At 40.1% G+C, this 129,045-nt stretch overlaps 7 protein-coding genes, 1 long non-coding RNA gene and 1 other non-coding gene across 12 annotated transcripts; 5 read left to right on the plus strand and 4 right to left on the minus strand.

Annotated features, from left to right (window-relative positions):
• Window positions 1-6,420: 6,420 nt before the first annotated feature.
• actr5 (actin related protein 5) lies at window positions 6,421-13,533 on the plus strand. The gene is made up of 9 exons (XM_042409065.1): window positions 6,421-6,822; window positions 8,261-8,499; window positions 8,708-8,877; window positions 8,970-9,187; window positions 9,924-10,088; window positions 10,658-10,762; window positions 10,973-11,112; window positions 11,593-11,725; window positions 12,518-13,533. The coding sequence occupies exons 1-9, from the start codon at window positions 6,439-6,441 to the stop codon at window positions 12,851-12,853; spliced, it is 1,890 nt and encodes a 629-aa protein (XP_042264999.1). The 5' UTR covers window positions 6,421-6,438; the 3' UTR covers window positions 12,854-13,533.
• Window positions 13,534-18,872: 5,339 nt separating this feature from the next.
• On the plus strand, window positions 18,873-24,939 carry ndufa4l2a (NDUFA4 mitochondrial complex associated like 2a). The gene is made up of 4 exons (XM_042409504.1): window positions 18,873-19,047; window positions 22,621-22,706; window positions 23,688-23,748; window positions 23,849-24,939. Exons 1-4 carry the CDS (start codon window positions 19,003-19,005, stop codon window positions 23,903-23,905), a joined length of 249 nt encoding a protein of 82 aa, XP_042265438.1. The 5' UTR covers window positions 18,873-19,002; the 3' UTR covers window positions 23,906-24,939.
• A 6,985-nt stretch (window positions 24,940-31,924) lies between these two features.
• On the minus strand, window positions 31,925-39,326 carry LOC121895994 (serine hydroxymethyltransferase, mitochondrial-like). Its single transcript, XM_042409587.1, has 11 exons — window positions 39,126-39,326; window positions 36,982-37,061; window positions 36,280-36,480; window positions 34,875-34,956; window positions 34,546-34,668; window positions 34,171-34,310; window positions 33,819-33,981; window positions 33,516-33,615; window positions 32,852-33,007; window positions 32,375-32,482; window positions 31,925-32,192 (listed from the first exon to the last, which is right to left on the minus strand). The coding sequence occupies exons 1-11, from the start codon at window positions 39,324-39,326 to the stop codon at window positions 32,065-32,067; spliced, it is 1,482 nt and encodes a 493-aa protein (XP_042265521.1). The 3' UTR covers window positions 31,925-32,064.
• Window positions 39,327-41,750: 2,424 nt separating this feature from the next.
• Window positions 41,751-45,844, minus strand: LOC121895329 (neurexophilin-4-like). Its single transcript, XM_042408371.1, has 2 exons — window positions 45,839-45,844; window positions 41,751-42,781 (listed from the first exon to the last, which is right to left on the minus strand). Exons 1-2 carry the CDS (start codon window positions 45,842-45,844, stop codon window positions 41,939-41,941), a joined length of 849 nt encoding a protein of 282 aa, XP_042264305.1. The 3' UTR covers window positions 41,751-41,938.
• Window positions 45,845-50,209: 4,365 nt separating this feature from the next.
• On the minus strand, window positions 50,210-55,139 carry LOC121896371. The gene is made up of 4 exons (XR_006095987.1): window positions 54,989-55,139; window positions 53,222-53,366; window positions 52,957-53,118; window positions 50,210-52,713 (listed from the first exon to the last, which is right to left on the minus strand). It is a non-coding gene; the product is annotated as an uncharacterized LOC121896371 (long non-coding RNA).
• Window positions 55,140-55,459: 320 nt separating this feature from the next.
• LOC121896534 lies at window positions 55,460-55,573 on the plus strand. Its single transcript, XR_006096030.1, has one exon. It is a non-coding gene; the product is annotated as a U5 spliceosomal RNA (small nuclear RNA).
• A 5,520-nt stretch (window positions 55,574-61,093) lies between these two features.
• LOC121896089 (SH3 and cysteine-rich domain-containing protein 3-like) lies at window positions 61,094-67,113 on the minus strand. Its single transcript, XM_042409738.1, has 13 exons — window positions 66,785-67,113; window positions 65,727-65,767; window positions 65,104-65,182; window positions 64,203-64,356; window positions 63,986-64,083; window positions 63,738-63,798; window positions 63,469-63,566; window positions 63,216-63,285; window positions 62,895-62,944; window positions 62,669-62,751; window positions 62,475-62,526; window positions 62,191-62,328; window positions 61,094-61,861 (listed from the first exon to the last, which is right to left on the minus strand). The coding sequence occupies exons 2-13, from the start codon at window positions 65,732-65,734 to the stop codon at window positions 61,754-61,756; spliced, it is 999 nt and encodes a 332-aa protein (XP_042265672.1). The 5' UTR covers window positions 65,735-65,767; window positions 66,785-67,113; the 3' UTR covers window positions 61,094-61,753.
• A 3,170-nt stretch (window positions 67,114-70,283) lies between these two features.
• mbd6 (methyl-CpG binding domain protein 6) lies at window positions 70,284-86,525 on the plus strand. Its single transcript, XM_042408215.1, has 13 exons — window positions 70,284-70,910; window positions 71,453-71,679; window positions 72,606-72,745; window positions 74,061-74,163; window positions 75,727-75,898; window positions 77,580-80,015; window positions 81,438-82,453; window positions 82,783-82,891; window positions 83,078-83,223; window positions 83,376-84,137; window positions 84,370-84,422; window positions 84,565-84,631; window positions 84,789-86,525. The coding sequence occupies exons 3-13, from the start codon at window positions 72,630-72,632 to the stop codon at window positions 84,858-84,860; spliced, it is 5,052 nt and encodes a 1,683-aa protein (XP_042264149.1). The 5' UTR covers window positions 70,284-70,910; window positions 71,453-71,679; window positions 72,606-72,629; the 3' UTR covers window positions 84,861-86,525.
• Window positions 86,526-87,250: 725 nt separating this feature from the next.
• kif5aa (kinesin family member 5A, a) lies at window positions 87,251-109,890 on the plus strand. 4 transcript variants are annotated; one of them, XM_042408217.1, is made up of 29 exons: window positions 87,252-88,169; window positions 91,786-91,873; window positions 91,964-92,037; window positions 92,577-92,681; window positions 92,899-92,947; window positions 93,035-93,090; window positions 93,189-93,276; window positions 97,101-97,225; window positions 97,450-97,554; window positions 98,408-98,556; window positions 99,843-99,991; window positions 100,161-100,360; window positions 100,455-100,523; window positions 100,611-100,817; window positions 101,606-101,752; window positions 101,900-102,088; window positions 102,256-102,373; window positions 102,509-102,570; window positions 102,711-102,820; window positions 103,050-103,151; window positions 103,338-103,398; window positions 103,494-103,565; window positions 104,283-104,375; window positions 104,899-105,115; window positions 105,263-105,434; window positions 105,736-105,815; window positions 106,087-106,126; window positions 106,495-106,580; window positions 107,271-109,890. In XM_042408217.1, exons 1-28 carry the CDS (start codon window positions 88,041-88,043, stop codon window positions 106,571-106,573), a joined length of 3,135 nt encoding a protein of 1,044 aa, XP_042264151.1. In that variant the 5' UTR covers window positions 87,252-88,040; the 3' UTR covers window positions 106,574-106,580; window positions 107,271-109,890. The 4 variants fall into 4 exon arrangements, with proteins under 4 accessions (XP_042264153.1, XP_042264151.1, XP_042264150.1 ...); XM_042408216.1 differs by having other exon boundaries at window positions 87,253-88,169; window positions 104,283-104,387; XM_042408218.1 differs by having other exon boundaries at window positions 87,254-88,169; window positions 100,182-100,360; window positions 104,283-104,387.
• Window positions 109,891-129,045: the final 19,155 nt, after the last annotated feature.

The following is a 129,045-nucleotide window of genomic DNA, read 5'->3' on the forward strand; positions in this document are numbered from 1 at the left end:
ACCCTGCTATGAGAAAGAGGAGGGGATGACATCTCTCTTCGTTTAATAATGTTAAAAGTTAGGCTTTGTTGTGGGTTTCCTGAGTCATTTAAAAAAAAAATGCATGCGAGCAACAGAGAGAAAGGATGGAAAGTTTTCTCTGAGAGAGAAAAAGCCTGTGAATGACAGAAATACATTATTTTCTGATTGTTTCACAGCGGTTACGTTCTAAAGCACAAATAAACAACCATCAAACACTCAACAGGTGATTTACTGTGGAGACAGACGATCTTTTGGTGCAATTTGGACATGTGACACGTTTAATATTAATAAACTGTGAATAAACAAGTGAACAGCGAGCTGCTGACCTCTGTGTCTGAGTGCAGCGGGGGCTGTTTGATACAAACACTGTCACATCACAGCAGGGCGGGGCTTCTGGGTTCTGAATTGCTGAGAGGGACAAAGGTACGAGCCCCCTCAGTTAAACTGCCCTGATGACATCATCAGGATTTAACAGACCTGTCAATCAATGTGGGAGTCATAGCAACCTCAAATTCTGTGGTCTGACAGTGATGGCTGGTATGTGATGTCACTATGACATCACATTCTATTTTTTCAAGACAAAATGTCATTTAGAATGTGATGTCACTCTTGATGTCACAAAACATCAAAGGACTTGATGAACTGAACTGAACTGAACATCCAACATCCAGCATTCTAACATTGTTAGAACACCTTCACTGCGTTGTGTTGATACTCATAAACCAGCTCGCCATATACAGAGCACATTAAATACAGTGGTATACAGAAGAAGACAAGAACGAAGACATGTTTGAAATGAAAGAAATGTTTCAGCGTAAACAGACCATTCCTAAGGAGTTTGAAGGCAACAAGGCCCCCCTCCTTGACAACAACACACAGGGACAAAGAAGTCTCCTCTTCAAGTTCTGCAAGGTTCGTGGAGAGACTGAAGCCATGGACCAGCAGAACAGGGTCTTGGCTCACCAAATAGATGAGCTCAACCTCAGGCTTGCAAATAGCCGAGATGTAGAAGAGAAATATAAAGAGCTGAAAGCTAAGAGAAAAGCAGCAACTGAATTAAACAAAAAGCTTCAGAAAAAGGCTCAAGAGCTGCACATAAAACTTCAGAGTCAAATAGCCCTGGAGGAAAAATGCAAGTCTGAAGAAGACGAGAGACAAAAGATGGTCCAAAAGAATCGAATTCTCGAGCAAGAAATTGTTGGAATTCACAGGAGATTTCAGGACCGAGAAACATTGGAGGAGGAATACAAGGCAATAAAAATGGAGTGCAAAAGCCTGAGCCAGCAGAACGACATCCTGCAACAGAGGGTTCAGGACCTCCTTCAGAAAATCTACACGTACGATCAGTTGCAAGAGAAATATAAAACAAAACAAGAACAACACAAAGTCCTAAGCAAACGCCATGCCAACCTGCAGCAAGAAGTTCAGCAGTTGACTGACAAACTGAAAGACGAAGGCCAAATGAGGGCTCAGTATCATATGCTGAAAAACCAACATCATGCTAATATGGCTGACTGTCGTTACCTCGAGGGCAAAATCCAGGACATGACAGCAGATTACGAAAGCGTAAAACCTTGGCTGGACAAGTTTTACACTATGAGAACGACTTGCCACAAGAGGGAGGGCCTCCTGCGCGAGTACCACACTCTTCTCAACAGGCTCAGTTCCATGGTGTCAGGACACATCTCAGCCAGCAATTATGAAGCCATTATGAGCTCAGGAAGTCCTTAATTCAAGACCAACAAAAAGGATACAAAGCTGTCAAAGTGGATAAAGAGGCAACATGTCAACAAAGCTGCAAGAGACAAACAGAAACAAACAGACTAACAAATGAAGAACTGTACCACAAAACAAAAAAATTAGTATATAAAGAACATCGATGGTGTTTAAGAACACATTGAGGGGGTGAACCAGGGGTCCCAGTACTCGGCCAGAGATGAGTCTTGACTGACCAGAGGGGTACTGGGGCCAACAAGTGTGCTGGAAGTGCGGCTGCACTGAACTAAACATCTGGGCTGATGAGAGGTGCATCGGGGCTGCATTGCAACTTTACTATAAGAAAGTCAAGCTTCTTTCTTTCTTATAGTGAAGCTGCCAACAAATAAGATCCCTGCCTTGTCCCTCCTGCATTTTTATGGGTTCATTCTGTGGGACTCTGGGGGTTTTCTCCCATATATATTTCATTTACAATGTTCTCTGCTAAAGCTTTTGATTCATCACCCGAACTAAAAAAAAATAAAAAAAATCTGCAAACAAAACAAACTGCAATGTCTTCCACTTCACATATGTCGTTGATAGAAACAATAAAGAGTTTAGGCCCCAAAACCAACCCTTGTGTGACTCCACATTCAATTTTCATACACAGATGTATTACCAGCAAACTGTATATATTGTCGTCTGTTATCTCAATAGCTGCTTAACCAGCTTGGACAATGTGGATTTACGAGACACTAACTAACTCACATTACATTACAAACAAAAAACGTTGTCGTCTGTACCAACCTCTACAAATAAAATCAGCCACACAAAAGGTTCCCTTCCTGAAACACAGCTCAAGTTTTATTTATCATATAATCATTCATCCAGAAAAATTAATCAGAGATTAGTGTTGCCCTTAAATCATAATATAAAACCATAATAAAAAATCAAATGGACTTAGTTCTCAGTCTCACCTAAATCACATAGCAAACAAAGTCTTTTCTCTTCAGGCAGTAAACCTGCCTGTTTCTATAGCAAATGGTAATGTATCTGAACACCACTATGCACACAGAGATCTTTGACTTTTGGATGAATTCTGCTTCACATAAGGCACTGTAGTTATTTTTCATCAGACAGTATGAATATGTTCTATATGTTCTATAATTTAATAAAAAATATATAAATACTGCACTGAAGTTGCAGGAGTTCTCAACGGTTATTTGTTGTTTGACTGATTCCCAGACATGGTATTTCTGGCTTTCAGGACTATCTATGTTTTGGAAGAAAAACTCTGCTAGAATTGGAATTGCATGAAAACAAATAGATTAATATGCACCCAATTTGCAATAGCACAAAGTCTATCCAACAATAGATCAAGAGGAAAGGAAGTGAGTGATTTTAAATTCTTAGGTGTCATTTTGGACTCCCAACTCAAATGTTTTGAGGGAGACCTGTTTGGAAGCCCTACCAACAGACATAACAACACATACTGATCTGAAAACGTTTAATGAAAAGGTGAAACACTGGCTGAAAGAAAACCAAACCTGTAATCACTGATCAATGATCATGCACTTGTTCACACACATAGAGGAACAGATACATATAAATAAACAAACATACATACTCACAAAGACTATGCATGAACACACACACACCTATAAACATTATGCACATATACACATCATTACGATGAATTAGGGAACATACAAACGTGCACACATACACAACACATGTAAATTGATTATTATGTGAAGTAAATAATGTTATTATTGAGAATGTCACTATTCATTATGAGCTCTATTTAATGTATTTCTAATAAAGATATGTTATGACTATTATTATGTAGAAAAGCCTAACCAGGGACAGGGGTCACAAATTAGCTTTGTCTAGAAATCCTGTGCAACATCTGTTTCATGTTATTTTAACCTGTTACAATGTTTTTTACATCGTCCCTGATAAATAAACTAATAAATAAATAAAATAAATATCTAACTTATAACAAAACAGAGCCAGCAAAGCAGTTTGTGTTTATGGGCGCAGCATTTATTCACTTTGAGATTGACACAAAGCACTTGAGCTTGCAGAAATGCTAGCATCAGCTGGCACTAGCCTATCTACTGAAGCAAGGAATCTCTGTCTGTGTGTCTGTATGTCCTTCGTGTATCTCTTGAAATGTTCATCGGATTGACTCCTCACTTGGCAGGTGCATTGCTGGGGAAAAAAGGGAGTGCAGTGTCGACTTTGGTGCAATGTGGACATGCTTCATGATAAATATTAATAAATTTAATGCTTTAATAAATTTAATTCAAGGCATGTTTTGAATGGGCACTGCACTAGTCAGTATACAATCCCAGCAGATCTCTCAAATCACAAAATGGTGATCTCCACATGCCTAGAGCATTTTCAAAGGCTTGTGAGATAGCATTTAGCTTTTATGCACCTAAAGAATGGAACAGTTTGCCTGCTGATCTTAGACTTGCTGTGACTCTGTGTTCTTTTAACAGCAATTTAAAGACCTTCCTACTCAGTCAAGCATTTTCTTAAAGGAACTCTGTATGTTTGTTGTCATGGAAATTTAAAGATGAATTCACAGAGAGCAAGTTGTCTTTCAGTTTCAGTTTTATTGCAATAACCAGTTCACATTTACAAATGCGGATTACCCAGTTTGCTAGGCTGAAGAGATACTGTATGAAGTTCAGTGTCAGTATTTGTACATACAGCCACATGCGTCACATTCATCCCATATTAATCACTCTAACAGTTGTCTTTTAATTAATACACAGTTGCCCTTTGTCCATTCATAACTCTATCTCCACCAGCGTCTTTATCTGCTGAGTTTTGAGGTTGAAGGCTGAATTACAGCTTCATCTTTGTTTGCATTGCTGGTGATTATGCTGACACAAGAGTAAGAAGACACCAAGTCTCTCATTCTGCACTCAGCCATAACAAATATAAGACAGTGCACATAATCTGTCTGTATGTATGTACATGAATGTGTGGATATTTGTGTATATAAGCAACATTTTCTGCTGTATTATTGTATTATGTGAAGCACTTTGACCTGCCTTTGTGTGAGGTGATGCTATACAAATAAAATTTGAATCAAATTGAATTGAAACATGTTTTTATAATCGAAATCACAGAGCGAAACAGTGACATGCTCATTGTATGAATAATCTGAACTGAAGCCGACTGGGACGTACAGTACAGTAGTTCTCATGCAGGTGTCCCACATTACCAGCTGAGGCTTTACCCGGTCAGCTGAGAGTAACAGGATGGCAGACAGAAGGAAATCAGGGATCTCAGGGCCTGAGGGAAAACGTCTGCTCATATGGTTTAAATGTAGCTTCAAAATGGATTCATACATCTCTAGTAAACATAACAGTTGACCCAAAGGTCAAGGTGAGCGTGATGAGGGATTATAAAGAAATTACAGTGAGACTTTCAACATAATTTTGTATTGTTCGCATCAAAAATGGAAATGGCTGTTTGGATAAATTTTTTTATGGCTGCGTCATTCCATCAGATGGAAACTTTGGGTTCTCTGGAATTAAAAATCAACTTTGTTTGAATAAAATGTTGCTGCGCAGCTTACATTAGTACTGACTGGCCAAACACAACTTAATTTTATTGAATATCTTTTATACAGTTAAATTATGCTTATATACAATATGACTTAAATGATATAGCTGCCCCATTTGAGAGTTTACCTACCCAAAATCCACCATGAAAAAAAATGAAACTCATTACAGAAGGACTTGAGTTTACATTGAGAGGAGTACGACCTCTGGTGGTTAAAGGTGGGTATTTTATTACAAAATTAACACTGTAATGCAAATACTTAAAGATCCCCTCCAGACATGTTTTAAGATCAATATAAAATACTCTTTGAATTATAATTTGTTTCTGATGTGGTTTTTCCACAAAAATAGTTCATTTTATCTTGTTAAAGTCCTTAAAATGACATTTACTCTTTCTCCCTCATTAAAATGTCAGGATCTTTTCCTGTTGGACACAAGATGTCTCCTACCTCACTATAAAGTCCATTCTCAGTGTTTGTGCACAGGAGGCTTCAAGTTTCCACATCACACTTTTATAAGTTGAATATTGGATCAGGATCGGCTCCAAACTGGTTGAAATGTCACAGATCAGGCTCGGAGGCCGCCCCTTAAAATCAAATTTTCAGTGAGCCCAGACAAACTTTCTACTTTCAGCAGATGAATGTGAAAACGGCTTCTAGGGTCAAACTCTGCACATACATCATTCTGCACAGTGAAGCTCAAACCTCCAACTATAAGAAAATACACATATTTTTGAGTGGAGGGTAACTTTAAACAGTAAATTACTATTATAAACCTTTGTTACAGACAATATGTATCAGTAATGTTAAGATTAGAATTCTAATATTAGTAATTTAAGGAAATATTAGGAATATTAAATGGATTTTGCAACGCTGAAGTCAAAACATTTTATTTCAAAGTGTTGCAATACCAATAGTTATTCAGGGGTAAGTCTTGTAACAAAATAAAAATCTCGCTGAAGTTCCAATTGCAAAAATTGTCCCACATCACTTTAATTCGTCCTGATTTTGTACTAAGTACACAACTTTATGGACTCTACAATACAGATTCAGTGTCTGTCTGTTGAAATCGTTGGGAACTTTAAGTCGGCGACAACAAGTTTCTACTCGGTGGTATTTTGCAGTGACACACCTCCAAAATGGCTTCCAAAGAGGAGCCGGTGTGTCAAATCTTCTCATTTCAAGACTGTAAAACTTCTCCCGATCCGATTTTCGACCTTCCCGCCCGCTACCTGACCCCCTCACCAGTCCCGATAGTGATCGATAACGGCTCCTTCCAGACCCGGGCCGACTGGGCGGCTCCGGCGGAGGAGGTCGGAGCTCCGCGGCTGCTCTTCAGGTCGGTGGCGGCGCGCAGCAGAGGCGCCGCCCGCAGCGACACGCAGATCGGTAACGACATCCCCAACCTGGAGCCTCTACGGTGGCTGCTGAAGAGCCAGTTCGACCGAAACGTGGTGGTCAACTTCGAGATCCAGGAGCTGATCTTCGACTATGTGTTCACACATCTGGGCATCACCTCAGAGGTCAGCCTTGACTTTTGTATTGTATAAACTTCAATTACAAACCTTCATGGCATATTTCAGTAATACAAAACGTACATTTGTGTCGAAACAGGACAAATAAATGACATATAAAAAGAAAAACACGTTTAAGCGTGAATTTAATTTTTTAATTTTTTTAATTTAATTCAAGCAGCATAAACTAATCCAATAAAGAAAAAAGTTCCAGGTTGTTTCTGTCCGTCATGAGTTGAAGAGGTTTTGCAAACAGCCTGACTTCATTCTTCCATCTGTTGATATGTGGCTTCACCTTTAAATATTTACACTTCTGAATTAAGTGTTTATCCAATAAAATCAAGTTGTTTTCCAGAAAATTTCATACAGTTTTTTCTCCTTCATAAGTATTCCAGCTTTAATCGACATCACATTACTGGATGCAGCGACATCAGACTCTCTTTAGTGTCAACTCATCCATATACAACAGAGATGCACCAACACTGATACTGATATCGGATATTGGTCCGATACTGACCCAATACTATGTATTTATCTTTTACATTGTGTTTTATAAAGTTAGGAAAGCAATGTTTGATTCACACATAAAATAACGATCCCAGTCTCTTCCACACAGTGAGGCTTACAGCAGGGATCTTCTAATGGTCAGAATGAACAGGAAGAATGATTACAGAGAGGAAAACCTATTTAAATGTTCATTTGGGCTTCTGACTGTTGTTTTAAGACAGACTTGAAAAACTGTGAAGTCGTCCTTTAAGACCTGCTCATAATCAGTAACGTCAATGCACCTAATCGTGTAAATACAACAGTAAGGAAGGAGTCAAACCAGCTCAACAGATCTAAACTATCTATTAACAGCAGAGATGACAGTTTTCACAACTGTCCACTAGCTTGTACGCTGCAGTGCTGACGAAGCATCTCAGCTGTCTGTGAAAATTATTCTTCAAACAAAAACGCTCTCTACAGATCCAGATAGATCTGTTGAATCAAAATGTTAGTTTTAATGTCATCTGGACATTTTATTGGTTATTCACTCAAGGTCACACCTATGATGAAAGCAACCATATTACTCAGTGACAGTAACATCTCACCATGTCTCAAACTTAACCTTTTCTCAAAAATAAGAGACAAGGTGAGTCACAATTAAGAGATATGAAAGTCACAACTGGGAGAAAAGGCCTCTAATTATTTTTTCTTTAAGTAGATTTTTGATTTCATTTAAATTTTAAGGTGCCAGGCATGCTTATCATTTATCTGTATCATTTATTAAATCTGTTTCACTGGTGACTTTTTCTGTGACTGTAACTACAAAATGTTTCTCTTGTGTTGTGGCTTCAGTACAGTCATTTTACACAGGTGATGTTTTGCCATTTCTCTTTTATACGCTGTGTGATATTGGCTCATGATGACGACCAGTTGACCAATCAGCGTTACGTTCCTTCTGCAGGGCCGCATCGACCATCCCATCGTGCTGACAGAAGCGCCCTGCAACCCGCTTCACTGTCGGCAGATGATGTCAGAGTTGCTGTTCGAGTGCTACCAGGTCCCACACGTCTCCTACGGCGTGGACGGCTTGTACAGTTTCTACCACAATAACACTCAAAGGAACCTCCAGCCTCCGCACACTGGCATCGTTCTGTCGTCAGGATACCACTGCTCACACATCCTGCCGGTTATCAACGGCAGGTGAGGCTCCACAGATGCAGACGACTGCTTCTGTTTTGTATCAGCTCTCATTTTATGCAGTACTGGTCAAAAGTTTGGACACACCTTCCCATTTTCTATTAAGTGCTCCTTCTCTGTGTCTTTTTCCTGGTTGTTTTTTCACTCATTAATACAATCATACACACAGTTTGTTCTGTAGAATATAATTTTGATCTGGTTTTGACTCGAGGTTGGATGCAGTCAACTGTAAGCGTGTGAACGTGGCTGGGAGTCAGGCAGCATCCTACCTGCAGCGCCTCCTCCAGCTGAAATACCCAGGTCACCTCGCCGCCATCACACTCAGCCGCATGGAGGAGCTACTGCATGAACACAGCTACACTGCTGTGGATTATCATGAAGGTACAGTACGTAGGAGCCATGGAGACGCATGCATCCTTTCTTCCTTCCCTCTCTGTTTAATTCACATTCCCTCCGTGTTGTGTTTTCCACAGAGCTGGAAAAGTGGCGCAGCCCAGAGTTTTATGAGCGCGAGGTTCACCGTATGCAACTCCCCTTCTCGGGCAAGGTACCGGGCGGCTGCGTGAGCGTGGAGGAGAGGCAAGAGAGACGAGCTCAGCAGCTACGACGGCTTCAGGAGATCAATGCTCGCCGCCGAGAAGAGAAACTGCAACAGGATCAAGAGAGGCTGGACAGACTTATGGCTGTACAGGCAAGAAAACTATTGCATCATTTATACCTCATATTAAAGCCCTTTTGGTTTTCTAATAGTATTTCACATGTGTAAGACTTAAAGTTCCCCTCCAGTCAAAAATGAGTTTTTCTTTGAGCTTCACTGTGCAGAATGATGTATGTGCAGAGTTTGACAACAGAAGGCCGTTTTCACATTCGTCTGTTGAAACTAGAGCCTGACAGATATTTTGGTCAACCGATATTGGCCTATCACAGATATATTAGTATCGGCGTATATATTGTCCAATATTTTAGAAACAATATCCTTTTTTTAAAAAAATGTATCTTTTTTGTTAATTCAAGTTTAGTATATAGCTTTTTTTTGTTCTGTTTTTTATTTATAGTAATTTATAATTATTAAATTCTCAGTTATTGTTTCAGTGCACTGATGTCATTTTATACAATAAAGTTTATTGTTAAACTGTAAAATATCATTTCTCCATTACATATCTTTGTCACGTGTGTTTAATAATCACATTTGATTATTTTATATGTGTTTATGTATATGTTCTGTATATATAAGATTATTGGCCAATATATCGATATCGGAATTTTTTTACTCCCTAATATTGGTATCGGTATAATTACAAACTTAACTTTAACCCTAAAAAATAACAGTTTCAAGCAACTCAAATGTTTGTGTTCCCACCTCAACAATAACCATAGAAAACATCCAAAGTACTAAATAACAAACTGTAACGTCTGTGTGTGAGCAGGAGCTGCTGGAGGACGGCCTGTTGGATCAGTTTCATAAGAGCCTGGTGGAGCTCAACATGGACTCAGCTGAGGAGCTGCAGTCGTACATCAACAAGCTGCAGCTGGCTGTGGAGCAGGGCAGACAGAAACTGCTGCACAGCGACGGAGCAGAGGGGAAGACGGAGGTGGGAGAGTTAGGAACATTTTTTTTATTTGTTGAAATCTTGTAAGTTCTGTGTCCAGATTTTGAAGCATTTAGATAGTTAAAAAGAGTCAAAAGTTTTCTCTAGCAGCACACTAATTAATGCAAAAACAATTAATGCACATGTCTGTTCCACTGAAAACTTAACTTAATTAATTCTCAAGATGGAAAATTGTTTTGAATTTATTTGCATAAAACAAATCTGTTCTAGCACTTTATTAATACGTTCTAAAATATATATAACTTAAGTATATGATTGTGTTTTATAAGTAGAGTTTTTGTATACGTACTGTGTGATTTGGTTGTAAGCTGGGTTCAGTTGGCACCACTAACTTGGAAGCAAAGTGCTCAAACTAGACTGTCTTCCTCACAGAAGAAATGACAGCAGCTGATTAACTGAAGAGCCGTATTCAAATGAACCAATGATTAATTAGGTCTACATGTCATTACCGTGAGTGTGCTGCGGGGTTCTTGTGGATCTGTGCTTGTTTGCTGCAGTAGATGTGCTGCGGCTGACATGAAGCCTGAGGCTCTTCTGTCGCTCTCTGCCAGGTGTCTGAGCTGGAGCAGCCCATGGAGGAGGGAGACGGAGTGGCGCTGATGGATCCTGACTTCCCCGAGGACACGCTGCCAGAAAAACCCGCTAATGTGGCTCAGGTAGTGGGGCTGAGAGACTGGGACTTCCCAGACAGATATTTAGATCCTCATTATGGCTGTGCAGGCAATTATCTGCCAGTTGAATATGTAGCAGGATGTGCGTAAGAAAATGTTTTCTTCTGTGTGATATTTTTGTGCCAGAGCAGAAATTAAACTAGCTAACTTCGCTCATGAGCTGAAACATTTGTGTCAACTTGTCACACACTCTAGCCGGTGTTCAACATGGCGGAGTACCACCAGCTGTTTGTGGGGACGGAGCGTCTGCGGTGTCCAGAGATCCTCTTCCAGCCCTCGCTGTCCGGAGAGGACCAGATGGGACTTATGGAGACGCTGCACTACGTCCTGGCCAGGTAATGATACAATCAAGCAGAGTGCACGCAATAAAGACAAAGGTGTACATGCACACAATCATGTAATCACACATACTCTCTCTTCTTGCCTTTTTGCTGTCATTACAGAATTATAGCATCTTTTTTAGCATCGTTTAAAGGACCAGTGTGTAAGATTTAGTGGCAGTGAGGTTGCAGATTGCAACAAAATGAATACACCTCCCCTCCAAAACAGTAGGAGAACCTACAGTGGCCGTGAAACTTGCAACAAATGCAAAAAAGACCCTCTTTAGAGCCAGTGATTGGTTTGTCGGTCATTATGCACTAATTAAAACATACTTATGAATATTATATTCCAATTCTGCCAAGTCCGTTCTGCTAGATGCCACTGAATTCTACACACTGCACCTTTAAGATATTTTGTCTTCAATTAACTTGAGTTATTTCCTTTTTATGAAATGATATAAAGGGTTTCAACTCTTTCCTTTGCACCATGTACAGGTACACTCCAGAGCAGCAGGAGGCGCTGGTGAGCAATGTGTTTCTGACTGGAGGGAACATGCAGTACAGCGGGATGAAGGAGAGAGTGGAGCGAGAACTGCGGGCCATGAGGCCGTTCCAGTCACACTTTAAGGTGCAGCTCACATCCTTTGTAAACCCTCCAGACCAAAGTACCAAACCTTGTTGTTCTGAATCACATCCGTCTTCACATGTTTCAGAATTTGTGTGTAAAATGTATATAACATTTTATAAAATGTTCATGTTTGATTATATATGGTTGAGATTTGAATTCTTTATGAGGCCACAGAATGTTTTCCACCTGCAGTTTTTCTAATTCATCACAAACATTTTACTAAACCTGAAAATGGGAAGATCTGATTACATTTTGTTTACATAGGGTATAAATTATCCTTTAATCCTGTAATGCACTTTGAATTGCACTAACCTGCACTAAAGGTTCTATGCAAGTAAAGTTTGATTGATTAATTTACCTAAATGACTGTTATCCCACATTGACCGACCTATTCTGACACAGTCAGATTAGTTTGTAGGTTTTTACGATGGACAGTTATAAACGACACTGATTCAAGTGACGTCATTTGAGGCACCCTATCAGACTTCAAGCAGCTCCCCCACTAAAGACTTTACTTTTTTCACACATGCAGTAGTTGTCCCCAAGACTTGTAAACACAGGTCTCCTATAAATCTAAATACATTGACACTCAGATAAAAACATGGTTTTAAAGATATAAAAACAATAAAGTAAATTGAGATAAAAATCTGTTTAAAGGTGACAAATATTTAGGAAGAGAAATATTTATGTAACTGTCCAAATACTTCTCAGCTGGGTTGTAAAGATAATCCGGAGGTAACACACTTGTAAATACACATGCTGTCTTGAACCCTGACTTTGAATCCTTCCCAGGTGACCATGGCGTCGCGGCCGGCCCTGGACGCCTGGTACGGGGCCAGAGACTGGGCCTTGGAGCATCTGCCTGCAGGTGGGGGAGGCGGGGCAGCAGAGGGATGGATCAGCAGGCAGGACTACGAGGAGAAAGGAGGCGAATACCTGAGCGAGCACTGTACCTCTAACCTCTTCATTCCCATGAAGATTGCCAAACCGGTTCCTGCTCGCCCCGCCGAGCCTTCTGTTACCACGCAGACTTCAACAGGAGCTACCGCAGCCGTCACCACGGTTACATCTGCTCCGACTGTCTCCTGTTCTGCTGTTGCTGCTGATGTTGCTATGGTTACTTCCTAAACTGAGAGAATCAGTGAATTCAACATGTAAAGGAAAAATCCACCATCAGACGTGTTTCTCATCAGACTCTGACGTTCAGTTAATTCCAAGAATTATTTTCTTTTGTTCTTTTGTCTTTTTACTCACTTTTGTTCAACTGCTTCTATTTCAGTAAGCGACTTCTCATGTTTCCCAGAATGCCTTTCAGAAAGCCCTGGAGAGCAATGTGTCAAGTTATAGCAAAGGGACTGACACAAAAAGTCAGTGTTTACCATTTGATGTTTCAGGCGACTTGAACTGAAAATTTTTGATTGTAACTGGAAATGAAATATCGCAGTGTGACATTACATCGTCTACAATGAAGCAGTTCTCTGTGGAAATTAGAAAATACATCGTTAAACAACAATATAGGCCTGAAATATAAGGTTCATTAGCAGTTGGTGTTATGTTGTGGATTTTTCCTTTAATCGTGTTCTTGTTCTGTGAATTTTGCAACTTCCTGTTGCAAATACAGTTTTGATTGTTCATATTGAATGGTCATCAAATGAATTGTCTGCAAAGGTCCAATGAGTTTATTTCATGTTTTATTATGTAAATAGAATTTGTTGTTTGTATGTTTTTTATATTTTCACTGAAGGAAACAGCTGTTTGCATTTGATTGAATGACTGCTTGAGAAGAAAATTTGATTCAGTCTCCAATATTTATGTTTCCTTCACTTATCTTTTTTCTTCTTCTTTCACTATATTTCTCTTTCAAATCAGTTCAAGGTTTGTTTCACACACAGAACAACAAACATATTCTCACATATCTCTAGTGTTATAAAGCTGTACACATAGTTCTGTTGTTTTAGTTTATCTGTCCAGATTTCTGCCACCGACACGTTGCAGGTGAAGGACATGACTTTACAGAAACAATGTCCCTGTTACTCTCGATTAGGGCTGCGACTAACATTTATTTTCATTACAGATTTTTTTTTTTTTGATTAATTAAGTTAATTGAGTAAATGTTCAGTTAAAACCTGAAGATTTTCAATTTACAATTTTATAAAACCAAGAAAATCCTAACATTGGCGAAGATGGGATCAGTATTGTATTTTTGTATTTTTCTTCTTGATAAATGACTGAAACTATTAATCAGTTACCAAATTAGGTGATGGTAAGTTTTCTGTCAATCGATTAGTCATTTCAGCTCTACTCTGGATAATCCAAAGAAGAAGCAGTCAAACACTTGTTTCTTCAGTAGGAAGCAGCTCAGAAATCTCAGAGAAAGACAAATGAAACCAAAAATATCTGCATGGACGGAGATCACAAGATCTTAGTGAGAAATGTTTTGTGTTTGTTCAGGTGGCTTTAAATACAGAACATATATAAAAGTTGCAGTGGAGTGTTGCACCACTAGATGGCACAGATGAACACAAAATCTAACTGTTCTGTCAGTCGGTGCCAACTGAGCTACTACTTTTTGTTTTTTCTCAGTCAGAATATCTAATAATATTAGACTGGCCTCATTAATAGTCTGTTCCAGTAGATTTAAAGGGTTTTAAAGTTTCTCTGAGGAGCTTATGTGCAGCTTTAAGAAGAGACACATGTAGGTTTTGTTCTGTTCTTTCCTAATAATATTAAAAGCTGATTTTGTGGTTTACTGTAAATGCCAGTCAAACAAAATGTACTTTATCTTTACAAATCCACAAACCTGCGCCATAATAATAATAATAATAATAATAATGATAATAATAATTAATAATAATAATAATAATGTGGAGTCCAGTTCTTAATCTGGACTCTCATCTAACCTACAGGTTTTGCAACTGTCAGGTGTCTTGCAGGTGTGTTGGCTGCACTCTTCTGTTCCTTGTTGGTCCACATTATTAACCCAGACCTTTGCCGTCTAATAGTATTATGTGGTGTTAAACCGTGCCACAGATCAAGGTTCAGACCCTCAGCCAGCTTGTTCTGCTTCTCTTCAAGCACCAGTGGCAACAACACAACACACAGCAGCCTGGTTTCCACAGCGGGGCAGAGCGGTGCTAATCAGAGCCAAAACAGGCCTGTGACTGCAAGGTGGTTGGCTCAAATGCTACAAGAGGGATTAAAAGGGAAACACAAGGCATTCTTTTATGTGTAAAAAGAAAGTAAACGATTTATTTCTATGGTTACGCTACATTTCAACAAGGCTTTCCTAATAGTATTTAGGGGGGAAAAAAAGGAAAAAGTGCAGGTGCAGCTCAAAAAAGACAGTGGATAATGGATGTTTTCTACCTTTTCATTTCCATAAATTACTGCTGTGGTGATGCCCCTCCCCCTCCGCCCAAAAAAAAGGAAGACTGATATTTGCGGTGCTCTGTGGTTGGAAATGGCCTGGTTCTTCTAAACCCATCTGGTTATACAACACATGTGATGGGTCATCTCTACCATCATTTTTTCCCCGTTACGTGCTCTGCCACAGCACCTTTCCCTTTGCCAGATGTAAGTAATACACAAGTCAAATTCTCTGCTAGGACCCATAAATGTCATCATTAAGTGAGTTTCTAAATAAACTCTCCACCGATCAGCTCAAGGGATACTGTAGGTGCACCATGCAGATCCTGTGTATTTTTAAACAAGCCTCCCCTGTACTGGACACTGTTCGTGTTGTAGTGTTGGCAAGTGTCCAATTAGGAGGATTTCAGTGTGAGCTGCCGTCTTTCAGGTCAGCAGGAACACCAGGCAGGGCTGAGCTCATGTCACACGGTCCTGTGTCGGAGTCTGTGTCTGTGGCAGTGTGACACATGCACAATGACTTTTTAATGGTTTGGGCAACCTTATTTCACTTTATTTTTCCCGTAAGTGTGGAGCCTGTCACAAATTCTACAGTAATGACAAAAAGTCTGGAGGCAATGACTTCCAACTCTTTTTTCCCTCCTACAGGGAGGCGATGATGGTTACAGGGTTTAAAATAGCCTGTTTGCTGAGTGTCCTGAACACTGCAGGTCTTACACTGAAATACAACAGGACCTTTGTTGCAGACAAACCTCACTATTTCCCTTCGTGCTTTCCTGTCTCTCTTCATTCTGCACAGAGGAAAACTAACTGCAGACGATCGTAAACACTGATGGCTTGTATTGGATGGTGGGAACTCTGTAAGGGATCATGTCCTTGTTGTTAGTGACTCTCAGTTGGCACCTGCACAGTTGGGAGTGGGAATGAAGTTATAGCAGGTGAAGCTCATCATATATGAAAATGTGTGAAAAAACAGTGTTTGGGGTCATTTGTTACTCTCATTCTTAGCCAAGCCAGCAGTGTGGCTTTAGGATGGCAGCCCAGACTGAAATATCTCAATGACTACTGGATGGATTATCATGATGTTTGGTAAAAATATTCAAGGTTCCTGAATATCTCATCATCAACAAGATGCATTGGGACTTAATTTTAGATTTCAATCTGAAAACCATATTGTTCACTTTGGATAACTTATAAATTATAATCAGTTCATCATTTAATGCCTTTACAAGATAGCTCTGAGAGAGAGAGATATATAACAAAGGCCTCCATCCAGACGCGAACCAATAACATTGCAGTTCATGGTCGGCATCTTAACCCCTAAGCTATGGGGTCACCCTTTGTCTGATAAGTTCGTTTAACATGTCTATAATATAATAATTATTATATGAACTATAATCATCCAGTTTTATGATCATACATGTAAATGTTCGTCATTTTAAAACCCTGCATGCCCTTCAATTTGACTTTCTTGACTCCCAAGCTGCAGTTTAGATTAACTGCCAAAGCGCTCGCTCTCACGTCTCACATCTCACGTCTCACGTTGTCCTCAACAGAAACGTTGGCTGCCGTCCAGCTAGAAGAACTTACTGTCGCATCAACATTATGAGCTGAATGACCCTAACAGGCCTGACATTTCCTGCCTCCACTGAGATATTGTGAAGAATTTGTGAGAAGCTGCTGACTCTATATCTCTAATAGTCAGTCTTACGTCTTTGGTACTTTTTTTTTTTTTTTTGCAGGAGAGTCAAAGCAGCTGTGTCATAGGAATTCCTGTTAAAGGCATACTCCACTCAAAACCTATCTTTTGAGTATGCAGCACTCTCCCCTGGGAAATCTGGTTTTAAGAAGGTTGTAGTTTCCTGCTAAACCATCTCTGCAGAATAATCGATCTCTCTGCTGTCCTCACATACTGTATATCTACCACTGTTTCAAAGGTTTGAGGAAGGAAATGGCTTGATACAGAAGCATCTTGCCACATCTTTTTAAAATTATTTATTTTAAAAATAAGAAGCATTTGGTTTGACAGTGACAAAAGTGACTACATGTTGCAAGAGCAGTTTGAGAGCTTTCTGTGAATGTTTTGATATTGAATGTTTCATATTGTATCACTGTATCAAGCTGTGAATCGCTTGTGGAGTGCGCTCCTATAATTGTTGTTATTTGGCCATTCAATAGTCCACCTTGCTACACACACACACACACACACACACACGCCTCTCCGTGTAAGTGAGACTTGGTAATTAGATTTGGGACTTTACAAGACAGTTCCAGGAGCTTATTTGCAAGATCTTACTGCTACTACTGCACACACACACATGCACACACACACATGCACACACACACACACACACTGCTCTGACAGGTTGGAGGATCAGGTTAAACTGAAGGCTTATGCTGTCCATAATATTTATAATTCATAGCTGTCCACGAAATCCATTTCTAACCTGCAGTGGAATTTTAAAAAATGAAAAGGTGTCACCCCGGCGAGAGAGTCACCAGAGAGCTGAGTTAGTGCTGCTTTATTATCTGGGGACGGGTATCTGGTAGGTAATAGTGGCAGAAGAACTATGAAACACAACCGTTTATCTTTTGCAACAAAGGAGCATTGTTGCACTGACCTCTGTTGGTTGAAAGTTTAATCTTTGGTTTATATTGTTACTTTTGGGGTTTGAGAGAGAGAGATTGTGCGATTTTGCTTTGGTTTTCAGGTTTTCCTTGGCTGGGTTAAGAGTTGGTAATTGTACAATTCGATCATCATTAAATACCAATATTTTCCAGATTAAATCATGTTTGAAGCAATTCCAGGGAAAGTAGAAAATGTTCCTTACAAAATTAATTGACCACATTATTTTACCGTCAGCTGTATAAAAAGAGCTGAATTGCTGTTTTGTCCACAAGCAGAGATTTCTCAAACCTCTCTCAACGCACCATCTGCTGGTCGACCTTTTGATGAGTCCTTAAAGGGAAGAAACATAGTGATTGTTGTACATAATTATGTTTTGGAGTGTCCTTGGACTTTGGTTGCCAAGGACATCAGCCAGAAGTATCCATCATTGACCAGAAGAAAAATGGACAATTTCCCTGATTGTTTGTGAAGTGGAGGCGACATGGATGCATCATGAAACAACAACATACTGTCAGTGTTAATATTTTCCTCTCGATCTTTTGTATTCCTCTTTCTTATCAGTGTCATTTGCTGCAACATTCGGTTAACATCATTATTACTGTGATAAACAAAATACCTTAATGCGAGAATCATGCTCCAGTGTTTACAGTTATTCCCGTGTTGGTGTTTTTCTTCTCTTTTACTTGTTGTTGCAGCTTCCACTTGAACTGTGTTTCTTGAGAATTTGCATATACCGTCTTTTTGCATTATTTACTGATATGATATGAGTAGATGAAGAGGTCCATAGATATTCCCCAGTGGCCATTAGAAGGACACAGTGTTTATATGCCTTTCCGTTTCCTCCAGTCAGCTCCCAAAGGGCCAAAAAGTCTTCAAATTCAATGAAGGAAATGAGGGAGAAAAGCCCCTCAGTTGTGTGAAGGAGCTTATGCAACATCTCCAGATTGAACATCCAGATATAAGCATTAAATGTCTCTGTCCTGGGTATCTAATGTACATTTCAAAGGATGAAACCTTATCTTTAAAAAATAAACTAGTGTCCTGCACAGTTTAATCACCCAAACAAGGGAGCAGCAGAAGTGGCTGTAATCAGATGTAAATGACCTCTTTCTCCTCCTCCTCCTCCTCCTCCTCCTCCTCTCTCCACTTGCAGAGAGCAACAGGTTTAAATCCTGTCTGTGCACGGCTGTGCAAGGCTTTTGGTTGCTGATGACAAGGGCCTGAAATATTTGACTCACTTATTTGAATCATTTGTCCCCACATTTTATTTTAAACTGGAACGATGATATTTCGGACAGCGGTAGAGCATGCTAAGAAGCACCCTGGCGTAAGTAATCTTAATTTCTTTCCTGTTTTCCTGCTTTTTAGCACTTTAGTGTCCTGTTTTCATAAAAAAAAATGTTTAACCGTACAGCTAAAGTTTGAGTAAGAACTGAGTTTCACATAAACTCTCAACTTGTTTCACTTTCCTGAATTTTGCTTGTAAAATATTTATGTTAAATCACCGACCACCAAACTTAAAACATGAAAATTGCTCAAATGTGGTTGTGCTTTACTTGGTGGAATCAGCATTTGGACAGCTCCAGTGTCTGAACATAAGATTAAAAAGAAGAAAATTGTTAATTTTTAATTTCTGATATTTAATTTACAAGACCAGAGCACATTAGTCAGCATCAACACTACATAAATATCAATGTAAATACAGGCTAGGGACTCACACTGAGTGAGTGTATTGTATTCTGTTTCTTTTTATTAATCTATTTATTTGTTTATTTAACAGGGACAATACAGTTCATCATTGTAACATATAGGACAGTGTGGTATATAAGCTACAGGGTGTCTAGTTGAAGCTAATTTGCAGCCCTTGCTCCTGGTTAAGCTTTTAAATTCAGGTTAAAATTCATGTTGTTTTTATAGACTCCATTGTAATGTATGTCTGTCATCTATGATATCATAGATTGTATCAAATCCTCATAAAATGCATGTGTCAGTTTAATGTAGATCTTTCAGAAAACATTGCACTATGGATTCAGTCTAATATGACGTCTATTAAAAGGCTACATTATTGGCCCTCTATTATTCTACTTCTTAATCAATGATTTATAGTAGCAGACAAACCTGATGATTGCCTGCACTGTTTTTTATATTGTTGGTAAATGAATTGGTCACAGCAGGAGACATGATGGCATGTCTAATTTTGTCTCATCTAATCTTATCTTGACTCTAATTCAGTAAGTTAGTTTGCTCCGTGTAGTAGCTCACTTGAGATCAAGCCAAGCTGTGAGAGGCTTAAGACTTTAAAAACACAACCATGACCTTTACAAACCTCTCTAAATCTAAACTGACAATATCCAAGTGTTTAGAAAATGAATGGACTAATATACATTTAAAAAAAAAAAAAAAGTGAGTTGCCCCTGCAGGGGACAGGATTATTTCTGCGTTTTAACCAGCGCTGCTGTCAGAGACCGGAGTGACAGGGTTTTTCCTTCTCGTCATCAACCTCCCAGGAGATAGATAGAGAGAGAGAGAGAGAAGCTACAGGGAGGAAATACTTATGAGGCTCCACCAGAACTTCTTGATATGGTCTATCATCCTGACAGACAGACAGGCAGAGAGACAGACAGTGAGCAAGAAGGGGAAGCTGCAGGGAGCAAATCCCTGTGAGACTGTATAAGCCTGCTTGATCAAGTTACAGACAGATAGTGAGACAGAGACAGGCTGTTAGAGAGAGTTAGAAAGTTTATGAGGCAGATATTCAGCCAGACAAATGGACAGATAGAGAGTCAGACAGACAGATAGAGATGGACAGACACAAAATGGCGACAGAAAGACAGGAGGAGTCAGAATATCGTCCCACTGGTGTTGTCTGAGCTTCTGAGAATGGACTCAAATTATCTCACAGTGAAAGATGAAAGTAGTGTAAAATCATTTATGACTAACCAAGTGCTAACTACCTTCATTCATCATGAAGACAGAAAAAATGTCATGTGAGACAGACAGACAGATGCAGTGAGACACGTTATCAGAGAAAGTCTGAATGGCCGTCAGACAGATAAAGTTAAAGACGTGATGATCGTTCAGTCGTGTTACCGTAAATCTTCAGTCGACAGTAAGAAGCATTGAATTAAAGGATCATCGTCGATTACAAATCAATGGCTTGTTTTCTCTCACACACCGTAGTACTGAGTGTCAGCAGGTTCAATGGGATGACGGAGGATGACGGAGCAAAAGCAGGCCAGTAGTTAATCCTCAGAGCTGTTGTTGGTCAGCTGCTCAGATCAACACTCTTACAGTAACTCTAATCTGTGAGCAGGAAGTGTCACTTCATGTCTGACACTCTACAGTAGACTGAAAAACATGCCTGAGATATTAGTTATTTCTAATATACCTTGGTCCAACAATAGATCTTAATATGTCTCATGAAAGCCTTGTAGATTATAATTTAATATATGTGTACAGAAAAATGGATGCTCACTCATAGCTACAGGTTTATTCCCCAGCAGACTAGAGTTTGTTTTTATAACCAGCAAATCAGAGTTTTCTTAGTTTTTTAAAGTGTGCAGCTGGTGGACTATTACCAAACTTTCAATAAACTTATTCCAAGATACACTTTAGATATTCTCTAAATCAACATTGGGTATGACAGTCCCCAGTGTCTCCTTCTTTCCTCAAGCTGTGCTAAACGTCCAAGTTGATCAATTTCCTTGTCAGTTATTAATTAATACATTGTTTATATTGTGTAATACATCATTTTTGAAAGATGTCCAACTTTTTTGAGTTTATTGCTTTTTCGAAACATTTTTTTAAAAACTTTCTTGTGTTGTTAAACCAAAAGTAACGCTCCTTGTGAGGCAGCAAAGTGTATTTACTTACTCACTGCAAGCCAAAAACACTATCTGGCAGTTTACATGAGTATTTCCATTTTTTGACACCTGATCGTTTTGCTCTACTACATGTATCAATTGGTCTTTAGTAGTATTCCTTATTCAAAGGAATAATTTGACATTTTGGGAAATAAACTTATTCACTTGAGCACTATCATGTCCTTAAACTATGAAGCTACAACCAGCAGATGGTGAATAACCTTGCATTAAAACTGAGAACATTCAGAAATAGCTGGCCTGAAGGTCCTCCTACTGGCACGTCTCAGCTAGCCAGACCAAGAAATAGTTTCAGTGTTGAACTACAGCAGCAGTCAACACTTTAGACACACTCTCTCATTCAAGGGAATGGGAAGGTATTTCCAAACTTTGAATTGGCAGTGTATGTGTCAATTAGTTAAACATGGAGGTGCTGGTAGGTGTCTTTTTTAAAGCTTGGGTCAGAGCTGTTCTCCCTGCATCCAGTCAAAACTGAAATAATTGCCTGCTGGCTGTAGCTTAATGTGATATGAAGTAATTTAGACAACTTAAGACATTAAAACATGTCTTAAAACATAATGAATCAATAATTAAATACAAATGCCTAAGTAAATACTGACAACACTTCTTCTATACAACTTGTCAAATTTTGAGTGCTGAGCATATTAGAGGATTTGACTATTCTTCCACCTCTGGCTGTAAGTCACAGCTGTCTCTCCCTCTGATCATGTGGGCTCTAATCAGTCAGGCAAATGTCAATCACACAAAGTCAGAGATGACTGTTTTAGCTTCTTTAACTTTAAACTGAGCACCAAACACGCTTGTAATTTGCTTTGGATGAAAGTGTCTGCCAGATGATAAAATGTAAATGTAAATGCAAACAGCATCTGTATATACAAGGCACCGCTGATTGTAAGATCACACTTTGTTGGCTCAGAGATTTATTGTAAAAGGTTCAGGTCATGTTGTCATTTAAGTTCATTCAACTAACATTATATTAAGTAAAATCTTATCATTTTCTTATCTCTCTCTATGTCCAGCTTATCCCCCAGTTCTTCTTCATCTGTTTGGGAATGGGCGGGGCATTTATGTATCTGGTGCGGCTGGCCAAAGGACCCCATGTCACGTAAGGATCTTCATATTTCATTGTGACTTCTGATAACATGCAACAGAAATAATGTAAAATGTTGGTATGACTATTGACTTGGTTGTTATGAAACAATAGCAGCACATTAGATGATTTAAACATCTTTAGTTTCTAAATATTGAAGAGTGAACATCATTGTCTGAGTCAAATGCCTCACAATTCACTAGAAATAAATAAATCAGCTTGATCCGAGGAGTGTTTTCCCTGGATTAGACATCTTTTTAGTTCTGTTTTCACTTAACTGATGCCCCCCTACAGAACAGGAGGGAGTACACCACAATACATGTGGATTTTAGACTAATTAAACTCAAACTTTCTTCTTCTTGTAAGTTATAATTCCCCCCTGCAGTGCAGATTTCTTAACATTAACAAGGCATATGGATGGAAAATGAATACTTTTCCCTCTTTAATTAAGCAGTGGGATTTGTTTCTAATGATTGTTACTGACAACGGGCGTCCCCACTCGCTTTCATCTCCCCCTCTAACTGCCTCTTGCTCGGGTTTCCTCTCCTCCTGCTGCTATCCAAACTGCTGATTTACACTTCCAATAACCACAGCCAAAGCTAAGTGCTTTCAAGAAGAGCTCACAGGATGGCGCGCTGTCTTGTCTCGTCTCTGCACATCTTTCATCCATTGTTTGCTGCAGAGATTGTTTACATGCTTGATTAAAATATTAGGAAGGGTGTCCTGGTGGTGGCAGAGCGGGCTTTAAGTATGTACTAACTGATGAGTTTGAATCTCATCCTCAACTTTTGGTTGTCTTTTGCTACTTTTTATTTATTATCTGACAAAACAAGGATGACATAAAGGAGCTCTCAGGGGTATCAGGGTCACTTGTGAATGAATAATGGTGTGTTAGTTCTGAAACAAGAGCTTGATTCATGTGTATCAGATTCCCATTGAGTCTAATGCGATGCCAACTTATTACAATTCTCTGTTTGTATCTGTGTGTGTGTTTAGCTGGAACAAGACCAATAACCCAGAGCCTTGGAATAAACTTGACCCCACATACCAGTACAAGGTAATGCAGCGGACACACACATGCAAGTATTCAGTGCTGGGAAACTGAGATAGCACAATAGCATCAAACCTCCGTTGAAATGAGTCTTCTTCTTCCCCAGTTTGTGGCCATCAGCACAGACTACAAAAACCTGAAGAAGGAAGGACCTGAGTTCTGACTTTCCCACTGCCCCCCTCTCACAAACCAGAGTGGAAAAATCCCAGAAAATCCTGATCTAGGGTCAGATTCACTCCCCCTCCCCTCCTGACGTCCTGATTGTAGGTGGAAGGTGAAATGGATCCTAGATCAGGATCCATAATGTTTTAGTGTCTCTGCCGTGTTTGCAAAGCAGCTGATATGACTAGGATTGTTGGTGAATGGATCCAGAGGGCACATATGAATATTGAACAAGATAAATATGTGGCATTTCTGCATACTTTTACACACTTTCACGGGAAAGATATGACACACATGTGCACATACATCCTTTATGTCTAAACTTTCCTGGCCTGTTTCTCTCATATATCATGAACTGAGGAGTAAGTAACAAGATTTGCTGACATTTTACTTGCTGTATTTATGTATATTTTTAGAAAATTTACAAACATCACAGCTAACCTGCAGTGTTTTAGAGATCTAAATGTTTTATTCTGAATGTTTCAGTCATCTGTTTTTTTCCATTCACTTCTGTGCGATATGAAAATTCAATAGCAGACTCCTGAAACCTGCAGTGATGGATTACATAAACAAGAGACTGCTAATTGAGTTTAATTCTGCACATAAATTAATGGAGATGATAGCTGTCTGAAATAGCAGAAAAAATACATCCAGAACTCTAATCAGTGTGTGGCATGCATCCAAAATGGTCAGCATAAATGTAAAATATGCATGATTTGTAATTAGGGAGCTAAAACCTACAAACAAAGTGGTTTGCTTCTTTAAGATTTCATTTCAGTGTCTGAAAGTTAAAAATCCTCTGCAGCTGAAAAACGTTGAGGAACGATAATTTAATAATTATACCAACCTTTGAGGAAATCAGTCTGGCCTACTGCATTGTGCTGATGTCACTGGACTGCAGATGTTTCTTCATAACTGGCACACGATTGTAGGTTTAGCAGCCACTAAATTCAGCAATGACTGTGTTAGTTATGAAAAAAGGCAAAAATGCATAAACTGGCATCAATTCTTTCAATAAATAAATGGTCTGATTCATGTTTGGATAGGAGTTTTTTTTTCTTCTCAGACACACACACACACACACACACACACACACACACACACACACACACACACACAAACACACAAACACACACACACACACAGACAGGTGAGTTTATTCAAACACCTCCATGGAACTGAATCTGATATGAATCTTTTTCCACATCCCAAGATAAAAATACACAATCAGCGATAGAACAGATCCATCTGTTAGCAGTGCAGCTGTCACTCTGCAGCCTGATTGGTGCTTCTATGACCACATCTAGTGTGTGTGACAGCGGTACTGTGTCTTTGATCAGCAACAGGGGTGGCAGGATGCTCAACAGTCCCCCAGCATGGCGTTGATATATGACAGCAGAGCACACTGACTACAGCACACAGAGACACATGCACACACACACGTACGCACTCAGCCACCCACCCACACACACGCACACACACACACAAAGGTACCACTGTCTCTCCACACTGCAGACACATACATATACACTGTGTGCACAGAGCAGGATGAAACTGCAACAAACTGATTAAGAGAATCCAGGTGAAATCTCTTTCTCCGATTTAAACATCTAAATCATTAAAAAGAAATGCAGATAAAGAGAAGGAAATGGTTTGACAGTTCAGTTTTTAAGCCTGGAGACTAAAATAACGTGAACACTTCATTAATTAAGATTTCACAGTAAAACACTGCTGCTGGTCTTTTACTAACAAAGACCACGCCAACAAAGATATGAGATTGAAATGATTTCTTGGATAGAATTGGAGGGGAGCTGGGAAGATGTAGGAGAGATGGATTGAGGGTCCAGCGGAAGGGATGAAGGGATGAAGGGTTGAGGGTAGTGTCAAGGGATGAAGGGATGAAGGGTTGAGGGTAGTGTCAAGGGATGGAGGGATGATGGTGAGAATCTTGGATGGAGCCCCCAAAAAATCTTCAAGTGGAAAGATGCATGTGGGTGTTTCTGATGTCATTCATGTCATGGTGGATATAGGTGAGGTATGTGGGAGAAGACCAGCAGCCAAGGATTTTAATGTTGTGGTGGAGTGAGGAACAAATGTCCAGAGTATAGCTCAGGGGTATTCTGGATCTTGATAGTACTGAATGTGGTGCTGGAACCAAAGCATGTGGCCACTTTGCCTGTCTCTGTGATGAACAGAGGATCTTGGGGGAAGCTTGACTGGCTTGTCTTAAGTTTATGTGGTCGAGTCTGAGTTCATAAGGACTTAAGTATGAATTTAATTGAATAGGTAGATGGGTTGGGGTAGACCAGATTGGTTGGTCTTGCTTCGTTTGAGGTGGTAGGTGAGAGTGTTGGATGAATGAATGGAAATGTCGGACATTGTTGTGTGTCGAGATAGATTATGGTTGGGGGAAGAAGTGGTGAACTCAGAGCAGTGCAAGAAGCTGATTAACGCCAGTAGGAATATGGATTCCAAGACTTTGTCGATGTAAGGGGACAGATAACCTGTACGGAGAGTTCTGAGGTCTGAAGTGAGAGGCAAACGTTTTGGCATGGGATGCAGTTTGGCCTTATGGAGATGTTTGATCAACATGTTGATGTGTGAGTGGGACAAGGCAGGACATGGTGCTCCTGAAGACAGTTTTACGAAGAAGTTGATCTGTATGGTGGAAGATTTAGTCTTAAGAATAGAAGGGGCGAATGTGAAGCTGGAGAGGGTCAAGACATCAAGTAATGGGAAAGAAAGACCATGGGAAGCATGGAAAACTCTGAAGCACTTCCAGTGTTTGGGGAGTAACGCTGTTGAGGATTGCATCTTGTGAAGTGATGACTAAATGTTCCAGCTGTGGGGTCAGTTGAAGATGGTGGTTGAAAATGCAGAGACTGGAGTTGGAAGAGGGTCGGTGGCTGGTGCCAGCTGTCTTAATATCTGGAACAAGAAATGGAATAGTGAGTCAGCAACTGCGTTTTTGTAGCCTGGGATGTGGTATACTCGGATGGTAAACTTTTGCTGAGCTGAAACCGGAGTGAGCTTCCACATGAACTCCATTATGTTCAAACAATGCAACCAACCTTTATTAATAATGTGTACGACAGCGCTGTTGTTGGAGTAGATGGCAATGTTCTTCTTGGACCATTCATGCCCCCAAAGAATTACTGCTATGATTATTGGGTACATTTTGCAGTTGGTGGAGGAAGGGGTGAGAGATGAGGATTCAGGTGAGAACCACCTGCCACTGTAGTAGCCGCCAAAGCCAACAGAAGGGGCTACGTCAATGAACAGCTTGATGTCCTCTGGCTTGGAAATGTAGTCGTCGTAAAAGAAGGAGATAACGTTCCATGACGAAAGGAACTGGTGCAACAGTTTTAGTTCCATCTTACATGCATCATCCAACATGGAGAGATGGAGCAGAGGCAGCTATAGAGAGGAGATGTGACAAGAAGGATCAACCTGTAGTAGTAGGTGTAGTTGCGGTGGCCTAGCAGCGAAAGTAGTTGGCGTTTAGTGCATCTGTGAGCCAAAAGGAAATTAGCAATAAGTAATGAGATCTGGTGGATTTTCTCAATTGACAAGGATGCTTGGATTGAGACAAAGTCAAGGATGATGCTTAGAAACTCCAGGAATGTGGGACCTTCCATTTTCTCTGATGAGAGTGGAAATCCAAGTTTGCATAATGTCAGTGTTGAGACCGTATGTTAGGGGTTAAGATGGTGACGTGATGGTGAGAAAGTCATCCAGGAGATGGATAATATTCGGGAGTTGAGTTTGTAGTTGTTTGTCAGGATCCAGCAAAGTGGTTCTGATAAAGAGTTGAATATTTTTGGGCTACTCTTGCACCCGAAGGTCAGACGCACTGTGATGTAATATGCGCCCTTCCAGAGGATGCTGAAAAGATGCTAGTAGTCGAGGTGAATGGGAAGGACTTTGAAGGCACTGGTAACAACCAGGTACCGTGGCCCACCTTGGATGAGTAAGTTAACGAATTGGCGGTCTGGGTGGTTCTTTAAGGCATAGAGCATGGATTTTGATTGGAGTATGAGATATTTACATAAACCATGCTTAATGGGATTATTAGGACAAGTTGGTCTGGAATGTGCTCTGCTGCAGAAGTGCTCCTGGATCTTGAGCGAGTTGGAGAGGGGCGCCGAAAACAGGTTCTTCCCCTGGAGCTGCTGGAAGGCAAAGGCCCGACAACGCTGACGTTATTAGAAGATGAAGGCTGAGAGCTCTGGAGAATATGAATAGCTGAGTGCAACTAAGGACTACGGGAGCTTGCTGATCCACATCGAACAGATCGACATCTGAGGCATTAAGAGGGATCTCCTGATCCATATTTAAGGTAGGTTTAAGCAAATTGTTTAAGTGATGTGTCTGTCACAAAACTGAGACAAAGGGGAAAGAAATGGATAAGATGTGCCTACTTACTCCTTGTGCGGAAATAGGGAAGGTATGAGCAGTCATCTTTGTTCCCAAAGTCAGTTATAAAACTTAATTTTGAGGAAGATGTTGGCTTTATAGTTCATCCATTCTTGCTTTTTTCTTTTAAAGATGATGCTCTGAGCAGTAAACATTTCTGGGAACTCTGCGGGAGACCTCAGTCATTTGTCAATCCCTAACTTGTGTCTATTGATCTTCTTTGAATGGTATTTTTTGTCATGACTTTGTCATATTAAATATTGACATCTTAATTCCTCCCTTTCTTTTCTTCTTTATTAACTTCCTCAGTTACTCCCCTTGCTACCGCCGAGGGCTACATTAAAAACAGATTCTCACAGGAGCTTCGCTTTGTTCAGTGAAGGTGAGACTCTTGTTTCATCCTCTTAGGAAACTTCCGACCTCTCCCTTGGCTCTCTGTGCTCTGAGCTCATATTCGTCTGAGTGTTGGCAGTGTTTTCCTCCCTGTAATACAACAAAAAGAGGGAATGAAGAGAGAAGAAAGAGCAGCGAACATCAAAAAATGATCCAGCTTTTGAACACTACGGGGATCATGGGCAATAAAGAAAGGGCTAGTGACCTAGAACGATGGAGCATGAGGGATCGAACAGTTTCCCTATAGGATTTGTAAAAGCCTTAAATTTCACACAGACACACAGACACACACACACACATACTGCGTCAAAGGAGCTGTCAGGTCATGAGAAACAGGCACAGAGATGAAGCGGATGAGACGTTATTTGTTTTGTGATGCTGCTCTTGTGTCTCTGTGGACGTGCGTCCTTGTGTTTGTTTATGTGTGTGTTCTGACAACAGATCTGAAAGCTTCCCTGACCTTTGACCTGTGACTCAGCTGGCCAGTCTCTATGGAGGGGACACATTCCTCTGGCAGAAACTGTAGCAATAAACCTCAACAGAGAAACTGGAAACGCCGAGCAGGACACAAAGAAGTCTCACACAAAACAAAAGTCCATTCAGTTCTTCAGCGAAATAAATATTTAGCGCTCCAATTGGCAGCAGTAGCTCTTGTTGTTGCAAAGCTCGTTTATATAAAAGACTTTGTGTCTCAGAGGAAACTTTCCTTTTAGAATAAGAAATAAATACATTGAAATAAAATAACAACAAAGTCCAGAGTGAAATAAAGAGGAGGCCAGCTCTTGTTATCTATCTGGGAGTATAAAGATCTGACTGAAGCCATTTGAGAAACAGTGGGAGAAGTGTTTGAATAAATAGAAATACAATATCTGAAGGTTTTGTGAGAACAGTGAAAGACTCTAGTGTTACATAATGCTCCCATCTTCTCATGTATATCATGAATTGTCTATATTTATTAGCATTATGTAATCTTGGATGGTAGGATGACATAAAGAGACAGTATCTGTTGTGGTTCGGTCCCAGTCTGGCTCTTTGTCCCTCCACCAGTCCTCCAGGTGCCCTCAGACTTGTTCCATGTTTGTTAAGACTGAACTGAGGGGGAGTCGGACAGATAAAATGTTTCAAGTTATATTTAAGGAATACTTGAGATACTGTTGCTTGCTTTATTGACTCTTGTAGAAACTAAGTGCAAAAGTGAACTGAAATTCAGAGCAACAGTTGTCTTTCTTTATGCTGTTACATGTGTTTGCTCAGTATGACTTGTGCACTTTAAATTATATTTATGTGATTCTGAGACAGTTTGATTTATGAGGGTTTATATATTAAGAGGATTGTGCATGATTATATTGTAGACTTATTTTACTCATGGATGAAGTTCTGTTTTTGATTTGTCCTCAGCACAGAGCAGCTGTTGCCTTTTGTCTTTTTTCTTGTTTTCTTCAGCCTGCTTTTCCCTCCACACCGCCCTGTATTCAGTCGTGTTAGCCCTGCCCTGCTCCCTGTGTCTTCCCCAGCCTATCAACTCCCAGCCTGCCCTTGTGGCTTGCCACCTGTTCCTTGTTGTTTCATTAGTTCAGTTTGTATTTAAGTCCTGGTTTTCAGTTCAGTCTGGTTGGATCCTTTGTTCTACTCTGTTTGTTCTGCGTTCTGTTTGTGTTTTGCTCTGATCTGCCAGCTTTGTTTTGGCCTGCACGAACCTTGAATAAAGAAGTTATTCTTTAGCGTCGCTGCAGCCTGCAGTCTCCTGCGTTTGGGTCCACCTGCTCCACTCTGCATAACAGTATCACAAAAATAAAAATGACATTGAAGGACACAGGAGCTGCTGCAAACGGCTGCGTGAAGATGGACTCATTTACCTCAACATCCTGCGTGTTTTTGTTTTTTTATAACATATAAACAACGTGATATAGATATCAGGTACGGGCTGGTTATTAGTGTTCATTCAAAGAACAATTTAATTTTAATTGAGGTTATGAAACAATTTATTCACATAGAAAACAATGCCAGCTGCCCAGTGGAGATAAAAAGTCTAAATTGGACAAATCAGGTGTCTAAAGCACCTTAAAAATATATGAAATGTTTATTTTTACATCCATTTTTTTTTCAGGATGTGAATCTCTGGCTCCAGCTATCTCCCTGTCAGATCTCGTCACTGTCTAGAGATCAGCTTTTATTTTTTTTTTCTGGACTGTTCCCTGAAGTTGATGGTGACAGGAAATGGCCAGAGGAAATGCCAGCAGCTTAACACAACTCAGTGTTTATAAACTCAGAAGAGTCTCCTCCCTCCTTCGGCTGTACACATTAATCATCTGCCTCTCTATAAAGTGAATGCATTACATACAGTAGCTGCAGGGCTTCACAGCACAGCGAGACCAATATGAAGTGAAAACAGGGAGCATCTGAAATATCACAAAATTCAACAAACTTCTAAATGTTCTGGATCAGTTTTTTTTTATTGCAATTAAGATCTACTGTATATACATTGTACATTCTTCACAAATCCTTTAAAATAACAAATCAAAGAGAATATATAGGAGAAAGCCTAAAGAGAATAGTTAGAAAATGTTTAAGTGCTTCTGCTTTTTATTGTGTGGTTTTGTCTGTTTAAACCAAGCAAGTGTTCAAAACACAGCTGCTGTGAGTTTCCCAGGGCCTGCGACAAAGCCTGATGTTGATAAGAGCTCTACAAAGGGCTTAGTGACAAAAAGCCAAATACTTAAAAACACTTATGTTCCTTCTCAGCTGAGGACAACCAACAAAAGTTGTGTGTGTGTGTGTGACGCACATCCTGTATTAGAGAAAGCAGCAGCAGCTGTTGATGCTGACAGATAACGTACATTACAATGAGAAACTAATAGGTCACTCTGGAAATTGTCCGATCAAAAACAAAGCATTTCATTAAATATGTCCAGTACGTTCAAACCTAATTTCCCAAAATGACCAATAAGACTTTTGCACAGTAATATGTTGCCAAATGTCATAAGTTGTTCTAATGTGTTGGTGATACAATAAAACCTGCTGATGTGATCAAATGCTGTAAATCTGACAACTCATTACTGTGTTATCCAATTATTACCCATTTGTAACTCATAAGGTAATCATTTTAATGACTAATACTACTGTTGCCTTCTAAATTATTATTTTCAGGCATTAAAAAGTAATAAATGTGTGGCATCAGAGTTATTTTTTAATTTCTGAACCTGAACCTGACAGCATTTTGAAACAGCGCTTGTTTACATTGCAAAATTATTGAAAACAATCTAAATTGGGAAGAATTCAAAAGGATATGTCCATGATGTGACGGGGAAACTACATTCTAACTGTGGTGGGGTTGACGTTGTTAGTGGTCAGTTAGTGGTCATTGAATCCCGGCATGGGGAAGGGCCTGGCGAATAGCTCCACCCGCTGGCGGAGCTCTGCGATGCGCGACACTGTCTCTGGATCCTCCAGCAGGAAGGACTTGAAGCTGGCCAGATTACCTGTTGGGAAAAAGTAGAAGCAGGTTTTTGTTTTTTTAAACATGTCTTGTACACTGATCTTACTAAAAAAAACAAAGGTCAAACAGTATATGAAACCCCCGACTCTACCATCTTCACTGGATAAGAGTCAGTTGAATGCAACATCAGAACTTTACACAAAACAGAGAAACTTCTTCTCTCACCAGTCTTCTTCTTCACATCCAGCGCAATCTGAATTCCTTCATCAATAAACTCCACAACCTTCTGAAAGTCTGCCTCCTTGAACTGTCGGGAGGTCAGAGCCGGAGCTCCTGTGAGAAATCAACCACAGATAAAAGGTTAGAATAAATAAAAAAAGAAAAGATACGTCAATATTAGGGTGAGCTCTGTCAAAGTTGATAAAGAAGTTAAGACTGGTGTGGTTGAGAGACAGGTGGTTGTGTTTGACAGGCTGACGGACACACAGACAAATATACGGACAGACAAAAGGAAACAGAGACACATCAGAGACAGACACACAGAAAGAAAACAAAGGGTCCAGTATCACACAGTCAGAGAGACTGACACCACCTGTATGATACTGGACAGATTCTGCCCGAACATCCTCCATCCCTGCAGCTCTTTACCAAGAATAATCAGTTAACCAACATGTTCTGCACAAACTTTACTCATTTAAGTACCGAGTCTGAGTCCTCCTGGGGTGAGGGCGCTCTTGTCTCCGGGACAGGTGTTCTTGTTAGCGGTGATGGACACCAGCTCCAGGACCCTCTCAGCTCGAGCCCCGTCCATCCCGCGAGGTCGAAGGTCAACCAAAACCAGGTGGTTGTCTGTTCCACCTGTGAGGAGGAGGAGGAGGGATTTACAGTTTTTCTTTGCTTCATGGTAAAAATTTAATTCAGCTCAATTCAGCTCAGGGGCAAATGTGTCTGATGGCGACAAATTACTATTTCCCTTCACTCTCCACTCAAACCTTCATGCAGACAGTGATAAAATTATCATCACTTCTTAAAAAGTATTCCTTCTTATATTTTGGCTTTTCCCCATTGAACTGTGAAGCGAAGGTTAGTTGAATTTCTCCAAAGTCTTAAAATGAAACAGAATGCAAACAAGGTCTTTTTCCATCCACTAGGTTGACGCAAATAAAGAAGTCATCCAAAAGCAGTTGCGTCAGTTGCTTCAGGTGGTAGTAATGCACTATGGCTTTGTATGCTAAAACTAATTCCATAATCGGTGAGAAAACACAAAAACATAAACAAACTTTGTATGAATATGTTTTTTTTTAAAGTCAAAAGTCTTATGAAGTGTATGTTTATCATAAAAAACACTCCTCAGTTCCTTCAGTACCTGACACCAGGGTGTAGCCTTTCTTCAGCAGAGCGTTAGCCATGGTCTTGGCGTTCAGCAGCACTTGAGCGATGTACTGTTTGAACATGGGAGTGGAAGCCTGCAGGGATTGAAATGATGCTGTGTGAGAGAGAGAGATCATATCAAGACGCTCCACATGACAAGCAGGACTTGCATGTTTTATACATAAGCTACTGGAATTAAGCTGGTGTTCAAAACGTTCTTTTACCAAAAGGATTTTCTCTCCTTTTTAGATTTTGCAGGCTACTGTTGAGTATTAATAAATAAAACTGATATCTGGACCTGTTTGAGGGCGACTGCCACCCCTGCGATAGCATGGTTGTGAGGTCCACCCTGAAGTGACGGGAACACAGCAAAGTTCACCCTGTCCTGGAGGTCATACATCACCTCCCGACCTTTCTTATCCACAGACCGGACACCTTTTCGGTAGAAGATCAGACCAGCCCTGCAGGGTGGAGAGAATAAGTAAAACGCAAACTCAACCTGAAATGTCCCTTTAACGTTTGTCACTTGACAACACACAGTACAGAGGCACATAGAACATACTGGACAGTAAAACCCCACGCTATTTTAATAACCTGACCTGACTTCCACCAACACGTTTATGTGATAAATGAAATGCCCAGACCCTTACCTTGCTCCACGCAGGGACTTATGGGTAGTGGAGGTGACCAGGTCGGCATGCTGAAAAGGAGAAGGAACAGCTCCTGCTGCCACCAGGCCGCTAATATGAGCCATATCCGCCAGCAGATAGGCATTCAGCTCCACACACAACTGAAACACACACAGTCAGACACAGTAAGTGATAAAACCATCTCCCATGTTCAGTCTTCTAAAAAATCTTATTTCATTGTAAACACTCGATCATCATCCTTTTAACTTGTTTTCTCTTGTTTGTGTTTCCTTTTTTATTGCACTTAAAGTGTTGAAAGTATAAATGTGTTTTCTAAAGTACCACTACTACTTCAGAATATAACATGGTGGACATAATTCCTGTCATAAGAGGTACCTTCTTCATGCGAGAGTAGTCAATGAGGCGGGCGTAGGCGCTGGTTCCTGCTATGATCAGTCTGGGTCTGAAGAGGCGGGCCGTCTTCTCCAGCTGGTCATAATCTATCAGACCTGTTTTGGGCTAAGATGATGCAGGAGGACGAGGACGGAGAGATGATTCACACACAATTGAAAGTGAGAAAATTGTTACTTCAAGGTCATTTTGTTTTTACAGTCTGATACCTTTTTGGCTTCACAGAAGAAAAACGGTTGGACTTTGATTGATGAATTGATATATTTGGTTTGAACTTTTATTTCTATTTACAAAAAGTCACCAAAGTTACTCACATCCAGTTTGTAAGGCATAGATTCAAAGTAGATGGAGGTGGCTGAGATTCTCTTGGCATCTGTCATGTAGCCGTGGGTAAGGCTGAAATGTGGTGGAGTAGAGAGAAGTAGAGACATAACTTAGATTATAGTAGAGTGTGCATCGCAGAGTCTCAGCAGGACCTTTGCTGCATGTCGTTCCCCATCTCTCTCTCTCCTCTCATTCCCTTTCATCTCTCAACTGTGGCTATCTAATAAAGGAATAAAATGCTCTGCCTTCATCCTGCCTCTTTCCTCTCATCCACAGCTCCTCTTTAGTGGCTTGTACATGAATTAATTAAGACTAGGCCTTCATATATTATATTGATGGTCCTATCAGAAGAAAACTGCTGTCATGTATTGTTAAATTGTGCCACTGGGTGTATTGTTTCCCCATCTGTTGTTGTATGTCAAATATTTGTCTAAAATGCATCTCTTTCTGTAAGTTGTCAAGATTTTGATGACTCATCTTCCACTTGTTGGCCTACATCGCAAATTCCAATAAAATGTTGAATAGTAGTATAGATTCTGGGAACCCTGCCAGCTCCCAGCCATCCATAATATAAGTTTTACATGACATAAAAGTTGCATGTCTACATTCATCTTAAAGCTAACTAGCACATGCAGCGGCGATATGACTTAGAAATTAGTATTTGGGTGTCAGTTTGGGAAAAATATTTACATTTCCCACAGTTCTGTGGTTGTAGTTCAAGTGTTAAAAATAAATTCATTTCAAAGAGGGTGGTATAATATGACAACTCCAGGCTGTGTGACTAACATTTTGTCATTTATATTAATTCCTTTTGACGTTAAGTCCCATAAAAACATCCAGTTTCATGAGGGAAAATGTCAAAACCACAGAGGACAAATCCAAACTGTTTCATGACATATTTAAAAAAACCCATAATGTAACAACTGTCAGATAATGACGGACATGGAATAGAATTAGAAATATAAGATTTTGTAATTATTGATTGTTATGAATTCCCAGTGATGGCATAATATCACATTATTTGTTATTATATATTTAGCAAATATTATTTATTTTTATTTTAAGTTTTTATTTAATATCTTGCAAGAATGAAACATTATATCATTAGTCAGTGTTTGGCCAATCATAATGTACCTGTTGATTTGTTTACTATAGAAAAAGGGTTAAAACCAAAAATAAAAAATAAAAAATTAATCACACTGAAATATCACCCTTTCACCAAAAAAAAAAAAAAAGTGTTTGTTCTGGCATGGATTTATTTTGTCTTAGTAACTTAGTAACATGTTTTTATTTGCTTTATTTGAGCTGTTACATTATCACTTGCTATAAAGATGAAAAAATAAACTATGTATTTGTGCCTCTCGTACTTAAACAGACAGTAAAACATGCACTCACTGTCCTCCGTCAGGCAGATCGAGGCCCATGATGCGGTCATGAGGCTGCAGTACAGATGTGTAGGCTGCAAAGTTAGCGGGAGATCCAGAGTACGGCTGGACATTGATGCCCCACAGATTTGGGTCCAGACCGAAGGTGGTGAGTGCCCGCTTCTGACACAGCAGCTCAATCTGATCTACGATCTCTGCACCTCCGTAGTACCTTAGACAGACAAAAGACAGCGATTAAAATTTGATAGGAAAAATTTTAATTTAATAAAAATTTTCTGAAAAATAAAAAATTTGTAAAAATATTTCCAGATGTGTTGTCAATATATACATCCAGCTTCAGACTCACACATGGAAGCTGACAGTGCCTTAACTGCCTCTCAAGTACTTTGCTAAAGGGAACCTTAACATTGATGGTCAAGCAAGTGTTATTCATTCACTTCCCTCTCACACCTCCTCATCATATTGTATTGTACTGTAACGTATCATACTGTAATGTATCATATCATAACGTGCTGTATCGTATTGTATCGTACAGTGTCGTATCATATCATATGGTGTTGTACTGTAACATATAACATTGCATTGTAACATATCAGGTCAGAGTCTGGGAGTTCACACAATTGTTTGCTTGGGTTTCTGAAAATCTTCTAATATAAAGTTTTGTAATTGTTGTAACAATATATTTTGGGAAGTACATTAATAGTGTAGTTACCTTTGTCCCGGGTATCCTTCAGAATATTTGTTGTTCAGACAGGAGCCTTGGGCCTCAAGTGCTGCACGACTGCAGAAGTTCTGACAGGACAAGCAACCACAGTGTCAAGATCCAGAGCCACACACACACTACATTTATTATTATCCTTATATATTCAAAACACTGTCACCATCCAAATATAACCTTTATTTACCTGGAGAAGGCTGACTCAATACCACCCCTGCTCTTTTTCAGCGAGACCCATTTAGACAGTGCAACCACAGTCTAAATTTGAGTTATACAGAGGTATCCAGTATGCAGTTTAGTTCAACTATAGACATCTGTCTTGCAAATACCAATTATAAAAACAATAGAATATTATATATATTTAAAACTGTCGCATAAATCTAACAAAAGGCACAACACAGCCTTTTCTGGAAGCTGCCAAAATGAATTAAATTGGCTTATCTAAAAATATTAAAGTATTAGAGGTACTACAATCAAATTAAGGGATGAATATTGAGGACTCGTGCTAATACAGAAACCCTGTGGGGTTCAGCACAGTGTCAAGCCTCTGAAAGACACTTGAGAGTCAGAGGAAGAGATGGAACTGCAGAAAAGGAAATGAATGTAAATGAAATTTTCTCCCTGTCTCAGTCTTTTTTTCTCTCTCCCACTCTCACTTCTGCTCATCTCTCTCTTTCTCTCTCTCTCTCTCTCTGTCCTCCTCAGCCGCCCCCTCTGCCTTGTTATTATACTAAACCTGTCACTGTTCAGGGATCCCTCAATCATTCCAGGGGGATTTAAAACTAGTCCCTTATGTGACATAAAACTCTCTCTATGACATTTCAAAACACTATCTCAACACACACATACACCAACCCCCCCCCCCCCCCCACCCTTTGTCTTAACTAAAAATCTGAAGATCAATGGCAGAAATCAGTGAGGGAACCTAATGGGATCATTTGACTGTGTTCCTGAAGAAAAAAACTAGGGCTCTCCATTGGGAGTCAGCCTGCAGCGACGACTGACTGACAGCACATGCACAAGAAGATGAAAATTTTTCAGATGTCATTGTGACTGATAGTGCTGTGGATTTATAATTGCTGGAGAATAAAAGAATGAAAGCTCCTTTCTTTTCCCACAGCTTCCACTCAGATGAAATCAGTGATTTGCAAGAGGAAAAATGTGAAGGAAATGTCGGTGAAATCTCTGAAGAAAACAGTTAAATTCTAGAAACATCAACTCCAGTGACTTGTGGTTACACTGCTGAAGGAGGCTGCTCTACACTTTGAGTTGTTTTTCTTTCTATCTGTCTCACATACTGCATATTAAACACTTCTGTCCACAGTAAAGCACAAAGGATAATTAGCCACATCCCCTGTATTCACAGTATGAACAGCTGCTATCCTGCAGAAGACACAAAGCCACAATTTGAACTTAACATCCTTCACGCCAAACTCAGTGCAGGTAATGAACTCAACCTTGCAAGTTCACTATTTTATTAATTTGCACATACAATACTGTGATTATTGAAAATATTGGACAGACGATTTGCATATTTTAATATGTGAATTTACACTGAATTATCTGTGTTACATAGTGTGTGTTGCGTTATTATAAATCTGCGTGGGTGTGAAAGTTTTCCATGAATTTTGCACACAGGAGCAACCTACACAAATTTCCACCATGGCTGACAATTAATCAAATGTAATATACTGGTAGTGATATGATCATCTTACTGTCTGTTTTTTGGTTGAAATTATATTCTGGCATCATTTTACCAAAAAACTGAATGGAGTAAGTGTTGTATATCAGTCCTTCTTAGAGTTTATGTGTCAAAACACATCTGTTTTTCCAGAACAAATTTCACAAACTCTGTGTGATGTAAGATACTGAACAAACATTCAAGTCACTTTGGATCACTGTCACTGGGTAGTTATGGGTCATCACAGTTTACATCAGCCTAGGCCTGAATGTTGTGTTTACACACAAGATAGTACATGGAAGAAGCTTTTCACAAAGCTTACTAAGTAATGTTTTCAATAATGAATAATAAATATCATAAACAGTCAAGCAAAATTGTAAGGAAAAATGGATCAAACTGATAATAAAACACAAAACAGGATGGTTCTGTGTCCCTCCTCTTAATATTTGGGGCTCACCTCTGATGCAATGAGCTCCAGTCCCCGACATTGCCGGTCCTTCTCCTGCTGCAGGAGACTCCACATCTCTGGATCATCCTGGGCCAAGCTCTCCTGTCCCGTCCACTCGCTGCCGCTGCTGAGGCCTCGCCTGCACGGCTCCGCCATGACCTGCCCCTCTCGGCCCAAACATCCTGAAACCCTGAAGAAGAGGGGCTGCATGGAGTGGTGGATGAAGAAGAAGAATTTCAGACAAACTTAATCTCCACTTCTCAAGTACCAGTAATAAAACAGTTCTTTGTCACTGTAAATAATGTGTAAGTTTGGGATAACTTTAGAGAGATGGTGCTGTATTTTATATGCTGTTAAAACCTTAAAGAGGACCTATTGTGCTCATTTCCAGCTCTGTATATTTATTCTGGGACTCCACTAGAGGTAAAAAAAAACTCCATATTTATCTTATACTGGCCCCTTATGCAGCCCCTCAATTCATCCTCTGTCTCTAACCGGCAGCTGTGACTCCTGTATCTTTAAGGCCCCCCTCCTGATGAGCCCACTCTGTCCTGATTGGCTTTTAGCTTTCCCGAAAGCTGCTGAGGGGCAGCAATATCAGAGTCATGTTAAGTTACTGCTGATGCAAACCCAACATTTCCTGCTTTACTGCTTTGTATTAAAAGCTTTTCAATTACCAAATAATGGGAGACTTTAATTGTGAAGAATTTACAGAAAATTAAACCTACTCCTCACCGAATTAGCAGAACTTCATTAGCGGTGCTAAAAAACGGCTGACACAACAACATATGGAGATATTTGGAGCACTTGGTGCAGTGGATCAGTTAGAACTAATGCAGGGAGGAACAGTACGAGCAGAAACAGCCATAGTGATGATTTTTGAAGAGCTGCAGATGACCAGCACACCTCCAACAGGTAAACTAATTATTTTAATTGACTACCTCCAAAACAATGGGAAAAACATAATGTTAGAGGAGCAGAGCAGTGAACTCGCCCGCTGTGCGTGGAATAGATGACCATATAAAGAAATCCATCATGAGCTGACATCAACTTGGGCTGAAAGTAGAAAAAAACATTGGAAACTGAGCATTCAGAGCAGCCTGAAGCTGGTGCTTTTTACTCACAGTGATTACCTCTACATACGTTTGTCTCATTATTTTGACACTTTGGCCACGTTTAATATGAACATCCGTCATTGTTACATTATATATAAAAAAATAAGGAAAAGCATAAAAGGTCCCCTATAATGAGGAGAGAAATACCAAGTCACGGGATCTGATGCAACTCTCCATTGTGCAATAAACTGTCTGTTCAGAGTAAAAAAGTTTCCGAGGGGTTCTTTTTTGTTGTTGTCCAAGATTGCTCCTTTGTTGTCTTTTGAAAACGTTATGAAGAGTGAGCCTGTGCAAAAACACTTTCATCACTCGAAATTATAATACTTTGCACCGGGGGTTTGGAAACAAGGGAGTTGGAATAATGTGTCTTTTGATGTTCTAAACAATCCATTAAATGAAAGGCAGTGAAAAACCAAACGTGTTATTCAGTGGAGCGGTTATGGAAAGCCTTGGACATGAAAAGTGTAATGTGGGCTGGGCAGACACGCAGTGACTTAGTTATCAGGGTCTTGTTTGTTGAAGCCAGCTTGTAGCTGCATGATAGTTGCGTAACTATGTGTTACTTTGGCCAAATAGACAGATTACTGTTCAAGCATAAACATATGTTGAAGCAAGCCTCCTTTCATCTTTTTGTGTTCATTATGTTTTCTAAGCCTTGAGTATATTAAGCCTTGCATAAAACGCAGACTGCACAGTCAACTCTCCTTCAACAACAAAAAATGTTCTGGGACAAACAGTAGCCGTCTTTTCTCTTTTGACTACCTGAGATAATCACAGTTATCAGACAAACACTAGCACTTATGCAACTGGTCTGACAATCTGAAAATACAATAAAACACCCTGCACATCTTCAAACAAGACATTTCTGTCAGGGTTGAGATGACCTGGGGTGACAAGCTGACCTAGTTTGCAGTTATAAGTGATTTTAGGAGTGGGGGGGGGGGATCTTTTAAGACAGATATGAGGGGATCTGTGCCTATATTTCAAAAAGCTCTAAAATGAATACATCATCAAAGAAATGTACTCACCCGTAGTGTTTGCCGTAAAGACAAAGAAAGCATTTCTGTGACAGCTGACGGCTGAGAAAACAGAAAACTTTTCAAGGTACAAAGGTTGAAAGTAAAATCAGTACTGGAAAGGAGCCAAGGACATGCGTACTCACTGTGTCACTGATAATAGTGACTGCTAGAGTAAATCATCTGTTTTATCTCACTCCATACCACTTCTTTGAAGAGGAAATACCTAATAAATCATACATCAACAAGAGATTAATCAATCTTAGAGTCACTCTGTATTTCAAAAACTACAGATGATTCTGTCCGTAAAGATCTGTCTATTTTGTTTTATTAATGAGCTAAGAAATCACATTTTTCAAATAGTAAATATTTAATTCTGAATTAAAGGTCTTCACTTCTGTTAATGAATATTCAGAAAACAAAATTCATCAAACACTACACACAAAGTTTCAGTATAGTTTCAGACAACACAAAGCTCACGTTTTAAAACTCATGATAAATGAATGCTGCTACTAACACATTAACACAAACTCGCCCAAACTGCATTCACTGACATGAAAATGAGTTTTTAACTGCGTATAAAAACAGTTACAAGTCAATCTCAGACCCATTTTGAAAACTGAACACATGATTTTGAAGGATGTATGACAGGTCAGTGTTTAATATTTCAGTTGCAGCATCTCAGAATCCGTCATCCAAAGTGCTGCTGGTTCTGCTCTGTCTGAAAGTTGTGGTCCGGACAAACTTTCTGCACCAGCCTGTAGTCGGTGCCAGTGAAGGCGATGAAGATGCATATAACCTTAAAGGGTTTGGCACAGATCCAGGCTGCCTGGGATTGGGTGTTTTCTGAGTAGCAGGTCTGACCCGGGTCATACATGCAGGGCTTGGTCTTCTTGGACCGGTTGGTTCTCTGGTACTCGATCCGGCAGTTGAGTTCAGTCACCATCACCATGTCCTGCTGCTGCTTCTGCTGGTCTGGAGGAGTGGAGCTGGTGGACTGAGGGGGGCTCTGGAAATGGGACGTCAGATCTGGAATCAGGACTGAGTTTTTGCTGTGAGCGCTCTGAGCCCCGGGATCCAGAACCTCCCATCCGACAGCTTTGGAAGGGGGGACGATGCTGACGGATATGTTCCCCAGACGGGACGAGTTGTGACGGAAGTAGACGCTGAACGTCCCGTTGATGTGGTCAACGATTTTGCCCGTCACCAGGAGGCTGAACTTCACTGTTTTCACATTGAAATAAAAATCGCCCCAGCCCAGGATCTTCTTGGCCTTTGGGGAGGTTTTTGCGGGAGGTTTGGATTTGGGAGGAGCACGGTACAGATACTGATCCAGGGCTTGGGAGAAGTTCTGAGGCCAACCGTAAGGGCCGAGCGAGCCATAAGCAGGTGTTTTCTGTTTGGTGGAGATGATCTGTAAATACTTGGAGATATGTTTAATCTTCAATGGAGCTCCTACAGCATCTCCTCTTCCTCTTTCCTCTTCCCGCCATTGTGGGATCTGAAAGTCAAAGGGTTTGGCTGTTTCTTGGACCTGTAGAGAACAAAACATAAATGAAGGGCAGATAAATATTTGTAACCCTTTTCTTTCCATTTAAAGGGTCGGTTTACACAAATCACACACAAAAACACATCCAGGTCCAAAACGTCCAGGTTTTGAGTTATCAGTCTCCAAGATTTTGACTGCCACATTAATACACTGGAGGTGAATGAAATTGAGTTTGTGGTGCTCACAGCATTGAAAAATGACAATTAAAAAAAATTATATAAACTTTAATTTCCAGAAACATTCCCCCTGTCACATCAGTTTTCATTGGAACATCTTTTGACCAAAGAAATAGTCCATATGAAAACTGCTGACAGTGAGTTCTGTGGATTATCTAGGGTAACGGTGACACTATTTCTGGAAAGAAATTTAATTCACCTATATTGTATGTGTTATTTGGGTGAGCCAACTCTTCAAAGCACAGAATATCTGTGTGTACCAAATGTTTTGGCTAATGAGTCCATTTTTTTTTTAATTAGATCTTTTCAAATTATCTTTTAAAAATGTGTCTTTTTGTTGTTGTTCCATTTCATTTCAACAGAGGGCAAAGTTGGTTATCAACATCACATAAGAAATAAATAAACTGATCTACAGTTTAAAGTTTTTCCATTTCATATTGGACATTTCAAGATCTCCAGTCCACAGCATTCCTTCTGTGCAAAAACACACTCTAAACTTTAGCAGAAGCCAGTCTGAGTTAGACACATCATGCAGGTATCTTCCAAAGTCACAGGCTTTCAGGTACAAAAGTCCCTTTTTGTTTTACTATCGTTCCGCTCCACAGCTCAGCACAGAACCGCTTTCTGCAGAAACACAAAGAGGAATTTTTGTACTACAAAGGCTGTAACTCTGGATTATACCCACTTCATTAGACTAACCCAGACTGCTGAAGCCTCATATTAGGTTAAACCTTGGAATACAGTTTGTCCCCCATCTTTTCCATTGGAAGCCTGTTAGGAAGAGATCTCTTAATGGCCAGTATGGACAGGAGGAGTGATAACATCAAGCAAAAACTGTACAAATTGAATCTATCTTTTAATGTCTGACAGACCTCATTAAAATCATAGTCACACATATTTTTTTTTTTATCATTCATCTTAAACAATGTACCAAGTTTGCGTTGGTTTGATGCATCCTGTTTCTCAAAGAGTGCTAGTTAAAGTTTCAAGGAGACTAAAGTAAACAACTTTCCAATATACTTCTCTTGCATATTTCTGACATGACTCTGGGAGTCCCTCTGAGAGCAACATTATACCTGTGTTTATATAATTCCACATCACATAGAAGCACTTGTAAACAACTCCTCAGTCAACAAACACAGTAAATACAGTATCACATGTTTGGGTTGGATGTACAGAAAGTGACAAGAAAGATAAGAGAAATGAAGGCCTCTGGACCACCAGGACAGAAGCAAATGAAGGACAGTTTGACTGTAGCAACGTTACAAGGTAGCAGATAATCGTTTAAAATAATTATGCTTTGATGTGTCGGATCCTTGGTATGAGAACGACTTGATATTGACTGTGATCAATAGGTTATCTCCTTCAGGCAAGGACTACAGTAACGAGGAGCATGCCCACACACACATACTGTAGTCACATTCATATTTCTATTAACACATTTTAATTTGGCTGTCCTCCCTCATCCGCTCTCTCTCACTGCCTTGTAATAACTCTCAGTCTTTTTTTTTCTGCAGGCTTTTCAACGCGACCTTGATGATGGGCTGAATCTATGAGCTTATTAATCAATATGCCTGGAAGAGAGAGGAACATGGGCAACATACAGGTCACTGTTGATACTGCAGGGACTAAAATAAAATAATATACATTTGTAGTATATATAATGTATGAACTGGGTAAAAATCTGCAAACTGTTAGCAGCATCCTTTTCATGCTGAGCTCCTACTGTGCCAAATATGTCTCAGCTGTCTCAAAAAGCCCAAAAAATCCCTCTTTAACCTTTCTCCTCTCCTTCATCCCCTTAAATACCCCAGTTTCCATTCTTGAATTGATTTGGATTACATACTTGAAATTAGTGAGGGATTGTGCTTTCATCTGGATTCACCTTGTCAGGTTATTATTTCAAATGAAGAGCAGTTCATGATTTATTCACTAACTGTATCGCTACGTTCTCCTTCCTATTACTGTCCTTCACATTCAAGTATCTCAAACATACTGTATAAATAAGCTCACTTTCCTTGGTCTTTCTGTAAAATCATAGATGAGATTGTGTACAATGCAGCTTATTTTGCAAAGAAATACTGAATGTAGAGAAACAAACTCCTAATAGGTTTGTAGAAAGTATGTCATTTATTACAACTTAATGCTTAAACTGTTTTATTATGATAAAATATTTTGATTAGTGCAAGTAACAGATGTCACAGTGGTGTCAGCAGTAGTTGGTTCTTTGTAGCTCAAACAGAGAGGAATACATCACTGACATACAGATAGATGGCTAATACCAGACTGTCCCTCTCTGTAAAAAATAGCACTGTGCAAAAAAATAGAAAAAGAAGTGAGACTGTGAAAATATGCATGTTCAGATTGATGAAGTCGCTTATTATAAACCAGGCAGCCACCTGCTGTTGTGTCTATTAGAATACACAAATCCCAATAAATCCAGTCATTAGTGAGGATGTTTATGTGACTGATATTTCTGGGATTCACTGCACAGCTGATATGCAGGGCTGTGATATGTTTCAATATAACATAAAACAACAATGTTAACAAAATGCACTGCGTTATGGATGCAAACTAATTGGGCCACCTTACTGATCGGGTGAGTCCAGGTGTCAGACTTTATTTTCTCTTGTTAAAAACACTTCAGTTTTTTAATGTAAGTGTGGATGCAGTGTGGGAGACGGGTCAAACTTTTTTTTATGCCTCTAGAGAATTGAGACAGAGTTGTGCAAAAAGTTCTGCGCACTTGTTGTTTATGACTTAATTTCTATTTTCATCATAATGTGTCAACAGCAGATGCAGGTTTAGGGTTATTCTCCTCCAGATTTCTGAATAAATAGCTCCCAGGGATATCATTATTTCTTACCGACATGTGGGATTCACATCACCCCTAACCACCCCAGCCATGTGTGCCAATCTCTGCCTTCTCCTGTAACCAAGTGAGCTCCAGCTGTGCCTATTGTTACAAGCCTAAATCTCCAGCTATGTGCTGTTCTCACCTACCCTAATTGGAGCCCACTGTGTGACAGCCATGTCATTGGCTCTGTGTCAAGATACCAGCACAGTGACTGCAACTGAGCAACAGCGGTGGAGTAGAAGCAAGCACAACACCTGTGCAAAAGCACCTGCAGAAACCAGACAAAAAGAAAAACCTGACAAATCTGAGAGCGGTATGCATTTTAAGGACAGAGAGAACATTCTTGCCATTGGCTAAAAAGATCCTTAAATGTGTCAGTTTTTCACTACTTCACAAAAAAATGAAGTGACAGTGTTTCTTAAGCCCTTGGGTCATAAAACTTTTTCAAACAGATAAAGGCTGTGCACTCATTTAGTTCAAGATATAAAACACAAAATTAGTTTGGCTTTGAGGTTTTCACCTGACAACTTCAAGTTAGAGATGTTGCAGCAGGCTGCTCATGCAGCAGGCAAAGTTAAGAAAGAAGATTAAATCACAATTATGCCTGAAAGAGAATTACAGACCACAAGAGTGGAACAAATTAAAAATTTGAGGATGGTATATATGATTTCCCTTTTGGGTGAGCTTCACCATCTAATAAAAGAGTCAACTTTGGTCAAGTCCCAAGACTTTCTCAAATTGTGAGATACAAGTCTTCAGTTAAGTTTGAATATAGAAAACCAAATAATATCAGAATATGATACTAGTACTAATTTAATTCCTTTAAATAAAATATCTATCAAACTTTTCAATAGAATAACAATATTAAAATCCATGTGGCATCTCAAGTCAGTAGAAACCAAGTCATCATACTTTATGACAAGTCTCGAGTCAATAAAATTCTCACTGGAGTCTCACTCATGTCATTTCACTCGACTCCTCACCTGTCTAATAATTTTTAAATTAAATTTGGAGAATTCACTCTGTAACCATTAATACATCATCAATGTATTAATGCATCATCAAGGTCCCTGTTACACATTAAAACCACTGTAAAGCTAGTCCTGTTATGAGCTGTGAATAATGTCTAAGAGCATACAAATCATTTGTTCACTCTGCAGAAATCTCATTTTTGTAACAGAACAGTTACAAATATTATTGACACTGATTGATTCTCTTCACATAATCCTTCCACTAAGAAAAGAAGAAAAACCCAGTTGACACAAGAACAAAAAACACTGATTGATTGCAACAATGCAGCACTATGATGAACAGTGGCAAAACCAGAACAGGAGGCAATCTGAGATGAATGAAATCATAATGTATTTATTTCACTGTACTAGCAGTACATATGAAGTAAATCCTTTACAGGGAAACAACTACAACAACACTTTGTGTTAGTAATGAGTAACACACCCTCAGGAGCAGAGCAAAGAGCGGCTGTTTGCTGATTTTACTCACCGCTGAAGGGAGAAGCCACAGACAGGTGATGGCAAAGTTCAAACACAGCGCCCTCATTTTGCAGCAACAGCAGCAACGATTATCCATCCAGAGAGTCGAAGAGTCTAAGAAGCAATCTGCCCGACTGAACAAGTGATGATTTACTGAGTTAAAGCCTACACTCACTTGAGAGACTTAAAAACCCTCAAGATCTGGAGTGAATATATGACTGAGTGCTCCTTCTCCCTCCCTCTCTCCCCCTCCCTCCCTCTCTCTCTCTCTCTCTCTCTCTCTCTCCATCTTTGCAGGGGAATGTATTAAAAGGACAACTGTTCTCCAAACCAGTTTTCTGCTGTATTAGAGGGACGCCCCTTTCCACTTGTTCCACAAAGATGTGAAGATGTGATGAATATCAAAAAATCCATTATGAGCTATACTACACAAATCTTACTTCAAAAACTGATGACACAAAAAACAACAGAAAATGTAACAACCCGCGAATATGTAAGTAATTGTAAGGACAGTAAATAATTAGGTGCATAAGCCTCGCCTATGACAAAAATGGAAATTATAAGGACTAATTCAATTTATAAGGACAGCAGTTATACAACACACAAACATGTCACTGAAGTGACTTGAAGGGTCTAACATGACTTAATGGAATATGGCTTAACATAAACACTAAAATGAAGGCAATGTACATTAAAAGGACACACCTGATGTATGAGTACAAATAGTTTTACACAACAGGTATGTCTTTTCCTTTTACAGTAGTGATCTGTGAGGACCACTTTATAACAAAGGGCTCAGACTGGCATTGTAAACACATAATGCTACAGCCTTGTAATGATAAATGATAGATAAGAACATTCAACCAGACGCAGAAGTCAGTGAACAAAGACTCAAGTTTAATTGTATTTTTTTGTCACAATATGACAATTCTATGTCTCAGATATAAACTTTTAGCTTGAACTATAAGGAGATCTTGAACAATCTTAAAATCATCCTGCAACAACAACAAAAAAAAAACTTCACCAATGAAAACAAAAATGGCGACTGTTCAGTTTCCACTTTCCTTCCTTATGCCATGATTTCTGACAAAGTCTCTTATGATTTGAACTGGGCAATTGTCTAGAGCAGGATGCTCAGTAGTCTTGCACTGCAGACACTGAATCATTGTTGCTAGTTTCCCCTTGTTGATGAGATCTTTGAAATGTCTCATCACTGCTGCAACCTCAGCTGGAGACCATTGCTGCTTTTGTTTCCTCCGAGGATCAAGCCCTTCATCTGCATTTTTGAGAAACACTAGAAAAAAAAAAACAGATTGTAAATGGAAACCCAAACTGTAGGTCAACTAATCATTTTCTTCACATTTATTATGTGTCTTATTACATCTTCAACCCATGTTAAGTGTGGCTGCACTGATTTGATGGTTTCCTCTCCTAATACCGAATCTGGTGTTAATATGTAACTGTTATGCCACTTACAGCTTATAAATCTACAACTCCAAAGAAATGTAAATTAATTTTCAATGGCGTCAGAGAATTCTACAGCAAGTGGCCATAAGTCATCCTGAAAGGGACATTGGAAAAGTGGTAGCAATTTCAAGTTGAATGTGTGTGTAAAGGACAATTATTTGACCAAATATAAGTTTAAATCGAAAAAGTGGTTAAGATGAGATGAGAAAGCACAGACTGATGGGTTTAGTTTGGGGACAAGCACCAGCAGATCTTCTTTAATTCAATATCAGGGCTTACATTTGAAACAGTATTACTACTCTGGAGACTGATTTTAGTTTTAAACATTGGTGTTGCTATTGATTAGCATAGAATTACTTTTATAATGATATTCCTAATCATACACCTAATAATCCCCTCATCTTTGGAGTCATCTGTGAATGGAATATTAAAAATGTTAAAAAGTTAAGAAAAACCCACAACATTCAGTAACATTGATTGGCCCAAAATGCTGTGAATCAAACAATGATTGAGGGGGACCATTAAAACTGCCTGTTTAAGTTATCGATACACAGTGGTGAAACCATTCTCTCACCTTCAAATTGCCTTTCAATCTCACTCTCATTTACTCTCATCTTACTCTTACTCAAACAAAGAGCGGATACTCTGCAGCTTGACTTGGCCTTATATCTATACTGTACTGGAACCACTGGCTTGATTAGCAGTATAATCTTCCATGACTAGCTCAGTTGTCCAATCACCATCACTGTTCCCTGTTAACTATTCACTAATTAGCAACCCCTCTGGTACGAGAAACTTTTCTTGAATTATGAATGACTTGTCTTGCTAAATAAAAGAACATGGTGTCTGTATGAATTTGTGCTGCTATTACTGGCTGCATGCTTCCCAACGCACCAGGCAACATCCAACTCACCACTAAAAATACTAATAGTAGGAGAGACAAAATTAATAAATATTAACTTTTTTCATGCTGCACAATCAATGTCTTAAGGACATTACTAATGCACAATCTTATAATGCTCGAACTCGAAACTCTACGAATTTTCTGATGAGAAATTTAAATCTGTGGAGCACAGGGGCAAATAAAGGGGAAAAAGTTATGTTTTGCTAAACATCCTTAAGCAATGCTTGTAATCCTAACTTTGATACTAAGCTACAAAATGCATGAAATGACAATCTAACCTAAACTTTTAACAGCTATGTATATACCCTCAATCTCTTCAAGTGTTTTTCCTTGAAGATTTTTAAGGGACCCTTTCTCCATAGCAAGAAGTAGTTTTGATATTTTGGCCAGCTGGGTTGTAGCCTCTGGAAGCCTGTAATATTTCTCTGTGGACATGAATATCATGGCCAAAGAAGTCGGCAACTTGGTCTGTCACAGCCCGGCTCTAGACTGTGGCAAAAAAGGAAAGTCACACGGGTATCAATAATACAAAAGTAAATTTATTTAACACAAAGTACTCAAAACAAACAAAAGATAACAATAGGTAGGGTTAGTCTGTAAAATCAGTCATGTAGGGAGTGGATGAGTGAATGTATGCTGTGTGGGTGTTGTGTGGTGAAACAAGAGAAACAGAACCAAAAGCAACACAGGAGTGTGTGGAGGAGAGAACAGAGGATCTGAACTGGCCGCTTCTGACTTTAGATATGGGGCACCCTGGGCCCAGGTGTGTCCCATCCTGCTAATTGGCGTGCTCAGGAACCTGCCCCTGCAAACAAAGCACAGCAGCAACGAGCACAAAGCAGAGGGGCCGTCACAGGTCCAACTCATGGTTTTTGAGGTTCAGGACCTGGAATAAGGTTGCAACATGTTTGCGTAACGGTTTTGACCTGAGGTGATGTGGATTCTGAGCACCACACTCATTTGCATATCTCCTTAAACAACAGCGGGGTCTTGTGAATAAAAATGTATTCTCCTCTGGAACTGCACATTCTTTTCTGTTGCTTATGAGGAGTGTCAATGAGTCAACCATGTCTGCTGATAGCAACCCGACAACTTTTCGCCCTCTTTTACCCCTAATTTCCACATGGCTGAAATGTTTACAGACTTTTGTTCAAACTTTGTCTGGCCAACAGCAACATCTTTATGGAGGCCAGCCGTGTCCCTCTCGAGGAAGCCCTTTAGTTACATTTGCAACCTCTCCTTCACGTCGTCGGTTGAACAGTATTTTTGCCAAAGTTGCTCTGTAAAGTTCACCATTGACTTGTGGTGACGTCATCTTTCCCAGGTTCTCAGATGCTAAACCTGCAGTTTTTTGAAGATGTTGGTGGACACGTTGCATGTCTTCTGTGAAAGGCAGGGTAGATGGTTTGTTAAAGCGCTCCTCACTCAAGGTGGTCAAAGCTGTGTGAGAGACAAGTTCAGACCACTTTGAGGTATACAGTGTTTTAAAAGTCTGGGTTGACTTTTACAGCTCACTGTCTGCCATTAGAGCTCTGCAGTGTATGATGTCACATATCTTTTGCACTGAGTGACCCAACTGCAGTGCGAGGCTCGGCGTTTTGCAGCAGTGCTTTTTTTCATCAAACCAAGACACCTTCTTGACAGCTTGGATCACCAAATGAAAATTTCCCAGTCTTACAGCATAGTGAGGATCTGCCTCTGTTGAAATCTGTTGAAAAAGGGAGAAAATACCATTAAATTACCAGTAAGGCACAACAAGACTGTACCTGTTGATATTTATTGAGTTAACAATACAATTATCTTTAGAGGAGAATGATAAAGCTAAACTATTGAAGTACAACATTTATTTTATATTTCAGTAACAAAAGCATGTAGAAGAAAAATATTTGCTTCGTACTGGCGAGTCATCTGACGTTTCTATGTTTTCATGTGACACATCACAAAGCAAAACTATACAATGAGTGTGTTTACATGGACATGAGTATTACAGTTGTGATCAGGTTTTTGAAATATCCCGTTTTTCTGTTTGTGCGCGTAAACATCATATCCCGATTTCAGAGTTGAATGTGTTCACCTTATCCAGCCTCTTGAACGGATCGACTGTGTTACACAGCCGGTCGAAGGAAACCCTTCTCATGTGGAAATGTTCCCTCCACTCTGAATCATTGAACTCCATCATGACAACCCTCTCACACCAGTCACAGCTACATATCTTCGCCCACTGCTCCCCTTGTCCTAAGCGTTGGAAAATGTGACAGCCTGACACCGGTCAAAAGACATGTTGAATATTTCTTGTCGCTCTCGTCTCCCATTACTAGTGATAAGGTGGAGATCCATGATGCAATGCTGCTGTGTAATAGTGTTAAAGCTGCTCTAAGACAGAGTGGGCTTGTTTTCAACAGCCACAGAGAAATTAATTTAAGGTTAATGATTACAGGAATGTTGGATTAACGGTTTCAGAATTGCTGCTTTGTGTTTGTAAACATATTACAGGCGCCTACGCAAACAGAACACAGTAATCAGTAACTGGATCATGTATACATCAGTGACCAGGATACTAGTATTTATCATGTGTACTGGGATATGCATAATCACATTTCCTTGTGTTCCATGTAAACATCATACACCGAATATGATCAGAACCAGGAAAAGCCTCATAATTGAGATACTTGTGTCTATGTAAACGCGCTCAGTGACTGAACAAAGCTGACTATTCAATATTACTTTACATGGCACACTTGTTGTTTTTGTGTGAGAATACTGTTAAAATTATGGTAAAATCACACAGCAATGTGTTAACTCTTTGTGAAAACCAAGTTCTGTCTGTATGTTTAATCTCAGTGGCCAGTCAAGAGTCTCCATAGTTGTAGGTTATCTCTTCCCTTGGTCTGATATCCTTGATTGCTAATAAACAGTGATGAGGCTGTCCATCCACAATGATCGTCCTCATTCTGCTGTTTGAGTTTACATGATCATCATTGATGAGTCTCCCTGGGGAGTCAACCTCTTTAGCTGCTTCAACACTGGAATGGCAAAAAATTATGATTACAAAATGTAAAAGTGTAACGACAGAGGCACACTATGCTGAATGAATGAATAAATCACGACAACTGTTACTACTATTACTAGTACTACTACTATTACTACTACTGCTACTGCTACAACTGCTACTAACATTGAGTTGGTGCAAAATAGCAGAGTTTGTTTTTCTAGGTGAAATTAAACTTGCAAACGATGCTGTGAATTAATTATGGCAATACACATACCATATTTTTTCCCATTGCAATGAATTTCCAACATGAAAACCTTCAGGGCATCACGTTACACTCTTAGCCAGTTTTCATATTCCTGTTTGCTTATGACTTCCCCTCAATATTCAATAAGGAAGTCTCCTTTCTGAAAGTGGCGGCAACTAAACACTCCTCGACCTAATAAAGAACAGAGAATGTGTCAAAAAAAGTGATGAGATTAAAAAATAATTAGAAGTAGGCCTTTGCTAAAGAATCTTTAACAAATACCTTGGCAACTCACCTTTGAATGAATTAATATTATAATATTTTATATTGAATCCATCCTTGTCCTTATCCAAGGATGAAAATATGCTGCCTTTTCTTTAGGTTTAATCTTGACTCTCTGTGGCCTCATGGCCGACATCTCATGCTAAAGATGATGATGACTGCAGTAAAGATATAGAAAAAAAAATATGATCAGTTTAACTGTCACAGTTATGTGACAATGTCAATGTCTCCATAAATCTCTCTCTCACACACACACACACACACACACACACACACACACACACACACACACACACACACACACACACACACACACACTCATTTTCACCACCTGGCTGGCCCTTATTATGACTCATCAACCCGGGGAAAGGAGCTCTCAGGCGGGCACAGTTTGACAGCCCTCTGTGCTGTCCCTGCATACTTTAGCCACAGGGAGGCTGACAAAATGACAAGAGCTCTCCAGGAAATATATAAAATTACAGACAAGTCTGCTGAGATTCTGCTGCACCGTCTCACCCTATCAGTGGATTTTCAAGCCAACAAATCACTGCAAGTATCAACCAACCAGACAAGTTGTTTTAAAGTGAAACATAATAAGAGCCTGTGGACATACACAGCAAGTCGAGTTTAGTTCAGGTACCTCGAGAAAGCTACTTGGTTAGTTTATTATTTAATCATTTATGATTATTAAAGCACTAATATTGAATGTTTTCCAATTGTACCTTGTAAGCGAACCTGTTCTACAGCAAATATGGTAACTGTTACAGCAGCCATTTTTGTTTTGGTCGATAAATGTTGAGGCGGTTAAGACACGCTGTAATCATTCCTCCTGTTCATACTGGCTAGTAAGGCTCCAGCAGTTTGAGTTAGTCATATCAAGTGGATATCTGCCACATTTACAGTCCTTTTAGCATCAAATTCCCTTTTTGTGTTTGTGACTGAAGCTTCATATTAGCTTCAGATAAACTTTTAAATACATTTTTGCACAGAAGGAGAACTGTGGATTTTGTCCCCCATCGCTTACACTGTAAGTGCATTATGAAGGGATCTTCTAATGGTCAGTATGAACAGAAGGAATTATTACAAGAAAAACTTATTTTAATGTTCATTTGGGCTCCTGACTATAGTTTTAAGACAGACTTGGAAAATTGTGAACCTTAAGTAACGTTCTCCGAGCCAAGGCTGCTGTCATCTTGATTATGATTCTCAAAAGCAAAGGTTTATATTGCTCACATTTATAAGTATAAATATATGTTACTATTTCAATGCATTTACTTTGGGCAATAATAATTGTGGTGTTGGTAGATTTATATGGCATGATGTGGTTCATACGAAATATTAGAAGTAAACCAACATTATTACGCTACCTGCAGGCCGCCGGCAGAGAAGACTATTTACATTTGATATACCATCGTAACAGAGGAGTCATATAACGAGAATCATTCTGGATCATGTTGGACTTTTTTGTTTTTTTTGTTTTTGCCATCGTTCAGGGCAGGGTTTATATTTATTTGAATTGGCTTCAAATGGCCATATGACAATTTATTAATGTCTCGACCATATAATATCATTTTCATCAAGTTTGATAGCAGGCCATGTTTAGAGTGTCGCTGTGCTTTAAAGTCATCGTGTCTTCGTTTCTTTGGTTAAAATGCTGATTTTGTTTAAGATAAACAGAGGGAACATGGACGAGGTACGCTTAGAAATTCTTGTGAAAATGTTAATTTGTTAGGACAGGTTGTCGTACAGTGTACAGCCAGCTAGAAATGGATAAGAGTACCTGAAAGTAGCCGATAATGAACATGAGTACTCGCTTGACTCACTGTGCTGTCGCTTTTTTGTTTGCGCATGCGCACGAGTAAATGTCTGTAAACAGGATCGGTAACACTTTCCAACTTGTGGGAAAACACATCGCTGTATCGCTGTTTCAGATTCACCTAGTCTTAACGGCGAAAGAAAAAACTACGTTTCTTAATATGTTGAAATGATTTTTTTTAAAAAACAGAGGCGTGGTTAAGGTCGCCATATTACCCACAATGCATAGCGCGCGGATGGCAGTTTTAACTTAAACTGCTTTTACTCTTTACTTTATTCGTCACCGACAGCGTTTTGTTACGATTATTGGAGGTTTTTCTATTTGAAGTTTAATCCCACTGAATATTAACCATAGTATTTGTGGATATAATGCATCGTGAGTGAGGACGTTAAGGCGGAGAACCGGGTGGGCTGTTTGGTAACTCTGAAACTCAGTACACTCTTGTTTCTCTTCAGATCGTATAAATCTTTCGCCTTTTACTAAAGATTTCCGTGGAGAGGAACAATAAGAGTTTCACCCAATTTTTTGATGCCCTGCGTTTGTGGGGCTTTCTAATTATGTGAAAAAGAAATAATGAAACATGAAACTGTCTCCTGTCTGAGAGATATTGTCGTGACTACTCTAACGTCACAATGCGAAACACATTAGTCTTTCCTTCACGACGAGGTGGCGTGTTTGGTTAGTTGTAAATATCGCGTAATTGTTGTATTTTATCAGATTACCAGATTTCATTTTAAAAAAAACATCATTTAGACATTTGTGACTAGTCTATCTCGTCACTGCTTTTAAAACAAAACCTCAACATCAAACAAATATTTTAAAACATAAAATAGTAATAAAAGAATTTACATTACGGAAAGTAAAAATGTAAACAGCCCTCGAAGTTTTCAAGCGCTGAATTAGTTGTATTAAGCATAATTGACCACTAGACGGCAAACTCAAACTACATCACCTCACATTGTACAACATAAAGAACCACATTTCATAAACATTTGTCTTGGCTCTACAAATCCAGTCATGGGTGATTTATTTAACACCCTGCTATTATGTGCTGAACTGTCACAGGAGCATCTTTGCACAGCCTGCACCTGGGGTCCTGTCTGGTGTGGTAGATCCTCGCCTCCATTGATCTTTTACTAAGTGTCTGTTCTTGTGCTGCCATGATTAGTGCTTCTGTGCTGTCCTTCAGTCCAGCCTTTTCCAGCCACTGGCAGGATTTCTTGATATCAGCCACTTCTTCTATCTGTCGGTGGTACATGCCGTGTAGGGGCTTGTCCCTCCATGGGGGGCCTTCTTCCTGATGTGTGTGTATATATATATGAAGACTATTCTTTGTCTAACTTGTTAACTTTTATTATCTGCCTGTATTGTTTTACTTTTTTTTATTATTTATTTTGTCTTCACTGTGGGACAGCAGGCAACCTGCTGGAAAACAGTTTCTAAACTGAGTCAGGCCAACAGCTGGTAATGGTTTTACATTGCCACATGTTATTGCTAAAAATAAAAGAAAAATGAGGGGGGAAAAAGAAAGAAAAATAAGTCATGAATTCTTGCAGACTTTAACTTCAAATTTGAGTACTGATTTTGAGTTTCAGTGATACAAAGGTTGATTCTTCTTTTGTTTAACCATGTTGAAATATCCTGCACAGAACAGTGAGTGTGACATTTTAAATGACAAATTTAAATTTGACATTTCAATTGACAATTTTATATCATATAAATGTTCACATCACCATACCAAGAAAGAATTAAAACATACAAACCCCCCGCTATATCAACTTTTTAGTTTCTGCAGCAGCCGGACATACATGTATCTCACTGAGGTCCCTCTTTTCACTAGATGAACCATTTTAAGTTGTTGCCCTGGGTTACATTATATTATTACATAGTATATCAATTTGATTGCATATCGATTACATATCGACATAAAAATATTGCTTAAAGGAACTTGAAACTAATTCAAAATGTAAAAAATCACATGCATGACTATGACGTGTGGATGGGGTTGAAAGTGAGTAGCTGTATTTCACCAAATCGCCTATAGGGGGCAGAAAGACCCGGCGGTGTAAAGTCAGCAGGAAAGAGGAAGAATACTTTCGGGAAAAGAAGAAGCAAAACAGTATTCATTTAATTTTGTTCTCATTTGCTTCCTTTCTAATTATGTAATCATGACTATCGTATTTATTGTTTTGATTATAATCCTTTGTTTGATAGAAGTTTTGGAGAGAGGCTTTAGTCCGCACTCCAGATCAGTGGGCGGCGGTAATGCGCCCGGAAGCTGTTTGCCAACCGCCAATAAAACCAAAAGAAGAAGAAGAAAGCAAAACAAAATGTCGAATTTCATCTGAAACAGGAGAGCGCTCGTCCTCTGGCACAATCAGGCTGTAGCAGGGTGTTTTTCTCATTCTTGGATTTATAGTAAACATCTCTGACAGTCAGAGTCGTTCGTCCTGAGAGAAGGAGTCCTCACAGAAACAATAAACTCTGAATTATCACACGTTTTGAGACCAGTGGACTCCTGGACCAGAAAGGAGAAGTCGACCAGATGAGATAGATCCACGTCTAAAATCTTATGATCGTGTAAGGTGCAGATCATTATTGTAGTTAGAAGAAGGCTAATAGTATCTGTCCTCAGTTGAGACCAGTCATGGATGCTGATGATGTCGTAAAGACTGAAGACTTAACAGAGTTTGACAGTAGTACTGCTGCTGCTGCTACTGCTGCTGCCGATGAGGATGATGATCAACAACACATGGCTGGCACACCACCGACGAAAAAGCAAAGGAGGAATAAGAGTGTTATCTGGAAATATTTTACCATCTGTGATAATGATTTCACCAAGGTGGTGTGCAACTTATGCAAGAGAGTTGTGAGCAGAGGCAAGGATTTAGCACATCTCACCACCAGTGCCATGCACAATCATATGCACTACAAACATCGCAATGTGGTAGGCATCCGTACCATCCAGAGTGGCAAGAGATCACAGCCAAACCCTTCCTATCCCGCCTTACCAACAAATCACTCAATAAACCAGGAAATCACTGAAAGTGTGGGCGAGATGATCTGCATGGATCTTTTGCCATATTCATTTGTGGAGAACAAAGGTTTCTGTAAACTCATGACTGTGGTGGCTCCTCATTACACACTTCCTAAAGGCATTCACTTCAGCCACAAAGTTGTACCACAACTGCACCAAAGAATGAAAGCTAAAGTTAAAGACAGCCTTGAGAATATTGAGGGCAATGTTGTGCATTGCACAGCTGACATCTGGAGCAGAAAGTTCTCAACCAGCTCGTACCTGTCTCTTACAGGACATTGGATTGTACAGAATACATCAGGGTTTGTGGCTGTGACACACAAACGCGTCAGCGCATTGCTGAATATGAAAGTCATCGATACAGAGCACACTGCAGCACATATCTTGCAGCACCTCCAGGAGCTTGTTGAAGACTGGCAAACTATGGTACCACACAGATTTACTGTTGGCTTCTTTGTCACTAACAACACATGCAACATGGTGAAAGCCATGTCAGAAAGCGGCTTTGAGCACGTTAGATGCATGGCTCACTCCCTACACTTGATTGTAACAGCCGCTATTGAAGAGTGCCATGGTGTAGTTAGTGTAATTAACACAGCGAGACAAATCACCAACACTGTGCATATGTCAAATAAAGCCTTAGCTAAGCTGCATGAGATGCAGGAGCAACTTGGCCTCACTGTGGCGGCCTTAATTCATGACATGCCAACCAGGTGGAACACAGCGTTGTTCATGCTGCAGCGCCTGCTGGAGCAGAAGGAGGCACTGATTGCCATGGCCAAAGTGATGAACCTTGGTGGGTCCGTTTCAGAGCATCAGTGGACTTTGATGGAGGCCATAGTGACAGTGCTGGAGCCATTTGAAGAAGCAACACGCACAGTGTGCCAAGATGAGACATCTATCTCCTCTGTGATCCCCTGCATCCAGGCCCTCAGAGCCTCACTGACTGAACTTTTAGCAAATAAGGACGTGAGCGATCTATTAGAGACTCGCAAACTAGTTGTCTCACTGCAGACCCACCTTGAGGAACACTTTCAACATGTCTTTGAAATGCCCATCAACACCTATTTCAAAGCCACTCTCTTAGACCCCAGATTTAAGATCATGCCCATGGCGCTGCTCAGCAAGCTGGATTATGACAGGCTGAAAGGTGCTGTGGCGCTGGAGGTTGAGGAGGTGTTGGAGCAGGACGGCATGCTTTCAGCAGGTGAGGCGGGTCCTTCATCAGGTGGGCTGCTAGAATCAGACGGCACCAGCAGCAAGCCAGCGAGCCTTTTCTGGGGTGCAATGCAGAGTCTTACCGCAAATAATACAGCATCACTGTCAAAGACAGTGACAGCATCATGTTTAGTGGAGAACTACCTAGCAGAGGGCAGCACCCAGTCACTCTCCTCAGACCCAGTGATTTCCTACTGGTCAGCAAAGATGGCACAATGTCCCGCACTGGCTCGGGTGGCCATCAAATATTTGGCCTGCCCACCGACGAGCGTCTCCTCCGAGAGGCTCTTGAACACAGCGAGAGATGTTGTTGGTGCTGATTACAGACTTCTCCCTGTCCACGTGCCGCAGCTGGTTTTCACCAAGTACAATTTGGGGAAATTTGAATAACTGTGTTCTCATGTCTGTAAGATGCTGTACTTTGTCTTATAGATGCTCCTCTGTTTGACATGTTATCGCTGAAACCTTGAATTAAGAGTGCATAAAGATAGAAACTCGTATGTGTAGAGAGAAAATATATGAATAAAGCTGGATTTACAGTCTTAAGTTCACTTTGGGATGCAAAAGAGCTGGTTCTGATACTAGAGTAAGCCGTTGTAAGCTCTGGAGAGATGTATGCAACCTTTCCAAGCTAGACTTCTTGTGTTATTTATGTTTCATGCTTGTTGTCTCCATGAATGAGGTGAAAATAATCTTCTGCATGCTCCATAGAAACTTTTCACCAACCCTTTTTGGGCACCTTGTCATCAGACACTGGATCTTTCACAGAGAATTTTTTTTATATTATTTTTTGTATTTTTAATTTGTAAGCCTTGGTTGTATTTTATCACTTAGTGTTTTTTACTCATAACACTATGTGGCATCTTATATTTTGTTAGACGTGTTGCAATAAAAAATAAAAAAAAACAACATGAGATTTTGTGTTTATTTGAACTGTTCCCTGTATTTCTTTAAAGTTGTGGCCATCATAAGATTAGGGGAAAATTGAAGGAGGAAGGAGATATCAGTAAATGTATGGAGAAAAAAATGTAAATAGATGCAAATTGCATTTCATTAATAAGGATATTTGCAGCTGGGTAACATGATTTGTCCAGACTTAATAATCACACACTAAATCCAACCTGGATCTGATACAACTGGAGTTGAGCTTCTAGTCTAAACACAGTAAATGATGTGAGCTCAAACTCCAGTGCAGGTTAGGTTATATACTTCAGTGACCTGGATTACTTCAATGTCAAGTGGTACTATAAGCTACTGCACTTATTGCATGACTGTGTAATGTTAGGCCCATCTCGACCAGCCCAGTTTAGCCAATTTGCAGATAAGAGTTAGAGAAAGTCAAAGGTCCAGATCTGAAAAAAAAAGAATTGTAAGGAAAGTGCAACCACTTCTGATGAGGAAACATTTGTTCCAGCAAATTCCATCAAGAGAGGTTCCTCTGCATCTCACTCTTTTAAAATAAAATCTCCCCCTTTTGGGGGACATTTTAAATAAAGTTTCATAGACAGCTTTTAAGTGCACTTCAGGTTTAATAGAAAGATTTATACTCTAAGCATGCAGCTAATTTTATCAGCAGCAATTAGTGCAAACATTTGAAACCATTTTGAGAAGTATTGCAGGGTTTCTTTGTCATACAGTTTTTCTTCAGTTCTTCAAGATCACATGTGGAATTATGTACAAACCAAATCTAGGAAATGTTCTCTGCACTTTGTCAATATAAAGTTGTGTACATGTTCAAACGGCTTGGCTTGGAAGCTTCGACAGTATTAATCTAACTGTAAAGGATAAAGGAGCCTTGCAAATGGTAACCAACACGCCGTTAAATATTTTATTAGACAACACATTATACTATACTTACATTTTTTCATACACTCATTAGTTTCCAATTTGATATCTTATTTATCAGAGTTTTCTTTTTGGTCAAACTTTATTGCTTCAAGATATAACAGAAGCTCTCATTGTCCACTTCTTTTAAATGATGTATTGCCAAACTAATGCAGACATTTACTGATGCATTTCTCAAATCTTGCAGTAAGCCTCTGTAAATTGTCACCTTCATATCCATTCATAAACTGCTTCACAACCTTTTACAAGACTCTCCAGGTTCTCTCTACCTCTTCTCAGTCCTAGCTATTATCAGCAAGTAGTAACTGACCATTTGTATTACTATGCTAGTCACAACAAAGCCAATACATCTCCTGATTGTCTCTTACCAACTTACAAATGTACGTATTAATGAAAAGGTTTTCAAGCTATGAAATCATCTCTTTTCTAATGCTCCACTTTGTATCAAAGGCACAAATACAGCAAATCCACCTCTGCTGTGACGGACACCATAAGAGCAAATCTAGATACTTTTGAGGGTAACATATATAGAAAATTGTTGAAAGAGGATCTCTCAAACAGTGACATCTCTGATATTTGTGCTGATATTTAAAGTGTTTTTCTGGCCCTTTCACTGTGTATCATGGTTTTTATGTCACAGTGATCTCCTCCAGCAGGTCAGCGGGGAAGTAGCCCAGCTTGCGTCCAGTGCTGACCTTCAAGTAGCCGCCTTTTTCATCTCCTTTCTTCACCACAATCTGAAACACAGAGTGACACAGCACACCCCAACAGGTATCAGTATCAGTATTATGTTGAAACACTCTCGCAAAGACCCCTGCAGATTGATAAATGCACCATTTGTGTGTGCTGAACTTGAGGATACAACAGTTATTTTGTTAGTAAAACACTGAAGAGATTAGCAATGTTCTTGGACAGCAGGACGTTGTGCTAACTATGTTACAACTCCATTAGTGAGCTCTAAAGACAAAAACATTGTACAGTGTTTGTGCAAAATCTGATGAGAGAATTGTTGCCTGTTCAGTTATGCACACGCTAATAAATATAAACTACACACAAGTGCAATTACCTGATCTTTCTTCAGTGTGATTTGTCCCATCTCTCTGTTCCCTACAAAAGAGCGAGTCACCTTGAAAACTCTTTCTGATGCACGCACTTTTATGAGGTAGTTGGTGGGGAAATAGCCCGTCTTCTCCCCCATCTTTCCCTGAAAATAGAGCGAGCAGACTCTGAGTTCATCTTCAGCAGAAACATTAAAGAACTAGAACAAGGAATGATTGGGTCGAACACGGTTTACTGCAAACTAAAAGAACAAAGTTAAATGTTCAGATGAAGGCTAAAAGTTTGACTCACCCTCCACCACTCTTCATTGGAGTCATCCAGCACTGTGATCCGATCACCAGGGCTAACACACAAACACAAAATAAAGTCTTTTACTGCTGCTTTTTGTTTAATGATTACAAAAATCAAAATGAAAAAAATGTAGTGGTGTGTTATGAAAGTAAATTTAACTGAATAAATATAATAATTAATACTTTCAAACGTACTGGAAGTCAAGGTCGTCTTTCTCTATGGCCTTGAAGCGGTAGAGAGCCAGGTAATAGTGGGACTGTGAGAATGTGCCTTTACTCTGTTGACAAAACAGCACAGATTCTACTGTAAATGATGACTGATTTATAACAAAAATATATGCACATCCAGTATTACAGCTGGTAGATCAGGGCCTTTGTCCTCTGGAGCTGCTTAAGAGTAAAACTGAACACTTTTTCTCACCTTGTCATCTGCTTTGTCTCCTCCTTTCTCCTTCTTATCATCAGGCTTCCCTGTATGAACATCAGACATCAGAGTCATCAATAAAGTCTGTGCCTTGTGATGAAGGATTTAAATCCAGTAACTTAGAAATGAATAACAAATCATTTCATGTTTTTTTCTCACTTTTTGGGTAGGTCATTTTCTTTTTTCCCTGAACTTTAAAGCATTTTCACAACATAAAATATCTTCTGAAATTATTTTATTTAACCACATAGTAATATGTTCAAATTGTGTAATTATTATGAGCCCAACTAGCAGAGTAACCATCATATTCCTCTGTACCTTCTCCTCCCTCTTCATTCTCTTTGGGCTGATGGTTCTCCTCTTCCTCTTCCTCCATCATCACCATCATCTTGAGGATAAACATTGTAAACATCAGCATCATACACAAGTATATTTTTTGACTATGTATTAATATAATACTTCAAACCCTTTTAAGAGATTGTATTTGCTTTAATAGTCAGGATTCATTCACTGGTCTCAGTGAATCAATTTTAGTTTACACGGTGTGATTAAAAATATATTGTTCGCTCACATTTTTCTTGTCATTTTCATTCTTTTTGCGCTCCTTATTTGCCATGATGACTCCAACCCGCAGGGTGTCAAAGACTGGGTCGTGAAGGTTTGGGTTGTCTGGTTGAGGATAGAATAGTTAGACAGATCATTAAATAATAGTACAAATAATTAAAGCGCACACTTTCACACATAGACTTTACTCTTTCACGAACAATAAATGAATAGATTAAAAGGTTAAGAAACTTAGATATACAGGACACATTATCATTCAGCATTCGGTGGACTCACTTGGATCTGGTTGGTCACTGCCATATAAGGGGGAGCTGTAGGCCCTTCTGAAGCCAGGCGGCTATAGGGAACAAATAGAGAACACAATGTTTCAATGTTTCAGGACATTTTTAGTCATGAATATCACCAGGGGTAAAATAATATGGACTCTTCATACATATAGTGGCTATTGCACTGTATATTTATTGTTGTTTTATAAAGAAGTAATTTCATTCCCAAAGCACGACAGCAGAAGAAATAGGACTCACAATTTTGCCAAAGCATCTCTGGAACTCAACATAGGACTGACATGAATGGTGGATGTTGGTCTTGCAGTTTTTACACCTCAGAGCAAACTTGTTGTTCACTGAAAATTAAGCAAAAGAACAGCAACGGGGCCTGTCAGAAACCAAGACTGAAGCGTATAAATAGCACATTTATAAGAAAGAATCGTGTGATGTTGTTGATGTAGTTTCCAATACATACAGACTATCATGCGAGCGCAGACGTCACAGAACTTGGGTTTCTTGCAGTAGTGGTCCTTGAACTTGTGGGGTTTGTCGTTGACACGGACAATGGGCTCTTCTGGTTCTGGTTCCTTCTCTTCCACCTCCACCTCCTCTTCATATATGAAATAGACCTGGAGACACAACAAGACATATCTCAGCCATTTCAAAAACACAATCCATGATCATCGTTTTGATGCTTTGCAGGAAGTTGCCTGCAGAGGGGAAGAAATTTGATAATGTGGATTAAGTCCATGTGAATAATATTGTATGTATGGAAAATTGTATTGTTTAAACAAAACAATGCAATCATCAGAAAGGGACAGTAATAAATCATTTTTTGACTATTTGTCTATTTTAATATCCCTGTCATGTAAAATCAGTGTGTAAATTCAACATTGTGAGTTTTGTTGTATAAAATTTGTTGTGCTAAAACATTGATACACCAGAAAAATGACCATTCCAGAGTCTATAATTTATGTATAGTTTGCACATTTTCTTCTTGCAGAAAGACCATACAACCCAAATCATACATGAGCACTATCATTAAAGTGTTGTTTAACGTATTTTTAAGTATAACTGTGGTGTACTATTCTAAGGATGTGGCCATACAGGTTTTTTATATCATATGATGTTTGAAAAGATTTGCATTGTTCAGCCTTATATTCCACTTTATAGCGTCTAAATAGTCACATGTAGTTCATCCCCCAGCAGTGTTATGTTAACCCACAGGGGGGAATAAAAGACAGAAACACTTAAGTCAGGGCTCGTGTTTTTCCGATCAATGCCGCACTGCGTTCCTGTGCCAGCTGGTGGCTATTTTAAACTGCCCGGGAATGGCACCTCTAACAGTGGGGGTTTGACATGGTCCTGTCACTCACAGTGTCTCCATCCTCCCTCACTACGTTGTCAGGAACTGGAGGGTTGTCATGGATATCCACAGAGTTTTTGTCATCCTCTCTAACACACGCACACACATATAAAGAAAAGAACACAAAGCCACAAGTGAGATCAGATCACGCAGCTACACGTCTTTACTTTCATGTGAAAAGTTGTAACTTGTTTTTTTTCATTTGAAATCTTATTTTCTGTAGGTGAACACTTAAAACTTTAACGATGTTAAAAACACAACATGTCAACATGAATATTATAAAAGCTGGAGTTACAAGGTTTCCATCGGACATGATGTGACTGACAGGCTTTGTGCCAGTGTCAAATTGCCATTCCACCTTAAAATAGTTGAGTGTTGATTATTTACTCTGGGAGACTCATGTGATACAGTTTGTCAAAAGAACATGGAGTTGCTTCATCATCATTGTATCTGACGATAGAAAAACAAAGTGTTTTCTGAGGTTTTTGTGCTTTTCAGCCTCAGCTGATGCAAAATTTAGTTCACTTAAAGAGACTTGTGGAGATGTTGAGGAGGTGCATGCAGGCAAACTAGGACAAACAATATATGTTTTATTGCACATGTAATTGAACTAATTTAAGGAATTATACTCACTGGTCCATGATGTTGGGTGGACAATATCAGCACTGCCCCACCTACAAAGATGGATGTATTTAGTTTTCTCTCAAGCTAATTATTGTGAAGAGTTGATATCATGGTTAAATTAAGGGTTAAAGGATTTTGTCTCATGTGTTTTTGAAGCAGCACAGTTGCCCAAAAAAACAAACAAAAAAAAAACAACAGTAAATTGTGTAGGTCATGCTCCTAGAAAAAACTGTGAATCAAGTCCATTAAAGAACTAAACTTCTGTCTTCCTCAAATAACAAATACATAATATAAAATATTTGTCTTATACTGTGTCTTTTCTCATATAAACTGTCATGTGCCAGTACTGGTAAAAATCAACAAGCACCACAAGCCATTTGTGCATCTTTCATACAAACACAAATAGACAGCAAATTACAGTAGGTGATATTTAGCGTTTGCTATATATTTGTCATGTATAGAGGTTGGACTTCACATGGCAGCCAGTCAAAATGTATTAAATTGATTTTGGCTCAGTATTTATCATCCTTTACCATCTATAAGAGGATAATAATAATACAAAAAACTTACAGAAGAATTACATATGATATTTGTGATTTGGAAACTAGATTGGTTCAAACACTGCTGTTTCAGCGACACAAACGTGTTCTGTGAATGCACAACAGATGGATGTATTCTTGTGTCTGTATGAACACGACATAAAAAGTTACATGTAGCTATGCACTTGCAAACACACACACACACACACACAGTGCACTTGTCCACTTGACCCAAACTATTCTAGGTTTGTGAAATTCAATCTCATCACAGCTAAATGTGGCTGCCTTTGCCAGTCAGGGAAAGAAGAGAAAAGTTTCAGAAAGTGTAACAGAAGTAAAAATCAATCTTCATGAATCGGTACAAACATTCTCAATATGGAAATTGTTCAACTAATATTCCAAAGCTGATGCAACTTACTGTAACCCACTAAAAGTAAATTGAATAAAGTGACTGACTTTAACACTTTTATGGCGCTGCAACATTTTGCAACAGAATAACATAAACTGAAAACTTAAAATGTGACATACCTGTTGTCAAAATCCACACAGATAGCAGAAGAAATCCAGCGGGTGGGTAAATCTCTGAATGAGTTCTTCACCCGCTGGCGATGACTGAAGCGCTGTATGGTCAGTGGATCTGAGTCTAACAAACCAGCTGTCCTCACTTTAGGCCCTCAGGATTCTGTGTCCAGCACAGTCTGGGCCCCTTTCTTTATTCCCTCTACAGTCCCTTTTAGGTGATTTTCCAAAGTGATTTCAGGCTCAGCGTGTGAGCATATGTCTGTAATTGTGTACTTATCTGTGATTTTGTATGTGTATTTGTATGTGTGTTTATGTGCGTGCCAAGCTGAGCACTCATGTGTCAAGATGACTGTTTTGGACAGCTGGCCGACGTCGGACTGAGCACCGATGACGAGGGGAAATCAGATACTTTCTCTCCCTGTCTTCTTCACACACATACAGTATACACACCTCTTTCCCCTTGTCCCACTTTTTCACAGACAACAGGGACACACACAGAGATACACACTCATTGTCCTTTTATCCCTTGGATACCAAACAGAAACAATAACAATGCACAAACCTGTGTGTCACCTTATCATTAAACATCTCATCAGATAATTTTAGTTCAGGACTGCAGATACAATTCAAAACAATAAGGTCATGTCCTCAGCAATAAATCTGGTCATTTGGGGGCTTGAAAGAGCTGCGGCTCGGTTTATATTCTACAATTACACACATACGTATGTTGTTTCCTTAGGGCTGCTTCTGATATTTTTTCAATTAAATATAAAAAAATGATTTACACCATCATGAATTGAGATAGAATTTATGGAAATTGAAAAGGTAAAAAAGTAAATAAAATGCAAAATGCTTTTGAATTCTTTGGTGACTGGTCAAAGATTTCACAGAGTGACTTTTTATACGTGACTTCTTTTTTTTCTAAAATCATGGCTACTGCCCTGTTTATGGGATATGTTATATTGTGCTGTGCACTTAGACTTGACCAAGACCTGTTTCATTTTTCTGTCTACACCTAAAATACCTCATAAATGGAGTGTGAGTGTTGTATTAACTCATCTTCATCATATCTTTAAAACTCTTAAAGACTCTTAACTCTTAAAGCCTTACAACATGAGTCATGGGGTCACTAAAATCCAAAGGTTATTTTTTTTCATGTTAGGAGCATGAATTTGCAAATTCTGCATATGTTGTGTGTTTACAACTAATGGCTCACCTGAAAACTGAAGGTTTGTTCTTGCAGTGACATAAAAGGTAAGGCATCAGGTCACCAAATGAACTGTCAAGGGGTCCTGCAGGGGCAAAAATGATCTGTGGGCCCCTCCTGAACTCCCTGTCTTCCTCTGTTTGTGCATTGTTTATATATTAGTTAGTAATTAGTGATTACCTTTTTGGTTTCTTAGTATATATGGACCATGCAAGCAACATACAAACTGAATTAATAACAGCATTAAAACGATATTTTATGTCATGGCCTCAAGATTATGTAGGCCTAATAATGCAGCTGTCACCTTAAGGCCCTTATCATTTCAGTTTATATTTTAGCTGCGTTAATTGTGCATACAGTATTACCACACAAATGTTCAATTTTACAAATTACCACAGACTAATTCCCACACAATAAACCTGGAGCCCTAGGGCCCTCTGAGGGTCTGGGGCCCCAGGGTAGTTGGTCTAATTCAGTAAAAATCATGGTATTTGCTTTCTGACATATCATAGACAACGTTAAACACACACAAGCCCCTAACTTCCATAACGGACATTTCTTTATATAATGTAACATTAAGTTATGTATGGAAGGATTATTTGAGGCACACAGAGAATAAAAGAGTGCCCTGAGCAGCAGTATGAATGTAATATGCAATAATACATTTTACACTTTATTTTAAACATATATAAGTGGATATGTCTTACAGTTCTTTTTGTTTTATCATTTAACAGTTTCTTCCCATCTGCAGCCGGCCTCATCAGTAATGCCTGAGACCCCACTGACACGGACTCTGTTCCACCCATGGACACTACACTTTATACTAAGGTGAAATCCCATAATCTTATACTTGCACATTTGTGATCTTTGATCTGAATATGATACGTTACATTAACGCAACTTTTTATTATTACAACTGTACTATTATTGTTATTATTAATAGTATTAATTGCACACTGCATATACTGTTTACTCCTGGTCAATATTTTGTACATTTCATTTCATTCTGTTCAGTTTAAAATTTAAACCTTTAGCATCTCTTCTTGCTTAGAATATCTTACATATTCTTACATGTATTTGATGGTAAATTTCTTTCTTTCTTTTTTATATGATTAGGATTACTTAATTTTGTGTATATCTTTTGACTGTTATGCATCACAACACCAAGGCAAATTCCTTGTATGTGCAAACCTACTTGACAATAAACATGATTCTGATTTATCTCTGTATCTTGATAACAATGTGTTATTCAGCATAGGTGAAGGAGGACTGCACACAGACTTGTTTGTTTCATCAACCTCTTCATTTCATCAAACTAGACTTAACATTGTACATTGCATTCAACCTCCACTGTTACATAATTTAATTATTTATTGCACATGTCACATTTAATTTTTGCAACATTTCTTTGTCCACAGCACGGTCCATATTTCCTTTGTGCAGTCAATATTTCATTTCAAGTTTTAAATCCCATTTCAAAACTATTATTATTCCATTCTGTACATGGATTTTCATTTCAGTACTACTTTGTTTATTTTATTATTTCATTATTATTATTACCTTACTCTTGTTATATTTATCTATGTTGCGTTTGTGGGAGCAAACACCAAGACAAGTTCTTTGTATGCTTGCATACTTGACCAATAAACGGATTCTGATTCTGATTTAAACAGCATTGTGCTGAATCGAAGCCCAACGTTTTCGACTTGCGCCGTCATCAGGGGCCAAACAGGAATACTGGGTTGAAAACCACTTTTTTAAATACATTTCCAAACATCACAAGGCATCCTATAAGATAATCACATCATTTGGTAATCAAGCCATCATCTGTTTGCTTTACACATAATGGCAATGGCTAACATTCAGCACACACAGATGCACGAGTCCATTATTCTGTCATTATCATGTCCTCTATCAAGCAGCTTTATTGAAACAAGTATACTAGTTCACAACACCTTGTGTATACAACTTGAGTCCACAATCACAAACACGCCAGGGGGACTAAAATATCTTGTAAAGCTCACAGTGGTTATATGTTTTAACAGCTTTTTTTGTTTCTACATTCAAATATTGAAGAAATATATTGTTTTATATGGACAGTCAGCTCTGAAAAGTTTGGCTTTTTGCTTTAGAAGAAGTTTAGTTTGTGAATATAGAATTTGGCCAAAATATTAAGCAAATTAGTCAAAGGGAACTGCGAACAGAGACTCCTGCCATATTCAGTAAACGTCTATCAAGATGCTCTGCTCCGTACTGATGTCTGTCTGGAACACTACAAAGGTCCCGTTGCATGTCGGGTACACTACTCCCTGGGAGCTGACTGCGCATGCCCGACAGAAAACTCCATTATTTTTTTTGCTCGGAATCTGTAAGAAAAAAAAACACAGTGGGCAACTGTGAATTCGGGATTACATGGGTCGTTATGGTTGTCGGGATATATTTGAATATAAACGGGTTTAACAGAGCACAGGCCAAAGCAGCGGCTGGATAAGTGCGCAGGCAGCGGGGCGTCCTGCAGCCTGGCCGGGACGCTGTTAGCTCTGATAGCCTAGCTGGTTGCTCCGACAGCCAGGGCGCAGTAAAATGAAGCGTTACTGCCCTTTGTTTTTAACTCGGACTGGCAGACGGTGTACAAACGCTGACCGCCGGTCGCGCTAATACGCTATTTGAAAGAGAGAGAGATTTATTTCATGGTTATTTATTAACGTATGAACCGTTTTCAAAACATTATTTGGCTAGTCCGTTAGCCAGCCAGCTAGCTAGCTAGCTAGCTCACTCTTGATTATCCCGCGAGCAGAGAAAAGCGAAGAGTCCAAAAACTTCGCCAACACGGAGAGAGAGAGAGAGAGAGAGAGAGAGCCTGACGCAGAGAAAGGTTTATAGGTCCTGCTGCTGACACTAACGTTAGCTCACGGCTGTCAATAAGTAAGTGCAAGCTTTGTTATCTGATGCATAGTATTGTGCATGGCTCGTTTTGTCGTAAGAGTTTTGCAGCGGAGTGTTTTGTGCGCCTGACAGCTGTCACGACAACATAGTACAAAGTAGGGTGAGCTTAGCTGCTAGCCTAGCTGTTAGCCTGCCGTCTATCAGTCGTGTAGTTTGAGAGATTTTCTTCCATGACAGACTTTTACCTCAACTACGAATTCTTTTAAGATCTTATTTCAAGCTCCTTTCATGTCGCTGCCTTGTTGGCTTGCAAGTTGGTTAGTGTTGTATAAGGCAGCTGCTTATATTGTAGCAGAACATCCAGTAAACCACGGGCCTATCCAAACACACCCTCCCACTTCAAAGTAGCCGCAGCTTCTTCTGAACTTGTGTTCTTTCTATGAGAGAGATGCATCTGTGATTTGGTTTCTGAAGTGCCTTTTGGATCACATCATTTGCAGGAAATGGTTTATTTGATGACTTGTTTAACCCCCGAGATCTCATTGTCACGTTACATAATCCACCTCTACTTTTCTTCGCAGGCTCTCCATCTTCATCTAAGTCCTTTACTCTGATGTGAACTTAGCAAATACATCTGCAGGAGTCATCCTCTGAGTTGAGGATCTGCCTCCTAGCTTGGGCAGTTCAGGTGTTTTGGGGCATCAAGTCAGGTTTTACTGGCAGTCTGTGTGCTTCTAACCCACCAGCATGTACATTGGACAGTGGATACCCTAGCCAAAACAGGTCCTGGCTTCCCAAAGATGACAAGGTATGCAACATTTTATTTTTTTAAATTATTACTTTACCTTGACAGTGAGTTTATTTTTTTGCCATGGCCACACCCAGTGATTTGTGTTCATAATGTTGAAGACAACTTTCTGTTGAGGCTTGAATTGTCAGGAGCACAGATGTAAGGGAAGTAAATGTTAGTAACTTTGTCAGACCTTTTTGGGCATGTGGAGAACACCTGGATAATGTAGTCTCATTGAACTGGCATTGAAATAATCCAAAACATGTAATGAACAGCCTGTATTCCATGTATCCTTAATGATTCTGGCAGATTTCAGCATTTTACCAAGGCTAGATTTAGTAATATTTGGTATTTGACGTTGACACTGGGTGTTATGTAATCAGATGAACATGGGCCTCACATTTGGCATGCAGGTTGCTTTAATTAGAACATTGATATCCTGAAGAGCTGCAGCTGCAGAGACATTAGTTCATCCATTTATGCATGTATTTATTTACTTATTTAGTGCCTCACACTGAGCCGCAGCAAACTATACTGATACATGCAACAATCTATATTTGCATGTATGCACATTTTCAAAAGAAGTTGAGTTGTTGACATGGGGCAATAAAAATAAACTTGACTTGACTATTGCAAAGCTCTTTGTAACAGACTTACATGTTATAAGCACATGCAGAGTGTAATTCCAAAATGACGTTCAAATGTGATGCATATTGAACACTACTGAAGCTGTAAGACATCTTTAGCTTATAACTTGAACATGAACAATTTGCAACAACAAATGAATAGATTTTAGACAATGACATTGACTCTCCAGATAGTGAACAATGTAATATTCCAGCAAAAGGAATATATCCTGTGGCTTCTTGGATAAATGAAACTTCATTTGAAGGGATTGAAGAATAGATATGTTAATACCTTGCTGCTTCTTATTACTTTTTAAGGTGCTGGCAGGCCGCAGTTACAAAATGATGGGAGGCAGTGACACTGTCAGTGGGGACAAGGATGGGGTCCACACCGCTGCAATACACATCCCCATCGGCTGGCAGAGGACAGTGGAGAGTGGGCAGGTGATCTATGTCAGGTGCGTTGGTTCAGTTGAACAGAAAGTACGTGCAGATGTATTGTTGATGTATATAAATGTCTGAACAAATGATCTTGATTTTTAACACATATGAATATATACATATATGAATGTGTACCTGTGTAAGCCACATAATTCATTGTGATGAAGAGAGAGTGCTTAGTGATATTTTTTCCAACATATTTGGTGGATATTACCAGGAAAGATAACTGTAGCTTCTGCGACTTAAGTTTTAGAAATTTGTTCAAAGTAGTTTTTGCTTTACCCCCAAAAGCCTTTTTCCTTGTTTCCTTCGGGCCACATCAGGGCAGAAGAGGTTACATACTTATTGTTTTCTGGTATGGACACGTATTTCCTTGAATAGTGACTTAGGTCTAGCAAAAAAAATAATATTAGTAAAAGTATAAAGTATGTTAAATATGTAATTTTAATCATGCCATTGCTTAGGATCTATGCTCCACTCTGTATCAGGAGAAAGATTTTTTTAAAAGAATAATTTAAAAAAAAAATGTATGCAGCAATGATATTGTTAATATAATGTAACTGCAGCTTATTTGTATGAAGACTGTAACCTTGATTTGCTATCATATAAGTCACTAATGTGAAATAAATAAATATAGACATTTTGGAAAATACACTCAATTGCTTTCTTGCCCAGAGATAGATAAGACGATAATAGTGGCAGATTTCGTGGGTGTTTGGGAGCTCAGGCACCCACGAGTTAATTGCGATGACAATTGTCATCTCCCACAGGGAAATCATACTGTGAGGTGACCGTATCAGGAGAATAGAGCATAGCAGAGTTTCAACTGTGTGCTAAACCTGTGTCCATTCATATGTTAAACTGCCTTAGTATCCAATAACTTTCAAGCTGAGATTGTTGCAACCTGAAAAACACACCCATTCATTAACTACTAAACCTTAAAAAAAAACAGATAATTGTTTAATACAAGGAAGTTACCTATGTTGGATACCCCCTGGGCAATGATAAATCCAGTGCCTATAAAGAAGATTGATATCTCTCTAATGTCAGTACAGTAAATATGAAGCAACAGCCAGCAGCTGGTTAGCTTAGCATAAAGACTGGAAACAGGGGGAAACAGCTAGCCTGGCTCTGTCCAAAGGTGACAAAATCCACTACTGTCATCAGGGCAAATCCTCAAATCTCAATGACATTTAAGATATGTAAATTCTGAGGTGTGTTGGCAGCTCTGCAACTTAGAACTTCACTGTGCTTTGAATATATTTTTGTTCATATCATTTTCAATTTGCCTTGAGTGTGCTTTTACATTTTGTTACTGTCTTCTTCTTGTAGTCCTAGTGGCACTGCTCTTTCCTCTCTGGACGAGGTCAAGACGTATCTGTTGACTGATGGCACCTGCAAATGTGGTCTGGAGTGTCCACTCGTCATCCAAAAGGTATAGTTGGTCTATAAGCTTAAAATCTGTGGTGTGTGTGGTAAGGGTGGTGACCTTTTTGAATGCACTTACACAGTTTTAATCTAAATGTGGTACATATTTGGTACATTTTATTTTTTTTAAATCAGTTTGAAACAGTGCAAAGAGAATTTAAATTGCGTGTTATCTCCACTCCTCTACTCAGTCTACACAACAGACTGTACGTCAAACTCAGTCTGTCAAAATCATAAAATTTGCTGACAACACTACTGATCTCAGGCACTGATGAGTCAGTATACAGAAGGGAGGTGGGAGCCCTTGTCAAATGGTGCTCTGAAAACAATCTTGAGCTAAATGTAAGTAAAACCAAAGAGATGGTTATAGACTTTTGGAAAAACAGCAACAAGCTCAAGCCGATGGAGATAAACAGGGAAGTGGTTGAAAAGGTGGAGAACTTTAAATTCTTGGGCACAACAATCTCAAACACCCTGAAATGAGAAATTAATATGGACACTATAATCGTGAAATGTCACCAGAGATTGTACTCTTTGTGACAACTGAAGAAGTTCAGGGTTTCTCATGGGGCATTGGTATGTGAATACAACAGCACAGGACAGGGCGCACTGCGGCCAGGTCAGTTGTCTTTGATGTCCCCTCTGTGTCCTCTATCTTTTACTCCTGTATTCAAGGCAAGGCCCTCAGTGTCCTCTGAGCCCTCTCACCCAGCAAATTGTCTTTTTAACTCACTCCTATCAGAGAGAAGATGGCGGTACATTGGTACTAAAACCAGTAGATTTAAAAACGGTACATACCCACCTTGTGGCAATTTGTATACTGAACTCTTAACGATCTTGTGCCCCCCTCCGTTCAGGGTCGTCCATTTAAAGTGTAATGTGCTCTTTATATTTTCACTTTGCACTGCAACTTTAATTGTAATATGCACTTTACTTTGCACTTGCACTTTTCTGCATTCTGTAAAATCCTATATCTGTGGTTAGGCTGCTATGTGTTGTGCACTTTATATTTGCACAACACAACTGTCCTTTTTAATCTATGTCTGTGATTAGGTTGGCATGTAATGACTGAGGTCAGGACAGGGAAAGGGAATATTCTACTCTTTTATTCTTTTTACCTTTTACTTGTGTACTTTTTATCATTATTGGGTATGGAAGAAATTATATGTGTGCATTGTATTGTATTTTGAGCTGCACTGCACCAAAATCCAATCAACTTGTTGAAAGGGCAGCAAAGTATTGATTTCAATTGAAATGAACTAAGCAAAAGAGAGAAAAGTTGTTCAAGGGGTCTTATATTTATATTTAAAAAGGCATCTTATTAAAAACTGTAATCTAGGAATTGAACAAAACTCTGCCCATCTCTGCGTGGAATCATGGGTAACATGTCCTTATTAAAACCATGTGTGCTCACAGTCTGTAGTGATTAGCAGTGGTGCTTGAGTGACTGTGAATACATGAGTGTAAAATACCAAAACAGATGCCCTTAACTGTCTTAAATTTGATAAAATTTTATGCGAAGGGTTTACTCTGAATTCTGTCTAATCCTCTTTTATCTTGTATCCTGCAGGTTTTCAACTTCACTGTGGGAGTGAAGGTAGAACAGCACAGCCAGCCGTTAGGCAAAGCAGAGCAGGACATGACCAAACTGTGTAACCACCGCAGGAAAGTGGTAGCAATGGCCGCTCTGTGTCGGAGTATGCAGGCCTCACAGCTGCCCTTTGCCAACCTTCATCATCCAGGTAAATTCTGACACACTACAGATGAGACACGCCACTCTTGTACCCTGGTACTATCAAACATAATCTAACTACATAACAACAAATTAAAATAGCTGTTATATACTGATTCTACATGTTTGCTAAACAGATGCTGATCAGCATATGTATGAAATGTTTTTTTTACATCAGTGTCTCTGTAAGGTGTCTCCGGTTTATTTTTCTACCAAATCTGTTGCTCTTGAGGTTGAGTGTGCTGTGTGCATCGAAGTAATCTCTCATATGATCTCACAAATTTACTCTATGTGGGCGGGAAACGGGAAAGTCAGTATCATCATTGTGGTGGAATGAATTATAGATTAAATTTTAGTTTATGAAAGTATGGGAGGCTGTTATTACTGGGCTTAATCATCCAACCTTGCAGCAAACCATATGCCTCCAACTAGTCTTGCTCTCCCCTCTTTGCCCTCTCCCTATTAAACTTGTTTTGTAGTTTAATAAATGAATTTAATTTAAATGTAAATAACATCAAACAAATGGACGTCCCTAATCCAAATCTGTTCTGTAAACAAAACCATCACTGCTACTCTGAAGCCTGAAGTCATTTTGCTGTCTGGTATGTGTCTGTTGATAAGTCAACTTGAGCTATCAGAGAAATGGTGACATGATTCATAACGTTCAACTAAAGTCCATAAAAGAGCAAGATGGGGTGGGGGTGGGATCTGCCGGAGCAGGCAGATGGTCGGAAATCCTCCAGGAGCAGGTGGGTGTGTGATTGAAAAAACAAGTCCCGTGTAAACTTTTTTTTTTTTTCTGATGTGTTGGTCTGTGCTGCAGCTGTCAGCAACACAGAATTGAAACCACTCTACTGCACGCTAAAATGTTCTGTCCCTGTTGATATTTGATATTTTTCATATTCAGCAAAACTTAAGATGTGTGGTTGCTACAATGCTACAGTGTGATGTCTCACAGCTGTTTGTATTTATCAATATATTTTAAATATGAGTCAAAAGTCTTTCAGTTTGCAGAATAGTTCCATCATCTCTTTTGTCTTAATATGTCTGTTTATATTTTGACAATATATGTCAAGACACGACTCCATTTAACTTATTTGGCTCTTTTTGGCTTTTGATTATTTCCTGCTTTCTTGCTAATGGTCACTCAGATAATGCAGATCCACTGTAGTGCACAGACTGTATAGTGTCGGTATAATAACATTAAAATGAACATGATCACTTTGTACATATGAGGTTAGAAGGAGTTATGAATAATTAAAGTGAAACTAAATTGACTTTTATCGAGTGTTGTTAGATCTCACTCTCCTACTGATTTACACATCACACAGAAATGCATTAAGTGCCCCATAACAGACCCAAAAAACAACCCTTATGACCATGTACAAGGTTTATATGAACACATAAGGTATGCAGAATATATTACCCAAAAAGAACACAGGCTTTTGCAGAGAGTGTTTTGTTTTTGTGTTGCATACTTTGACACCTACACTGCTTGCACATCAACATTTCTAAAACTAAGAGTGGAATGTTTTTCTGCTCATGTTTGGCAGTATCTCTAAGGAAGGGTTCTTAGGAAAAGACATTTTATGAATGTAGAGAAAATGACTTTGGCAGAGCCTGTATTTAAACACTGTCATATTGGAGTAAAAACTGTTTAGTAAACGCTTGTTGTGTGTGTCCGTTTCCAGAGGCGAGCAGTGGAGTGGACAGCCGCAATCCAAAGAGGGCCGATGTGGAGCGGGAAGAAGACGACCGTGGCATCTACCATCCCAAACTCCATCCAGTTCCAGCTCGACCTCAAAACAGCCTCCACTCGAACCCCTGCGCCAGCCCTAAATCCTCCCACCAGTTTATTTACCCTTACAATGGTTCCTCCCCGGTCCTTCACACAGGCACAAACTCTCACCATCCCCTAGATGCTTTGAGAAGGCATCACCATCCTCCTCCTCTCCCTATGTCCTCCGCCGCTTCCTCCAGCTCCTCATTCCCAGCTTACAGTGCTGCCCAGAGGTCACCCCGCACTCCCACACCTCAGAATGTCAGTCAAGGTCAAAGAACTCCCAAAACCCCAGAGACTCCGGGTTCTCCTCGGTTAGGGCCCCTCTCTTCACCTCCTCCTTCTTCCCCTATGAACCTGGGTGGAGGAGGAAGAGGAGCACAGACTCTAGCTCATCATCCTCATGGTGTCATTGTGGGAGGCTCCCCCCTCTCTCCATCTTCTTCCCTCTCTCCCTCTGTCCTTAACATGAACTGTGTGTCTCCTCACCAGCGGTCCCGCCACCCTTCGGCCTCTCCCTCCCCTCTCTATGAGCAGGGAGGAGGCTCAACAGCAGCAGAAGGAGGAGGACTGATGGGAAGTAACTTGCCTCAGAGGAGGAAATCCAGCTCTTCCTCTCCACACTCCCCTCTCCCCTGTGGCTCCCCAAACCCCAGTCCCCACTTCCCCAAGTACAAGCTGGAAGACATCTTGGAGCAGTTTAAGAACTCAGGCAACAGCAGCACTAATAACCATCACATCCTAATCCCTACTAACCCCTCTTTACTGACCAACCAAAGCAGTAGCAACCCTCATGCTCTCTCCATGAAACCCTCAAAGAGTGCCATGAGTCCGACTCCCAGCACAGGACCACCAGCTTTTGGGTTGAACTCCACAGGGCCCTCTAGTTTACCTCTGGGGCCATATCTGAACCATCACCACAGCCATCAGGGCAAGATGCCACACCCAGCTTCTTTCCCTGCAAGTAGCCTGCTCTCTGCAGCTGCTAAGGCTCAACTGGCTAACCAGATAACCCAGGGCCAGAGCTCAAATGTGGCCAGCAGCCAGGTGAGCTTGCCGTCTTCTCTGGAGGTCTTGAAAGAGGCGCAGCAGCAACAGTCATCAAAGGTAACAAACAGCACTTTACATAACAGCCACCCTCCCTCCTCCATCGCTTCTACTAGGCCGCCCCAGCTCTCCCTTGCAGCAGCCTCCTCCGTCCTCTTTCCTCCATCCCACCCTCTGGCCCAATCCCTGGCTTCCTCCTTGCCCCACACGCCTCCCACAGCAGAGCGCAATGCGTCGCACAGGAAGAGGCAACGGCGATCTCCCACAGTACTCAGCATGCTAAGAGACACGCAGCATTTGGCTAATGGGCCGCGGAAGACCCCACCAGGAGACGCCGCTTCTGCTACCATTATCAACCTATCCTCCTCTTCCTTCCCTTCCTCCCCGCACTCTTCCTCTACCTCACCTGTGCAGAACCAGAACGCTGTCATGTTAGAAAACCATCATCATCTCCTCCCTGGGCAGACACCCAGGCTCCCTGCTCCTCGTCAGACAGCACACCTTTCCAGGCCTCCTCGACAAAGCGAGGCTCTGGATTTCACTACAGGCCTGACACCTGCACCTCTTAGCTTGGATCCACCAAACCAGCCTCTGTCTGCTCTGTTACATCTGCTCAGTGTGCAGAGCGCACAGGCCTCAGCATCCAACTCCGCTTCAACTCAGCCAGGATCTGTGCCTGTTGAAGAAGGTGGACACACTAATAAAAGGAGCCCCAGACTCTCGCCCTCTTCTCCTCATTCTAATGTCAGGCACCCACAGACTCTGTCACCGTGCCGAACCACTAACACTAATGCTCTACCCTTGGTGCCACAGCCGCTTTCTCCTCCCACCTCCTCTCAGTTCATATCAGTGCAGTCTCAATCACAGCCTCAGTCTGCTAAATCAAGTCCTCTACAGAGACATTCTCCTGCTTCAACAGTGCTGCCAAACTCAAATTTAGCTTTACACAACAGCAGCAGCCCTTTTCAGGGTATGTCCCCGACTCCATCAGACAAGCATCAACCAACTGAGAACCACATTCCTAAAATTGACTCTGTTTCTCAGGCACCTTTGCGGGATGCATCACCACAGGGCATTGTAGCAACAGAGATTGGCATTAACAGCATGGCTACATCTGAGGACCTGAGTCATCCTCAAAGCAGTGTCTCTATGGCGATATCCACCTCCCCGAAGCCACTTGATCTTAGCAACCATGTCCTGGCCCTTCTTGCAGCATCCTCCACTGTGCCCCAGGGGGAGGGCAGCTCCTCCGACCGTACAGCTGATGTTGTGTTGTCTTCCCAAGGAAACCACAATGCAGGTGCGAATGTTTTTCAGTTTTGAAGTGCTGTGATTTTAGTGAACTTTTGAATGCATATTGAAGTCATTTGGTTTGGAGAGCTTGGCAATATACTCAAAATGCAGCCATATATACATCAAGATCAGGCTTTACAGATGGCTTTATTTTGTAGGATAGTTAAGGATAAGGGGTACACATTTTTCTCTCATGTTTGCACCCTCTATGGGTGTTGCTCTGGATCAAGTGAGTATATGTGTTTATTTTATTGATGTGTCATTGCTAGCTTGGGAATCTTATGCTGTTTTGTAGCTGACTGCCAGTGTTTAAAGTGTAACAGTCCTAGGTCTGAGCCTAACTCCACCCACTGCATAATTTTGAAAAATGCTAAAAAGTGGGTGAGGAGCTGAGAGGGCGGTGGGAGGGGCTGAGGAGAGGAGAGGGGAAGGGAGGGGAGGAGGGCAGCATGGCTGTGTGAGGCAGTAGGGCAGGAGTTGCTCAGTGACATAATAATAATGAGAGGAAGACAAACAGTGCAACGACATTTAAATGAGCCACAAGTCATTTCGCATTTCGTCCTGTAGCTCTTGAATTCTCCGGCTGTCTGTTCCTGCGGTTATCAGCTGGTAAAATCTTGTTTTAAAACGTTAAATCACAGTGTAACCAGAGCTGTTACTGAACCTGTCCAACCACAGCTCTGCAGCTGTGCTCCGCTGCTGCTCCAGCAGCAGACCTGTCAGCTGAACCTGACAGGACAGACAGTTTCAGCGGAGCTTCAGTTACACCACGATTTAAAATTTTAAAACAAGATTTTACCAGCTGATAACCGAAGGAATAGACGATCAGAGAGTTGAAGAGCTGCAGGGCGAGATGTGAGGAGGATTTCTGTTGTGTTGTAGCTGCCAGCAGCTCTTCCTCCCGCAGAAAGTCACAGACGGAGAGACCCCCTCCAACAGGCCAGCCCCACTGTAGCTGCTGTAGCTGCTGTTAGCTCCTGAAGCTGAAACTGTCTCTCTCGATCAGTATATCTTTGAAAATGAGTGCGGGGCTGGGGGAGGTTGATGTTAACGTTCTACCATTTATATAATTTCATGACACAGAGAATTCCCAAACGGTCGACTCTGTCCGCATTGGCTCCGCCTTTTCAGGGCTGATTGTAAACAGCAGATGACAGGTTGAGCCATTTTCAACCTATGAAATGCTGATTCTTACAAATTTGGTGTTAATGTCGATATTAACACCAGTATTGATGTGTTTCATCACAGTAGTCATAATTTAGTTTACAGCTAAAAAAAAAACAGTTTTAGTTTGCAGTACCTCTTAAATGCTGCCCCAGAGTCAAACACCAAAGTGCTGCAAACCACCCAACTCAAAATCCTTGTATAAAATTGATTAACAAGTCAGATTGAACAGAGGTGAAACATTCATATATCTCTCCCTCCACAGGGCCAGAGGAGCCTGGATGTGTGGACCAGAAGGTCTCCACAGTGACCAAACCTCCAGCAGCCACCAGCCCTGGACCTGCCATCTCCTCTCATCTTGGGGATAATCAGAGTCCTCCTACACCTTCATCTGTGGGCGACTCAACTGCTCCCTTACCTCTGGCAGAGGCCTTCCCCTTCATGAACCAAGAGCAGCTGCTTCAGCTGCTGTCATCCACAGGAGGTCTACCATCCCTCCTGGACCCTACAGTCCTGGCTTTGCACCTGGGGGGGCTGTGGTTGGGTGGGCAACATGCACAGATACCTCCTGCCAATGCTACACCACAACCACCACAGAATCTTGCAGAGCAGCAGCAATCAGAGCAGCAACAGTTACTGATACAACAGCAAGAGACACATCAGCAAAACCAGGATCAGCAACAGAAGCAACAACAAATAAACAACAATCCTCTCTTTCCTTTGTTGCCCTTGTTGAGTGGTGCCCAAGGGGAGTTGCCTCTGAACCTTTTGGGCCTGCTGAACCCACTTCCACCTCCAGCCTCAACCCCTACTCAAGGACAGGAAGCTGATTTGGGGTTAACAGAAAAACCTAGCCTTCAGGCTCTGCTTATGGCCTCCTTGTTGCTTGGGCAACAGCAGGCGCATTTGTTACCCCTATCTGGGCTGAGTCAGTTGAGTCAGGTCAGCTTGGAAGTTCCTCTCCAGCAGCCACAGCAGATCCCGACCACATTGGAGGGCCTCACCCTGGATAAGACCTCTGGCCTCCTGGATCCATCAACTCTACATGGCTCGGGGCTCTTGGAGGTCTCCCAGGGCCTTCTCCCCCTTCCTCCAGGAGCTGAGGGCTCTCTCCAAGCTCTGCAGTCTCTGCTCCTTCCTGCCGCTCTTCCTCCTCCCCATGCAGCCTTTCTGCCCCTCAGCCCCGCCCTACTCACTGCTGCCCTGAGCTCAGCTGAGCTCCACCCACCTCCCCACACCCAATTAGCTCCCACACAGCAAACCCAACATACCCAACCTCAGGTAGGCTCCCCTGTCTCCTTCAGCTCCTTCCTCTGAGCTTCTCCTAGTTTCCACAGAAAAACCTATGAGCTCATTTCCTTAACTGCTCCATTGTTTTCCTCTCTGTTAGTTGCAAACAAAAAAACATTTTCCTTTACTACTAAAACTCGTTTTTCTCTAACCCATTTTAAAATGGAGCCCTCACACTACATTTTGAAACAATTTTGCATGAAAAAATGTTAACAATTCTCGCATCCAAGTCATCTGACTGTTGTCTCTACATTTCTTTTCTCTGATTCACCATAATTTATTCATGTGAAACTCTAATACTCTACTCAACATGTGTGCAGGTACCTACTGATGCTGGTGTTGACACCCTCATCCCCCTATCTCTACAAGGCAAGGACAACCCCATCCTCCAACAGTTACTACCCACTTTGCTTAACCCTGCTGTATTAGGTGAGTTAGTGCCCACCCTCCGTAACACTTCAGATTACATTCAGGCCATATAATAGTTTTCAGTACTATGTTAGGAATTAAAGACATGACATTAACGAAGACCAACTGTTTTCACTGTTAATGCTTGAAACATTGAGGACATACTGTAGCAATAACAAGTGCTTCTATGAACTTTGTCTTTTGTAGGAGATCTTTCTGGCATCGCAGGCCTCCATAACATGGTGGGACTTGGAGCAGGTTCCATCCTCCTACCCCCAGTCCAGACCTCTGCTTTGGGCATGCCTCTGCTGCAGGGTCCTGATGGAGCCATCAACTTGCTCAACAATATACAGGTTGGTAATTGACATGTAGCTTAGTGGATGTAGTACATCAAAAGTTAATAAATGGGGATAATTTGCTTTATGGTTGTTTTTCATTGTTTGATCCAAACAATTCTTTTGGGATCTTTTGACTTTTACTGATTGCGTCAACTTTTTTCCTCCAGCTTAACCTTGCACCTCCCTCAGAAGGAGAGAAGCCAGTCCTGTTGCAGGAAACACAAAGCCCCGCCCCACAGGAAGACATTCCAGCCAGTCAGATCGCTCCCGAAGTGGTCCCCAGTCCTGTTCCACCTCCTGCCCCTGCCCAAGAACCTTCCCCACCCCCACAGCGAGGATCTGAGGGCAGGTCTGTTATCGATCCTTACACCTCTTTCATGGACACGATTTATACCTCCTTCCTTCAAGTCAATGCTAAAGAGCAGGAGGACGGGGCCCACTTGGGGCCATCTGACCCTACTTCACCCTTCTGTGCCTTACCGCCGGTTTCTTTCCCTGTGGAGCACCATACCCCGTCCACCTCTGTCCCAACTCTGCCCCAGGCAAGTGCCCCAGTCTCCCTCAGCCCACGTCGGGCTTGTTCCCTCCGCAACCCTGACTTATCCCGACTCAGCCTGGAAGCAGCTGCCCATTCGCCAGCCCAGGGGACGCCCAAACCCACTGAGGACGGGGCTACGTCACCTTTACAAAGGAAACCGGTCATGGTAGAGGGACATACCCATCCAGAGCCTCCTCTGCCACCCATATACTTGGAGGAGGCTAAGACAGACTGTACTGGGCCAGCTGCAGCTGTGTGCCCCTATGTGGAGGCAGGGGTGGATAGGCAGGGACATATTCCACAGGCGGGGTACCTTAGTCCCAGGGATGGTTGCAGTGGGAGGCCCAATGAGGAGACAGCTGGGACATTGCTGCACACCGAACAGGGAAGGGTGAGTGTCTGGATGTTCTGTTTCCTTCAAACTCAAAGGCAACATTTTATATCACAAAGTTGGGACTTTATTAGAGAAGTACACATTGATTGCATGGGAATAAACGGGGGTTAATAGACACCTAGCAGGTTAATCCGACCATTAGTAGAAAGACGTTGCATTGTGATTGACTTGAATGGCTGCATTTTTATGCCACTGATAGATGACTTTATGTCTGATTGTACCTTCCTAGGATCAAGCAGGAGCAGTGGGGGGAGCCAGAAGAGGAAGGAAAAGGAAACAAACGTAAGTTGTCTTATCAGTGGTTCATTTCTCAGACATGATATAAGCAGTGAATCACCTGGATAAATCCATATCTGGTTGCACTGTAATCTATCAATACATGATCATAATCTGCTCCATGAACTACTGTTATTTTGTGTGTCAGGCTACAGAATGTGTTAGAAGACTTCAGAGACATGGATGCTACAGCACTAGAGGAAACCAAGGCTACGGTAAGACCCTACCCCCCTCACAGATCTATAGTACTGGTTTAACTCTCAGCAGTACTGGTTGTTGATTACTCTCACTGGTGTCATTGACCTGTTTTGAGTCAGACTCCTTCCACCATAGTCTGTTTTCTGTCTTAAATGTTTCTGTCTCTTGTTCCAGACAGCACTGCTGAAGCCTGAGAGGTCAGTCCGTGGCAGGAGGAGACGAGGCGCAAGGTCTCAGAGGCAGTGATTGGTGGAGGGAGCTGTCAGTCAGAGCTGTTCACCAATCAAAGGCGGCCAGACGCCTCTCTTTTCCCCTCCATTTCTCCATCATCACCACTGTTATGACCTTTTCTTAAAAATTCAACTGCACTAATATTATGCCGTTGTCATGTCAACCATTGTTATGGCAACCACTATGGAAAAAAAAAAACATAGGAGAGATCTAGTCTGAAAAATTAATTTATAAAAAGTGAAAAAAATTTGAAGAGAAATGTGGATACTTTTTCACTTAGGTCTTCTCATAGGTCTAGTTCACAGAATAATGGTTGCTTGACGTGATCAGAGATCTGTTAATTATGGTTGATGTTAGAATTATATCAATGAGAAAACACAAAAAATAACAAGTACTGTTTTCTTCTCATCAGTGTGTTACTGTGAGTCAGGATAAAGCCCATCTACTTGAACGATGCTCTCTGTTGAAAGTGTGTGTGTATGTGTGTGTCTTTTAATGTGTCTGAGTGTGTGTTGGACAACAGTGCTATTACTGAGCCCCTCACTGTCCGACCGTGGTTTAGTTGAATTTATTATAATTTAATGAACGAGACCGTCTGTTAGTAAGGTAAAGGGCTCTTTGCAGAGACACACAGCGGTTGTATTTCAAAAAAACAAAAAAAATGTTCCTAATGTTTTCAGAAGGTGCTGAAAGAGAACATTAGAGGATCAGACTTGAGTTTCTTTTTTTTCTTTCACAGTATGAAATAGTCAAGAAAATCAAGAAAATAATTCGGTTCACCCCAGCGGGTTTCTGAAATTCCTTAAGCCAGTTTACATCAACCACTGGTCACACTTAAAGAAAATAACTGTTATCATGACTCCACATGTCCCGCCAGATGCCCTTAATATTTTGTTCATCGCTAATAATTTTATGAACTGAGAAAACATTTAATGTTTGTACAACTTTTAATCATGTCGGTAGTCGCCATGGTAACCCAACAGCTCACAAGTAAATTTGACAACATCCAGTTTGTGACATTTGCAAAGTCCACCGTCTCAATACACATCATCTGTCACACCTCAGCAGCCCGCTGACATTTCACATGCTGTTATTCGTTGCTGTGAAGAACTGTGTGACAGAAGATTAATAAATATCTGTTGACTTAACTCCCGCCCCGACTTCACTCTCCGGCAAAATGTTGGATTTTTAAATGAAGCATTTGCAGGAACCCCAAGTTTAAAGACAGTACAGTATGTCCTTTTGATTGGTTGAACGAATGGAGGGAAAACGTAAACGCAGAGAGCGATGATGTCTTAACGTGGATCTGTTGAGTCCGTGTGTTACTGTGGATGTGGAGTAATATCCTCCCTCTGTCTCCTCATATCACTGTTTGAGCTCTCCTCCACACACTGCCCTGCCCCAAGAGTACTGGCATCTCTAGCTGTATTTAAAAGAAAAAAAAAAGAATAAAGAAAAGTGAAAAAGAAAGCAGATTATGCAATTTCTACACTTGGAAATTTGTACATATGTACAGTTAATGTGTTTTATTTTGATTTTATATTGTTAGAGAAAGAGACAAGAGAGAAAACAATGAATTGTGAATTTTTCTGGGAATTGTAATTAAGTATTTTTCTCATTCTACCCCTTGCTTTCAATACTTATGTTTAAAAAGACGATTAAATTGTGGACTGTAGCTTTCTTTTTTATATGGGAGTCTTTTTTATTTAATATTAAACTATTTACAGAAAATGCACCTTGTGTTGATTTGTGTTGTGAAAAGGATGTGAGAAACAAACATGAGCATAATATTGAAGGCTGTTCAGACAAAACAAATATCAAGAACTGTAATATTTGGTACCTTTTTAAAAGGAAAAGAAGTTTCATCTGCAAAAATGTCAAAACAAAAGTCCAGTACAGCCCACTTGAAAATAAGAGTTTTGGTTTGTTAGGTTGAGACTGTTACCCTACGAACAAAATCCAGGTGCAACAGTGTTAAAGCTTTCAGTCATTAGTGCAGAGTCATTGACCTGCAGGAACCCACGAATCCCAGTTTATCATGATGATTTTAATCATGGATCCAGTTTGGATTTTTTGGGTCTCTCTGCAATGCAGGATTGGGCATTTTTAAAAATCCATATGAACAAATTCCTTTAAAAAATTAAATTTACTTAAATTTAAAAATCTGGCACAGTCAACCGCAGTTGTTTATATGTATGTTTGGATGCAGATAAACCAATAAGTCGGTCAGACTGTGAAGCCCTGGTAATATATGTGCTGCTCAGTGACTGTTTTTTAGATTGTATTTGTAATGTTCACCGTAAACAAGTATGACAAACATCTTTTTTTTAATGATAAGGTATTTCAGTCTTGACATTGTGCTGCATCATTGCTGCCTCAGACACTAATGCTCCATCAAGGTGAGGCTCCTCTGTAAATCAATAACATCCACTGCCTTCCTATAATGGCTTCATAGGGCCTTCCAAGAAATATAGTCAGGCATCGGAAAAGAGCCAAAGTATGGCTGTGATGATTAGTCACTGCATCAATGGGCCTGGAGGCTGCTTCATGGACAGTAATGAAGTTATCGTCCGCTGCTGTGTTTGGATGTGGCTGCAGCATGTGAGGATGCTGAGCTGATGATGCTCGAGGTGGGTACCACTTTAAACGGGATGCAGACCACGCCCTTCCCAGACCCGCCGATAGAGGACGCTGTGGCGACCAAAGCAGGCCGATCAAGCAGCAGCTTTTACCTCACTGCCCTTCCAGCAGCATCTCACCTTCAACCGGCCAGACGCCCACCGCCGCACCCGAAAAACACAGAAAAGAAAACACCCGAGAGAGAAACGGGCAGCGTCAAATTCACCATCAAGAGGAGCCGAGCATCATCACAGTCGTTTGTTTTAATGATGTAGGGGATCGTCTTTACGATTTGACATCTAATTCAGCCAGCCCGCCTCACTGCGACACGGAAACACCGTCCAGCTGCGCATAAATAAATCGCAGTCTCTCTCAGCTTGTCAACATAAAGACGCCCAACCTCTTCACAATCCTCACAGTCCTCCGGACGGAGAAGGACGAAGCCTCACCGCATCCCTCCTCCTTTATTTTGACGGTCAGATCAGGCCCCGACCAGCATCTGATCGCCTCCAGCCTCAGCAGCATCCCTCCTCCCAGCAGAAACCAGCATCCTTCCTCCTCCTTCAGCCTGCAGCGATGGCCGATATCCCGTCGGAGTGCAACATTAAAGTGTTGTGTCGCTTTCGACCTCTCAACCAGGCCGAGATATTACGCGGGGACCTGTTTCTTCCCAAATTTACAGGAGATGACACTGTGGTCGTCGGGGTGAGTTAAAGGGAGGCGCTTTGTTGTGCATGCAGGCCCCTCATCCATAAATCATTAGCTGCTCGACCCATCTGTTTGGGTTGTAAATTGGCCGGAAACACCCCAAAAAATCTGTCTTTTCTATAACATGACAAAGCAGAAACACATGTAATGTTGCTAAAATGCGCCAGCTGGCCTCTTGCATCAGCTGACTGAGGTCTGCACTGCCAATGAATGATACATAGCCTGTCTTATTATATTTAAAACATTATTGACATTAATACATACAGCTCTTTCAACCGTGTTACAGTGAAACAGATCATCAACATCTAATATTTTAAATTTTAAGATTTTTTAAGATTTTTCTGCAGGCCTACAGGCATCAGTCAGTCATGGCCCTAAATGAGTAATCCTGATTCATAACACACAGCTAATACAGCCTTCAATGGTAAATGGAAATGAATGTAAATGATGGAGCCATTCATTTACTCTGGGTGTTTAAGTTAATTAGCCGCTCCCTAATTGGCTTGTGCTTAATGCTCCCATGAAACTAATTTCTAGAAAAGTCTTGAAAGAAGCTGACTTTCACTGGAAAAAAGATTTAAATAATCCAGCTGCACTGGCATTATTTTGTCACTTGTTTTGTTTTTGTTTTTGTTTTTGTAAAGTTATATAGTTTTAATATTTCAATTCTAAATGAAAAATGGTGATTTTGCTGCAGTGATTTCACTGATAGAGACTCAGAGATGAAATTGAACTGGTGGCCAAAAACCTTTCCAAATATCTTTACTTTAAATGAGACCAAATGTCTCATGTTATTATAGTAAAAACAACGAAAACAGCTGTTCAGATCAAATGTGGCTCCCCAGAATTTTCACTCCTATATGTTGAAAGAAATGACAATAGAGTACACGAGTGAAGAAGAGAAATAGTTACACGTTGAAACAATAATGGAAACATCTCGGCCTGACCTTCCTCTCTCCTCTCAACGTGATGCTGGCCAGTTGAGTCAGAAACTGATCTCTCTAATTGCCTACAGAGAGGATCAATAATCATCCAGCGAGCTCATGCATCACTGACTGACCTGCTTTCTCTTCTCTCTGGCTCCATCTGTCTGCCTCTCTGTCTGTCTCTAATATTTCTCAGTTTCCTGCCTCATTCTGTTGTTTCTCTGTCTCTCTTTTCTCTTGTGTCTCTGCCTCTTTGACTCTTAACCTTGTCTCTCCCTCGTTCATCCATCTGCGTTTAGTCCCAGGACTAAATGTCTCCCTCTCCGGTAAATCACTCTGTCATGGGGGCGGCCTGCCGATGAGTCAATCTGTTAATGACATTTAATACGACTCATCTTCTGGCAGCTCTCCTCATTGTGTTGCATTGTGGCCTCGGTATCAGATGGGACGCTCTTATTCAGGGGTTTAATAGGCTGGTTTCTGCAGCGAGGCTTCTCGGGGCTGAGTCACTCATCAGCGTGTCACACAATGGCTGTTTGTATTTTTTATATGGAGCTGCTTTATTCTGGGGACACGTTTTGAAATAAACATTATATGTGTCTTTGTATATTCCAGCCTGCTATGAAATGTTTCTGTTCTGAAGAATAATTTGCATGTTTTAAATAGTAAATAAGCAAAGCTAGAGCTTTCACAAACTTTACTACTGAGCTGCACATCTGCTGTATTGATTGCATATTAGTCTGTTTCTATAATTGTTGATCTACTCACTTGTATTGTGTGCACAAGTAGGAATTTTATTTATATATTAAATGCTGATATTCAAAGAAATTAGAGAAACACTGAGGTCCTGCCCACTCTCTTACTGTAGCTATCTGTTCAACTAGCGTCTGTAAGTCAATGTATTTTCTTGTAGATGGTTTATTTCATCATTTTTTCTAAAAAGCAGAAACGTGTCTTCTGTTCATAATCTAAACAGCATAGCTTAGCATGAAGACTGGAAGCGCGGGGAAACAGCTAGCCTGCCTCTGTTCAAAGGTAAAAAATATTGTTGCCTGGCAACCAACGGAGCCTAGAAATAGTCTTTAAATATGTTTGTATATATAACTCCTGTAAACCACAACGTGACATTTTCACACTTTGTTTTTTGGACGGATTAAGCAAACAAGATACAATGTGTTAATTAGTGAGCTTTAGAAGTGCTGGTAGGAAGATGTTTGTCCCTGTTTCCAGTCTTAGAGCAAAAAGTCTATGAACTAAATGTCTCCAGGCTGTAGCTTCATATTTAACAGATATAAGAGTAGCATCAGTCTTCTTATCTAATCTTATCTCGGCAAGAAAACTAATAAGCATATTTTCCAAAACGTTGAGCTAAAACCAAATAATCGTTTAAATTTAAAATCGAGCCCTGCGGTAGATACTCATTTATCCTCACATATGCACAGAAAACGTGTTTTAGCCTGAGACCAGTGAAAGAAAACCTCTGTGAGTAAACACAAGAGTCACAGATGGTCCAGTAACAGAGGTTCGGCCCTGCAGAAAAGCAGTGGAAAGGAATAACACCTCGCTTGATACACAGCTGTTAATGAAAGGCCTGTATTGTCTTTCCTATGACTTTGGTACTGTGTTAGATTTAAAGCCAGCAATGGAGAAAGAGCTTTTTTTTTAACTGCCTTGGTAGGGTTATCTGAAGTTGTCAGGTCCTGGATGAAATATGGCTCTGAGTAGCTGCGAGATGGAAACACTGCAGAACACTGATATCATCTTTTGTTGTTTACTTACAGCAGGGGAGATAAAACATCCACAAAACAACATTTACTTTATAAAACCTCACAGCTTCTCACTGACATGTTTTCACCTCAGTTAATGAATTCTACTAAAAAGTGTCATTGAACCAAAATCTGGGCCACTTTATTAATTTAAATCCGGCAACAAAACATAAATAACAGCAAACCTTTGTGTCAGTTTGTGACGTTAATCATCTCTGTCATGTGGAAACCATCTAGACTCAAAAAATCTACACAGTAACTCAAAAACAGTCTTGTTTTTAGCTTCTTCATCCCAAGAAATTATAGCCTTAAAGGAAAGATTTTATTTTTTCGTGTGTGATTGCATATCATCAGAATTGTTGTTTTGAGGTTTTCTCACGATAACAGCAACACTTTGTGCTGCACAGTAACATAAATGTATGTTTTCCAAAGAGAGATGATATTTGAAAGTTGAAAAATGATACTCTTATTTTGTGTGAGTGTGTATCTTATTCTTTCATGGTCTGGATCCCTTAGACCTTAGAACCGTTTACTGAGACATCCATCGGTGACATTTGAAGCTACATGCTCTACTGTGTATACATATATATATATATATATATATATATATATAAATGTGTGTGTGTGTGTGTGTGTGTGCATACACTTTTGGATGGTCTGGCACGGACAAACAGAGGATGAGTCAGACCGCCTCATGGGGATGACATCATTTCCTATAACTTAAGTTGATGACTAGCTGCTGGAAAAGAGGTTGAAGTCTTTTGTGGATGTTTTTAAATGGAGTGCGTGTCAGATAATACTTTTACTGTACAGCATCAGGACATTATTTGATGGATTGTCAATATTGTGTCCTGTCATGTAATAGCAAAACACGCTTTCTGTGGGAGAAATATAACGTCACGTCTCTTGTGTTCTGCACAGGGGAAGTCCTACGTGTTTGATCGAGTATTTCCGACCAACACCACCCAGGAGCAGGTGTACAACACCTGCGCCAAGCAGATTGTCAAAGGTACGAATGAAGAGCCGCACCAGAATACTTGAAATTATCGAAATGCTCATGCTGTGTGTGGTCTCATTTGTTGTTCTGTCCTTCTCATAGATGTGTTGGGTGGATACAACGGCACTATCTTCGCATATGGACAAACCTCCTCCGGAAAGACTCACACCATGGAGGTACAGCTTTCAGAGAAATTAAAGAAAACCAGCTGTACAATAAAAACTGATTAAGTGTGCTATAACCAGTATAAACAATATCTGCAGCTTTTGTTTCAGAGGTTATGTTGTCCCTTGACTAATAAACTTTTTGATGTATTTTTGGCATTCTTGGTAATAATTTTTGTAGAAATAATACATTTGCACTTAATTAGTTTGACCTTTGCTCTGACTGCTGGTGGCAGGTGGCAGAATTTTTTGTTTGATATGGATAACCGCTTTCCTTATTATTAATATTATTGTTATTATTATTATTATGGAATTGTTTTTATGACAGTCATCTAAGTTTTGGTGATTTTTTGTTTTGTTATTTTCTAATATTTTTAAAAAAAGTGCTTATAATTCCCACAAGCCTGATTCCCTCTGTAGCTTTGATTTCATATACATTTTAAGGAAATTTAAAAGAAATTATTGAATTCAGTATTAATTAACCTTTGACCCTAGAAAAACATCACAATCTCATACCTGGATGTACCTTCATCTGTCACTTCCTGTTTCAGGGCAAGCTTCATGACCCTCACCAGATGGGTATCATTCCTCGCATCGCTGAGGACATTTTCAACCACATCTTTGCCATGGACGAGAACCTCGAATTCCACATCAAGGTGTCTGCTGACTTACCTGAGTTTGTGACTCGGTGTTATGTTGGATGTTTTTTTATGTAACACTGTGTGGCTGTATTTGACTTTTTCCGTTATCTTTATATTTTTTTCTGTTCTTTTGTCTGCAAACATGCAGTTATGTGTCAGACCAGTAAATAATAATAATTTTACTTGTTTGCTTCATGTTATGATCTCAACTTATTTCCTTCTCCTCTAACAGGTTTCATACTTTGAAATCTACATGGACAAAATCCGTGACCTTCTGGATGGTTAGTGATGCCTGCTGACTGTATTTTGATTCATTACATATGCATATTTTAAGTACTTCATTCTAAAATGTATTTCTATATTTTCAGTGACAAAGACCAACCTGTCTGTCCACGAGGATAAGAACAGGGTCCCATATGTAAAGGTTGGTGGAAACTGTGCTTTGTACTTCATCTTTTTAGGTAAAAATCTATTGCTGAGCTGCATCAGAGCCATGATGTTAAATCTCTCTCCTCTCCTCAGGGATGCACCGAGCGTTTCGTCTCCAGCCCTGATGAGGTTATGGATGTGATCGACGAGGGCAAATCTAACCGCCATGTTGCTGTGACCAGTGAGTCTTTATCTTACAAATGCTAATAGAGAAATATTTTTAGCTCTCCATCTCAAGAACAAAGTCAGCTCTTTTGTCTCTGTACTTCCTGTCAGAGCACCAGATCCAGTGTTGGTTTGTCTTTTGTTCGAGCACTCGTGACTCGTTACTGACGCGTGAAGTGACAGCTGAGTGCATGCAGCCTGTTATTGTGTCTTGTTATGTAATCTCCGTGTTATAGCCCACTATAATTTTCAAGCTTCATTCATTCTCATGAAAAGAAATAAGATCCTGTCACATGGACTTAACTGGACATTAGTGATTGTGGATTTGGAGAAAGTAACAAAGCAGAGTGCTGTCTCTGCCCGCAGCCATTATCACAATAAAGTCACTGCTAGTAACAAACAGAAACAGCTCTTGCTCTTTTAAGTTACAAAACTAGAAATAAAATCCTCCTGATCTGTATTTCCTGCAACTTGTTTTGGCCTCTGTGCTGCTGACTCACTCCTCTGTGGTCCAGTAATAATACTAATGGCTCCAATACTGCAGGTTTGCAGGTCAGAGTGATGCTTTGCCTCCGTTCTACAACATTCATCACAGTGTAAGAAAGCAGCTCAAAATAACATGTGGCCTAATTACTGGTAAACTCAAAGATTACTTAATAAAATCATTAAAAATGGTGCATTAGTGTAAACCATTGTCTTATATTGTCAGAGGGATGCAAAACTAAATCAAAATAGGAACAGCAAGAACAACAAGTTTCTTATCTTTTTCAATATTCTAAAGAGATTCGTCAGAGATCGTATCATGATTAGAAATAGGCAAAATAATCAAACTCCACTGACAGATTTCTTTCCACTTTGTTTTAAGCAAATAGGATTTTCTTTCACTAAATAAGTTTCAGTCACCACTGTTGAGACAGATTTTGTGTTGCACTGGAGGTATTTCAAAAGGCAAAAAAAAATAGAAGCTCCTCTGAGAGCTACATCAGCAACAAGCCAGCACAGTGTATTAATTCATTTTATTAGTCTTGTGCTGACTCACAGCTCTGAAGTCGACTGCAGGCTGAAGTAAAATGAGCAAATCAGATGAGCTTTGGGATTCAGCGTTCAGCAAAAACACCAGGACTGCTTCACTGTTATAAATCTCATTTCCACAGTTAATGCATTTTGTGCCTCAGCGCTGAGCGCGTTGGCTCGTCTTCACATTAGACTGTGACATTTTCAAGAAATCAGTCATTTCAGTTCAGCCTTTTTCTGCCTTTGTTGTCGGCCATCGTCTGTGCTGCAGGACTAGAAATGAGTACGTACTTATCCAAAAAGATCAATTTGATCTATAATGCCAAGTGCCAAGTAGATTTAATGGCCTACAATGTGTTATAATGAAAGTGGGCTGCAACTAACAATTATTTTCATTATTGGTTAATCTACTGATAATTTTCTTGATTAATCGATTAATCTTTTGGTCTATAAAATGTCAAAAAATAGTGAAAAATGTCCATCACAATTTCCCAAGGTGACATCTTCAGATGTCTTGTTTGTCCAACCAAGTGTCCAAAACACAATAATAGTTTGATTCAAATTGTTGCAGCTCTATAGTGATATAAACTGTAATTAATTTAATATTTAAACAGTTATTTAAGTTGATTACCTTCAAAAGCTCTCTTTAAATGAAATGTATTATTATTTTTACATGAAATTAAACACTCTGTTAATGCAAATAGATAACTAATAGATAATTTCTGTAAAAGTGACATGAACAAAAAAAGGCAGATATTAAACAAGTAAATTTCCCCCAAAAAACAAGCATAACCAACATAAACTTACATAACATTAATGAATCCCCACAAACACATAAATCAACACAGACAATCATGAGTAACTAAACCTGTAAAGTAATCAAATACTGTTTATATCCATTTATCTGCTGCAGTTCATTCGTCATATATCAGTTGGAAATTTTGTAAATTACTTTATGTATGTTAATACCTTAACATTCAAGATGTAGCATCAAAGCAAGTCTTTAATCACCGTAAACTGAATCACTGCGGTCTGGCGTCCTGACAGTGATAATCTGATGCTCTCAGCATGCTGGTCATGAACCAGTGAGATGAATCACAGGTCAGAGTGCAGCTCACATTCAAAATAAAGCAAATGAAATACACCATCTGTTGTCTAAATGGCAAAAATATTAACCCCACCATCACAATTAAAAACACTATCACTTATATTGATTAACATTGATGATTAACAGATCAGATCAGATTAAAGACCAACAACAAAGTCTAAGTTATTGTTTTCAGTGCTGTTCAAATTCTAACAGTAACATTTGTAAACATATAACAGGCTTATATATTCACTTATGATAGGCTGAAAAACACAAAAATACATAATCTTCATCTAGAAATCAAATTCTTCATGAAGTCCTCTCAAAAGCTTTTTGTGTCTTATGTAAAGAAGATAAAACTGAAATGTTTATAACTAACAATCACAGATATTTTTGTCTAGCAGAGTTTGAATGAAATATTTTACTGTGACAGACACAGACACTGACGTAGCCTCAGAGTTTTTCATTGGCTGTGAGAATTCTGCATCGTGTTGCAGCTTGTCTGTAAAGATAAAAGCTTAGATTTCTCATCTGGTACAGACCTCTTATTAAAGAAGCATGTGCGTTATGAATCATCCGTCCACTGAGCTGATCTCTGAGCAGTCTCCAACCAGACAGGTCAGTAAAAATACTGTCTGACCCAGCTTATACTCTCCATTTTAGTAAGCTGCAGCTTTCGCTTGCTGGCAGGAAAAAGTCCCCTGGTGCATGCTAAATATTCATGTCTGCCCGTGTGTGATGCAACTTTTAGTAAACAGTGTCATCATAATGAAGCTGCACAACAACCATGTGTAGATACTATGAACTAGAGGACTGTGTGGGCTTTGCATTTTATAGATTTTATGTGCTTGTGGAGGAGATGGTAGATATATTTATGTTGATTGGATGTCAACACAAATGTCTCCATGGGGACAAATGAAATAGATCTTATATCCATTTTAAAAAGGAATTTAGAAATCACCCATAGTGACATCAATCCGACACCTTTCCAGTCTTAAAAACCATTTAGCAGCAGTGGATCAGATCTGCTGAAAGCTGCGTTCCCAGGCAGCACTCTGCTCCGTTTCCTGTTGTGGTTGATACCTGCTGACTCACGGTGCTGCAGAACGGTGTGCTGATAGCAGAATAATGGGGCGACACTCTGCAGACATTGAGCTGATGCCCACAGATATCATCTGCATGGAAACCTGAACTTTCTGTTTGTGAGGAGGTCTGATGGAGAGAGGCGTTTAGATGAGTGTGTTCTGTTATCTGCATGACATCACTCTGCTGCAGTTCTGGTTGACAAAAAAGACTCGGAAGATTTCAAAAGCACCCATAAATGACTTATTTTCAGTACATTAAGGTAAAATTATCGGATGATCCTACAAACTGGTGGTGCTAGATTGTGTGAAATGAGGTTTACATATATAACAGCAGTCATGTATGATTATAGATAGGTTAGTTTCTTTTTTATCCTGATTTCTGTCGTAAAGATGATGAAAGAAATGTAGATTAAAACATTTAGCTGACATTTTTTCACTCTTATTGTTGTTCCTTAAAGGCTTTGTGTGTATGTATTCATCATCCCTGTGAGACACTTTTTCCCCAGATGTGCTGTTTTTAAACTAGTTTAAAATGACACTTTCAGTCAACCTTTGCTCATTCTTTTTTTATAAACTTAATAATTGTATTAAGCAGAGTAACCTCTTTGCCTTTTGCCCTCTCCTGACTGCTGCGTTGCTTCTGTCTTTGTGCAGACATGAACGAGCACAGCTCTCGCAGTCACAGCATCTTCCTGATCAACATCAAGCAGGAGCATGTGGAGACTGAGCAGAAGCTGTGTGGAAAACTCTACCTGGTGGATCTGGCTGGCAGCGAGAAGGTAGGAGACACTCCTGCTGAAAGACTGTTTGTAAATGAGCGACTCCCAACCTGAGATTCAGCTGCATGACTTTGTAATGTTTGTTTTTTATTTGATCGCGTTATTTAGTAAAACATGCAGGCAGAGAAGATTTTCCATTTGACTTCATCGGTGTTTCTGTGGTTGTCTTCATCTGTTATCTCTCATCTTTGACTTGACTCGCTCTGTCTGTGTCTTTATTTCAGGTCAGTAAGACTGGGGCTGCAGGAGCCGTCCTGGATGAGGCTAAAAACATCAATAAGTCTCTTTCTGCTCTGGGAAACGTCATCTCTGCCTTGGCTGAGGGCACGGTGAGCCAGTTTCACTCATCTTCTTTGTATTCATATAGACACTAGACTAACAACTGAGACTGTTTGCCTCTAAAATAAATAGATTTGGATTTTAAATACGGCAAAATACTGACAAAGTGGTTGCATTTATACTTTGGTCTTCGTTTGGTCTACATTTTACTGATACAGAAGAGTCAGTATGTGAGTGTTTGAATATTTTTGTGGCATTCAAGGAGCTGATATACAGTAAAGTAGTTGATATATTTCTTCTCATTTAAATTAACATTTTTACCTTTTCAACACCTGAAGCTTGATTTTTATTTTAGAATTTTGGGATTTAAATGAATTAAAACAACTGTGAGTCTCCCGTTTATCTCCAGGTTCATACATAAAATAATCTTCTCTCATTTCTAACACTTGTGTCCCTCCTGTTGACCTGTTAATGAAATGCATCCTGCCCGTACCTCTTTCCTTTCTGCCAACTCAACTGGTTTGGCCGTCAAAGGCCAAAACTATGCCTGCCAATTATGTGATTAGTTGGATGCAGCACAATCAGTCTGCCACTTTTTGACAGTACTTTTGGGGTTTGTAAGGATCAAAAGAGAGAGATCAAGAGGATTAGCAAAGTGTAAATGTTAGCTGTATCATATTTTCTGTTGATTAATCAGTGCAGGAGTACAATATCTGGAGGCAAATGAAAGATACCTCTGACTTTTACAGTTTTTTCTCTTTCATCTCTGTCTTCCTTTCCTCCTCGTCCTGTCTTATCTTTGTCCCTTCTTTCTGCTTGTTTTTAATCTCTCTGCTTCTTTTCTGACCTCCCTCCTTTTCCTCCCCTCTTCCATCTCCCACTCTTCCTGTCTCTCTCCTGCAGAAAACTCACGTGCCGTATCGTGACAGTAAAATGACCCGCATCCTGCAGGACTCGCTGGGTGGAAACTGTCGCACCACCATGTTCATCTGCTGCTCTCCCTCCAGCTACAACGATGCTGAAACCAAGTCCACTCTGATGTTTGGACAACGGTAGATACATCTGTGGATACAGTCGATGCAGCTTTTTCACGTGCTGCTGAATCTGATTATATTTACTTCCCAAAAGCAGGGCAGTGATCTATTTTGGGTGTGACCTACTAAAATCCAAACAAGGCAGATGCAGATGCTCACTTGACTACATTACACTCATTACATATTTATTTTGCTCTTTCACTGGGGAAGAATTAATCTTAGTTTAAAAAAAGTCTTAGGGTCATTATAATTGTGACAAAATCATCTTTCTTTAGTACTTGCCTCTAAAACTTAAATTTCAGGTGACCTTGAAAGTATATCAGCAACATAAAAGTTCATTTTGGGCTTATTCACATTGTTAAGGCCTTTACACATACACAGCGATGCAAATAAACAACACAAAATTGCGAAATAATCGCCTGCGAATAGTTCGCATCAAAACTATTCACACCGGCATGGATGCGAATTTGCGACAGACACACAGAAACACGAATTTGCGAAAGAATTTGCGACAGCTCATTCTGCTGTCAGTCAGCCTGGTGAAAGCAGTTTGTCTAGCGGCTGCTTCTGTGCTGAACACAGGTCGGAGCCGGTGTGGATTGAAAGGATATAACACTCTCCTCTTCTTTTGTCGAGTGAGGAGAAGAAGGACAAGATCATCATCATCACTGGAGGATGTTGACATCATCCTCCAGTGATGATGATGATCTCCAACCTGCGTTCAGCGTCTCTGTCCACAGAGCCAGCCGTCTGTCAGCTGCAGCTCCTGAGAGGACAAACTGCCTTCACCAGGCTGACTGACCGCAGGAAGTTACTGAACCGAAACAGTTTGCATGTCGGCTCCACGGGAAGAAATCCACAGTGTTTGTATTTGTAAATACATGGTGATGATGCATATGATACATGATACATCAATGTATTGATACACTGGCTGTATTTCTCCGCCCACTGTAGTGAGTGAACCTACCTGCTGTCTGCCTGCAGTGCTAACAGACAGACCTGGAGCTGATCAATCAATATAGATACGTTAAATAAGTTCAAAACACGTCCAGCAGGATACTCAACACCCCACGTGGGCCATCGCAAGAAACAGCTGTCTGTGCAGATTAGGCTTTTTGATTGGTTGATGCTTTTATTCGTTGTGTGAAAACTCAGAAAAATCGACCTCGTTCCGAAAAAAAATCACGTCGCTTTTTCGCCTCGTATTATTTTTGTTCTCTGTGAAAATATTCATGACACAAACAACAACGAAAAAATCACCCAATGATGTGTAAAGGCCTTTACTCTGTGTCCCCCCGTCACAGTGCCAAGACCATCAGGAACACCGCTTCCATCAACCTGGAGCTGACAGCGGAGCAGTGGAAGAGGAAGTACGAGAAGGAGAAGGAAAAGAACAAGACTCTGAAGGACACCATCCAGAAGCTGGAGGCCGAGCTCAACCGCTGGAGAAATGGTGAGACGCATTAAACCTTTTCTGTTTGTGCTTACTGAAACTAGGACTAAATTGACTCCCAGGAAATACCTTGTTTCAGCTGCACAACTGCAATTATAAACAAACTTCTGTGCTGAGATTGTAAACAAAACTGCGTTATTTTCACGTCTTTGTTCCTCTGTTCTTATTGTCTCGTCATCAATCCCCGCAGGAGAGGACGTGCCTGAGACTGAGCGGACCGAGCCGGAGATTGTGACCCGTTTCGAGTCCGTGGAGGAGCGCCCCATTTTGGACAACGACACCTCCTCCATTGTGGTCCGCATTTCTGAGGAGGAGCGTCAGAAATATGAAGAGGAAATCCGCAAGCTGTACAAGCAGCTGGATGACAAGGTAAACTAATTAGAGCCACTTCTTACCTGTACGTTAGTGAGTGAGTGTAGGTGATAGTGAGGTTGGTATTTACGATGATATCATTTTTATGTAGGATGATGAGATCAACCTGCAGTGCCAGCTGGTGGAGAAACTGAAGCAGCAAATGCTGGACCAGGACGAGGTGGGTACACACAAACTCACGCCTCATGGAAAAATTTCAAACTGAAGGTCTCCCTCTTCTGATAACACCATATTTACCTCCCTCCAGCTCCTGGCCTCGTCCCGTGGCGACGGGGACAAGGTCCAGGCTGAACTCGGCAGGCTGCAGGTGGAGAGCGACTGCGCCAAGGCTGAGGTGAAGGAGGTGCTGCAGGCTCTGGAGGAGCTAGCCATCAACTACGACCAGAAGAGCCAAGAGGTGGAGGAGAAAGGCCTGCAGAACCAGTTGCTGGCCGACCAGCTGGCCCAGAAAATGGTAAGTTAAAGAGGAGTGGTGTGAACGGTGGACTGAGAGAGACAGAATGAGAGTGAAAATCAGAGACAGGAGGTGGAACAGATGGATCTGCTTGCTCACTGGCTGCATTATGGAGACAAACACCTGCTGTAGTGGTGCAGTTTCCCTGTTGGTCAAGACAAGTTTGAAAAAATACTGTATATAAAAAGTGTTGAAGCCTTTTAAAATGAGGCTTTTCTTTATTGTCTCATCATGTTTTTCAGTTTGCTGTATGTCTGTTGTAGATCTTTACTGTGCTTAAATATTAGGACTGAAAAAAACATATTATTGTGTAATTTTTTCTAGCTAACGCCAAACTGAATTTGGCGTAATATAAACAGCCATAACACTGAAAAGCATTGTGCAGTTGCAATCAGGTATAAAAAACAGGTATAAAATGAGCAAAGTTTGATGGCCATGACTCATTGGTGAGTTATGACTTTTATTTAGTTGAAATCTTGCAAAGTTCATCGTTGTAAAAAGCCCTAATGTTCCTGGACAGGACAGGATCTGGATCTAATGATGATTTTAGTAAAACTGAAAGCTTAAAACTGCAACAATGCCTTTATCCTTTTTAATATTAACTTCACTCTTATGAGTTGTAAATATTAGTGGATCTCCTGGTTTCTGGATCTAGATGCACATTAAACATTTGTAAGCATTTTGTTGTGGGAGTACAGTTTGTGGTCTGTGAGTGCTTTCTAGTGGGGAAAGGTAATGCTTCTCTAATCCTTAATGCCTTTCTCTCCCTCTCTCTTTCTCTGTGACAGGCCAGTCTGATGGAGCTGGAGGCAGAGCTGTCTCGTATGCAGGAAGTGAGTGGTCAGCAGAGGAAGCGCATCGCTGACGTCCTCAACGGGCTGATGAGGGATCTCAGTGAGTTCAGCACCATTGTGGGCAACGGAGAGATCAAGCTGGTGAGTTGGATCGCAGTATGAGGAGGGGAAAATGTACATATAGGTAGACTGAACAACACATTTCCTGTAAGTCCTGTTCTGTTGCATATGACTGATGGAAAAATCCTGAATGCGAAAAATAATCCTAATCTTTCCTCCAATCCTCAGCCGGTGGAGATCAGTGGTGCGATCGAGGAGGAGTTCACGGTGGCTCGCCTCTACATCAGTAAGATCAAATCGGAGGTGAAGAGCATGGTGAAGCGCTGCCGCCAGCTGGAGAACATGCAGCTGGAGTGCCACCGCAAGATGGAGGAGACCGGGAGGGAGCTCTCCTCCTGCCAGCTCCTCATCTCTCAGGTGAGGGCGGAGGGAGAAGGACTGAAAGAGAGGGGCCTTCTGAGACAATGTGAAAGGAGGGAATGGATGAAAGACTGTGTGAATTAATCATTAATTGGAGTTTGTCATAGCTGTGTTTTAATGGTATTTTAAATACTTGATGTGGGTGTGGGTTTACGTATGTACAGCATGAGGCAAAGATCCGCTCTCTAACCGAGTACATGCAGAGCGTGGAGCAGAAGAAGAGGCAGCTGGAGGAAAGCCACGACTCCCTGAGCGAAGAGCTGGCCAAGCTGCAAGACCAGGGTAACACACAACACACATGCTAAAACAACATACGTACATGCACACTAACATTCCCTCTATTTCTGATTTCAAGGGAATTTTACTTCAAGCTCTTGTTGAGTTTTAACTCTGATGCGTCTCTTCTTCTCCTACCAGATAACTCCCTGCTTGAGGAGAAGGAAGGAGAGAAGGGTGAGACTGAGGAGGGAAATGTCAAGGTAAGAAACCTTATAAGGCCTTTTTTTCCATCCTGAAATCTTGAGTTCAGTGAGTGTCTCCCCAGCATAATGTTACTATGTCAGTACCTGCATAAACCTTCTTTTACAAGAAGTTGTGCATTTGCTCTTTTCATTTCCAGAAGGTTCCTCGCCAGCAGGGAGAGTCTCACCGCGGCCTCCATCACAAGCAACTGGCCCGCCTGCGGGATGAGATCAATGAGAAGCAGAGGATCATCGACGAACTCACTGAGTCCGTAATTTATTCTTACTATTAACACAAAGATAATATAGATGTTGTTATTTCTGAGTATTAACTATTATATGCAGTTACAATATTATTTTTGACAATATATTGCTTTTTATACCACGTAAACAGAAGTTTACTACTATTGAGATGAAAAAACAGGTTTTTTGGACATAAATTTTAACCAAAACTCCGCCCTTCCTCCTGAACGTGTGTTATTATTTCACATCTCCAGTCGCAACTCCAAGCTGGAGCTGGAGCTGGCTCAGGTTCGTGCTGACTTTGAGCGCCTGAAGAGTCAGGACAGCACCAAGAGCGAGCGCCTGGAGGAGCTCTCGTAAGTGTTGGGCACATTCATTTTAATACAGAACACTATGTGATATAGTCCAGTCTCCCTCCTCGTAAACTCCAGCAGAGGGCAGTCAAAACATACCTGCCAGCAACACGTGTAAACTATCACCATGTGCTATAACACACAGAAATATTGTCCTATTTATAATGATGCTTTTGCTGCTTCTGTCAGATTCCTGCACGAGCGCCATGAGCAGACAAAACAGGACTTGAAGGGTCTGGAGGAGACCGTCGTGAGTAAAATATACACTACTATCCATCTACTTCTGCACTATCACAGTATCCAGTGTTGTCTTCCTAACCTCATCTCCATCTGTCCGTCCGCCAGGCCCGCGAACTCCAGACCCTCCACAACCTGCGCAAGCTGTTCGTTCAAGACCTCACGTCGCGGGTTAAAAAAGTAAGCAGCTGAAAAATGACAAGAGAAAGCAGTTATATAATGGAAAAGTAACACACACCAAGGGTTGTAGATTGATTTTGAAGGCCGGAGGGCTGAAATGTCATCCAAATAAAAGAGAAATGCATATGGAGCCAGATTGTGCGACACTACTACTCTCAAGATAAAGAAGTCACTCATGACTCAGTTTGTATTAATGAATCAGTAACCTAAATTACCTCCTGATCAACCTCAGTAGAAATGGCAACAACATCCTCCCTCCTTCTAATCCCCTTGATTTATCATATCATGTATATGACACAAGAAATTCACTTTTTGTGGAGACTTGTGGATTAGAGATCCAACAGAAAGGTCTAGTGAGGAGGAAAGTACTAGTTGAATGACCCTTCTCGTTATTCACCTAAAAGGCGCTTTTTAACCCCTGTTGCTTAAAATGTCCACAACTGTGGCTGAAAATATCTTGTGATGCTGTTCATCACTGAGCTGTTGAGAAGCTGTTTAGGTTTCGGGAGAGGGATGTAGATGGTCAAGATTAGAGAATTATGTCTTGAATCTCCAATAATGTGGAAGGTTTTGTTCCACAATGAATCAAAAGCGATTTTGAAAGTCTAATCACAAAGTAATCAGCGAGTCACTGGTATTTATGAACACTTCTGTCAGGTATTACAGTCAGTAGAAATCCTCTTTGTTATCTTTACTCTTTATTTTCTTTCTCCGCAGAGTTCCGAAATGGAACCTGATGATAGCGGGGGGTCTTGCACCCAGAAGCAGAAGATTTCCTTTCTTGAGAATAACTTGGACCAACTTACAAAGGTTCACAAACAGGTAAGAAACATGCATGACAGTGCTGAGATACAGCAATGTTGGGGGGGTAATTTGACTCCTACTTTAACCAACTAAACACTAAATAAACACCCGTGTCTCCAAGCTCAGTGGGTGCATAACAGAAAAAAGATTTGCTGTCATATTTAATACACTAATACACTACAAGAAAGTAACTACAGTATGTCCAAAAGCCATGAATCGTTTGTGATTCAAGTAATTACAGTAAATGTATTTTTCTTAGTGACTGGTGCAGGTGAAGTGCAAGTTGGAAGTGACTTACTGACTAAATAACAGTTGGCAATATAAGTATTTTTTAAACAGTAATTCAACTTAGCTACTTCACCTGTAAGTGTGATACTCAGCTAAATATTTTAACTCCTTGCTTGTCCTCTGTCTTCCTCTCCTTTCCTCAGATTGACTCTTTTTCATTTTTATTCCAATTTTCCCTCCCTGTTTCATCTCTCATCTCCGTTCTCTCTCTCCCTCCCTCTCTCTTTCTCTTCCCCTCCAGCTGGTTCGTGACAATGCAGATCTGCGTTGTGAGCTTCCAAAGCTGGAGAAACGTCTTCGGTCTACTGCTGAGAGAGTTAAGGCCCTGGAGACTGCACTGAGGGATGCCAAGGAGGGCGCCATGATGGACCGCCGCCGCTACCAGCAGGAGGTCGACCGCATCAAGGACGCCATGAGGGCAAAGAATTCCCAGAGGCGTTCCCATGCAGCACAGATTGGTACGGCCCTAATAATTAACTAACTATTGATACTTTTGTTTGTGTCAGCAAGTTTTGCACTGTTTTTCTTTTATTAAACCATTATGGTCTGCAGTAACAATGACCCAGTTTCATTGCAGTTGTTCCTCTATTTTATCATCCCGACAGCCAAGCCAGTGAGACCGAAGCAGCTGAGCGGCGTCTGCTCTCCCACCAACCCGTTCTACACCGTCATCCGCGCCTCTGAACAAGCCAACACCTACAGCAATGCCCTCTTCCAGAGCAACGGGTCACTGCAGAGCTCCATCAACTGTAACCCCAACTCTGTCCAGAGCAACACGTGAGTTTAAATCCTTTCTTACACGTTTTCTTTGCCAGATGGTTTAAAGACAGCTGTGGCCATAATAATGACTGTTTTGCAAAAAACAGAGCAGGCCGCGATAAATCTGATACTGTGGTGTTCAGGGGCGTTAGAGGACAAATCTGACATTACTGCAAAAGATCCATTAAAAAGACACATGGAGTAGCTGTATGAAGTGGGTATTGACACTGTTACTGTCTACTCAGACTACCTTTTGATTTTGTAAAGAACAGAATCTGACAACTGTCCTTCACCTGTCATGTCACATGATGTTTTACAGAGTTTCCACAGCGCTGGGCTACAGAGCAGGCAGATATAATGGAGACATACTGGAGTCCTACCCACTCAACATTGACAATGGTAAGCACAAGAACACACAAACATACTTGTATACAAACTAATATCCATATATATATATATACATATATGTTAATATTTCAGCATCAAATCTGTGTTTATGATGGGATCCTTAAATGTTGATATTTATTGTCAGGAGCTCAGTATTCCTTGTTTTTTTTGTATCGATACATATATTGTTTATTATATCGTAGTATTCACCAATTAATAGTATATTAATTAGTATAAGTGAAGCAGTAATAGTATTGATAGTTTTTATTTTTGTTTCCAACAGGTAACACCATCAGTGAAACGAGAGACATCAATGACAACAGGTGAGGATGTCAATTTGAGTAAGTTAGACGTAAACAGAAAGCCTGAGATGCTTTTTGTGTATTAAACATTAAACTTTAAACATTAAACAGGGTAATTTAGTTGTTTAAGTAAGTAAGAATAAGTGGGTTTGTTGGAGGCTTTGAATTGAGATTAAATGAAAATTCACATTCTAGATATTTACCAGATAACAATTTATTTGTGAATTTGGCTCCTGTATTTCATGTTTGAAACAACAACTGTCTGACTGGAGTTACAGGAGACAAATTCACTCCTGATGTGTCCAGTAGAAGTGACATGTGGTGAATGATGATTATGTACTTGTACTGTTGTGTACTGAATGGTGTGTTTGTTTTATCTGCATTAACAGAAGTGATGTTCACTGTGGCAGCGAGGTGGATGATTCAAACAGGCACTACATCATTCAGCAGGAGACCGCTGCGAGTTAATACCATGGTAACTAGCAAAGTATAATTTGTCATACACACACACACACACGCACTTATTGGTTTTGTGCATTATTTACAGATAATCTGTATTCTTCCAAAGCACACCAGTAAAAGTTATGATGTTTTTGCACCGTATTGCAGTTTTGAGCAAAAGCCTATTTTGAAAATTCTTGGTTGTTACATTAATGGACATTTTGATATCTGAAGCTGTCAAATAGCTTCCTTGTCCACTAAATACAGAAACCCACCAAATCACATGATCTTTTTTACTAGGTTGATGTTATCTCATTTTCATTTTAGCTCATTGTTTTATAGACTCAGATTTTGAACCACAGAACTCATCAGTACATTTTTTGAGTAAATCTTTGTTTTCGGACGTGCACCACCAATGAAAGTTTTGGAAAGGTTTCTTTGCAACTACAGAGACAAAGTGAGAAACAACTAAAACAGAAAACATGTTAGCTGTGATGATGTATTGTAGCTACAGTATCTCAAGCGAGTTTTAAGTCTCTGCAAGTTGATTTTCCGGACAAGCTGTTATGAAAAGTGCAGAATCTGTCAAAAAATCAATGTTATGCTTTGAGTAGAGAAAAGTGTTTAATAACAATAATTTAAACAAATTAATAATCACACATTCGATATAACTTAAAGCACATTTCTGTTATTATAATGACTTCCTTTTCTTATGTCTCTCCAGATAAGACCAGACACTGTACCCGTCCAACGACCGTCCCCTCTCATCTGCATGCAGCCCGTCTCCCTGTCCCTCCACTGCATCACTGATGAAGATGACGATGAAGATCTGTAGCCCTTTAGTCCTCTAACTATATGAAGCCCCTCCTGCTCCTGTGGTGACCACTCTCACCTTCAGGTTTGGGGTCCAGTGTCCTCCAATTCAATCAGCGCAGGAAATAAGTCAGAATTAGTTTTTTTTTAAATATAGAACTTTACTTAATTCATTGATCCTTCAGCCAATCAGTTTGTCACCAGATATCACTGATGCTGATTTCCTCCTAAGGTGGTTGAATTGAAACGGGACTGACTCCATCTCTGATTACTTAGTACACACATGTTGTAAATAATAGTGCTGTATACTCCAGTAGAGGTTTTTGACCAGCAACTGTTTGTGTGAATGCACAGCCTCCACCGTCCCCTGCACACATCTTCTTAAGGGCATCATGTGGATGACATACTGTAGGCAGACATGACCTTTTTCTCTGTCGTAAATAAGAGTATAGTGTGTTAACGCCAGCTTGTAACAGAAGACCCACACCCTGCATGCATGTCGCTTAGCGGGTTAGCTTTCAAATCTTTGCATGTGTCATGATTCCAGTCAGGAGCTGGTATGCTGCGCGTGAAGCGTCTGATCGACTTTGACAGATGTCAAAGAGAGAGAGAGAGAGCTGGTTTCCCTTAATCCTGGTCCTGGTGTCAGTGCTTTAGGTTTTCTATTTTAAAGTAGATTTGAGTCCGAGACTGGGTCGTTATGTTAATGTGGCGTAAACACAGAAAAATCGACAAAAACATCATCTGAGTTTAGTTTTAATTTAACAGAAGAGGACATCAGATGCAAAGTGCGTCGGGGAAACTCAGCCCAGGCTTGCAGTCTGTAATGACAACAACTTTTGTAATAGCTTTGATACTGTGATGTTTGCAGCTGTATTATGTGCATTTCAGGTAATGCTGCCCACATCCATTTAATGTGGCTCCTTCCCTGCATCGCACCCACACCTTGTGAGTCTTCTTACCGAGCCTTAAAAAGAGCTGATCTCTCGTGATCAAACTAACACGCTGTCATGTGCATACATTTGTAATTACTACCTCTAGAGCTACTTATTATACACTTATTACAGTATACTAAGATATCATCCTTTCAACTGCTGAATAAGAGCTAATCTTAGAGTTTCTAGAGAAAGTTGTGACTTTAGTACGCCAGTCGCTGTAAGTATAGAGCAGTAGTTATTTTCTCTTGAAAATCCCTTCATACACATTTTCCTTCTCCATCATGTAGCAGGATCAGAGCTGGATTAAATGTAAAGTTATACAGTTGACATACTTCCCCTGCGTTATCTTGATTTTGATTTGTGCGGTAACATCTAAGAACCTTTTAAGATTGTACGGATGTGGTTCAGTGATTCAGTCCCCAGCTGAGCAGCCACCAGTCTTGGATGGACACAGACACTTTGACAGAAGCTTGTTGTTTGAAGCTTGTTTTGAGGTTGTGGTGTAATTCTTCTCTTAGAAATCCTGACCAGCCAATCAGGATAAGAAGAAAGCAGCATGTCTCAGGTGTGCGATGAGGAGATGAATGCATTTGAACTGTGCTGACTCACTGAATTACTGAAGGACAGATCAGCGCTGAAGTGTCTCGCTGTTATCGGAAACATGCAAAAGAACCAAACAGCTTTTTTGCATAAGTGACAGGGGTGCTGAAAGATAAGTTTCACCAGATACATTTAATCTCCATTTAAGTTTACTCTGATCAGATTCCTCAGAGTTTGTTGAGCATCTATTTCTATTTGCATAACAAAATCTTCAAAATCTTTTATACTCAAAATTGTTTCTCTATGTTCAGTGTATGACATCGCATGACTGGACTTGTTCTACGTGTCACTAAGCCCAAATACTGCAGGAAAGTGTGATCCTCTGCAGTCGTCTGATCCTTAACAGCCTCAACCATGACAGCGCCGCTCGGTCTCATGCTCTTACTGGCATTAACAACATCTCAGGGCTTCACATTCACAGTCATAACCACCACGGGCCATCACCACTGTCTTCCTCATAGGCTTAAAACTATGTGATTGCCGATAATCAAGTCAGCGTGTCCAATACAGAAATAACCATCATTTTCCCAAATAATCATCATTTTCTACATGTACAACACCTTCATTCTAGCACATGACATCCAAAATAATCCCTCAGCCACACCCTGGTCAGACCCTACTGTACGTGTCCAAGCAGACCCTCTATTTGACATGTTTTAAGTGTAATAAATTTGAAGGGGGGAGGGGGGTGAATGTGTGCTATATTGTCATCTGCTATTCCACTGTCTGATTTTAACATATCTAAAATACATGTGCTATATATTGTTAATCTTGTAAGAAAAAGAGCGTGCCGCGGCATAGAAAAAATGCAAAAGAGAGGTACACGCAAACTCTGTTCAGAGAAAAATCCCAAATGTTTGTTTTATTTATTATACTGTAGCGTCGACATGATTATGTGAATCACCGTGCAAAACTTCTGTATATATAGACACATCACTATGCTGTATTGTACGTGAACCATTGTGTTGTAGTAAAAAGTTCAATAAACTTGTAGAAAGGAATTTGTTTGAGGAAATAATTTTGGATCCAAATGATTGTTTGAATCTAATGTTTGATGTGAGAAGAGGAGTGTGGAAGAAAGAGGATGTCACACACTGTCAGGTGCAAATGGCTCCATCTAGTGACGGATGTTGATATAGATCTGAGTGAATGAAAAGACACTTAATTGGCTGACTGTCCAGTCTTTTCCAGCACATCTTCTCTGAGAAGAAACAGCTGCCTTCAACTCAACCTGCAGATGGAATAAAAAGTTCAATTATACATGAAAAAAGTAAATATTCTCCTCCCTTTCGACACCATTTACAGTGGAGGAGAGGTAAATTTAAAATACCTATATCAACATGCTCCTATGTGAATCTTAATTTAGTCCAGCTGTTGGTTTCCCAGCTTTATATTTTCTCTGTTAACTGCGAAGCTCCACTGAAAACAGATTTGATGGCTATCAGTGGCTGCTAATAGTGGTTTGCATGTGTGTGTTGGGGGCTCTCTGTTGTTATTACAACCTCTGACCCAAACAGGAAACTGTGGGCTATATAATGAAAAGGACCTTTGCCAAAAAATTATGACATGAAAGCCACTCAAAGGGAAGTTAGCTTTTGATGTAGTTAAAGCAGAAAGGCATTCGAGAACAAAATGAATCAGAGAGCTCGTATTTGCCCACAGACACCAACCTGTATGGAAATGTCATGGTGGTGCCATAGTGACTTGACTTAAAATAAACCCGTTGAGTCATTAATCACCCAGTAGCTTCCTCTGTGTGGCCTAACTGGATAATGGACACCTAATATTAAGATTTACAGCAGCAGACCAATAAAGCCTGCAAAGATGTTTCTATATTTCTATATTTCTATGTCTAAATAAATAGACAGTTTGGTTAATAAGTCAATGCTACATGCTCTAAAGGCCTTTCAGGTGAAACATCTGCATTTTTGTCATCATATTAATGTTTTCAATGTAGAAAACCATCTTTAAAATCAAGATTTTCCACTTTTCTTCATCATTTTATTACATAAAACCTTCAAAATCTGTGTAATTAAACACAATAATCTGTTGCAACTGTTCTGTTGTATTAAATAATCATATTAATAGTAATTATTCTCTGTATGAACATAATCGTCCCTCACATTTCTCAGATTCTGTTTAAATGATGAAACCACCGCCCTCATCTTTTATAATAAGCTGCTCCTCATGTTTCCCACGAGAAAGGAAGCAGTGATGTAAACAGCAGTGGCATGTGAAGCATCATCCTACAGTACTGTGGGTGTGTGGTGTGATGCTGCATGTCCTTAGAATAACAAATTCACAGGAAATCATCAGATTGGCTTGAGCCAGACATATACACTTTCAACATATACACTGTTGCCATAGACTTATAGAACAGATAGAAAATTAAAATTATAAACAATATATGTGAGAGAAAGAAATAAAAATGTTAAGATTTTAATAGATTTAAGCTACAGTACAAAACAAAACTGAGTACTCGCCTGGTCAATATCACTAAAATGTTAAATAAAACAAATCATTTCCATTTAATACATTTTTATTTGTTTTTAGAGAAAACTCAAGAAGAATTAAGCCAATTCACTTAAAAACAGAAGGTTTAACTAATTAAACTACAATGAAAGCTCCATATTTATAAACTGCATGCTGTCATTTTTCAAGGATGGCACCTTCTGTTATTGATGGTTCGGGTCCTCCTGTACCTCCTAACCACTGCTGCAGCTGTGTTTTGGCTTCTGATCAGTAGCCTACTGATAATCTTGTACCCTTCTCCCATTTTTGTGAAATCTCACAATCTGGTTTCTTACTTGTTCAGGCAATTCCTCACCATGTGGAGCCATGTTGCATTAGACACAACCCAGACCAAAAGTGAGAAAGTTGTGGTGTTCACAGGTTCTTTTATAACCTTTTTTAGGCAATTAGTCTTAACTGGAGTTTGAGGTCTGTATTTTCAATTTAGTTTATCTAACCTGTTTGTTTTTAATTACAAATAAGATCAAGTAATAAGTAACGTACAAATACCCTACACTACACCTGAAAAATACTACAATGATACAATTAACATTTCAGTGATATTGCACAGGGGTGTACCCAGTTTTGTTAGATACACATTCAGTATTCTGAACTGATGAACTTCAACTTAATGAACAGATGTTTCTGCTTTATTCCTACATCTGACCCCTTTTAAGTCTGTATGGCTTCTCCAAGAGAGTTTGAATTATTAGAAATTATTATCTTTCGTTTGTTGTTTACTTGCTTTTAATATATCACCCTCTTGGATATGAATGTGGTATAAATACTTTCATTTTAGTTTCATTTTTATTTACAATTTGACACAGTAGAAAACATCAGGCTATCAGTTCAGGATCAATATTCAGATACAGCACATATATAGAAACAATGATCTTGGATAAATGTTTGCATTTTATTTTTATTTTTATCGGTATCAAACTTATTTGTGTTAATGGTGCAATGGCGTAAATGTGTATACTGACTTTGATGGTCTTAAATGGTCTTTTAGGTTTATATCGAATGGACACGTGATGGACAGTATGCTCAGACAGTGTTTTTCAGTTCTCCCCCCCACTGGTTGGTTTCATTAACTCTCCACGCGCTGCTTCACTGTATCTCTCCTCCCATTGATTTCCACTCACTCAGCGCGCGCAACCCCGCTGCGCGCTCCCGTCTCTCTGTGGATCAGACTCTGGAGACTCTGCGGCACCAGGAGAACGCTGCACCGCCGATCCGAACAACAAGGGACCCTCCACACCTCCAGGTGGACACACAGACAGACAGACGGAGCTGCTGCAGCATGTTCCTGCTGTAACTCCAACACTCTCAGACTGGACATGAGGAGCGACACGCAAGGTAGAGAGCACCCACACTCATTAAGTTTGGTAATGATGTCATGGTGATGGATGAGGACTTAATCGACAAGAGAGCCCAACTGATCATTTATGTATTTTATTTCATTTTAAAACGTTAAACCACTGAAATAGTTAATAAACTAACGCTACAATGACATGCTTTGAGTTTAGATTCAGTACCGGAGCGTATAATTGACTTGTCGGCATGATGGTGTCAAACTGAACCAACACTGTTTGCCCTTTGGCGAGTTGCATGAATTAAGACTTCATTGTACAACAAACCCGACTTTAATTAGCAGGTCACAGTTGGTGGATTTTAATGTCATGTGTAGACTTGAGGCACTTTGGAAATGCGCAGTGCTGCGTGTAAATGCAGAACAGTGGAAAAAAAGTGACCTGTTTAGTATTTTTGTCTCAGTTCTGAAGTTCAGTTCAGTACGTCCACACAAATATCTGCGTTATCTTCGCATTTGTCTGATTATATCTGCATGTGCTGCTGTATGTTAATGCTGGGAATGACAGATGTAGCCTGATTATGAACTAGGTTTATCTATCACTAAATATCAAGCAGACGGTTCATTTGATTTTAATAATTATTTTAATCAATATTCAGATCACATATTAAGCTTGTGCTGTACGGCCAAATGTTATCAGTATGTTACATTACATAACACTGCCACTATTACAATGTGTCATTAACAAATATGGACGCCAGAAGGTTAATAATGGCTAATTTGTGTCTTATTTGCAAGCTCACATCAGCACCCAGAGGATTGTGTTTCACTCCAGTAAAATTAGTATCAAGAGGATTGGATTAATCCATGCTGATATTATTTTAATCAGAAGCCAAGGAGAGGGTGATAATCTACCCAACTCTTCGCTCTGCTGGCGGTCAGTTACATAAACTTATGACTGATGATGTGATGACACACACGCATGCAAGACAGTGTGCTTAAGTGTCACTAGCCTGAATCAAAATTAGCTTGATTGAAGATTTGAGTCCTCATCAAAGGGCTGATATCTGATATTCACAGTTGCAGCTCATGTTATTCCACATGGAGAGTTTTGGCACTGAAGGAGATATTTGTGAAAAAGCCATTGACCTGTACTCTTGCAAAATGCACAAACCCCCGCAGACTGGATTGTTTCATATTTTAGACATGAATGCACAATTAATTGGATAGTTGTTGTTTTTTTTTTGTAAATGGGCTCATTACTTCCTGTCATTATGTGTCCTTTTTACCATAATTTGGTTTGAGAGGACATTGTGATTTGTATAAAGAGCAATTTAACCCTCATCTTAGAAATGACATACTTACGTAACCTGCAGTTAAACCTATATATGTACATATATATATATATATATATACACACACACACGCACATATACATATATATATATATATATATATATATATATATATAGTTCTTAATATATCCCTTTGACCCTTGAAATGATGGGAATAAATAGTCGTGCAACTATTAGTCAATCAATAGAGGAACTGACTGACCGAAGGTTATTTTACTCCAGTTTTGGCCATCAGTTATAGCTGATTATCAGTGTAATATGAGATTTGTTAATCGCTTCACTCACATTTCAGTTGAAGACACCAAATAATTGTTTATTTCAACTTCACACATGTGAAGAATTGATTTGACTACGTTTGCCATTTGAAATCATCACTTTGGGCTCTGGAAACTTGCGGAGGACATTTGTGATGTTATAAATCAACAGATTAATTGGTAGAAAATCAGTAATGAAAAAAGAAATATCCACTGCAGCCTTAAACCGCTCTCTGTGTGTTGTTTCAAATATAACATTCCTCCTGTGTGACCTGAACTCTGTGGCTTCACTCCTGTAACCAGCTGTTACTGTCTGTCTGTGCGGCTGCCTGCGTCTTCTCCACTCTGGGGCTTCTTCTCTGCTGTGTGGGCGAGGTTATAAATAAGAGGCAGGAGGTTTTTGCGTGTGTGTGTGTTGTTTAACCAGCTGCTGAGAGGGTTTGTTTGTCTCCTCTGAGTGCAGGTGTACTCGCTGGCCTCTAGATGCTGTTCTCGGGCCTGTGTTAAGGTTTTGCCCCAGCCGGCGCTTACCACTCGACTTTTTTTTACCTCAAGGGTTTCATGCTACTTGTGTTTGATCAGCATCACCTGTCTGCTGTGTTTTAGCTGTGTGTGTGTGTGTGTGTGTGTGTGTGTGTGTGTGTGAGGTAGAGAGACTTTTTGTGAAAAAGTTATATGACAAAATGTTTTTTTTTAATTCTATGAAGATGTACAGTATATATACAGTATAGATGCAGGAAACACTGATCGGCAGGATACAGAAGGAGTGATCTCATGTGGTTTTGATTTTTCTTGTTCCTAAAAGACTCAAGAGTCATTAAGATGACCTCCAGTAATCTCTGGTAATTTTAGAGTTCGGGAGAATTTCCTTTTTCGTGAGCGCCAGTTCTAGTGAACAAAACAGAACAAAAAAAATCTTACAAATACTTACAGCAAAGGAAAGTTTAAGAACCCATATGTTTAAGTTTTTATGCTATTTCTGATCTTTGAACAGCTCCCCAAAATTACACTCTTAAGGTGTGTGTGTGTGTGTGTGTGTGTGTGTGTGTGTGTGTGTGTTTGTGTGTGTGTGTGTGTGTGTGTGTTCTTGTCTAGACAGAGTGGAGCATGGGAAAGTGGCCCCGACTTTTCAGGGACAGACCACCAGCAGTGACAGTCACATACAGAGATCTAAATATTGGCAGCTTGGTATCCACAGTATCTAACAGGACCTAGTCTCCATATTCAATCATCTACAGTACACGTTATGTTTCAGATGAAGATAATAGTGATCGTGTTCACAGTGGATTTCATCCAGACTGCTTTCTGTTATATCAGGTCATGGCAAAAACACGCTTGATCACTGTCACCAATGTTTTGCAACTCTCTTTTTTTAGTTTTAAGCTCTTTTAAAAAAGAAAGAACAAACTAGATCCATAGGTCAGTATAAAATCACTCAATTACATGTCGAAAAAAAGGGTATACAAACCTCCACACAGTGCAGATACATGACCATACATATATATTTATATGTATACCCATATCATTTTTATCATATGTTCCTTATTTGTGTCTTTTGATGCCTTGGTTCTTTTATTTATTTTTTTTACTTGGTTACATTGTAAATGAGGTCTTTACCTCAATGTATTTCTGAGCTGAAATAAGGGTTATGATACAGAGAGACAGAAACCAAACAATCTAAAAGAAAAAATAATTTACTATAAAATTGACAGTAGTGTTTATATGGATCCCAGATTTTAGCAAAGACATGAAGTTTCCCTTTAAGAGTTTGATTTTCTCCAGAAAAAAATAGATCCCTCTGTGGAGCAATAAAGACTATTGGCTGGGATCCAGACAGAGAGTCCACTGTCACACCAGTTTTACCAGCTTGCAAGGGTCTAACATTTTGACTGAGACTTAGATGAGACGATCGATACCACTCTCATGTCTGTACTAAATATTAAGCTGGACACAGCAGCCATTTATCTGAGCATAGCATAAATATTGGAAACAGTCAGCCTGGCTCTGTCCAAAGGTTGAAAAAATCAGATTAGCAGCACCTGTAAATCATCAGAGGTGCTAGTAGGTGGATTAATCAGTCCTCTTGATATCATCCCAGAATGTCAAACTATTCCTTTTAGTCAAGTCAAGTGTGTGTGATTAAAGCTCCTGGTGTCTTTTAGAAGTGCTTTTTATTTACAGAAACAGCAGGAAAATGTTCATCTACACACAGTCCTGCTGCAGTTTGTTGCTGATGTGATCAATGACTTTTTCTCCAGGCCTACTGTGACTTGACATTCAAGTCCAACCAGGGTTGCATATGAATCATAGGAGTCATGGCATTATAACCAGCCTAAAGAACATGTACTGCATGAGTCAAACATAAAGGTCCATAAGACAGCAGATCCAAACTGGGTCAAGGCTAATAATTTACCATAACATGCTGTAGGAATACTAGTAGGAACAGGAACATCTTCGACTTGTCCCCTTTACTTGTGCTCATTCTCTGTGTTTAATGTCCTAGTTTCCTGTCATGCCTGCCTGTCTATTTTGTTTGTCTATCTGGCTACTGTAGGCGTCATATTTCAGACACACACACACCACTGTGAGAACAATGTGTTTTAAAAAAAAAACCCCAGTCAGCCCCACAGTTCATGGTGATTTATGACCAGCAGGGTCAGCTCCAGAGGAGGCAGTGAGGGGTCACACAGTCAGTTGGACGGCCAAAATAGATGCCTCTCCTTCACTCCCCCACTGGGTTGATTTGTCTCTCTCAACCTAGAGCCGTCGCTGCAGAGCAAGTGTTGAATCACGCTGCCTAGATCTCCTGGGTCAGTCTGTTAGAGTTTTTCTGTCGCTCAGTGTTCTGCCCATACCGGGTTTAGCACTGGTGTGGTGTAATATTAGCATCCAATGGAATACTGAAGTTTTGCATGTCACATGGGTGTCACGACTATAATGATGACATTCCTGCCAAGCTGTCTGCACCTTTGCAAAGTGGGTCAGGAATGCATGTGTAGGTTCCTTACCAGCAAACCATTTACTTCTCACTGCCACTTTTTCTTGTTTAGAGCTAGAAAATACACTGTAAGGCTACAGCTTGGAGTCTGGGTGGTGTTGAGGTGGAAACAAGCAGGTGGTGATCAACACAGCTGAGGGTTGATGGGCTCAGACACCTGTCGGTCAAGGTATCACACCCCAAAATATCCCCATGTCGAAGCTTTAATGGCATAGTTATTTTGAAATTACAAACATAAAAGTGAATTTAGCTACTGAAATGTCAGCTCATATTGACTCCTAGAAAGAGGTTGGAGAGTTTCCCTTTGACCTTCACATAGAGATCTTGTTTGGAGCCAGCATCTAGTGGTTATGACAGGTACTGCATCTTAAGGTTTTTTGCACAGTGGATACAAGAGTCAGCTGTGGTGGCTGCTGCTTGGGTGAAAACTAATGTGGATACAGCTAAATGTACGTATGCAGAGAAAACACAGGATGGTCTCCAGTTTTGACATTGTCCTCTGATTACAGATCGAGAGACAGATAAGGAGTCAGGAATGAAAAGCCTGTGGTTAGTTTTTTTCAGACCAAGTTAGAGCCAAATTCTTTTGATATCCTATCTTTTCCATTTTCTTTTTCTTTTGTTATCTCCTCTCCAGATGGTTTTATAATCACTGCATTCAGCCTCTCTTGAGTGTGTTTACATGTGCAGGAGTATCCTGGTTACAATCAGGTTTTTGGAGGCTGTGTTACGCATATAAACTCCATATCCTGGTTTCAGAAACCTGGTTAGGCCCTTATCCCGATTTTAAGAGACCTGGATATGCTGCTCGGAGTAGAAACCAGGATACTGTTGCTATTGTTCAACACTGTTTAGCCTCAGTTTGGGCAGAAATTAAACTGATTGCTGCAAAAACAAAACATAAAGACACCATGAACCAGAAAAGCTGGTGTTTAGGTCACAGCTTTGACTTCTGATTTCAAGTTTTATCAAGTAACGTATAATATTATAATAGTCTTATGAAAGCTTTTTATTCAGTTCCTCGGAGGCTGGTTAGTCTTTATTTACTGGTTCTGATTAGTTAAATTCTTAAAACTATTTCAGATAATAAAAAGAATAAGATAAATATTGTATCTACTTATTCAAAAGTCTTAAAAATTTCAAGTCATGACCAATAATAGTTGTCATGACAGGAGCCACATCTGGTACTGCTGGATGGTAACTAAGTACATTTACTCAAATGTCATAGTATGAGGTTTCTATACTTTACTGAAATTATTTCCATTTTATGCCACTTTATACTTCTACTTAACTACTTTTCAGAGGCACTGAAAGCACTGGAAAACATCCTATGCTTTCTCTGCAAAAGTGCACAATAGTTCAAAATATGATGCATTGTTTTAGATTGAAGTACCAAACAGTATAAACAGTGAAGTAGTTAACAGTACCCCCACTTCCACCAACTACAACATTAAAATGCTTAAATGCTACAAACGCTTCAGTGATAATATAATAATATGATATGTATATATAAGAATAAAACACCCTTGAAGGGGCTGTTCTTCATAATGAGTTCATTTTACTTTAAGTACATTTTAAATACACTTAGCTAATAATATTTCTGTACTTTTCTCTCTGCCAAATATCATCTAGCTTTCCTTCAGTAGACTTGAGTTGCCTCTACTGTTGGCGTTCAGTTCACTCTTTCATCACACAAACACATGACTGACATTGACCACATGTTGCAATATAGAGGGAATATAGAGTTTCACTTGAATTATATGAAAGAAATGAAAAATGTAGAAGAGACTGATATGTGAAAAGGACAATGATTGAATCTTTTTTATGAAATTGACAATAATAGCTTGAATAATGGAGGAAGTCTACCTTTCACTGGCTTGTGGGTGAAAACACCTCTGATATGAGCCTCAGCTATCAAAAATATAAACATAGACTTGATTCAGTAGCCTCCTGAAATCTACCACAGCTATTTATGTGTCATCTCATGCAGGATTCATGCTCTTGTTTACCACCAGAAACATGCCTGCATCCCAATGACTCCATAAAAAGTTCAAGAAACACTAAAACAGTCAATTGCTCATAAAACTGTCGATGATGTGAACTTCCTGTGCTTCTCAGCTCTGACCCCTGGTTGCTCACTGGAGGAAATGCATCTCCAGCTATGTTAACTACTTTACAGAATGGTAATGAGGTGCTAGCTGCCTAAGCCAGAGCTTGGGACGACACATGCTTGAAGTTCTGAGGATGCTGGAGGCAAAAATAGATGGGCAAGGATCGAGGTGCGTTTGTTTCCCTCACCCGTTGGGATTAGTAGCTGCTAAACACGTTCCATTAAAGCTGTTGTAACAAAGCACATTGACTCATGAACACAAACACACCTTTGTGAATCTGCTCTGACATAGTCTAACATTGACAGCACTGCTCCCAAATACAGTAAAGTCAGTGTTACATTCAGAGCAGCAGGCTCGTTTTACTGGCTGTTTTAATATGTCTGGAGCTTAAATGTTGCACAGACATTCATAGTGAAGATAAATAGAGAGATGACGAGCGCAGATGCTTCTGCAAATATGGATATTTTACCCCACAGACAATTAGCCTTGAAAATCCAGGCTACATTTTCCATGAAAAAAAGAGTATAAAATATAAGATTTAAATCAGGAAAATGTCCAATGAGAACTGACTCACTATAAGGAGTGTTAAGATAATCATGATGACCTACTACCTCTCAAAGTTTCTGAACCATCTTAACAAGTATTAAAATTGTTATAGAAGTAGATTCTGCAACTGCATGATCTTACATCAAATTTATTCAGAAACTACTTTGATGGATAGTTTGGGAAACTCTTAGTTTTCAGTCTGAAGATCAAAAGCAAAGACCAGCAAGGGCTACGTTTGTCCAATCAGATGTAGGAACAGTTTGCGTTGCAAAGAGAGAACTGACAGTTATGTAATGACAGTCTGCTTAAATTTACATCTGTCTCAAGCTAGTTTAGTCCTGTCCAGACTAGTGCGGCAACAATTATTTTCATTACTGATGAATCTGCCGATGATTCAGCAAATCTTCACATTTACAGACTAATCATTTCAGCTCCAGACCACAATAAGAAAGAAACTGCATTTTTGTCTTGCAGTGAGTGCCGTACATTTGTGACACCCAGATCAAATTTTTTAAAACTCAGTTCTTTTAAATTATGACCATTTGAAAAAATATTCCCTAAGTTGCTTGTAATTTGCAGATATGACTATTATGTCATAGTTTGTCCTGTTCTCATCTGGCAACTGCAGCTACAGAGCAGTTAGCTTGTAAAACTGTGATTTTGGGAGAACTTTGGAACCCTGCATTAATGATACATGGACATTAAAATGCAGCAGCAACACGAGAAAGCGACACACAGAAGTGACTTCATTTTTATTTCATCAGTGTTCATTGTCTGAACATCACATAGCCCATGTCCACCCTGAATGTGTGTGTCACAAAGAAGTCATCCTCTACTTACACACACACATGATTTCATGGATTTGTTTTTTGTTAAACATTTATTTTTAACCAAACATGTTGTATCTGTGCAGATTGTAATTCACAATGACGACCTGAAAAAGAAGCAGAGGAGGAGGGGCAGAGATTTGGGATTAAGTAAAATGTCCCGTTTATAATATGTATGAGTGAAATGGAGAGAGGGGGTGAGAGAGCGAGTCTGAGTAAGAAAGGGATTTTGAGAGAGAGAGAGAGACAGAGAGATGAGGACAAGGGCGACAAGGCCTTGGCTGCAACCAGTTGAATCAACAGCTTCTCTCCTCTGGCTAGGACACGCTCGCTCTGCTCAAGCTTAATACCATAAACGTGCTGTCACACGCACACACACACAACTAAAAACCCTCTCTCCATCATTCCCCCTCCCTGCTGCTTTTTACCCTCGTTCTCCCTCTCCCCCGCTCTTTCTGTGTCCCTTTGTGACTTCTGCACATTTGCCTTGACATCCATTGGAGTCAGTGCATTAACAGAGCCTGGAGGAGGACCAGAGAGAGAGAGAGAGAGGAACATGAGGACAACAATGATAGCTCCAATATATGACAACAACAACAACAACAACAACAACAACAACAACACACATGTTTGTCCTCAGGCTTGTTCTCAACTGCAGAAGTCGAGGCAGAGGGCACGCTACTCTCAGATACATTATGATGAATACTGTAGCTTATTCTGTTGTCAGGTAAGAAACAGCTGATATTTCCATCTATTCTTATTGATCCGTCACTTTAACCATCACTCATATACATATAGCGCCAATATGACAATATAATATCATACAATAGACATACAATACCTGAGTGTCAGTGTATTTCTTTCAAATACATCAATGCATGTAAGAAAAACTTTGCCTAAATAAAACATGTCCTAAAAATGTTTTGATTTACATCAGGAAATATCTGATCATGGTGATGTATAAGCAAGCAAGACTAAAACTGTGTCCCAGTGTCAGACTAAATGCTAATTCTAACCAGTTTTTGAATATGAGTGTTCATGTCAAATATGAGTAGGCCTTCTCTATGAAACTCATGTGAAACTCGTCCCACCATGTAATGTAGAAAGGACACGAAGAAGCTGCTCTCATCTGCAAAACGGTTGAGGATGGTGGTGAAGCAGCTCCAGACAATCTCAGAAAAAAGTGTTTTATAAAACATTTTCCGTCTTTTTCTTAAATGTAAATGTCAGTGTCTTGAAAGTCACAATTTGTGCAAGGATTGGTACACATGTTGTGTCATTTTCTGTTCAAACAAAATGGATTTTTTGTCTATAATAACTTCAAAAACAGTATACTATGAGCACATATATATAATATAGCACATACTGTATAATATTAGTATGTAGAATAGAATTCAGAAACAGGAACCATAATCTGACCAAGCATTTGATTCAGACTTTTGGTGAGAGTTTTTGATACTATACATACATTTTAATCAATACTCAGATCGTTGAGGTTCGATACTCAGTCATAGTCCATGCCTGTCATGTAGTCCACAGTCATAAACCTACTTTCACTCACACACACACACACGCACACTGACAAATGCATGTGTCACACTCATACACAGGTTTTTGCCTGTTGATGAACTGAGCAGAGTGCTGAAAAAGCTCCGGAGGAATGTGCTGCTGTGATTCTGTCTCTGGTTCAGAGAGAGAGAGAGACCTCACTATCTCTCTGTCACTCTTTGTCTCCTTTTGACATGACCAGGTCAAACATACAGAGATGATGTATTCTTGATACTATTTCACAACAGCTGCCGTCAGTATGATGTTTCATGCCTCTTCCGTTTGAACACTTCTTCTTCCCCTCTCACGTCTTCACCTCTTCACCTCTCCTCCTCCAGTCATGCTCTTCTCTGCCTCTGCTCTAGTTTCAACTCCCCTCAACAAAATATCTTAAAACTGTAACCAGGATGATGATCTTCAGGTCTCCACAACAAATATAATCAGATAGTGTAGCTGCCCTTTGATCCATGTCTCTATGGCTGAACTGATGTTTTTTCTTTACTTGTGTTGTGTTTGTATGTAAACAGTTAAAGTGAGAATAATAAGTTTGTGTTGTTATAATTCATGAAGCCTATTTCTCTTCTCTTCTCTTCTTTCAGTTTGTCCTCAAGAGTGTCTTGTGACATGACATGAGGCGGTGGTGGATGGGGGTTTTGCTGCCACAGTATTGAGCGTATCAAACAATTTGGAACTGTGCTGTTGTAGCTTTGATCGTGTTAGCCAGCTTGTTAGCCCTCTGGGACGTTAACTGATTCACTCCTAATTTAAGAGTTGGTACAGGATGGTGAAATGTTTTTTAAATTATTGTTTGTTTTTTTTTCATCATTCTTAGTCAACACCTAATAGTTGCCTAATATGTGCTCTGGTGATATTAAGAAATATGAATTTAGCCCAAAAAGAAGAAGTTAAAGGAAGTGTGATTATACAGTATATTTTATGTAGTATGTTTTAAAAAAGATATATTTTAATGTCCAATCTGAATATTGTGATTCCCTAAAGAACATGTTTGAAGCGCCTTCACTGACAATCTCAGTCAGTTTCCATTCTACAGTATCTGTCTGTATCTACCAGTCTGTTAACATAAACAGATATTGCAATGTTAAGTGTCAAATGATTGGGGACTAGCAACTAGTGCATTCACATATTTTTCAATTCATGCTTCTAGTTGGCTTCTTAATCATCTAAACAGAGAAAACTGTTTAGTTTTTAGTGTTTTCAACAAATTCATCATTGTTCTTGTCATTGGTGCAATTTTAAAACACATAATAGAAAGAAGATGTCAATTTGCCGTCTAAATCTCCCCTGTCTTGCCTTCATCTCTTTCACCTGATCCCAACACACACACATTTTTGTCACCTTTGTCACAGCATCAGCTTACATGAATTCCCTGGAGACCTTAACCGATAAGCACTACATGCCTAACCTCAGCCCTTACCCCTAAATTTAATGGTTTACCATTACCAGCTTTTTGTCTCTAAATAGGAGGTGAGGTGAGCATCCATAATATGACTGTGTGACCAGATTTATGAGTAATACAAGTCTGATCTGACAGATCATTTGTTTTTGGCTGGCAGCGCCTTGTTGGCATCAATGATCGGGTTTCTTGTTGGCATCACAGGTTAATTATGAATGTGTTATTGAGCCTGTGTGTGTGTGCATAGTGTAAGAAGATCCCACAGAGTAAAAACTAAACTTAGAATTTGTGGTTGCATGTACTTGGATTTACTGTAAAGCCTGTTTCTCCTCATCATCTAATCTCTCTCTCTCTCTCTCTCTCTCTCTCTCTCTCTCTCTCTCTCTCTCTCTCTCTGTCTCTCTCTCTCTCTCTCTCCTGCTCTCTCTCCCTCCTCCTCTCACCTCTCCTCATGTTTGGTCACGCTGCCCCTTTCAGACAAACATAGCGCCCAGCACTCGATGTGCTGCAAGAGGGAGAGCAAACACAGAGAGAGACAGAGAAGCTGAGACAGAAAGCAGAGAGAGCACAGTAAATCACAGACACACACACACAGAGAGAGAGAGAGAGAGAGAGAGAGAGAGAGAGAGAGAGAGAGGGGGGGAGAGATGGGGGGCAAACAAGAGAAATTACAGGCTAAGTGAGGCTGAGGACCTGACGAATGCTCATCCAGCTGGCTTAAGGTTGTCCTCGCTCACTCAGCTGTGAGCGAGTGTCTGAGCAGAATGGATTTCATTTTAGTCCAGCAGCCACCACACAGGAGAAGCAGCTCTGCAGACGATTATCGCTCCTTTTGGATTATTTCAGAAACCGACACTGTTGTGATGAATGGGAATGGAAACACGCAGAAAGGAAGATGGTAATGTGACAATCTGCTCTGTTCACTGTGAGACACTTTGACTTCCATCTTGTTCGTTCTGAACACAGGTCTGTAGCGGTTATTAGAATATATTTAAACTTTAAAGTGACCTTCAAGTTTACCGTTTACCAAACGAAAATGTGCATTTATCAAGTAAAGTAACAGAACTGAATCTTACATGATATGTTTCCTTTTCTCTACTCACGTTACTAACAGGCTTAGACCTGTTAGACACTTGGTATTGATTTAATTTGCTAATATAAAGTTTTGGCATACATCTGTCAAATCCTATATGAAGACAAACCTGTGAGAGGGAGTTGGATGTCCTGTAGAGTTTCAGCTTCCTGATTTTGATGTCATTTCTCTGAGATAACAGGGCAGGGTGAGGTGTTTTATGCTTCTCCGACCTACAGTAAGAATCTTAAGTGGTGAAACGAGTTGATTAATGGGTTAGTCGATCAATCATATTGATAAATGAACATTTGCGAGTTCAAGATTCTCAAATGTGAGGAGTCGCAGCTTCTCTCTGCTTTGTGTCACACTAAATTGAATATCTTGAGGTTTTGAACTGTTAAGACAGAACAAATCATTTGAAGACGTCACTTTGCACTCGTAAGAAATGTAATGGGCATGTTTTACTATTTTCTTCATCTTATTATACACACTGTTCCCTTTTTAACGTCTGAAATTATCCATTCGTGTAGAATTTCCCCACAACACATAAGTCATGACAGTTACAGCGCTGTCTCCTTTGAAACAGTACTGCAGAGTCATTTATTTATTGCGTCTTGACAAGTAGCCTTTTATGTTGAAACATGTATGTACACTGACTGTGCACTACGCAGCATAGCTCCCATAGCTCGCTCTGGCTGCTGCTCTCTGCTGGAGTGTTTTGACTCAAGGTAAAGGTTTCAGGTTACCAAGCATTAAGGCAGATTTCACAAACCAGCCACTGTATCTGCCCCCTTCCTGGATCCCCACTTACTGGCATGTGAGTCATACAAGAGCTAGAACAGGTCTGCTGTGAAGAAACCATCCCTGAGCATCTCGGTTGAGTTGATGTTGGAAATCAATGCCGTGTAATGTATTGGTCTGACATTTGGAAAGTCAAACATTTTCTTCGTTTTCTTTTATTTCGGACTGTTGAGATTCTCAGCCTGCACATGCTGGCGAGGAAATTCGTGAATGAATGTATTTTCTATGTTGTTACACCTACCTCGGTTGCAGAGAGGGTGTGCCCGGCCTGTACATAAAGTTGATTTTGTTTGGCACTGACTGACTGGGAGGATGTGAATTTTAAAATGCCCGCCCAGCTCTCCTGTAGGTTTGATTTGGCAGGACGTTGGGTGTATATGTGTGTGTGTGTGTGTGTGCTGCTGTGATTTTCCCGCCCTATTTCCTGCATATTTGCCATGTCTTTGAAACCAGAATCCATTAACCCGACTATTCCTGTTTTGGGAGTGACCTCAATGTTTGGGAATTTGTTTCTGTGTTGACCAGGTTACACAGAGCATCTTTTTTCTCTCAGCAGAAAGACGTCTTGTCCCGTCCTGGTGATTCAATGGAAACACACAACAGTCAGCTCAACAGCTCTGTTTGCCAAACTACAAACCATCACATCGCCTTTACCTGGAGCCACTCGTTTATGTTGCTTTGGCGGAGAGTACACAGCGACACTTCTGATGATACTAAAAGATCTTTTCAGTGACAGTAACTTTGAGTTGACATGTAGACTGAGCTGATACGGCTCTGAGGCAGCTGTTCAGCGTTAAACTCTGATGGGTGTGGACAACTGCAAAGTGATCATTTTTACACTCCAAGCAAAACATATACTGATCATTTCCCTCTAGCTTTGAGATTCAGAGCATCAAAAGATGTTCGCAGAGCTGCACATCAAATGAATACATTCAAACATCAGATGAAGCCTTGTGTGATTCATAAGTCTCAATTAGTCTGTATGTCTCTGTGCTATTTTAGGATTCAGTGTGACAAGATTTGATCTCATGTATTTTAATGTCAGGACTGAGTGAAGTTCATCTGTGTTTTAATTGTTTAATCATTTCTGGTTGTTTGTTATGAAATCTGCTGATGTGAGTTACATTAAAGCTGAAGTGCAGCACTTTTACTTTTATAAATGAAAGTCTGGTACATTCAAGCCCTCGCCAAACGAGTTCACACAATGCTGATTAAGCCAATCGCCACCAGATAAATCTCTCTGTATTTTGCAGTATATGGAGTTTTTTAATGGTGTCTGTGGCAACTTTCCAGTAGTGATGTGTTGTACATTGACCAGCAATGATTGGTTTGCAACTGTCAACCAGGGTGGACTGTCCTCATTGTTCAAGAAGGGTCTATCTACAGTCAGACCTACATGACACAACCACTTTACTACATGACACACCCCCCTGACCCCTGACCCTAACCATCCCCATCGTCATACCTAAAACTAATCAAGGGGGTGTGTTGTGTAGATACTGTGAGTTTGCAGACAGACCAACTTGCAGTGCGCCCCAACTGCGTTGTATCGCCAGGGCTAGGACCGGCTCATGTAAGAAGCGTCAGGGGTCTGTGGCGGCCTCGTTTTTTCCCACCCACATTCCGCAAAGACCCGCCCTACTCTGCCTCTGATTGGCTAGTACTTGTTGCCTTTGTTAGTTAGGTTGGTTAGGTTTAGGCAAGGGGAGTGAGATGGTTAGGGTAAGAATATCAGGGTCAGAACCAATCAGAGGCAGAGTAGGGGCGGGTCTTCACAGAATGCAGATGGGAAAAAAAAATAACGCTCTGCAGCGATGACATCAACAGTGTTTGTATAATTACTCTCACTGCCAGAAGGGGGAAACTAAAGTTCCGCACTGCAGGTTTAAGCACAGCTGTGGGCTAATTACAGATGAGATGAGTATGTCAGTGAAAGCTAAGCTACACTTTGATATAATAACACGCCTCTCACACACAGCGTAGACACGTCAACTCACTCATGATGACTTTAAAGACGTGCTTAAGGTCTCGGCTCATTCATAACTCCCTGACGTGTTTTTAATGACTTAAACACATGCCTCTCTGCCTCCTGACTGCTACTTTACAGCCACCTTCAAACCGTCCTGCTGATCAAGGCTGTCATGATTAGTGTTTGCCTTCCGCAAGCTCAGATTTGCTGATCCCTGTGAAGCTACTAAATATACCGTCTGGCCGACTCGGTGCCTGAGTGGTCATGTACAGTAGTTCTACTCAGCCTGTGTTTACGTCCAACCCCAGTGTAATTTGGCTTGTGCCTGTGCTCGGGTGTCACTGGGTGTGTTGAGGTAGAGTGCCATGAGATGTTGCACTCAGAAAAAGAAAACTTTTGTGATTCTCTTTGTAACTTTTAGTCCAGAGTGCAGCTTTTAGGGCTAAAAGGTACAACGCCATATCTATTAGGTACATCCATTTACTCCAAAAAAGCCCCTCTGACACAACCCTTTACTGCGAGTAATCCCTTTCGTTTCAAAGCTGTGAATAGCAGGGAATGGTAAATTATTTACACACAAAATGCCCAAAAAAGATATCAGATGTTTTTGGGCAGCCTGAAAAGATCTAATATGGTGTGTATCTTGATCTTAAATCTCAACTTGAGCTGTTGTATAAAGCAGAACATCCTCCAGGAAGCCAATAGAGTAGCATGAACAACAAACAAAACTGAGTAATGATGCTCATTAGTTATTTAAGTTAGTTTGTCATTGCTAATAATAATTATTGAGGGTTGGATATCACAGATTTGTGGATGTGTTTCATTGCTGAAGGAAAAATTTTGGAAAATGTGATGCATAGTTTTGACATGCTGCTTCCTCACCTTTAAAGAATTTCAATATTTATAGGCATGTGTTTAAACAGGGAGACTCTTCATCACGACAGATCATGTGTAATGTCTGTTGCGAAGCACATCTGTGTTCGACTGATTGTTCTATGTGTTCTGCTTCAGGGCTAATCCGTTTACTGCACAATTGAATTTTCCTCCAAATTACCAAATAATTCAGATAGTCTGTCACTATCGGTGTTCCCTGGTCAGGACACGTGTTGCTGTCATTCAGAAAGTTGTCATTTTCAGTGAATGGCTCAACAGAGCAGCAGGCTGAAAACACACCTAGCTCACCAGAGCACGCATGTGCGAGTAGAGAAGCCCTTCCTGCTGAAAAGAGGAGCCTGGATTCAAAAAGTCTCTCTATGATGAAAATGTTTTGTTTGTTTTGCACAGTGTTAAAATCCTACCAATAGCGAAGCAAATAACAACTTCCTCTAAACAAACAGTGCTGTTTTTTTCGCTCTTTCTATATAGTTTTCTTTTGCATTAGTCAGTTGTCAAAATAGATGAATTTTAGCCTCAGATTCACAATATTCTGAAAA

Source organism: Thunnus maccoyii, chromosome 4 (genome assembly GCF_910596095.1).
Source record: "Thunnus maccoyii chromosome 4, fThuMac1.1, whole genome shotgun sequence".
Taxonomy (NCBI): domain Eukaryota; kingdom Metazoa; phylum Chordata; class Actinopteri; order Scombriformes; family Scombridae; genus Thunnus; species Thunnus maccoyii.

What these genes read in the sequence shown, in the direction of transcription:
- actr5 (XM_042409065.1), top strand. Translation starts at nt 6,439, where the DNA reads ATGGCTTCCAAAGAGGAGCCGGTGTGTCAAATCTTCTCATTTCAAGAC. An exon ending in ATCTGGGCATCACCTCAGAG is followed by an intron (nt 6,823 to 8,260) that starts GTCAGCCTTGAC and finishes TTCCTTCTGCAG; the next exon opens with GGCCGCATCGACCATCCCAT. An exon ending in GAGCAGAGGGGAAGACGGAG is followed by an intron (nt 10,089 to 10,657) that starts GTGGGAGAGTTA and finishes GCTCTCTGCCAG; the next exon opens with GTGTCTGAGCTGGAGCAGCC.
- ndufa4l2a (XM_042409504.1), top strand. Translation starts at nt 19,003, where the DNA reads ATGATATTTCGGACAGCGGTAGAGCATGCTAAGAAGCACCCTGGC. An exon ending in ATGCTAAGAAGCACCCTGGC is followed by an intron (nt 19,048 to 22,620) that starts GTAAGTAATCTT and finishes CTCTATGTCCAG; the next exon opens with CTTATCCCCCAGTTCTTCTT. An exon ending in GCCAAAGGACCCCATGTCAC is followed by an intron (nt 22,707 to 23,687) that starts GTAAGGATCTTC and finishes GTGTGTGTTTAG; the next exon opens with CTGGAACAAGACCAATAACC.
- LOC121895994 (XM_042409587.1), bottom strand. Translation starts at nt 39,326, where the DNA reads ATGCAGCCCCTCTTCTTCAGGGTTTCAGGATGTTTGGGCCGAGAGGGG. An exon ending in GAAGGATACCCGGGACAAAG is followed by an intron (nt 36,481 to 36,981) that starts GTAACTACACTA and finishes TGTCTGTCTAAG; the next exon opens with GTACTACGGAGGTGCAGAGA. An exon ending in TGGCAGTCGCCCTCAAACAG is followed by an intron (nt 33,616 to 33,818) that starts GTCCAGATATCA and finishes CAATCCCTGCAG; the next exon opens with GCTTCCACTCCCATGTTCAA.
- LOC121896089 (XM_042409738.1), bottom strand. An exon ending in ATGAAAATGACAAGAAAAAT is followed by an intron (nt 63,286 to 63,468) that starts GTGAGCGAACAA and finishes TTTATCCTCAAG; the next exon opens with ATGATGGTGATGATGGAGGA. An exon ending in TCACACTGAAGAAAGATCAG is followed by an intron (nt 61,862 to 62,190) that starts GTAATTGCACTT and finishes TCTGTGTTTCAG; the next exon opens with ATTGTGGTGAAGAAAGGAGA.
- mbd6 (XM_042408215.1), top strand. Translation starts at nt 72,630, where the DNA reads ATGATGGGAGGCAGTGACACTGTCAGTGGGGACAAGGATGGGGTCCAC. An exon ending in ACTTGCTCAACAATATACAG is followed by an intron (nt 83,224 to 83,375) that starts GTTGGTAATTGA and finishes TTTTTCCTCCAG; the next exon opens with CTTAACCTTGCACCTCCCTC. An exon ending in TGCACACCGAACAGGGAAGG is followed by an intron (nt 84,138 to 84,369) that starts GTGAGTGTCTGG and finishes GTACCTTCCTAG; the next exon opens with GATCAAGCAGGAGCAGTGGG.
- kif5aa (XM_042408216.1), top strand. Translation starts at nt 88,041, where the DNA reads ATGGCCGATATCCCGTCGGAGTGCAACATTAAAGTGTTGTGTCGCTTT. An exon ending in CCGCCATGTTGCTGTGACCA is followed by an intron (nt 93,277 to 97,100) that starts GTGAGTCTTTAT and finishes GTCTTTGTGCAG; the next exon opens with ACATGAACGAGCACAGCTCT. An exon ending in ACCAGCTGGCCCAGAAAATG is followed by an intron (nt 100,818 to 101,605) that starts GTAAGTTAAAGA and finishes TCTCTGTGACAG; the next exon opens with GCCAGTCTGATGGAGCTGGA.